We start from the raw sequence: 144,179 nt of genomic DNA on the forward strand, positions 1-144,179 counted from the left end.
CTCTACTTGAATGGTTGGTGAGAAGGGTAAGGGAGATGTGCATGAGTGTTGTAATTCAAGGGGTATTAGTTTGTTGAGTCTACTGTAGTTGGAAAAGTGTATGGTAGAGTACTGATTAATAGGATTAAAGATAAAACAGAGAATGCAATCTTAGAAGTACAGGGTGGTTTTAGAAGAGGTAGGGATTGTATGAATCACATTTTTACAGTTAGGCAGATATGCGAGAAATATTTAGCAAAAGGTGAGGATGTATATGTTGCGTTTATGGATCTGGAAAAAGCGTATGATAGAGTTGATAGGGAAGCAATGTGAAATGTGATGAGGTTATATGGAGTTGGTGGGAAGTTGTTGCAAGCAGTGAAAAGTTTTCTACAAAGGTAGTAAAGCATGTGTTAGGATAGGAAATGAAGTGAGCGATTGGTTTCCGGTAAGAGTGAAACAGAGACAGGGATATGTGATGTCACTGTGGTTGTTTAATTTGCATGTTGATGGAGTGGTGAGAGAGGTGAATGCTCGAGTGCTTGGACGTGGATTGAAACTGGTAGACGAGAATGACCATGAATGGGAGGTAAATCAGTTGTTTTTTGCGGATGATACCGTACTGGTTGCAGACGCGGAAGAGAAGCTTGGCCGATTAGTGACAGAATTTGGAAGGGTGTGAGAGAAGGAAGTTGAGAGTTAATGTGGATAAGAGTAAGGTTAAGAGATGTACGAGAAGGGAAGGTGGTGAGAGGTTGAATATCATGTTGAATGGAGAGTTACTCGAGGAGGTGGATCAGTTTAAGTACTTGGGGTCTGTTGTTGCAGCAAATGGTGGAGTGGAAGCAGATGTACGTCAGAGAGTGAAGGATGCAAAGTGTTGGGGTCAGTTAAGGGAGTAGTAAAAAATAGAGGGTTGGGCATGAATGTAAAGAGAGTTCTGTATGAGAAAGCGATTGTACCAACTGTGATGTATGGATCTTAGTTGTGGGGAATGAAAAGTGATGGAGACAGAAATTGAATGTATTTGAGATGAAGTGTCTAAGGAGTATGGCTGGTGTATCTCTAGTAGATTGGGTCAGGAACGAAGTAGTGAGGGTGAGAACTGGTGTAAGAAATTAGTTAGCAGCTTGAGTGGATATGAATGTGTTGAGGTGGTTTGGCCATGTTGACAGAATGGAAAATGGCTGTCTGTTAAAGGTGATGAATGCAAGACTTGATGGGAGAAGTACAAGAGGAAGGCCAAGGTTTGGGTGGATTGATAGAGTGAAGGAAGCTCTGGGTGATAGGATAGATGTGAGGCAAGAAAGCGTGCTAGAAATAGGAATGAATGGCGAGCGATTGTGACGTAGTTCCGCCAAGCCCTGCTGCTTCCTCCGGTGGCTTGGATGACCGCGGAGGCAGCGGCAGTAGGGGATTCAGCATTATGAAGCTTCATGTGGTGGATATGGGAGGGTGGGCAGTACCAGCCAAACTCAGTTGAGTCCCTTGTCAAGCTAGGAGGAACATAGAGAGGAGACGTCCCCTTTTGGGCTTCATTTGTTTAATGTTAGCTAACCCCCAAATTGGGAGGAAGTGCCTTGGCATAATATGTATGTATTCCTGATTTAGATATTCTGGCACCATCATTCAGTCAGTTCGTTATGCATGTTGCAAAAGATTTGTAATACTAGGTATGTATTTAATTCTAATAGTCATCCACGGTCCATCATGAGGCTCAATACTACCGTTTTCTAAAAGTTTTATTCCAGCTGTAGTATGATCTTCCTAATAAGGTAGATGAATCAATACTTAAAAAAGTTAAAAATTACAGATGTTATTTTGAATAGGCTGACAAGTCTATAGTTTAAAATTATAGTATAGCGGTTTTATTTTCTGACTGTTCTTTTATTTTAATTTTCCACTACTTTTCATTGGTTTATTTCCTTTTCTTATGGGGTTATTTATCCCTGTTGGAGCCCTTGGCCTTATAGAATCTTGCTATTACAACTAACATTGTAGCTTAGCTGGCAATAATTTGATACAACCAAATTAGACCTGTTTCAAGATGCCTTCAAAATAATGTCAAATTTCACAATCTTAGACAGCTCAAAATTACTCAAGCCAAAATACTGTACTGAAATGGTCTTTTTATTTCTGATCTAACTGTGGCTATTATGATAACTTTAAGAGGGAAATCTAAACCGAAAGTTATAGGTTGGTTTAATGGGTGCCGCAAAATATGCAGAAGCATTCTTTCAAAAAGGAATCGATACAGAAGTCCAGATATGGAGGTGAAAGAAAATACAACCAAGGACATCTATCAGTTGGTAATATTGGCCCTTTATCAAGTGTGATGCCGACAGAAAATAATAGAAATCATGGATTAGGGGTAGATGGATGGTAGATATTTTCGTCACGACATTAAAAGCGAATATAAAGTTGGATCAGTTACTCAACCACTTGAAAGACGGGCCAAATACACTTAACATATTCATCCAATTGCTAATTACCAAAGACATTTATGCAGATTTGTAACTGGGGTGCATACCCAGGTAATACAATGTTATCAGCCCCATGGCAAAACTTTTTTTAAAGGTCATTCCAGCCAATATGCTATAAGTTGAAAAAAACAGGATTGGTTTATAGTCGCCTATTTAGACGATTTTGCTGTATATACGCATTTTTTATTCATCATTTTTTGGTTTCAAGTTCTGCAACTTTTGTACAGCGAGTCTCCGATAAAATTCTATTTATATTCCTCAAAATAGCATCACTATGAATCACATGACACACTTTAGCATTAAACCAAATAATTGGACAATAAGTCATTGGTAGACTGCCGACTTAAATATACCCCTCATACTTGACTAACATTCACCATTACCCTCTGTCATGTGTGTGTACTAGAGGACACATTCAATGCTTTAATTTAGTGGGAGAAATCCTCTTGCTCTAAAATACATGGAAATGAAAAGCATTGGTATCCGGTTAGTACTTGTCGAGTATAAATGTCAAACTAGGCTCCTTAGGACTACGATAAAAGGGATCCGAGAGGGAAATGTTGCATTTCGCACGAGAAGGCTTTAGTTTGTTCCTCCAAGAGGTTGAGAGCAAAGAAACAGAAGGATGACGATCTCTCTTGGACTTCTTGCCACGACCACCATACTTTCCAAAGAAAAGGCAGTCAATCCCAATGAAGGACCCGAGAGGAAAATGTGGCATGTTGTACGAGAAAGCTTCGGTTTGTTGCTCCAAGAGGTTGAGTGAAAAATCTCTCTGACTTGTCACAGCCACCATACTTCTCCCACAGAATAGGCAGTCAATCCCCCACTAAAATCTCAAATTACTCGTAATTACACAAGGCAAGAAAGGTAAAAATAAGGCACACCACCGAAGTACAGAGCAATCGTAGCAGATGACCAGTCTCTAGCTCTTGCACACCCAGGAGAAAAGACAACCTCAATGATGCACAAGCACTAGCCAACAGTGTAGGTAAACAGCTGATATCCAGTGTTAACAGCATCCCGAGAATTCTTCCTTTCTGGTTGTAGCCAAACAACTTGTATATACTTTAATTGACAAAGGCTTGATTTTGTGTAGGAACATTGAATGAAAGTGCTTAAACTTTTGAAACACACCTAATAGAATATCACTGCAATCAAGTTCTAAAAATGTACAAAAATCATATCTTTTCTATAAATATTCTAAATTAAGAGGAATTATATTCTAGGTTAACAAACTTAAAAATCTGGACATTAAAAACCCTTACTGCCATGACTAAAAGGACACTCCAAAAATAATAATCCAACTATAGTACCTCCTTGCTCATTCAACATTTAATGAAAAAATTAATACCCATTCATAAAGGACTTTCATCATTAACTTCCAATAAAATATATCAAAGACAAGTTTAAACTCATAAAAATAAATGTCAATGACCTTGGTGGTTTTAATGAAAACATCGTTTAATTTTTTTCTTTATTCACTTAAATCCTGGATGGGTACAGCATCTGGGGAAAAAGAAAAGCAAAAAAACAATAAAACTTTGGTCTCATAGTAAAATAAAAAATCAAACAAACTGACTACATTATGTATTGTATATTTAAATTAGAAAACCATGAATTCTTACCCCTTTTACCCCCAAAGGACGTACTGGTACGTTTCACAAAACCCATCCCTTTACCACCCCCATGGACGTACCGGTACGTCCTTGCAAAAAAATGCTATAAAAGTTTTTCATATTTTTGATAATTTTTTGAAAAAATTCAGGCATTTTCCAAGAGAATGAGACCAACCTGACCTCTCTATGACAAAAATTAAGGCTGTTAGAGTAATTTAAAAAAAATATACTGCAAAATGTGCTGGGAAAAAAAATAACCCCTTGGGGGTTAAGGGTTGGAAATTTCCAAAGAGCCTGGGGGTAAAAGGGTTAAGCAAACCATGTATACTGCAATTCTTATGACTTACATCTAAACATGGTGTTAATCTGCTCCATATAATAACAAATACTAAAAAATATAACCCCATCGCATTATTTCTTTTCTCAGACTTAACAACACTACCTAGTAAGGTTTTGACTTACCACACGGACACGTTTTCCCATTGCAACGGAAGGCATGTTCTTCTTGAATTTTGCTCGGACCATTCCTGAATTACCATGAGGACGAATAACTTTGCCCCAGATAATACGAATCTTGGACTTTCCAGCGTAGGGGGTTGGGGTCTTCTTCTTACACTGCAAAAGAAAAATTGAGAGTTTTAAAATGAAAAATATAACGACAACATTCCATCAACTTTTTTTATCAAAGCAAAGTAGGAAGGGTAATGAAAGTTCAGTACTTTTAAGGTCTAGCAACAATGTAACGAGAATTACCAGCAGCCTAACATACACTGTATACAATTCAAAGTATAAAGTAAAAAAAATTTGGAGAAGCTATTTCCTCAAATTAGTACAATACGACATGATTTAAGTAGGGGAGAGGAACAAATTTACAGCGCAATCATAATTTGTCCTAAAAGAGTAGAGAAGTGAAAGACACATGAGTATATTGTGTGCTATTGAACTAAAGTTAAATAAAGTAGTTTACAGTGTTAACTTTGTAGATTAACTTGAGCTACAAGAATTAGCAGCAACACGGTTCTCAAATTTGAAATGATGCAACTAATTTAAACTACCGACCAACTGGAAAAACAATGGTTTGAGATTTTATATTTGCATTTAACTGATGAATCTGTACTAGCCCGAGCTAGGCCTTATAAGGTTACTGGGCATTCTACTGGGCATTCTTTGACAATAAGCCCCAAACTGGGGATAAAACTAATTATTGGAACATGGTTCACCCAGAAGGCTGACCACACAGCCACTAAATGGGGAAAAAAACCTTGCGATCAATATAGGTGATTTGGGATTTTGAACCCTAAGGCAGAGCAATGAAGCTGGGGAGCTTATTTAGCACTATAAATTGAAAGTTAAAAGAGGTTATCAAATATATTACAAAAGTTCCACAACGAATAACTTGATAATTATCTCTGAATGGAAGAGGCAAACCAAAAATAAAAAAGGATGACAGGGCAGACACTTGAAATCCTGAAGGTGTAAAAATAAAAAGGGCTGGACTATGGCAAAGCCTTCTTATACCTATCTAACCTAACCTTATACCTCACTAACAGAAGCCAATCACGACAAAACAGCATTCAAACAATTTGAATCTTTATAACCTTAAACCCAAGTACACTGAGTTCTTAGTCTTTGATTCACAAATTTACAAAATGTTATTTTCATTAGTAAAATAAATTTTTGAATATACTTACCCGATAATCATGTAGCTGGCAACGGAGTTGACAGCTACATGATTATCGGGTAAGTTTAATATTGAAAAGTACATTTTTTAAATTGTAATCTAATCTTAAAAGTAACAAACACCTCACTAAATACATTACATGAATTCTCTTTTTTAATAAGTGAGAATCTTGATATGGACATGTTTCCAAGTTACAGCATTTGGATGAAGTATTAATTCCACCTCAGTCAAGATCCAAGAAAAATTAGTGATAATCAAATATTTATCCTTGCAATTGTAAAATGGTAGTGAATACCTTGCATCAAAAAATAAGTATGAGGGTAAAGGGACCATTGCAGAAATAAGTATGAGGGTAAATGGACCTTTGCAGAATCAATTATTTTTTGCAAGTAAATCTACCAAAGTCCCCATTATCTACACACACAAATAACTAAATAAATTGTGCTAGTAAAGTTACATTTCAGGAGTCAAAAGAAGGAAGTAGGCCATTAAACCTTTTTCTCTCTAAAATGAGCTATAGCAGAAGATGAACATTCATGGAGAAAGAGGTGATAATAGTAGTAGCATATCCAGAACATAAGATTAAGTAGAAGATAATTAAAACTTTACATAAGAAAATTATAGAGGTTTGGGAAATACAGGGAAAGCACCCAAGAAATTAGCGTATATGTGCACGTGTTTTCCACTCATGAACAAACATGTAATACATTACAAACAAATAATTAGACCTTACCCTGTAAACGTATGCAACACGCTTTCCTACGTAGAAGTTTGCATCGTTAATGTTTTTGCAGGCTTCGATCTTTAATAGGGAGGTACGTTCATGTTGGTTACGCAGACCACGCTTGTAGCCGTGGAAGACACCCCTGGCATATAATCTGGAAAAGATAAAAAAGTTACACTTCTGGATAGTTACCATTTCAATACAATAAATAAATCATAACTCCCCAACCATAGCATTAAATGACTCACCAATACCTCAAGATGCCATTACATATGAAAATATCTGGGACTTGAGCATAACCATTTCCTTGTAAACTACCTGGAAGTATTTCTATTACAGTAAATATGCTTTATACATTTTTAATTTCCTTTGTATTCAGCTCTTCCAAATGAGTGGCATCTAACACTAATGTATATAATGAAATTTATGGCAAATATCCACACCTATACATGAAGTTTATAATTTAGCTCCATTTTATATTTGGACAACCTACCAACAGTTAGCGTACAGGATGCTCATCAAAATACACAAATAACTCCCATTTCGTGTTTTCTTTACTAGATCACTTTCATGCGACAAGCCAAACTTTTTGCAATGCTTCCTACTTGCTATACAACACCACTACCTTAGTAATTGGTGCACATTTGCTATGGATAATGACTATTGTGAATTTCTAACCCATAATATAGATCCCATAATATATGGATCTTTTGTGAATTTCTCATCCATAATAAATGGATATATTTCCTAGTTAGGAAAGTTGCCCTAACACAACCCTTACTAGAAATTCGGATAAATATAGCAAGAGCCATCATCAAAATGGTGTTCATTGTAAAGCGATGTCAGGGGATCCCTATATAATTATAAGAGTTGCTTCCAAACTTCATATACCAGACTCATTTGTGTAGAACATTGCGACTGGTTACTGCTTCGCCATGGCTTGCTCCCTCAACTTGTTACTTTTCACTGCTCCTGTTCTGGGAAGTGGTACACATTCCACTGGGCTATACGCATGCCACTTGGGCAAGTACATTAATGTTATTTTAATTATCTAAATCACTTGGCCCTGCTGGTTCTCTTTAATTTTGGCAATCTTCGCTCGGAATTCAACATTATCTCACTGACCCTGTTCTGGATTGTGATACATGGATGCATTCTGTGCAGCGCACACTAACCGCATGGGCGGATGTAAGACATTTTCATTATCTAAATGACTCGTCAATATATATCCACCTATAACTGTAATTACAAGTCCCTGAAAATGGACCTGTCTGATTGTATCTACTACTTTTCAAGGGACAACCTCAGGTTTAGGCAGAACGCATGGTTCAATCGATGTGGAATCATGGGGTTGAAAGGAATACTGTTGAAGGGGGTTGGACAGGTTTCGAGTGGGTAGCCACTTTTGATTAATTCTATGAACGCCTTCAATTTACAATCTGAACTCTCAATATCACTGCGGAACACAGTAAATTACTAGTATCAAATTTCAACTAAATCGTATGTAATAAGGATGGACTCAGTCGCTCTAGGTGGGGTATGTCGCCATCCTAGTCTACACTGCTAAGAGCAAGCAATGCTCCACCATGCTTGATGCTTCCACCACCCAGCTTTAATTTCATGTTATCAACTTCTTGATTGGATTAAAAACCATCCCCTAGCAATTGCCAAGGACAAGTAAGGTACCATTGGGTAATTTCAAATTACCTGGTTCTGCATATTAGTTCAAGAGTCTACCGTTGGTATTAAAACACCTACAGGGAACCATATGAACCTTGGGAGCGAGAAAATTTTCAAGGGGACAAGCTGTCACCTCACGAATTTACAGGATACTTTTCAAGATTTGAAAAAAAAAAAAATTAATTCCTCAATATTGTTCTACAAGCCCTTTATGGAGACTTAGTATATCAGCGGCCAGTTCCTCATTTTTGCTTACAAAATGGACATCAACTAACCTAAACTTCCCCCACCTAACCTACCCTTCAAGACATGACCTTACCTACCTACAGGGGGGCTACACCCCCTGCGATGCCGCTTAGACTACCATATTATGTCAGCCATCATCATACATGCAGGTGGCCGCTATCATACATACCCCACCCCATTTTTCCTAACTATCTTTATGCACGCTGGTATCCCAAAATCTATTTGGTTGATGTCAGTTCCAGGTCGTTTAGTGAGGAAACCGAGCTTAATTCTTTAGAAATCCTACCCCCTTGCTCAACATATCATTGGCCATACTTTGCTTTCCCAGCATTTAAAGAACCTCCCTGTACAAGTAGAGAGCTGGAGGACATCTGCGAGTAAAAGGAGAGCGTGGTCTTGTAACCAAATACCTTAGCTTGCTTTGCATATCTACTGCTGAAAATCCAGGTGTCCATCTCATTAAACGCAATAAATATTCGTCTTCCCTTCTAAAGATAATGCAACCCACTCTTCCAAGATCATGACATCCATGAAATAATATGGGTTGCACAACAAACATAGTAAGCTAAGAGTACAGCATTCTAAGTGGGGTTAACAGGAGAGACAGTCTTGGGAGGACGTTATGCAGAACGACGGACATGATTAAACGCCAAAATATGGGAAGATAATTACCATTCCCTATACACATGTGCATCAATCGTTTGTTATAAAAAGGCTCCAATTTGCGAGTGGAGCAAACCTCATTGAGGAATGAAATACATTATGGGCAAATAACCAAGAAAAGGGGAGACCAACCATCCTGGGGGAGTTAGAAATTATAAATAAAAATACTTTACTGATGTATCAATGATAGCAGCCACCTGTATATATGACGAGTGACAATACAGTAGTGTAAGGGGGGTGGCCCTTTAGGTAAGATGAGGACACGGATCGTAGGTTAGCTTAGGGGGAGGGAAGTTTGGATTAGTTGGTGTACATTGTTAACGCACATTGGAAGAACTGGCCGCTAATATACAAACGCTCCTAATTAAATTATCGCCATTCCCATGACCCATATACCTATATTTTTCAAACTAGATAACTTTACGATTACTGCAAAGCTTTTCCAGTTTCTCTACACAAAATCCGTTTTCACCTAGATCACAATAAATAATTATCTAGAAACAAAATGTGATTCGTATAAATGTAATACTCATGTATTTCTAGGTAGCAAGTTTGGGCTTACACTGCCCAACATTGTCAGTTAAGCAAGTTCAAACTAAGTTGTACAATTTAAACTTTACAAATACAATTATGGCATACATTAATGCAACATGACTTTACTAGCACAGCCGAAAACTTTAGTTGAAGCCATTTACTGTTGAAGGCATCAAGTTGGAAACCTTTGGTAGTCTTAAAAAAAACCTACAAAATTAAAATAAAAGAATTATTTTGATGCTAAAATTGGAAATAAAACTCTTACCTGCCGTGCTTTCTTCTGCCGTGATCTACTTCTTCTTTCTTGGCCATGATCTGAAATAAATTGAAAGAAAACTATCAAACACGTACCAAGTCGTGCGGTGTGCTTATTTAATCCGACTCCATCTTAGATATGTGCACACTAATATAACCTATATTGAATTATATGTGTAAATCAATATACTAATATTCACATTATAACGTAAATTTCACTTAAAATACTTTGATAGTTTAGTAAAATAAATTCAAAATGAACGGAGGATATCTCCCGCACGTACCAGAGTGTACCTTGTTTACGAAAAGAAAGGAGAATCCTCGACTTCTGTTAGGTACACCTTTACGATACAAAATATTTAGATAAACTTTGTATCATTAATTATCTTTAATTTTAAATGCGTAAATTATATCATTCAAATTTATATAAAGTTTAAATAAATATTTACACATAATTTGGCAGTAAAGTAAATGTAATTAAATAATTTAAAGATGTAGTGCCCAATTGTAGCCGACTGTTTTATACCTCTATTATATAGTAATTGATATGAAAGCTATTATTAAACACATGTAGATTTAATTTTATATAATATATTTTAAAATTGTAATATTTACCTCGACTAATTGTTTTTGAAGCATTTAAATAAAAGTGCTAAATACGCTAAAACAGCGTTTGCTACTTTGCTTCACTTAGCGTAAACAAAAGAGAGGAAGATGTCTGACGAGTGTCAATCTACTGCACCAACTTTTCCAACAGAATCTATCAAAGTCATTGCAGAGAGCATTGGAATTTCCCCAGTGGGCGATGATGTTGCCAAGGAATTAGCGGAAGAGGCCACATTTAGATTAAAACTTCTAATTCAGGTAATATTGGACTCCCTTTGTAGGTGTAACCTTTACCCTGGGATTAAGGATCCTAAGTGTATGGCTTGTTTTCAAGTTATTTAAGACCGAAAGGTGTTTGATTGGTATTATTGTTATACCGAGAATGGTTATGGAGAATATTAGACCTCTTATTCATATGAGACTTTTTAGCTGAATTAGTCCAGTCCATATTGTTAGTTTTGTCTATCTTGGGACAATCAAGTGTAGGCACACCTACACTAGAGTACGGTTTTGGCCTGCCTTTTACGGTTTAAGGCTACTAATGTGTTTCTCTAGAAATGTAGCCTATAATGGACCAATGAAAGTTACGTTTATTTAACCTCTACCCTAATTAGGTTAATGATTGTACAGTATATAGGTTCACTTACTGTTAGTCTATTTCTTCCTACTTCCACTTTATCGAAAATTTGGTTATTATTGTTATTATTATTTCTAGCCAGCCTACAACCCTGGTTGGAAAAGCAAGATGCTATAAGCCCAAGGGCTCCAGTAGGAAAAAATAACCCAGTGAGGAAAGGAAATATGGAAGTGAATAAGTGATGAGAACAAATTAACAATAAATAATTCTAGAAATAGTAACATCAAAACATATGTCATATATAAACTATTAGCAAAGTCAAAACAGATATGTCATATATAAACTATAAAAAAATCAAAGACCCCTTGCACTATAGAATAGTGCAAGGGGTGAATTTAGTTTGTTGGGACAGGCACAATATTTCTGATTACTTGTCAAATTGATTTTAATTTTTGGGAATTGACCTTAGCTTATCTTTGGTGATTCCGCATAGCATTATTGGAGTTGGAAGACCCAGCCCTAAATGGCTGAGAACCATGAAGTAGGATATGATGAATGGAGAAGTATTAATTTAAAAGCTCAAGATAATAGACAATTGGATAATTTTAACCACAGCCCTATGCATCAATAGGCGTAGGAGGCGATGGTGGTGTTTGTTATCTTATTCTGAAACACAACAATATGAAGCTAGTTTTACGATTTAATATGATTTAGTGTTACCTACCTTGCCATGAGTGAAGTTGCTTGGGAAGCAAATGTAAAATTTAGATTTAGGTATATGGCAGTCTAAGGGGGGTCACGGGGGCATAGCCCCCCCCCCCCCCCCCTGGCGAGCCAAGTAGGGAAGGCTACAGCTCCTAGGTTAGGTTGGGCAGTGTTTTTGTGTTTTATTTTTCACTATTAAAGTGTAATTTTTCAATATTAAACTTACCCGATAATCATGTAGCTGTCAACTCCGTTGCCCGACAGAATTCTATGGAGGGATACGCCAGCTATCACAATACTAGAAGGGGGTGTATTTACCAGCGCCACCTGTGGCCAGGTACTCAAGTACTTCTTGTTGACACCTCCTCAATTATTCCTCTGTCGTGCTTCCGGCAAGATGTTCTGGGATACGCTTATGTTCTTGGAGTATTTTCACGACTTTGGTGAAGTATTTCTCTTTGATTTCGGCTGTCGCTTTACTGGAAACTTCTATATTAGCTTAGTTAGCTTTTGGAATTAATTTGATTATTTATGGTGACGAGAGAGTATTAACTCTCGTTCACCTTTCAATGGCCGACCCTTCCCTTAGACGGAAGTGTTGGTGTCTAAGAGAGTATAGACTCTCTTTCTTAATTTTGCTTAACAAAAGTTATAGATTTATTTTATATCTCTCCGCCTCTTATAGGCCTCTTCGATTAACTTCCTTTTATTATAAACTCATTAAAATTAATTTTTATATTTGTTTATATTCGACCTTCCTAATAGTAGGCGGTCTTTTACCGAAGTTAATAAACTTTGAGCCCGTCATTTCGGTTTTACCTGTTAACATATTATGCTATTTCCGCCAAAGAGTTTGAAAGATTTTCTTTGACAGTCTCGTACTGTTTTCAAAGTTGAACTAACGTTTTGTTTTGTCTCTGCAGTTGTTGACGTTCAGAACGTTCAACTTGCACTCTATCGTTACGATAGAGAAAGAATGTTCACGGTTTCACGTTGCAGTAAGAGTAACCGTGTCTAGCGTTTTGTTCATTCTTTCTTAACTTAATGGTTTTGATCCTAATAAAGGAACTTTTCAGTTTTTTCCTTTAACAATAATATGTTTTAACGATATATATGATTGGGCTCTTCTCTCAGGTTCTAAGTCAAGAGAGAGAGAGAGAGATAGAGACGGAGGGAGAAAGAGGATAAACGTTTCATTCAAGCCTGCCAGGCGTACGAGTAACGTCGTTATCGTTTTTGCTCTTCTCCCTAGTCTCTTTAGGGGAAGAAACTAAACGTTTCTAGAGTGATCTAGTGTTTAGTCTCTTTCCAACCACTGAATTATCTTTCATTAGATTTTTCTGTTACATTGTAATTCTGTTTTCGCAATTACTAACTTTGAGAAAGGATAGAATTGCGTATTTCAGGTACAAACCACTTAAAGTTTCGAGTTCAGTGAAATAAGTGCAAACAGAAATCAAAGTGATAAGTGATTAGTGCGTGAGGGTACTTTTGTGCGCGCCAGTCGTCCTCCCAGTCCGGGACCTCTTGCAAGCTCCCAAGCCCAGGGGAGAAGCAATGTCGAAGGGCATAAGGGTTCAGCAGGCCTTGATCGGCGCACAGAAGTATTCTCGGTGGTTGTGGGCGTGTCTTACCGAGACCGTCACTCCCACCCGCAGACGATTGAGCCTTTATTTTGCTCGTCTGCAGAAGAGATTAGGGGAGAAAATAAAGGCAGAGTAACGCTGGTCTCAGGTCTCAAGACCTCTTAAACGTTAAGTCCAGACCTATGCCAGACGTACGAAGTTAAAGTTCACAACCCGAATGCAGTCATTGGGTTAGCTCTGACTCTCCTCAGTCATCAGTTGATTACACTCCGCCTAAGAGGAGTAAGGTTCTGCCACAACAGATCTCTGCTGTTAAGGCTTTACCTCAGCAGAACTTAGTGTCTGCCGACCCCAAGTTAACTCTACTGCAGTCCATACAGTCACAACTTTCGGTCTTGATGCGTGAGTGTCGGGCTGAGAGTGTTGCGCCTCCGCCTCCGCCTACACTCCCCCCCGCCTATGATCGCTCCGCCTGATCACAGTACCACCTGCCAGGCGTACGATGTTGTGAACTCTACTACAGTCCATGCAAGCACAGCTTTCGGACTTGATGCGTGAGTGTCGGGCTGAGAGTGTTGCTCCTCCGCCTCCGCCTACACTCCCTCCACCTACACTCGCTCCGCCTGATCACAGTACCATCTGCCAGGCGTACGATGTTGTGGACTCTACTACAGTCCATGCAAGCACAGCTTTCGGACTTGATGCGTGAGTGTCGGGCTGAGAGTGTTGCTCCTCCGCCTCCGCCTACACTCCCTCCACCTACACTCGCTCCGCCTGATCGCAGTACCACCTGCCAGCAGTTCCACCTGCCAGGCGTACGATGTTGAGCCACGTGCTGAGTTTGCTGTTCCCTGTGGTGTTCAGCCTCCGCCTTCCTTAAGGCAACCTTTACATTGGGATCAGGAGGATTATACCTCTCTTCCTCCGCCTCCACTTGCTGCTCCACCAGTGATGCAACACTCGGTTGAAATACAACAACCTCTCCCGTCCATGAGTCAGTCTCCTCAGCTCTTGCTGCAGCGAGCTTAACCCTCCACAAGGCAAGCACCACAACACCTTAGCCTTGCGCCTCAGGAGCCTCAGCTTGCGAGACATTTACCTTGTTCTGCGCAGCCTCTTCCTCATCGCGCTCCGCTCACACCACAGGAACTGGAACTTGCTACTCCGCTTCCGCCAACCGCTCAGCAAGCGCAACCCTTGGGTTCACCACTCATGCTAGGAGTCAGCCTCCTCCACCCATGCGCCTTCCTTCTGCTTGTCTTTTATTCAGCCTTTGCAGACTGAGCCTCAGGTGTTCCCTCATCGGAGTCTTGAAGAGGAAACCACAACTATTGTTGTTCCAGCTCGTTCTGACTCTGCTGTTCAGCATACCTTACCTCCATTTTCATACCATGGTTTAAACCCCATGCAAGCATGCATAAAGCACTCTAGCACTGGTCATGGAATTTCTGAGAAATGTTAAACGCCATGCACACGCTCTGCTTTCCTTACAGCAGGCTCTGCTTACTACATGCTCAGCATTCAGCATGCTCTGCATTCAGCATGCTCTGCATACAACATGCTCTGCATACAGCATGCTCTGCATTCAGCATGCTCTGCATACAACATGCTCTACATACAGCATGCTCTGCATACAGCATACTCTGCATACATCATGCTCTGCATACCTTACCGCATGCTTCTCAACACATCTTGGGTTGTTGCCAACTCACTAGACTGTCAAGCAGTTTCATAACGTTGCCTTCTAGTCTGCTGCTTTTGCACCAGTGAACCCTCACTCACAGAACTTAGCTTTTCTAGGATAAGGTCCCTGTAGATGAGAAAGTTCTTTTCTCCCTCCTTCTGATATTCCCTTGAGGACTCTGTCATTTGGAGGGAGCCTTTAGCTGCATAACCTCTTATGGACTTTTATTTAAGCATAACATGCTTACAGGGAAGGTAATGGTTCCACTTCAGCCGCTAATCCCGTCTGTTACCACACCTGCTCCCATAGACCTTGAGCTGTGTTGCATGACATGCAGTCCAAGCTTAGTCCTTGTTAGAGGATTTTTTGTTTACGGAGTCAATGTGTCACGGGGAAGACGTTCAACAACCAACAGAAGGGACTTGTTGTGACGCAGTGCGGCAACCTCAGCAACCCGTTAAGGAGTTGTCTGTACGACCCAGACAGTCTAGACAGATTCGGGTTGTCACTGTACTTCCTCGCTTGCCCATGATTGACAGTTTACAGACTGTGCAGCAGTATCATGATCTTGTGTCCGGCTCCGTCAGACGACTGGCTTTTAAGAGCTCCCACAAGTCGTCGCTGTCTGGAGATTTTCAAATGGACTATGGATCTGACCAAGGAACTGGGCCTCCTGGTCAATTTTGAGGAGTCTCAGCTCGTTCCATCCCAGACCATTGTCTCCTTGGGTATGGATCTTCAGAGTCGAGCTTTTCGGACTTGTCCGTCGGCCCCAAGGATCTTCCAAGCCCTAGAATGCATCCAGAGCATGCTGAGAAGGAACCGATGCTTAGTCAGGCAGTGGATGAGTCTAACAGGGACACTTTCATCGCTGGCCCTGTTCATCGAGTTAGGGAGACTCCACCTCCGCCCCCTTCAGTATCATCTAGCTACTCACTGGATAAAGGACATGATGCTAGAGACGGGCTCAGTTCCTGTTTCCGAAGAGATGAGGTCTACTCTAACGTGGTGGAAGAACAGCATTCTTCTCAAGGAAGGTCTACCATTGGCTGTTCAGACCCCCGACCACCGTCTCTTCTCGGACGCATCGGACACGGGCTGGGGTGCGACACTGGACGGACAGGAATGCTCGGGAACATGGAATCAGGAGCAAAGGACACTTCACATCTATTGCAAGGAGTTGTTGGCAGTTCATCTGGCCTTGATAAACTTCAAGTCCCTCCAGCTTAACAAGGTGGTGGAGGTGAACTCCGACTACACCACAGCCTTGGCTTACATCTCCAAGCAGGGAGGGACTCATTCGAGGAAGTTGTTCGAGATCGCAAGGGACCTCCTCATTTGGTCAAAAGATCGAAAGCTCACGCTGGTAACGAGGCTCATTCAGGGCGATATGAATGTCATGGCAGATCGCCTCAGCCGGAAGGGTCAGGTCTTCCCCACAGAGTGGACCCTTCACAAGAATGTTTGCAGCAGACTTTGGGCCCTGTGGGGTCAGCCAACCATAGATCTATTCGCTACCTCGATGACCAAGAGGCTCCTCTTGTATTGTTCTCCGATTCCAGACCCAGCAGCAGTTCGCGTGGATGCCTTTCTGCTGGATTGGTCCCATCTCAACCTGTATGCATTCCCGCCGTTCAAGATTGTCAACAGGGTACTTCAGAAGTTCGCCTCTCACAAAGGGACACGGCTGACGTTGGTTGCTCCCCTCTGGCCCGCGAGAGAATGGTTCACCGAGGTACTGCAATGGCTGGTCGACGTCCCCAGGACTCTTCCTCCTAGAGTGGACCTTCTGCGTCAACCTCACGTAAAGAAGGTACACCCAAACCTCCACGCTCTTCGTCTGACTGCCTTCAGACTATCGAAAGACTCTCAAGAGCTAGAGGCTTTTCGAAGGAGGCAGCCAGAGCGATTGCCAGAGCAAGGACGACATCCACTCTCAGAGTCTATCAGTCTTAATGGGAAGTCTTCCGAAGCTGGTGCAAGGCCAATGCAGTTTTCCTCAACCAGTACCACTGTAACCCAGATTGCTGACTTCCTGTTACATCTAAGGAACGTAAGATCCCTATCAGCTCCTACGATCAAGGGTTACAGAAGTATGTTGGCAGCGGTTTTCCGCCACAGAGGCTTGGATCTTTCCTCCAACAAAGATCTACAGAACCTCCTTAGGTCTTTTGAGACCTCAAAGGAACGTCGGTTGTCCACTCCAGGCTGGAATATAGACGTGGTCCTAAGGTTCCTAATGTCATCAGGATTTGAACTGCTCCAATCAGCCTCTTTTAAGGACCTCACATTAAAAACTCTTTTCCTCGTGTGCTTAGCAACAGGTAAAAGATTAAGTGAGATCCACGCCTTCAGCAGGAACATAGGTTTCACATCTGAAACGGCTACATGTTCCTTGCAGCTCGGTTTTTTGGCTAAAAACGAGCTTCCTTCCCGTCCTTGGCCTAAGTCGTTCGAGATCCCAAGCCTGTCCAACATGGTGGGGAACGAACTGGAGAGAGTACTTTGCCCAGTTAGAGCTCTTAAGTACTATCTAAGAAGGTCAAAACCATTACGAGGACAATCAGAAGCCTTATGGTGTGCTATCAAGAAGCCTTCTCTACCAATGTCTAAGAACTCAGTTTCTTACTACATCAGGCTTCTGATTAGAGAAGCAAATTCTCATCTGAAGGAAGAAGACCTTGCTTTGCTGAAGGTAAGGACACATGAAGTGAGAACTGTGGCTACTTCAGTGGCCTTCAAACAGAACCGTTCTCTGCAGAGTGTTATGGATGCAACCTATTGGAGAAGCAAGTCAGTGTTCGCATCATTCTATCTCAAAGATGTCCAGTCTCTTTACGAGTACTGCTACACCCTGGGTCCATTCGTAGCAACGAATGCAGTAGTAGGCGAGGGCTCAGCCACTACATTCCCATAATCCCATAACTTTTTAACCTTTCTCTTGAATACTTTTTATGGGTTGTACGGTCGGCCAAGAAGCCTTCCACATCCTTGTTGATTTGGCGGGTGGTCAATTCTTTCTTGAGAAGCGCCAAGGTTAAAGGTTGTGATGAGGTCCTTTAGTATGGGTTGCAGCCCTGTATACTTTAGCACCTTTGAGTTGATTCAGCCTCCCAAGAGGAACGCTGCGCTCAGTAAGGAAGACGCTCTTATTAAAGGCAGAGTAACGGTTCAAGTCGACTTCCTTACCAGGTACTTATTATTTCATTGTTATTGTGGATAACTGATTATATGAAATACGGGATACTTAGCTATCCTTTAGTCTTGTACACTGGTTTTTCACCCACCCCCCTGGGTGTGAATCAGCTACATGATTATCGGGTAAGTTTAATATTGAAAAATGTTATTTTTATTAATAAAATAAATTTTTGAATATACTTACCCGATAATCATGATTTAATCGACCCTCCCTTCCTCCCCATAGAGAACCAGTGGACCGAGGAATAATTGAGGAGGTGTCAACAAGAAGTACTTGAGTACCTGGCCACAGGTGGCGCTGGTAAATACACCCCCTTCTAGTATTGTGATAGCTGGCGTATCCCTCCATAGAATTCTGTCGGGCAACGGAGTTGACAGCTACATGATTATCGGGTAAGTATATTCAAAAATTTATTTTATTAATAAAAATAACATTTTTCAATTGTAACTTTTGAAATTTTACACCAGAGCTGTCCCAACATCATCTTATCACAGGCCATCAGAGATTCCTCCTACCCGGTAGTTCAGAAAAAACATTGATAGGTGGTGCTTCTGTCATAAGTTACTTGTTCAAACAGAATAAAGGGCTCAACGTTTTATATTCTACGCCTCTGTTATTTGTTTTCAATATTGTAATATACTGTACAATATAATGGAAGCCAAGTCCATCTTCAAATAGAGTCTGTGCAGGAGCGTGAAGCTACAACTCACTACCCCTTTGTTACTTTTGTGTAATGGATAACGTCAAAATACTAGCCCACGGGTGTAACGTGCATAGCGAAACATGTTCCACTTGCCACAACATAGGAACGGAGCAAAAACCAATAAATCATGACCTCAATTGAGTAATGATACATTTGTAATACGAGGAACACTACTAGTAACGACTCCATAGAAAATGGGATGGAAAATCACGTTTTCCATGCGTCGAAGTCCTGGCAAACAGAAGCTCTAGTGTTTTGACCATGTTTCATTGCTACTGTATTACTGTTTTTATTACAATCACTTTTTATGATGACTGGCAGAAGCGAAGCATTAAAAAGTTAATTTGATTATCATACATTTAGACTGGTACACTATGTTAAGGTATTTCGAATGTAATTAATGACGATGCCTAGCGCAAAGCCATAGCTTTTCATTTATGGTAGTTGACTCGTCATTACAGTGGATTTCTGCCAGAAGTCATTATCAAAAATGTTCAACCCGACGTTTATTGGACTGTTCTATAATTTTACCATATTGTTTCGAATAAAATGGGAATGGAAGTCAGGTAACACTCGACTTTGTCCCTGAATTCGTTGCCAAGACTCAGAATCCGGCTGTAGCAGACCCTAGGTTTGGGTCCTTCTAGATTGAGGGTCTCAGTACTTTATCCTTGACCCAGGTCAGTTGTTACTATGTGAGGTACTTTAAGAGCTCTGAGACATTATCTGTAACGATCTGCAGGAGCTCGTCCACATGTAAAGAAGCTTTTAGTACGCATGGGCAGGGTCAAAAGGAGGTTAACCAAGAATACGATCTATTCATGGATTCAAAAGGCCGTAGATCGGACCTTGAATCCAGATTCTCCTCCACAAGGTCGTCGACCCAGGGCTCATGATGTTAGGGGCATAAGTACATCCCTAGAATTTAAATAGAACTACTTTGTGGTGCATGTACTTCAAGTGAGTGTTTGAAAACATCAAATAACTTTCACAGCCCACTACCTGCATCATGTAACCCGCAGGTACCTGGATACCTTCTCCATAGGTTCTGTAGTGGCTGCACGACATGTGGTTTAAGATACCTCACATCCCTTTTATTATTATTATTATTAATTGCTAAGCTAGAACCCTAGTTAGAAAAGCAGAATGCTATAAGCCCAGGGGCTCCAACAGGGAAAATAGCCCAGTGTGGATAGGAAAGAAGGAAAAAATAAATATTTTAAGAATAACATTAAAATAAATATCTCCTATATAAACTATAAAAACTTTTAACAAAACAAGAGGAAGAGAAATTAGATAGAATAGTGTGCCCGAGTGTACCCTCAAGCAAGAGAACTTAACCCAAGATAATGGAAGACTATGATACAAAGGCTATGGCACTACCCAAGACTAGAGAACAATAGTTTGATTTTGGAGTGTCCTTCTCCTAGAAGAGTTGCTTACCAAAGTTAATGAGTCTCTTCTACCCTTAACAAGAGGAGAGTAGCCACTGAACAATTACAGTGCAGTAGTTAACCCCTATGGTGAAGAAGAATTGTTTGGTAATCTCAAGTGTTGTCAGGTGTATGAAGACAGAGGAGAATCTGTAAAGAATATGCCAGAGTATTCGGTGTATATGGTGGCAAAGGGAAAGAGAACCGTAACGAGAGAGAAGGATCCAATGTAGTACTGTCTGGCCAGTCAAAAAACCCCATAACTCTCAAGCAGTAGTATCTCAACGGGTGACTGGTGCCCTGGCAATTGTCCGAGGGCAGATGTTACCCGCAATTAATTTGGGAAGAATGGTAGAGTGACTGGCTTCCTCTTCCTTCATCTTCCCATCTCTTAGGGCACAGCACCTGTGGAACTCTGCAAGCTAACCACCTCCATCTGCAGGTAGAAACCATATCCCTTGTGTAGTCTGAAATATGAAATATATTTAGGTTCCTGTCCTCCCAGCAAGAGGGTGTCGGGTAGTGTCAGTGTTAATTAAGCAGAATGTTCCACTCCAAGAATCCTTACCTGGATAGGTTGCAGTGTTTAGTTCTCACACACTTTCACCGATTGGCCAGGCCGTCAGCTTTCGCACATATTAGAGTGTGTGAGGTGTCAGGGTGCACAGAGTCACACCCCGGGTCAAATTCCCAGCCAGTTGGGTTAGGACTTACCACCCCCCTACGGATGAGTCTTTATAGTAAAGGGCGAAAGAGTTTGTACTGTATTAGATGTTGGAACAAATGACAAATTTTAAAGTAATTCGTATTTTTCCTAACTAGACAAACCTTGAGTTCTTTACTCGTACTGTACTTGGCCCGCCAACACCTGTAAGTCCTGCCTGCAATTAAAAGTGACGTCATAACCAGTGTGTGTGAGCGAGATGCCTGGTCTACCCCCCTACTACCCAGTTAACTGGGAGGCAGTTATACCTCGCTAAAAAGTTTATGGCTAGTTTCAGCTTTTGCCAATGTGATATAGCCATAGTAAAGAGGTCAATGTTTATATAGTTATAAAAATTACAGTACTTTAGAATTTGGCATTTTCAAAGGAAGAAAGATTTGTACAGTATTCACGAAGGAACAAATAACAAATTTTGCAAGTTACTGTACTCATTTTTTTCCAGCCTTACAAACCTGAGTCTTTTAAAGTTGAACTTCTCACCAAAACCACCCCTCTCAATCCTGACTTCAAAGTCAAAAGTGAAGAGAATCTGAAAGGTGGGGATGCTGAGCTACTCACTCGTGCTCATCGTCTGTCATTAACTACTTCATAACGATTTTAATAACAATTCCAGCTCCTCTGAAGATATTTCCTTATTTTAAAAGACTCACATTTGTATGCAATACCATATTTGTTGTTTTCATTAAATAATGATGTCAGCCTCTAATTATGTAGATGAACCTCATAATCGTATTAAGTAGCATATTATAAATTTTCAAGATTTTTTGCACCTAACTAGTTTCTTTTTCTCAACAGGATGGGATGAAATTCATGCATCATGGCAAAAGAAAACGATTTGCAACATGTGACTTTGACCACGTTTTAAAACTAAAAAATGTTGAGGTATTGTATTGGAGGTTTTTTGTATTTTCTTATAATTTTATTGAGTGTGCAGTAGTCTTGAATGAATGTTTAAGAACCGCAGCTCAAGAATCCTCTCTCTTTTTTTTTTTTTTCTTTTTTTTTCATTCATTCAGTTTTTTTACTGAGGGTCTTCCATTGGCTTTTAAAGAGAGTTGTTATGCATTTGGATGGATGCTCAAAAATGTAAATACAGTAATTATGATTTAAATCATTGAAGTGCTGAGTGTACTATCTTGATAGGGCTTTACGTCATATTTAATTTGCTGTTTTAGGCTATTTTCAATGCTATAGTTCTTATTTATAAATATTCATATAGATAAACAAGAAATTAAACAGGAACAGCTTCTATTTTCATGAGGTGAGGTACACCTCTTAAAGGCATACTATTCATTAACACTATTTTTAAATCTTAATTGAGGGAAAAACATCATTCTTGTGTGTGCGGGACATTTGCAGAGAGCAAGTAAAACCAGTAAAGTAAAAGCACAATTTTAAACTTTTTGATACTGTTTTAAGAAATTCGGTAGGTGTAACTAGTACTCCATGTACAGGGAGTTGAGGTTTGCTGGTCATTTATTGAACGCTGTTTATGTCAATGTAGACCTTCAGTAATATAATGAAAGGAAAATTTGTAGTTAGTAGAAGTCAAAAATATTTTTAATGGTTGTAAGTCCTAGTAGCAAGTAGGTTAGTTCACTATGGTAAAATCTTATAGATGTTTTTGACAAAAATGAAAGACAAAAACTCATACAGTTAGTCAAACCTTCTAGAAATTTTATATTATTATTGTTATTAATATTATTACTTGAAAAGCTACAACCTTAATTGGAAAAGCAGGATGCCATAAGCCCAAGAGCTTCAACAGGGAAAAATACCCCAGTGAGTTAAAGAAATAAATAAACTTCAAGAGAAGTAATGAACCACTAAAATAAAACATCCTAAGAACAGCAACAGCATTAAAATAAAATGTCACATGTTAAAGAAAGTAGCTCTCAAAATTGCATATCAACAAAGCTACTGGTAATCAGCTTCCATAATTGGGTCATTAAGAATTCAGTTGAAAGGTTTTAAGCCTATAACTCCTCGACAGATAAACTTCCTATAATATAATTTTATTGTTCATGTTATTTCATGTTATGGCTTGCATTTTTTTTCTTACCTTCTTTGAGTTAATTCTGTACTTCGAAACATCTTACAGGACTACTTTGCATATTTGAGAATTTGGGATTGTGGCTTTCTCTACTTTGCCAGCTAACTTTACAGCTTGGTTGATAATGACTTTTGAAGATATATAAGAAAATTACTGCTCATTGTAATACTTTACACTTATACATGAAATTTAGGCAGAAAACGTGTGATAAAGATGAATTGAAAGAACTCATTGGCTTGCATAAACCATAATAAGGAAGGGCTAACATGAATTCTAAAAGCCAGTGGTTTTCAGGTTCAGTTGTCTACCCAAATTTCTTTGAAGAAAATTTATGCGCCTTTTGCAAGTATTATCATTCAGTATCAAATTCAAAAGTACAGTAAAGTATTGATACTTCCTTTTCAGCCATTGTATGGGCTACAGTCAATTGAGCATATTCCATTTCGGTTTGCTTCTGGTGGCGGACGAGAGCTACATTTTGTTGAGGACAAGGAAATTGAAATTAATGAGATGGTATCAGCTCCAACTCCAAGACTCCCATTGCAGATAACAATAAAACGTAAGTATTGTAGATTGATATTTAGTATACTGTACTCAATTAAAATGATTATTATTAGATTTCCAGTGTTATACTGCATCAATAAACCTTATACATAATATCAAGTATGAGAAATTACTCCCCAACCTTTGGAAATGTATGTCTTTACATCATCTTCCTGTTGTTATGCAACCTCAAAATTTGCATTCCTCGTGTATTAAAATGAAGGGGATTTAAACTTCAACAGTCCATTCATCCAAGAGGAGACTTTTTCAGGCTTTAATTTAATAAAGAAAGGATATTCCACAATACAGTAATCCCATATATTTTTTTAGACTGTTCTATCATTTTTCAATCTGTTGCTTTGTTTTTTTTTTTTTTTTTTTTTTTTTTTTTTTTTGCTTTAGTAAGAAAACTGTCATTTTGATTCTATTTTTCTCTCATTTTGATTAACTCAGCAAACAATGTAAGTTCAAAATATTCGGATGTAAGTTTATTCAATGAGATCACATTTCTCGACTATTGTATAAGGATTTCCCAAGAGGAAGGCGTCAGTAAACCAGAGAAAGATTTTTCTTATATGAGCAGTGATAATTGGAGCTATGTACAGCTGAGAAAAAAAAAAAAGAAACTGGGGAACTAGTTGCAAATGGAGGAAAGTAAAAGAACATGAAGCAATGCAGCTTAACTGATTGGGCTCTGCAAAGAATTTTCAGTACCATGTACAAGTCAAGTATGCCTTCCTATAAAGTTTTTTCTTTTTTATATTTCGCAGCACATTGGTTGGCGATTGATGGCATTCAACCCACAATTCCGGAAAATCCACCTCCCATCACAAAAGACATTCAGAAGAAAGATGCAGTGGATCCAGCGTCAAAACTATCAACACAAGATACAAAGGACCAGAAACATATTCATGGGTACATTGCACTTTTTTGTTTTGTTTTATTTTTAAGTGAAAATCGTTCTGGATGGATGACCTGAAGGCATTACCCTTTTTCAGCTTTCTTTAAGCTCCTATCTACGCTCTCCTTTATTTCCTTCCACTCTATCGCCTTTCATGCTTCCTTCCTTTTATCGTGATATCCAGCCTCTTTTTTTTCCTCTTTTATTTTGTACTGTAACTGTAGTGTTTTCCCCCTTTAGTTTCTTGGCACTAAATACCCTTTTCAGCTCCAGTTAATATGGTCAAAATTCCATACCCAGTCTGTTCCAATAAATAGTTTATTCAACACTTTGCAGAAATTTTATCATAATTTTTCTAACCCAAATTCTGTAAGAGATGAGACTATGTCTTACAAACATATTCCCCTTTTTCATTGCCTTTTTGTTCTCTGCAGTCATTTCCTTATTTCTAGTTGAAAATATCTGCTTATCGATCCATTTTTTGTTCTGCTCAGTTGTAAACATAATATACTGTATTGATACAGTACTTGTTTTATTTTATTTAGTAGAAAACTGAGTTAAACGTGAATTTTTACACTACCTTTTTATAAGATTGATAGTTAAACTATCTCTAAGTCAATCACTATCAAACATATCTGACAGATTTTTATTTCCTTTCAGACGAGGAATGAAGAGTATCGAAACAGTTAAAGTTAAACAACTGGCAACTCACGAACTTTCGGCTGAACAGCAGCTGTATTATAAGGAGATTACAGAGGCCTGTGTTGGCTCAGATGAACCGAAGCGAGGGGTAAGCATTCTTGGGTTCTTTTTATTAGTGATTAGAAAAATCTGACATTTTATTATAACATTTTAATTTTTTCTTTAGTCATCAAATTGTAATGTGAATTTTAAAGTACTCTCCTAATATTTGGATATTATCATCCATTGTGCGAATTTTGCACATTTAAATTTGTATCCTTACTGTACTCGTCCCTAATTATTTCCACGCGTATACAAAATCTATTCAACTTTAAATAATTCAAGGGTATGTCTTCGGTGGCATTAGAGCAGCTATTAAATCATTAAAAAGGTAGTTGGTTAATGGCATGAAAGGTAAGCCTCGCCCACCTACTTGTCACAGAATAGCCACTTTTATCTTCGATTGCAGCGGATACGTCTCGCTCTCTCAGCTGTTGGATCTTTTCTTACTTCGTTTGTAATGAGTGGTGAATTTTTTTTTTTTTTTTTTTTTTTTTTTTTTTTTTTGTGTGTGTGAGTGCTCTCATGTAAGAAGCGCACCAAAACCTAAGAATGTAGTGAATTTAATTTTCTTCCAATTAGGATACAAAGCTTCGATACTCCATGTGTTGAGTTGCTTTCTGATGACGGCCTCACCTAGCGCCGACAGTGTAACCCAGATAGTGATTCCTGTGTTGCAGTGTCAATGGGTGTTCCCAGTGCTCTCTTTTTGACAAAACTAGTGTATTGGTTTGTGTTACAGCAGAGGGAACTTTAGTAGTTTCCTCCTCAGAAGGAGTACATTTATTATCAGTCACCCAGACGACTCTTCTGAAGGAAAAATGCTTGGCAAAGCAGAAAATAAAGTTCACTATCTCTCTTCTTCCTTTGCCAATCTCTTCTCTCTCCTCTATGCCCTTCATTTGACATTTCTTCTTTGAGAAAAAGAAAATTAAGATAATTGCATTGGAAAGTCCTTCACTAAAAGTACCTTGGGACTTAGCCTATAGTGATCCCTCTCATCCTTATGGAGAAAGTGACTGAATTCACTAACTGGTACCTGTTGGTGTCAGTCAAGCGAGCATGAGCCAATGTTAGAGTTACTGTACCGCTGTTGCACCAGGAGCAGGTGAGCAGTCTTACTCAGACCAAACATCAGGACTGTAGGGTAGGTGAGGGTAGGAGTGTATGCCCCACCTTTCTCATGCCTATCGCTTTATGGAGAATTGTTCCTCACCCTAATGTACGTTCTGTGTCATACTGAACTTCCCCAGCGACCAGTACTGTCCGGGTTGGTTAGTAATCGTGAGCCTGGTGTTACAGCCACTGCTGTTTCATCAGTTGTACTTTTCCTAGCTATACATCCCTTAGTCTTTTAAATTAAATTTCCCACTTCAGCCACCCCTCTCAGTCTTAGCCCAAATGACAAAAGTGGCTATTCTGTGACAGGCAAGTGGACGGGGCTTCTCCCTTACGCCTCCCTTGCTAAAGACAGATACCTATGTTAAAGAGTTCAGATGTGTGTATATAACCTACAGAACTCCATTGTTCTATTTCAACTGTATTAGTAAAAAGGTGTAGTCAATTATTAAAAGGAAGAAAACTATTATACGGTCACTATTTTAAATTCTATAGTTCCTTATGTCTTAGATCTAATTTTATAGCATGCTCAGCTATGCTTTAAGCATATAATCATTTAACATTACCAATGACTTTTTATAATTAAATACAAAAGAGTTCATGCCTTAGCAAGGTAAAAATAAGGTTCTTGGAAATTATATTTTATAGTTATTAATGCAGAGTGTATTGCATGTAAGAATATGAGTTTTATTGTAGATATTGGTTATTCTAACTTTATTTCTTGTTTTTTTTTATACAGGAAGCTTTACACAGCTTGGCGTTTGACCCTGGCCTTCACCAGATGGTTCCAAGGCTGTGTACATTCATTGCAGAGGGAATACGTGTCAATGTTGTTCAGAAGAACCTTGCTCTCCTCATCTATTTAATGCGAATGGCCAAGGCTCTCTTGGACAATCAAACACTGTACTTGGAAAAATATGTAAGTTGAATATAAACTCTTATAATGCTGTTTATCTTTTCATAATTAGTTATGTTAGATCTTTGTTGCAGTGACTGATATATACCTTGATTGTTATACAGTACTTCTGTCAAATTTCTTTCCTCTCTGCTAGCTTTCCTGAAAATCTGAATCTGTATATACAGTAAACCTAATTTCTGAATGATTTGTTGAATAATTGCGAGGGAAATAAGTAGTAGTATTCAAGAAGTGTATATTTCATATATAAACTCTTATAATGCTGTTTATCTTTTCATAATTAGTTATGTTAGATCTTTGTTGCAGTGACTGATATATACCTTAATTGTTATCCAGTACTTCTGTCAGATTTCTTTCCTCTCTGCCAGCTTTCCTGAAAATCTGAATCTGTATATACAGTAAACCTAATTTCTGAATGATTTTGTTGAATAATTGCAAGGGAAATAAGTAGTATTATTCAAGAAGTGTATATTTCATATATTGCTGTGCCCTTACTTAAATTCAAACCATTTTGCTTTACAATTATAAAATCCAGTTGTGTGCAGAGGACAGGTACCTACTGGGTATTATTCCAGTGATATAAGATAGCATTAGCGATAGCAGCCCTTGATAGTTGCTATATATATCGTGTCATTCATCTGTCAGTCCTTTGTGAACATGTTACTGTTATCAACACAGCATTTCCTTTTGTATGAATGGTGTACAGTAGCTTGCAAGGTCCCTGAACCATATTTCTATAATTTTGCCAGATGGTACTACATTGGATCATTCTCTCTGGTTACGGTTCATTTTCCCCTTGCCTGCACACACACACTGAATAGTCTGGCCTATTCTTTACATATTCTCCTTTGTCGTCATACACCTGACAACACAGATTACCAAACAATTCTTCTTCACTCAAGGGGTTACTGTACTAATTATTCAGTGGCCAATTTCCTCTTGGTAAGGGTAGAAGTTACTCTTTAGCTATGGTAAGCAGCTCTTCTAGGAGGACACTCCAAAATCAAACCATTGTTCTCTAGTCTTGGGTAGTGCCATAGCCTCTATACCATGGTCTTCCACTGTCTTGGGTTTTAGTTCTCTTGCTTGAGGGTACACTCAGCACACTATTTTATCTTATTTCTCTTCCTCTTTTGTTAAAAGTTTTTATAGTTTAGGCTATATAGGATATATTTATTTTAATGTTACTCTTCTTAAAATATTCTATTTTCTTTCCAGGCTATTTTCCCTGTTGGAGCCTCTGGGTTTATAGCATCCTGCTTTTCCAACTAGGGTTGTAGCTTAGCTTGTAATAATAATAATAATATCCTGAAGGATTTGTTTGTCCATGGAAGACTACTGAATATTGAAGCAAGTCGAAGTTGAAATCTTATTTGTCATCTTAGTGTTCCCACAGTCAAGATTCTGATGATGTCATCTATAACAGATTTTCATTCCAGTTTCTCTCATTTAGGCTTTTCCATTTATCGTATCTGAACATCTTGCAATGAAGTACACACATTCATCCCAAAGGTACACATATCCCTTGGGGATTAGTGCTGTCAGTTCACCTCATGCAATGTACTGTAGGCATCTGCAGCATTCTTTCAGCCCTAGTTTTGTCCATATTTTGGGAGTTTACCTTTTCTTGGCTCTTACTTTCTTCAATCTTATTGTCTAACCTATTTGACTTTTTACTTCTTAATGCAAGTTTTGGGGATTTTCCCATGTTGCACCTCTGTGCTGAATGGCCTTCCCTGACTCAGTGCCAAATTCGTAAATCAATCAATGAAAAATATTTTCAGTTAACCCTTTTACCCCCAGGCTCTTTGGAAATTTCCAATCCTTAACCCCCAAGGGGTTATTGTTTCCCCAGCACATTTTGCAGTATATTTTTTTAAATTGCTCTAACAGCCTTAATTTTTGTCATAGAGAGGTCAGGTTGGTCTCAATCTCTTGGAAAATGCCCGAATTTTCTCAAAAAATTATCAAAAATATGAAAAAAAAAAATTTATAGCATTTTTTTGCAAGGACGTACCGGTACGTCCATGGGGGTAAAGGGATGAGTTTTGTGAAACGTACCAGTACATCCTTTTGGGGGTAAAAGGGTTAACTTTGTTTCATTTGGACTATTTCTTTTCTTTATTTTCTCCTATCTGAACATTTTGTGGTAAAGTACTAATTGTTTACCTTCAAAGTGACACCATAATCCGTATTGTATCATGCAAGATGGAAATTAACAGGCATTAACAAAAATGTATAATTTTATGCCAATATATGGGAACTAATGAACCTGATTCTTAGGAAATGCTTCATTTATCTTAATACTTTTTGTTGAGAAATGTTTGTCAGTCCAGTTCTGTACTAGCTCTGTAGTGTGAGTGATGTGCTTTTATTCTTAAGATTTAATAAACTTAATAATACCAAATTTCTGGACACTTCGGAAGTATAATTGATAAAGTTAAAAGATATACAGTATTCTGAAACTAAATAATGATGAACGTTATTCTAATGTGTTTTATATTAAATGTAAATTTCATTGAAAATCATTTTTTCAGATGCATGAATTGGTTCCTTCTGTAATGACCTGCATTGTAAGTCGACAATTATGTATGAAGCCTGATATGGATAACCATTGGGCCCTGAGAGACTTTGCTGCTCGTCTTATATCACAGATTTGCAAGAACTACAATACGACCACAAATGGCTTGCAAACTCGTATCACCAGGGTATTTTCACGCTGTTTGAAAACTGACAGAACGGCACTTTCCTCGGTTTACGGTGCCATTGCTGGTTAGTAGAAGTTAACTACATCCTTATTGACTATTTACTTAACCCTTTTACCCCCAAAGGACGTACTGGTACGTTTCACAAAAGCCATCCCTTTACCCCCATGGACGTACCGGTACGTCCTTGCAAAAAAATGCTATACATTTTTTTTTTTCATATTTTTGATAATTTTTTGAACAAATTCAGGCCTTTTCCAAGAGAATGAGACCAACCTGACCTCTCTATGATAAGGCTGTTAGAGCAATTTAAAAAATATATACTGCAAAATGTGCTGGGGAAAAAATAACCCCTTGGGGGTTAAGGATTGGAAATTTCCAAAAAGCCTGGGGGTAAAAGGGTTAAAGTTTTTTATGTGTAGATAAGAATTAGAGGCTAGTAACTGAACAATTGAAAAATAAACATTCACCATTTTTGGAATACAGTAAAAGTAACTTTGAAAATATACACATCATTATTACATATTTAATCTCTTTCATGCTTCACTATCCACAGGTCTCTCTGAGCTTGGTCCTGAAGTGACCAAAGTGTTTGTCTTACCAAAGTTGCGGGCCTTGAGTGACAAAATCGAACAGTGTATGGAAGGCACAAATGCTTATGATAAGAATGCTGCCGCTCACATCAAAGGCCTTTTATTGGTATGGAAATTGACTGAAATCAGCATTATTTACTAGTCATACCCAAGTCTAATTATGTTTAAGATGTTTTACCATAATCAGATACTTTTATCCGATCATTATATCTGCTTTAGCGTTTAACAATAATGTATATTATTAATGTTGTTTACTTTGCATTCCACTTTCATATGACTCTAGTCTCAAGATTATGTAACATACTTTATGTGAAGTATTTTTTTACCATGTGTAATGTATTTTTCATGTAGAATTCGTTAGATGTTTTAATAACTAAGTTTGAACCTGATTTTGTTATTACCACCATACAGTAGTTATACAGTAGTATCCAATCAGATTTTATGCTAATTCTTTGTGATGCAAAGTTATAGGATTTTTGTTGTGAAAGTTTGTTATATTTTCAATATTAAACTTACCCGATAATCATGTAGCTGTCAACTCCGTTGCCCGACAGAATTCTATGGAGGGATACGCCAGCTATCACAATACTAGAAGGGGGTGTACTTACCAGCGCCACCTGTGGCCAGGTACTCAATCATTTGTTGTTGACACCTCCTCAATTATTCCTCTGTCGTGCTTCCGGCTAGACGTTCTGGGATACGCTCATGGTCTTCGAGTTTATTCATGGATATTTGGTGAAGTATTCTCTTAGATTAACGGCTGTCGCATACTGGAATCCTTTTTATATTAGCTAGTTAGCTTTTATATAAACTCTGATTAACGGTTAATGAATTTTTGCTTGTTTTTGGATCACCCTTTGACTTACTCTTTGAAACAAGATGTCTGACGTTTCGCAAGCTCCCTCCCATAGACGATGTAGGTCTTGCAATAGGCGTATTCCGAAGGTCTCGGTAGATCCTCACACCGCTTGTTCTGACTGTAGGGACAGGCCCTGTCTATTAGAAAATCGGTGTGAGGAGTGCGCCGGACTTTCGGAATTGGATTTTGTACGTCTTTTAAAATATTCATCCAAGTTAGAGAGAACTAGAGTTAGGAGAAGTTCTTCTCACTCTTCTATGTTTTCCTCACCTCATGATCCCCTACCTTTTCCTACCCCTGTAGTGGCTACCCCCGAACCTACTGTGTGCCCTCCGCCTGATATGTCAACTGTTTTGCGTGCTATTCAGGCTTTAGGAGATAAAGTAGAATCAGTGGTAAGTGACCATAAGTCTCTGATGGCCGAGGTTAAAGAACTGAAGGTCAAGAGTGCAGTGGGTGGAAATAGTGCCAGTGCTGTGACGAGTGCTAGTGTCTGTGCAGTGCCAAGTGCTAGTGGTGCCAGTGTGGTGCGTGAGGATTTTTCTGTGCGAGCCAGTCGTCCTCCCAGTCCGGGACCTCTTGCAAGCTCCCATGCCCAGGGGAGAAGCAATGTCGAAGGGCTTAAGGGTTCGACAGGCCTTGTTAGGCGCACAGAATTATCCTCGGTGGTTGCGGGCGTGTCTTCCTTAGACCGTCACTCCCACCTGCAGACGATTGAGCCCGTCTTCTCGTCCGCTGATCTTCATGCAGGGAAGAAACGTTGGTCTCAGGTCTCGAGACCGCTTAAACGTAGAGTTCAGTCAGCGAGTGCTCAGCCAGGTTGTAGTCATTGGCTCAGCTCCGACTCGCCTCTGTCATCGGTCGACTGTACTCCGCCCAAGAGGAGTAAGGTTCTGCCTATACAGACCCCGACTGTGACTTTACCTCAGTCTGTTATCGTTTCTGCCGACCCCAAGTGGACCCTGCTTCAGTCCATGCAAGTTCAGCTTTCGGACTTGATGCGTGAGTGTCGGGCTGAGAGTGTTGCACCGCCTGCACTCCCTCCACCTGTTCTCGCTGCACCTGTGCTCGCCCAGCCTGCACCTGCTCCGCCTGTGCTCGCCCAGCCTGCACCTGCTCCGCCTGTGCTCGCCCAGCCTGCACCTGCTCCGCCTGGTCGCAGCACCATCTGCCAGGCGTACGATGTTGAACCACTTTCGGAGTTTGCTGTTCACAGTGTTGTTCAGCCTCAGCCTTCTTTAAGGCAACCCTTGCTTTGGGATCAGGAGAGTTACACTCTTCCTCCTCCTCCCCTTGCTGCTCCACCAGTGGTGCAACTCTCGGTTGGGGTACAACAACCTCTCCCCTCCGTGAGTCTGTCTGCTCAACCAGCGCTGCACCGAGTTCAACCCTCATCTAGGCAAGCTCATCTACACCATGGACTTGCGCCTCAGGAGCCTCAGCTTGCTAGAACTTTACCTTGTTCTGCGCAGCCTCAACCTTCTCATGCTCCACTCATCTCTCAGGAACAGGAACGGACTACTCCGCCTCCGTCCTCCGCTCAGCTGGTGCAATCCTTGGGTGCAACTCTTGCTAGGAGTCAACCTCCTTCACCCTTGCACCTGCCTTCTGCTCCGACTGTTGTTCAGCCTATGCAGTCTGAACCTCAGGTTTTCCCTCAAGTTGAGGAAACCTCTGTTGTTGTTCCTACCCGTTCTGACTCTGCGGTTCAGCATTCTGGTCCTTTTGCTTCGCTACCTTCTGCTGATGAAGTGTCGGATGATGAGGAGGCACATCTTGATCCCTCATCAGACGTGGAGGAGTCTAAACTTTCTCCATTGTCTGTTGATTTTAGAAAGGTCTTGGCTCTACTCAGGGAGCTTTACCCTGACCACTTCGTCTCTGCTGTTCCCCGCTCTCCTCCATCTGAGTTTTCGCTAGGCGTACAACAAGCTAAGTCGAGCTATACTAAGCTTGTCCTAGCTAGATCCTCCAAGAGGGCCTTAAGGACCTTAGGGGAGTGGCTTCAGTCTAAACAACACCTGGGCAAGACTTCCTTCATGTTCCCTCCAACGAAGCTCGCATCGAAAGGTTGCGTTTGGTATGCCACAGGGGAAGCACCAGGCTTGGGAGTTCCTGCCTCTGCCCAGGCTGACTTCTCAAGTCTGGTGGACTCGCCTAGGAGGACTGCGATGAGACGCTCGAAGGTTTGTTGGACCTTCTCAGACCTGGATCATCTTCTGAAAGGGTTGTTCAGAGCTTTCGAAATGTTCAACTTTCTCGACTGGTGCCTGGGAGCCCTCAGCAAGAAAACATCTCCTGCGGACAAAGACTCTGCCATGCTAATTATGTCCTGCATGGATAAGGCTATCAGGGATGGATCGGGTGAGCTAGCGTCGTTATTTGTATCAGGGGTGTTGAAGAAAAGGGAACAACTGTGTACCTTCCTCTCAGCCAGCATTACACCGTGCCAGCGGTCACAGCTCCTTTTTGCTCCACTCTCAAAGTTCCTCTTTCCCGAGGAGCTAGTTAAGGACTTGTCGGCTGCCCTGATACAGAAGGACACGCACGATCTTGTAGCCTCATCGGCTCGTAAGTCTAAGGTTACCACCTCTGTCCCCAAGACTTATCGCTCTCCAGTGGCTGATACCCCGGCCACTAGGTTCATACCGCCCTTTCGTGGTAGAGCCCCCAGCCGAGGAAGCTCCCGTCCAGACTCTCACAGGGGCAAGTCTAGGAAAGGACCCAGGACATCTAAGGGAAAGCACTGACTCTCAGATTCTCCAGACAACAGTAGGAGCCAGACTCAAGATCTTCTGGCAAGCCTGGGAGAAGAGAGGTGCAGACGCACAGTCTGTCAGTTGGCTGAGGTACGGTTACAGGATTCCATTCTGCCTCAAACCGCCTCTGACCACATCGCCCATCAACCTCTCTCCCAACTACAAAGAAGAGGACAAGAGGCTAGCATTGCAACAGGAGGTGTCGCTACTTGTGCAGAAGAAGGCAGTGGTTATAGTCCGGGACCATCAATCCCCGGGCTTCTACAACCGTCTCTTTCTTGTGGCCAAAAAGACAGGAGGTTGGAGACCGGTGCTGGACGTCAGCTCTCTCAACGAGTATGTCACCAAGCAGACGTTCACAATGGAGACGACCAAGTCGGTCTTAGCAGCGGTCAGACAGGAGGACTGGATGGTCTCGTTGGACTTGAAAGATGCATACTTTCACGTTCCCATTCATCCAGACTCCCAACCTTTCCTGAGATTCGTTTTCGGAAAGGTTGTCTATCAGTTCCAAGCCCTGTGTTTTGGCCTAAGCACAGCTCCTATGGTCTTTACTCATCTGATGAGGAATGTAGCGAAATTCCTGCACTTATCGAACATCAGAGCCTCCCTCTACCTAGACGACTGGCTGTTGAGAGCCTCCACGAGTCGTCGTTGTCTGGAGAACCTCTCTTGGACTTTAGATCTAATCAGAGACCTAGGTCTATTAGTCAATATAGAGAAATCTCAACTCATTCCCTCCCAATCCATTGTGTACCTGGGAATGGAGATTCAGAGTCGGGATTTTCGGGCTTTTCCATCGGCCCCCAGGATAAACCAAGCCCTAGAGTGCATCATGAGCATGCTGAAGAGGAGCAATTGCTCAGTGAGACAGTGGATGAGTCTCACAGGGACCCTCTCATCTCTGGCCCTGTTTGTCGAGCTAGGGAGACTCCACCTCCGCCCTCTTCAATTCCATCTTGCAGCTCATTGGGACAAGGGCTCGACTCTAGAAGCAGTCTCTATCCCTATCAACCAAGAGATGAAGACCACTCTCCGGTGGTGGAAGCACAATCTTCTTCTCAAGGAGGGTCTATCATTGGCCATCCAGACCCCCCATCTTCATCTCTTCTCGGATGCATCGGACTCGGGCTGGGGTGCGACCTTGGACGGACGGGAATGCTCAGGAGTATGGAACAAGGAACAAGGATTACTCCACATCAACTGCAAGGAACTGTTAGCAGTCCATCTTGCCCTGTTGAACTTCAAGTCCCTCCTGCTAGGCAAAGTGGTGGAGGTGAATTCAGACAACACCACAGCCTTGGCTTACATCTCCAAGCAAGGAGGGACCCATTCGAGGAGCCTTTACGAGATCGCAAGGGACCTCCTCATTTGGTCAAGAGGTCTAAACCTCACACTGGTCACGAGGTTCATCCAGGGCGATATGAATGTTTCAGCGGATCGCCTCAGCAGAAGGAATCAGGTCATTCCCACGGAATGGACCCTCCACAAGAGTGTGTGCAACAGACTTTGGACGTTGTGGGGTCAACCTACCATAGACCTGTTTGCCACCTCCATCACCAAGAGACTTCCGCTTTATTGTTCCCCTGTTCCAGACCCTGCAGCGGTTCATGTAGATGCTTTTCTTCTGAACTGGTCCCATCTCGACCTGTACGCATTCCCTCCGTTCAAGATTATAAACAAAGTTCTGCAGAAATTCGTCTCGCACGAAGGGACACGGCTGACGCTGGTTGCTCCCCTTTGGCCTGCAAGAGAATGGTACACAGAGGTACTTCAATGGCTAGTCGACTTCCCCAGGACTCTACCTCTAAGAGTGGACCTTCTACGTCAACCACACGTAGACAGGTTGCACCCAAACCTCCACGCTCTTCGACTGACTGCCTTCAGACTGTCGAAAGATTCGCTAGAGCTAGAGGCTTTTCGAAGGAGGCAGCCAGTGCGATTGCCAGAGCTAGAAGAATTTCCACTCGTAGAGTCTACCAGTCTAAGTGGGAGGTCTTCCGATGCTGGTGTAGAGCCAATTCAATATCCTCTACCAATACCTCTGTGATCCAAATAGCTGACTTCCTTCTTCATCTTAGGAATGAGAGATCCCTTTCAACATCTACGATTAAAGGGTATAGGAGCATGTTGGCCTCAGTCCTCCGCCACAGGGGTTTGGACCTGTCTTCCAACAAGGACCTTCAAGACATTCTCAAGTCTTTTGAGACGTCTAAAGAACGTCGTCTTTCCACTCCAGGCTGGAATCTGGACGTAGTCTTAAGGTTCCTTATGACATCTAGGTTCGAACCTCTCCAGTCAGCTTCCTTCAAGGATCTTACCCTCAAGACTGCTTTTCTCGTTTGCCTTGCAACAGCTAAGAGAGTCAGTGAGGTTCATGCCTTCAGCAAGAACATTGGTTTCACAACCGAATCAGCTACATGTTCTTTTCAGCTTGGATTCCTAGCAAAGAACGAGCTTCCTTCACGTCCTTGGCCTAGATCGTTCGAAATACCTAGCCTCTCCAACATGGTAGGTAACGAACTAGAGAGAGTTCTTTGCCCTGTCAGAGCTCTCAAATATTATCTGAAGAGGTCTAAACCTATTCGAGGACAGTCAGAAGCCTTATGGTGTGCCATCAAGAAACCCTCGAGACCCATGTCCAAGAATGGGCTTTCGTACTATATAAGGCTTCTGATCAGAGAAGCACATTCTCACTTAAAGGAGGAAGACCTTGCATTGCTGAAGGTAAGGACCCACAAAGTAAGAGCTGTAGCTACTTCGTTGGCCTTTAATAAAAACCGTTCTCTGCAGAGCATTATGGATGCAACCTATTGGAGGAGCAAGTCAGTGTTTGCATCATTTTATCTGAAAGATGTCCAGTCTCTTTACGAGAACTGCTACACCCTGGGACCATTCGTAGCAGCGAGTGCAGTAGTAGGTGAGGGCTCAGCCACTACATTCCCTTAATCCCATAACCTTTTTAACCTTTCTCTTGAATACTTTTATTGTTGTTTTTATGGTTGTTACGGTAGGCTAAGAAGCCTTCCGCATCCTTGGATTTGGCGGGTGGTCTATTCATTCTTGAGAAGCGCCTGGGTTAAAGGTTTGGTAGAGGTCCTTTAGTAGGGTTGCAACCCCTTGTACTTTGGCACCTTTGGGTTGATTCAGCCTCCAAGAGGAACGCTGCGCTCAGTAAGGAAGACGAACTTTAAATAAAAGGCAGAGTAACGGTTCTATTCGACTTCCTTACCAGGTACTTATTATTTCATTGTTATTTGAGATAACTGTTATATGAAATTTGGGATACTTAGCTATCCTTTAATCATGTACACTGGTTTTCACCCACCTCCCTGGGTGTGAATCAGCTACATGATTATCGGGTAAGTTTAATATTGAAAAATGTTATTTTTATTAATAAAATAAATTTTTGAATATACTTACCCGATAATCATGATTTAATCGACCCTCCCTTTCCTCCCCAGAGAGAACCAGTGGACCGAGGAATAATTGAGGAGGTGTCAACAACAAATGATTGAGTACCTGGCCACAGGTGGCGCTGGTAAGTACACCCCCTTCTAGTATTGTGATAGCTGGCGTATCCCTCCATAGAATTCTGTCGGGCAACGGAGTTGACAGCTACATGATTATCGGGTAAGTATATTCAAAAATTTATTTTATTAATAAAAATAACATTTTTCTCTTATAGGCTATATTGTACAGTAACATAATCTGTAGTAGTTTGTAATAGTTAAAAGTTATGTATGGTTGGTAAGTCAGTGTGCACATCCATCATCATAACTTAATTCCTGTTGATGAAAGATTCAGTCTCTTCAGTGATTTCAGATCATGCACAAGACTGCATTTTATCTCGCACACAGCATGCTGCTAATTTCCTTCGATAATTTGTTATTAATTATTCCACTTTTTTTTTTGCTTCAATTAGAAAACCGTAGCTCCTGTCTTGAAGACTTTACGAAGCCCGCCTGATGTAGTGGCGGACTATAAAATGGAATTTGGGTACCTAGGTCCCCAATTACAAATGGCCGTAGTAAAAGCCCGGCAAGCGCCGCCCCCGCCAACAACAGCTCTTACAACACCAATCAGATCAATTACTCCTACCACAACTCGGATTATTCAGCAAGGTATGTACAGTGTGATTATTTTGTACACAGAAGTATTGTATTTAGTGTTAAAGTTTTGGGGTCATTGATTGATGGAAAGTAATTGGATTCAGCAGTACTTCAAGAGGGGTTACCCTTGGTGAGCTCATTTGCAAATGCAAACCTTGTTTTCATGAAAATTTTAGCAAATCGCTGATTTTAGACTATCCAGTTTTTACTTCTGGTAGTTTTAAAACTTGTGTTAACTGATGCAAGGAGGTTTCTCCGTTAGTCAAGTACATAGGCAAGGGATTATATTGCCTTCTGCTCCTGTCAGTACAGTACAGTGTACTGTATTGACTTATAAAGTTTTGATTGATGGCTTCATTCGGTATATGTTTTTCTCTACTGGGGCCCTTTGACCTATATTTCTCATCAGGTTCATTAATTAACCTTATGTTTTTTATGGTAATTATGACATTAGTACTGACTGTGCAAGTAGCCTATGCAGTATATATATGGGAAATCTAGCACTGTCGTAGCATAAGATAGATAATCCTTAGTTTTAACTTTTGTTTAACATTATATCAAGGCAGTAACGGTTAGTAGAGCATGTTTTATTCGTTAGTAATTGAAAGTATTTTCTTCAATGCTGATATTTGTCCGGGTAGCCATTACAATAATTTTGTATTTTTCCATGGGGATCGTAGGACTTGTGATTGATGTGCTTGGTAAGGTCTCCTTTGCTTAGGAGGAAGTCATCAACCTGAGCTCTTGTGAGAAGAATTTCTCAAGATGACGTCAAAGTGAGATCAATCGTTCTTTTTACTGACTTTATTGTCTAATAAACATCTTAGCCTTGCTTGTCAAATAGCATTCTCTTAGATTTTAAATCCATCATTGAACTCCCACAGTCGATGAGGCAATTCCTGGTGGTGTCTTTTGCATTGCATGGTGTATTTTTTCCCCTATTTCAACATCTCTACTGTACTTTCCGATTTCTTCATCTTTACATTTCTTTTGTGGGATATTTGATTATTCTTGCTGTTGTTATAGTAAAATGCAATGTTGAAATATGAAATAGATGATTCATAGAAAGCCCAAGTAAAAGTATAATATTCTTCAGTCTCCAAATTAATTTATGTACGGAATTAATGTGGAAATATGAAGAGAACAATAGAGGACAAGAAAATGAAAAATTGTAATTCTGCCCTTGGATCAAACTCGAGTTGTAGTTCTGTCACTCAGAATGAGGTCGGTTGAAGGTTTGAGGAATTTCCTATCTCAAAAGAGCACTTGCCAGAATTCCAGTCTTAACTTGTGTGATCGGACAGTCTCTTACTCACAGTTCTATTCCTGTCTTAATGCAGTTTTTCTACCATGGAATCATATATTACAGAAATTTATGATTGCTCACTTCAAGAATTTGTCTACTGTGTTGGATCATGATAATTTTTGTTCCAGAATTCTGGCCAGTGTCGGTGATCTGACAGTAGGAACCTCATTACCAGCAAAGAACGGGTGCTAACAGAGACATTGAATAACAGCCCAACCTGCCATTCAGTGCATCGGTTAGCACCTTTCGCTCTTTTGGTAATGTAATTCTTATTGCCAGGTCATTGTTACTGTCCTGAATCCTAGAATCAGAAATATCCTGGACTAATAACAAAGTCAAACCCTCAAAGTGGCCATTCACTGGTATTCGAGTACTGTCAGACTTTACCATTAAAGGGGGTTAGGCAACAGAGACACTACTGAATGCTGAAAAATTTTTAGCGATGGGTGCACCTCTATTGACGCTTACAGACTCCCTATTTCCTTATATAACAAAATAATATTCAGATGCCTTGCCCTTGAGAGAAGTAACATGAATAACAATATTCATAGTTTTATAACAATAAATACTGAAAAGCATTCACAGCTATATAACACTAACTATAAAAGACGAAATAACATTATTAATCAAAGGCTTGGAAATGTACTCTTAAAACTGCATCTGTCTCAACTTGCTCTTCCCTGATATGTAACTGAGTGTTTTGTCCATATCAGATTAATGCTTTTTTGGTCTTTTCAATTAAGGTTCATTGATATTTATATTAGTGCGAATGCACCATAACTGAAAACACATAAAAGCATTAGTCTTATAAGACCAAATTCTGCACGACATATTCAGTTGTATAAAGGGGAGAGTTAAGTTGCGATTGAGATTGTTAAACAAGTGAATTTCCAAGTCCCTTGTTATCCCGTAAAGTCTGTAATTTCTGTCAAGGTATCTTCTGTATTTGGTGTTCACGGTATATAATTTGGGATAAGTACCCATTAATATTCCTCTATGAAGTTCCAGGGTCTTCCCACGATTAATGGGATTTCCGAAGTGCAAACCCACAAATGGTAAGGTCTGACTGTAGCTCTGTACAACCAGTTAATAATATATAATGCCTTGTACGCTCATACCAGGGTACTCCGTCGCTATGTATTTAGACACAATGTAGCCAAGTATTCTCGGTCTCTTAATTTCAAAGCTCTGTCGTTGGAGTGCAAGTTTTAAATTCATGAAATTTGTCTGTGTCTTTAGGTTTTGAGCTTGAATTCGGTTTCATGAAGTTTCTCAAAGTCTTTAGGTTTTGAGCTTGAATTCAGTTTCATGAAAATGTGAATTCTTGAGGTTTTGAACTTAAACTCTGTTTTATGGAATTTGTGAAGTCTTTAGGTTTTGATGTTAAGCTCAGTTTCATAGAATTTGTGAAGTCTTCAGCTTTTAAGCTTAAACTCAATTTCATAGAATTTGTGAAGATCTTTAGGTTTTAAGCTTAAACTCAATTTCATAGAATTTTTGAAGTCTTTAGGTTTTGAGGTTAAGCTCAGTTTCATAGAATTTGTGAAGTCTTCAGCTTTTAAGCTTAAACTCAATTTCATAGAATATGTGAAGTCTTTAGGTTTTGAGGTTAAGCTCAGTTTCATAGAATTTGTGAAGTCTTCAGCTTTTAAGCTTAAACTCAATTTCATAGAATTTGTGAAGTCTTTAGGTTTTGAGGTTAAGCTCAGTTTCATAGAATTTGTGAAGTCTTCAGCTTTTAAGCTTAAACTCAATTTCATAGAATATGTGAAGTCTTTAGGTTTTGAGGTTAAGCTCAGTTTCATAGAATTTGTGAAGTCTTCAGCTTTTAAGCTTAAACTCAATTTCATAGAATTTTTGAAGTCTTTAGATTTTGAGGTTAAGCTCAGTTTCATAGAATTTGTGAAGTCTTCAGCTTTTAAGCTTAAACTCAATTTCATAGAATATGTGAAGTCTTTAGGTTTTGAGGTTAAGCTCAGTTTCATAGAATTTGTGAAGTCTTCAGCTTTTAAGCTTAAACTCAATTTCATAGAATTTGTGAAGTCTTTAGGTTTTGAGGTTAAGCTCAGTTTCATAGAATTTGTGAAGTCTTCAGCTTTTAAGCTTAAACTCAATTTCATAGAATATGTGAAGTCTTTAGGTTTTGAGGTTAAGCTCAGTTTCATAGAATTTGTGAAGTCTTCAGCTTTTAAGCTTAAACTCAATTTCATAGAATTTGTGAAGTCTTTAGATTTTGAGGTTAAGCTCAGTTTCATAGAATTTGTGAAGTCTTCAGCTTTTAAGCTTAAACTCAATTTCATAGAATTTGTGAAGTCTTTAGGGTTTGAGCTTAAATTCAATTTCAAATAGTATAGTTGATGTGTCTTTTTTTTAGCAGTCACTACAAAAAATTTAAAGATAACAAAGACCACAAACACTTTGAATCACTTGCTGCTTTCCCTGCTATACTAGGCAGCTTATTAATTAAAAATCTTTAAACTTGTGTATGAATATTCAACATGAACGTTACACTTTCTAACCCACATAGAAATGGTCTTTCACCTACCACTTTGCTTGTCAGTGTGTAGACACCTATTTTTCTCATTACCACCATTGAGAAGTTAAATAGTCATTCGGCTGGCCATCTTTGGTAAAAAAAAAAAAAAAAAAAAAAAAAAAAAAAAAAAAAAAAAAAAAAAATCAGTACTGTAGTTTAATTTTATGTAAAATGCTAGATTGTATTCTCTGAATTACTTGCACATGGAGGTGGTATTGACAGTTCTTTTCCATGTTAAGTTCCTGAAAGCTTATCATAAAACTAAAGTTGCCCTCACCCTTTTTAATATAGGTCTGAGTGAATGGGTAGGTCTACAGTACATGAGCATTCTCTCATGTTTGAGAGAGCATTTTAGAATATGGTGAGGTTTTTTATTTTCTTCTGACATGACAAATCTTTAATAGTGTACTTATATTTTTCCACTTCTAAGTACACATTTCAGATAAGTTATAAATTGCAATTTCTCTGTCTAGGTGCCATGCCTGGGATGGGAGGTATAGGACCACGAACTGTAGTTGTTAACAAACCGCCTTCGTCTAGTTTGGCTTCACAACAGCCAGGTCAGAAAGTCATTATCATGACCTCACGTCCTCCAACACCAAGCCAGGTCTGTATTTTTTTAATAGTGTTATTTGTTGTAAGTCGCAGCCTAAGCAATATCATTGTCATCATCATCAATATTATTGCAACAATACTATTAGGTTTGGTCTCTTAGAATCTTTTTAATATTGGACATAAGAATTAATGATGTAAGTTTTATTTTGTGCCATTGAGATGTAGTTTTTTATTTGAGAGAGTATTATCAAAGATATTTCTCAGCTTGGACATGCAAATCAGATGTAAAGTTAGTTATAATTCATCAATCATTATATATATTTGAAATACAGAAACTTGTTCACATACATTAGGAATCTTTCGATGAAAGATTTATCTTTATTTGGCAAAGAAATTTACTATGTGCAGTATTGTTTTACAACTACCATTCTTGTCTGAATTCAGGTAGCTAAGCATTTAGAAAAGCTTTCCTAACTGTAAGTATTGATGTCAAGAGGTAGAGCTGTATGTATGTGAAAACCAGTAACCTACATTCTGAATTTATCTGTCCTTATTTTCTTTCCTTTTGAATGGATAAATGTAGCTGTAGAGTTTTTTCTTGATTTCTTTTATTTTCATTTTTAGATCTTTTTTTCCTTTGGATTTGTGAGAATGTGCTCTGCAGTATCATCAGTTAACCCTTTTACCCCCCATAAGGTTAAATTTCGAGCACATTTTGCTATATATTTTTTTTTTAAATTGCTCTAACAGGCTTAATTTTTGTCCTAGAGAGGTCAGGTTGGTCTCATTCTTTTGGAAAATGCCTGAAGTTTCTCATAAAATTATCAAAAACATGTAATTAACAGTGTTTTGCCAGAACGTACCAGTACGTCCTTAGGGGGTGAAAGGGTTAATGCAACCTCTTCCTCTACTCTTATTCTAATAAAAACAATTGAGGTAATAAAGGGCTATAAATATAAAGTATTTACAAAAAGCAGCAAAAGAGGGGGGTTCAAGAGAAAGAGTCATGTAGATTAAATTAAGATGTACAAGGATTGGAGAAAAATAAGTCTTCTTCAAGCTATGGAAGATGATAGAGATGTGTACATGGAAAAGGGGAGCGAAAATAATACACAAATAGTATGGGCAAAAAACGAGGTGTTGGGAAAAATTTTTATTACACACACACATATATATATATATATATATATATATATATATATATATATATATATATATATATATATATATATATATATATATATATATATATATATATATATATATATATATACACATAGCATAGTTTTATTTAGTGAATCATGGGAAGAATTGGAAAGATAATGGAAGATTTGAACTGAGAAAGCATAAGTGTAGGACTGAAAATTTATATGAGTAAAGCGGGGTTTACACGGGCGAACAGCTCGTCGAGCCTGGTTTGACAACCCTGTGTATAAATTGATGTTCGAGTGTGTAAACGGGCTATTTGGTTGTCGAGCGCGCTCATCGAACGGCTCGATGAAAGTCAGGCTCATCTTGACTTTTGTGGGCGGAGCTACATTGTTTGATGAACTATGTGAACGTGTGAACGGATATCGAGCATCAAACCTCAGTTGTTATTTAAACCTGCTAGAGGAAACATCATCAAAGAAGTGAATAATGGCTGCCATTAATGAAAGCAAGAATGAGAAGGAAGTCGTACTTGATTTCATACATACATATCGGGCTCATCCAGCTTTATGGAAAGTTAAATCAAAAGACTATTCCATTAAAGTAGCCAGAAACAAAGGAATAGCAGCTCTGCATGAAATATTGAAAGAACTGATTTTAAAGCAACATGCAAGTTGGTGTGTGAAAATTAATTTCTCTCTTTTTAGTAGCCAATCCTTCGTCCACTTTGATCTTTTTTTTTTCTTTCTTAGTGCCACTGCTAAAGCAATGGCTATCAAATCGTCCTGGTCGAGAGACACCTTGATGCTGTTTTAGCACGTGGCACACTTAGGCTCGATGTACTGTCTGAAAGCTCTTCGAGCCGTTCTACAAGTAGGTTCGACAACCGGGCTCAGCGAGCTGTTCGGCCGTGTAAACCCGTCTTAAAACTAAGATAATGTTCACTGAAAATGCAGATATAACAAATAAGGTTATGGATGAAAATCCAGAGAATGTTAATATATATACAGTATGTACAAAGGACAGACTGTAAGTGTTTCCCAGAACACTTGAGTGAAATTAAAAGAACAATAAGCATGGGATGAAGATCTCTTGATAAACAAAATGAGATTATGAAAAGTAAAATGCCACTTTCTCTAAAAAGAAAGGTGTACAGTATGTTGTCCAGCAGACGTTAAATACTACAAAAATTTATTTTTATTTTAGGTCTAAAACTTTTTTCTGTTCCCTTCGGATCTTCCAATCTTTTTGTAAAATTTCCTCAGTTTTATCTTACCCTAATTTTTACCTCCCCTGTTAGAAATAGATCCTTTTGAGCAAAATGAGACTAATCTAGTTGGAATTCCTTATGATTACAATTATTAAATTAAGGAATATTAAAAGCCGGGTAAGTGAGATCATATCATAAATCAAAATATGATTTACTCAGAATGGACCTAAGGTGTAAAAGAATTTGAGAGCTGCAAATTACTGCAGCTCAGAAGTAAAAAATTTAATGGATGTAATTAAGTTGAAGGTATCCAGTCATAAAAAAGCGATAAAGGAAGACATAGGTGAAGTCAGCTGTGAAATGTGTAGTTAATTCTGGCAACGAAGTTGAAAGGAGGTTATGTTTTACCACCTGTTTGTGTGTTTCTTTGTGAACAGCTTCCTGGCTACAATTTTAATCGTAGAGTAATGAAACTTGCAGGGATTAACTGTGATGTAAAATGTTAAAAAATGATTAAATTTTTTAAGATCGAGGTAACGGTCGAGCAAAATGTCCTATTCATGTAATCATCCATAAGTTTGGACATTGTTGTCACAGACTTCAAACTTGGTTCATATTTGAGTGTGAAAATCCACGACATTAATACATGTTAAGGTCAAGAAATAAGTTGCTGCTGTGGAGGCCTGCGCTCTACTGAGTGCCCCTCTAGTTTTGACTGTTATGCAATAATACAGTACATATACTTGATATTTAAAAAAACAATTACAGTACATTAGTACCCCGGTTTACGAGTAACTTTAAATACAAGCATACAAATTCTATGTATGGGCATACTTTGTTGACCATGTGCAGAAATCAGTCATGAAGTACCAATACACCACCCATGCAGTGTTCACGCCATGTTCAGTCATTTCTAGATACTATAGGTTCATTTGGGAAATGTAAATAAAAAAAACCCATGTGTATTTTTAATTATTTATTTGTATTAACTTCTGAGGTTAGGGGTTATAATTGTTCAATAATATGCATAAAAACCGTTAAAAATGAGTGTACAGCATACAGTATGTGTAATTATGAATGTGTGAAATGTATCAAGTGAATGTCCTTTATTTTTTATCAGAAATATTGTTTTAGTATACAAAAACAAAATTGTAGTTTGAGAGCTCGTTCCTAGAACAAATTAAACTTGTAAACCGAGTACTATTGTATTCTGAAACATATATAGTTGTATAGATTTTAGCCCAGAGTCGAGTAATATGCTCATTATAGCTTCTCCAGTTTAGTTGAGTGAGATTCTGTGCTAGCATGAAAGGAATTTATTTGCCCATATTTGCCTAATACTCAGTGCTTTAAGATAAGACTCAGAACATGCTTTAAGAAACTTTCAAGAACTACAAACTGCACAGAACACATTCTCATGGCCAAAGTACAGAGATCAAGTAGAAGGCTAGCTTTCAAAATCATTTGATATTTAAGACTAATCCAGGACTTTAGGAATATAGAACTGAAGTCACATGAATGTGAGTTTACTTCATGGTAGGTAACTTGAGTAGCACACTTAGATAATAGTATTGTATCAATAAAATACAGTAATCCCTTTTTTATTAGAAGACTAATAATATGGACAAGTCAATACTGTATATCTGCTCTACTCTCAATGAAAAATGAAGTTACTTTAGTAGTAATTGTATGGGGCATAATATCTAAAGACAATGATAGATAAACAAGGAGAGATTACTATCAAGATACTGTCATTTTAAGCACAGCACTTTAAACCAGGAACCAAAGGCATTTCTGACTTCAATCTGAATACACATAGCATCTATAAAGGCTTATGAAAGTGTTAGGTGAATACTGTGTACTGTAAAAGGTTACTTGCTTCAAAGAAATTACAATTATTTCACACTGGTCTCCCCTTTACAAATTACAAACCTCATGAGAATTATTGGCCTTTAACAATCATAACATAGGGAGTGTGTTCATGGAAGCCATATCTTATTGAGTATTGACAAATATTTACTGATGATTTTGATCTTGTGTAATGCTCCTATTTCATATACAGTATGTGAAAGAACTTGTGCAGAAATTGTAAGTTGTTTATTCCCGAGATGTTTTCTGGTTTGATTTACAAATTTTGTTTTCATTCCTCCAGAGTGTTACCACAGAAACGATGGGAGGTGTTATGAAGACTGCTGTTGTCAATGCCGGGGCTTCAGGTGCTTCGAATCTTACAACTGTTACTATGAATCCCGGCCCTTTTGCCACGGGGTCTATAGCAACATCCTTGTCACAAGCAGCTTTAGCTTCCTCGGCCATTTCTCAGGCGGCCGCTCAAAAGCCAACAAAATATGTTGTAGTTACAGGATCCAATGGTGCCATTAAAACAGAAATAAAAGAAGAGGCAGAACCCAGCCCACAGCAACCCACAGATCTCACTTAGTTACTGCATATTATTGTTATTTATACTGTACATTTGTATATATTCGTGGAAAGGTTTAATATTGTGTTATAAGATGTAGATATTTATTTATGTGCAGATAAAATGTTTACTTTTCACTGATTGAATAATTTCCAGATATTTTACAAAGTCTTGTGTTATTCTAACCTTGCAGTGACTAGTTCAAATTATATGGCATTATTGAAGATAGGCTAGTGTATTCTCTTTTCAGACAAGTGAAAAGTTCATTTATTTTTTCTATTGAAATGTCTACTCTACAAATATAGTGAAGTTGATGCACTAAAGTGAGAATTCAGTTGTTGTTGTTTTTCTTTACAGTACCCAAACAGATTATCGTATGTTTTCACACTATACATAATTTGGTGATCACAATCTAGCAATTTCTTGCTTTGAAAATGCGCTATTAAAACTTGTTTTTCCATATGTTTGTATTATAGGTTTCATTACATTAAATCATGCATTTTAATGAAAAATATTAAATTACAGTATTTAATCTGTAGTTCCCATTGTTGCACTTTGATACTGTACAATGCCACTCCGTCTTCCTTGTGTATTTTCCGTGCTGAGAGGCAAAACTTCCAAATTTACCCTTTAATTGTTATCAAACCTCACCTCCAAATTGACAGTTTACTGTAGTAAATTTGTAAATGTACTGTAACATATACTGAAACAATCTTTCACATGCTTCAAATTCTTGGAGCCATTAAGTTTCATTGCCGTTCTTTATTTCTCTTCTTATTCATCGAAATATTTTAGATTGATTTGTACCGTTGGTAGTAATCATCGAATATGGAAATATCTGAAGCCCTGTAAAACTTCACCTTTCATTTTATTCTTGATTAGGGCCCGAGTTTAATTTCTATTGATTAGTTACCTTGCAAGTTCTTTTGCAAATGAGCTAGTGGAAGTGTCTTTCACACATATGCTTTGATAATCCTGAGATAAAATTCCAAAGATTGTGCATCTCATAATTTTAGTATTCAGATGGGTCATTTCTTATGTACCGTATTTTAACATCATAAAATAAGTATGTACTATACTATAATACACTGGTGAAACTAAGAAAGCTTGTATTATGCCTTTTGAGAGTATAGTTGGTGTATTGTTTTGTAATGAATAGTGTTATCACACTACTGAAATATTTTTGCTGAAATCAAAATTAAGTTTTAACAACATAATAGCAAGAAATGGTCTTCTAGTATTAGTGTGTGTTGTTCCTTCAGACTTCCAAGGCACTTAAGGAACTTCAATTTCAATGCCATGAAAGCAATTTCTGTGCTGAATTAAGCTTACCAAACCATTTGTTTATTTGGTGAAGTTTTTAAGCAGTTTTTACATCCTCTATTATATTAAGACCTTATTGTGGTTTATTGTTTCACATTTCTTTGAAAAAACTACTACTTTCAGTATCTTTTATTATGATTGCATTCTTTAATGTATGTATTTTTAGTGGTAGATCTTATGTAAATAGTTCAACATCTATAAATACACTTCCTAGCTTTTCTTTAATCATCTCGGCATCATTTTCATGTAGTCATAGAACGTAAAATGTACTGTAGTATGAAAGCCATTCATATTGCCCTGTAAGCTAGATTTTTAACGATATCTGATAAGTACAAGTATTTGCCCAGGCACCTCTACCTAAGATGCTACATTGTTACAATTTAGCTGTTCAATTGTAAGAGCCATTATACATTATAAAGAGGAAATCTGAAGTGGGACAATGTCTATCTGCAGTCTTCATTCATAGATTTTCACCTCATTTTCCTTTATCATCACACTATTTTAAGAGGTCTCTGTAAATATGTTTTTGTAAGAATACATTTTTTTACAAATAATTTTATTATTAACCTATTGGTCCCTATCGAGTCAATATTAGTTTGAAATGTCTGACCAAATTGGTTGTATAGTTTGATGTCCCATCATTTCCTTTTATAAGAATTATTATCATTACTTGCTCTACAGCCCTAATTGGAAAAGCAGGATGCTATAAGATCAGGGGCTCCAACTGCAAAAATAGCCCAGTGAAGAAAGGAAAATAAAATATTTTAAGAAGAGTAACATTGAAATAAATATCTCCTATACAAACTATAAAAACTTTAACAAAACAAGAGGAAGAGAAGTAATATAGAATAGTTTGCCCGAGTGTACCCTCAAGCAAGAGAACTCTAACCCAAGACAATGGAAGACCATGGTACAGAGTCTATGGTACTACCCAAAAATAGAGAACAATGGTTTGATTTTGGAGTGTCCTAGAAGAGCTGCTTACCACATCTAAAGAGTCTCTCCTACCCTTACCTAGAGGAAAGTGGCCACTGAACAATGACAGTTCAGTAACCCCTTGAGTAAAAAATTGTTTGGTAATCTCAGTGTTGTCAGGTGTATGAGGACAGAGGAGAATGTGTAAAGAATAGGTCAAACTTTTCAGTGCGTATGTAGGCAAAGGGAAAATGAACCGTAGCCAGAGAGAAGGATCCAATTTAGTACTGTCTGGCTAGTTGAAGGACACTATAACACTCTAGTGGTGGTATCTCAATGGGTGGCTGGTGCCCTGGCCAACCAAGTTTTACTGTAGTTGGGTGCATCAGGATGGTTGTCCTGAGACCTAAACTCATTAATAAAGCAAAGCAACAAATGGAATAACTAGAAAAAAAATAAATGGCCCTCTCATGTGCTTGATTGCTGAGAATGTATATGATCATGTTAATGCATTCTTCCAGGAAATAAATCATTCCGGATATGTGAAAATCATAGAAATATATTTTCCGGATATGTGAAAATCATAGAAATATATTTTCACTTAAAAAAACAGTGAGTGCCTTACATATGAAAGAGATGCATTCCAAGAGTGTCTTAAGTTGAGAAGCTGAATGTTATTAACTTGGACATCCAGATCATAACAATTAACGGTCTAATCTCCATTGTTGTCATTTTCAGTCAGCTGGTTTTTGTAACGTAAGTAAGCTATCCATACAGCTATTTCATCGTAAAAATATATTTAAGATAATTTTTGGATTTTGATTTTGGAGTGTCTTTCTCCTAGAAGAGCTACTTACCATAGCTAAAAAGTCACTTCTACCCCCTACCAAGAGGCAAGTAGCCACTGAACAATTACAATGCAGTAGTTAACCCCTTGGGTGAAAAGGAATTGTTTGGTAATCTCAGAGTTGTCAAATGTATGAGGACAGAGGAGAATCTTTAAAAAATAGGTTAGACTTTTGGGTGTATGTGTAGGCAAAGGGAGAGTGAACCGTAACAAGAGAGTACTGTCTGGCCAGTCAAAGGACCCCATAAATCTCTAGCGGTAATATCTCAACAGGTGGCCGGTGCCATGGCCAACTTACTACCTCTAATAGCAGTGATTGGCCTTTCTGCCATGGCTCTTTATTGATACTGTATCGTCGTCGTCGTCGGCGCCCACTCGTGTCCGAGTATTGGGTTCTGTCGTTAGCCATCAGCCTCCTATCTGTGGGGTGGGTGCTTATGCCTGATGTGGCTGTTAAGTCCTAGTCTGTGGTGGAAGAGTTGCGGACAGTGTTCACAAGGGAGGGTAGGTGGTGGGCGGGGCTGTTCTAATCGCTCTCTCCTTCTTCTCCTCCTAGCCTCCTCATTTTGTCTCCTCCTCTCCTCAAAGTCCACGGTGCCATGGTGTACTGTACTCCTCCAGGTTTTCCTGACCCTGGCTGTTTCTTCCCATGAGGAAGGATCGATGTCAGTTAGAGCCAGGGTGCGCTTTAGTTGATCTTTATAGCGCATTTTCGGGGCTCCTCGTGGTCTGGTGCCCTGGGTCAGTTCTCCGTAGAATATTTTCTTTGGGAGCCTAGATGGATCCATCCTATGCACGTGTCCTATCCAGCGGAGGCGGTGGTGGATGATGGTGGCCTCCACGCTGGACAGTGAGGCACGTTCTAAGACTTCAATGTTGGTGGTGTGGCTCTCCCAGGGGATTTTCAAGATCTGCCTCAGTTTCATTTGTTGGAAGCGTTCTAGGTTTTTAAGATCGTTACTATATAGCGTCCATGTTTCACATGCATACAGGAGCGTGGAGAGGACTACTGCCCTGAACACCATTATTTTGGTGGTCATTGTCAGTGCGTGGTTGTTAAATACGCGGCGGTTGAGTCGGCCAAAGGCGGAGTGGGCTGCCCTGATCCTGTTCTCCACGTCCTTTTTGCTTGTGGGAGCTGATGTTAGGATGCTCCCTAGGTAGGAGAACTGGTCCACCTGTTCTAACGGTTGGTCATTCACTGTGGTATTGAAGTTGGGGAGCATCAGTCCTGGTGGATGTTGGATGAGGGTCTTGGTTTTGTCTGAGTTGACTTGCATCCCAAAACGTTCGTAAGCAGAGTTGTATGCATCAGCTAACGACTGCAGGTCCTCTGCCGTCTGACCTGGGGTGGCATTGTTGTCAGCATACTGCAGTTCTCGCACTGCACACAAGGTGGTCTTGGTTCTGGCGCGGAGTCTAGCGAGGTTGAAAGCACCTCCATCCATGCGGAAACGTAGGTCGACTGAGGGTGTGTCTGGGGGAATCTCGTTGAGCATTGCTGCGGTGTATAGCGAGAAACACGTCGGGGCCAGAACACAGCCCTGCTTCAGGCTGCCGTTGATGGGGAATGGGTCTGAAAGAGAGTTCTGGTGGCAGACTCTCCCAACCATTCCGTCATGGATGGCACGCACCAGCTTGACAAAATCGGGTGGGCAGCCATATCTTTTGAGGACAGCCCACATGGCAGGTCGAGGTACTTTGTCGAAGGCCTTTTTCAAATCCCAGAAGATAAACATTATGGGCTGTTGTTGTTCGAGGCTCTTCTCTTGTAGTTGTCGTGCACAGAAGATCATGTCTATGGTCCCGCGGGAAGGTCGAAAGCCGCACTGGGACTCTGGCAGGACGTCTTCTGCGAGAATAAGGAGGCGATCAAGGAGAATCCGAGCGAAAATCTTACTCGCAATGCTTAGTAGTGATATTCCCCGGTAGTTGTTACAGTTCTCCCTGTCTCCCTTCTTGAAGATGGTAGTGATGTTTGCATCGCGGAAGTCACTGGGGGGGGGGGGTCTTGGTCTCCCATATTTTCAGTATAAGGAGCATCAAACGGTTCCTCAAGCCGGGGCCACCGTGAGTGAGGAGCTCCAACGGGATGTTGTCTGGCCCTGGGGCTTTGCCGGGCTTCATGCGCTGCAGGGCCTTGTTGAAGTCATGGATGGAGGGTGGTAGTGCCATCCAGTGACGGACGGGATGCTGCGGGGTCATTCGCAAGAGATCGTCTGGGGTGTCTGCTTGGTCATTGAGGAGGTTCTCAAAGTGAGACCTCCACCTGGCCAGGATGCCCTCGCTGTCGGTGAGGGTCGTGGCCCCATCCGCGTCCTTCAGGCTGCCCACTGATGACCGTGTGGGACCGAATATTTCTTTTGTTGCTGCATAGAAGCTGCGCAGGTCACGTTGGTCAGCGAAACTCTGTATTTCTGCAGCTTTTCTTTGCCACCAGGTGTTCTGGGCTTCACGGATACCTCTTTGGCAACCAGCTTCAGCCACCTTGTGAGCACATTTGTTAGCTGCTGTTGGTTGGTTTCCCAAAGTCAGGCGTGCTTGTCGTTTGGTTTCAATGAGAAGAGAGATGATAGCATCATTCTCATCAAACCAATCCTGCCGTTTCTTGGTGGTGAAGCCTAGTGTTTCCTCCGCGGCACGGGCCATGGCGTTTCTGAGGGTGGTCCAGTGGTGCTCGACAGTGGCCTGACCCACAGGGTCTGCGAGGTATTGTTCGCAGGCCTCCTTGTAGTTCTGTGCCACCTGTGGGTTACAGAGCTTACTACAATCAAAGCGTTGGTGTGGTACGCTGTCAGGTGCCCTTCTGGGTGGTCGTAGGGTCGTCACGGAGAGTCGGGAGATGAGGAGTCTGTGGTCCGTCCAGCAGTCGTCCGCTCCGGGCATGGATCGGGTAATGCGGACGTCTCCTCGGTCTCTGGCTCTGGTCAGGACGTAGTCCAGGGTGTGCCAGTGTTTAGACCGTGGGTGTCTCCATGTGGTCTTTTGTTGCTTTGGTAACTGGAAGATGCTGATACTGTATAATAGTGATCATTCTAACGTGGATAATATCCATTTGCTTAAATTTACATTACTTCAGTGATCACCCTTCATTTAAAAGAAAATCTTTTAGGTAAGCCTAATGAGAATCTAGAATAGCCACTTTGTGATCTTGTTAAACTATTGTGCTTTGACCAGAGGATATATCCAGTTCTCTTTGATTGTGGCGAGATAGGTATCTTTGTTGGTTGGTTGTAGATTTGGATTGTAAAGAAGTAAGGCATTGGCTCTTGCTACTTAGCAGCTTGTAACTGACCAATGCACACACCTGCTGACAGTGAAACATCAAATAAATCCTTTTGCCCTGCATAATTGTCTGTAAAATGTAAAATGTTTCAACACAGTCATAAATGGTATTGAGAGCTTCGTATCCTTCTCTGGCTTAGCTTTTTAAGTTTATAAGTGCTACATTTATAGAGCTTGTGGTTACAGCATAATGCTCAGTTTCATATGTTTTTGCTACCCGTACTAAAGGTTTTTTTTCCAGTGACAATCCTGTGGTCGCTGTTCATTCTAGTATCTCGGACTGCTTCGTATATGCACCTCAACATTGTCCTGTGCAGTAGTGTAAGTTGGTGTTGAAGACAGGCTTGGAGCAAGAGAAAGGCATACAAGTGTGCTCCCCTTACCAACTCCCATGTCATCTTCCCAGCAATTTTCCCATCTCTGGACAAGCTGGAGCTTTGGAATATGTCATTCTTCCTTGAAGAAGGGCAATGTACCCCATCAAGCTCACATGACGTGATCCATCAGCATGCTCATGGCTCTCACTGCCCCAAAATTCTCAACAGATTGAAACCTTCCCTGCTCATAAGGTTCACTGGGTCGTCTTCTCAGCAGAATGCTCATGACTGCTCACCAATGACTGGTTCATTCAGCTCTTTTACGTGACCATGCTCATACGGTACCATTTGTGACTGCTCACTCAAGCAAAGTACCAGTTCTGCTTCTGCATGCAGTATTAAGATAACAGGGATAACTATACTCACTTTATATTATCTCCTGATCCTTATCTATTAACATGATCTATCAATTATGCCTGACACAGGGTCACAACCCTGTTGGGCACTCTTTGGGTCAGGTTGATGTGTCAAGGCTCTTTTCATTTAGAAGTGGGCATTTTCAGTCTCCCTGGGACCTATTGGGACTAAAGAGGTCTATCCTTGCAGAGCCCTTGCAAGTTTATCAATAGAGACACTAGAGGTAGATCTTTGGGCAGATTCATGAATTTAATAATCAGGATGAAGCTTCCACAAGAGCTCCTTCAAACTAAATCTCAGTGATTGAACAGACCTTTGGGTGCACTTATGATGTGAGATTTATCATTCAGGCTACTTTGATGGTTTGAGGAGTGATCGAGCAAATGAACAATTTAATCTAGAGGTCAGAATTATCTTGCCTTCAGTTGACCCCAGCCCCAAGCTCCCTCCCCTCTACTGACTCATCAATGGAGGTTCTATGGGCTGGAGTATTGAAAGATCATCACTTGCTGACATATGATTTTGTCCGTGCAGGCTGACAAACAGAGTGGCTTAGAACAAAATTATATCCATCTCTTGTGGCTAGACTTATGGCTAAGCATATTAGCAGACTTTTTTATTATCACCAGTATGCCCTCTTCAGAGGACAGGTTAAAGTTCAAGAGACTTATGGTGCTAGGAAGAATGGCACTGACTTTCCTCTCAAACACGTCTAGAGTCCTGTTGGCAAACTTGTTATTGCTTTTCATGGCCTGATCTAAAAATAAATTCATGACAAAAACTGCATTTGATTTGCAGAGCAGTTTGGTTCTGAATGCTTAACTTTTTCTGTAAGTAGAGTGATATTGCAGTGCCATAGGGCAACCAAGATTTAGTGTCATGACCGATACCAATTGTCCTTTCTCTGATCTTTCCCATTACTTGATCCATTGTGTGTGCAGTAATGTGTGACCCTGTGGACTCTGTACTGTTAACAAAGTCATTTCGTTGGTTGTTTAAAAGTTTGATGTTTTGAAATATAATTAGAGCACAATTGAGTGGTTTAAGACTTACGGTTTATGCCAATGATTCTAAAACTTATGAAAAGTTGACGTTTAAATTTTCCTACCATTTCCTAGTTTTCTATACTGTACAACAGGTGACTGACATTTCCTTTATGCTACAGTAAAATTGCAGAAATACTTGATGAAATTCACGTACTTTATCATTAATGTTGAAAAAAGGCAAATCAGTCCTTTTCATGTAATCTAGGCATTGATTACTAGTCTCATGTGGATGTGTACACTCTAACTCTGGCTGAGAAAGGTTTAAGTACCAGGCACAGGAATTCAGCTGTGTATGTGATGATCGAGAGTATGGTCTCGTCAACAACTCTGGATAAATCCTTGCAGATTCTAAATATTGGGAAAAGTAAGAAGACCTAAAAAGAACAGACTCTTCTCCTCATATCACCAAAGCAGTACTAGCACAGAAGTGATCAGGACTGGTCCCATCTCCAGAGAAGTCTTAGCTGTTGTCCTTATGCATTCAGATTAATTTCAGAAGCGTGTATCAGAGATTATGAATAGCCAGAGTAGTAAAGGAAACCCCCGAAATAATGTGCCAGTAGGACCATCAATTAACTGTACCCCAGTGGGAATACAACAACTGTTCTCCTCTTCCAAAGAAGAACCACGAAGTACAAATGTGAGAAAGTAAAGATTTAGAAAAGGACAAGGATGAGGGAAAGGAGGGAATTGTATGCCCATGCTCTCCCCGTGAATACTTGATGTGTGGGTACAAAACGCTGCAATCTGCAGAAAATTCAGTGTCATTAGTAATCTCCTGCACAGACAGCATATATTGCTCCCTTTTATTTTTAAGTTCCATAGCTCTTTTAATACAGTATATCGAACAACTTCTTTGGTTGGCTATTCTAATCTAATTTCTTTCATTCTATGCCATCGCTTCTAAATGTTCTTAATTCTTTAGAGCTAAGCAAATGTTCACTTGTATTACTTGCCTCTCTACAAAACTCATAAAGCCTATTATTTCAATTTTCATTCTTGGATATATCATTTTCTTTTGAGTCTACTATATTCAACCTTGTCTTCTATTACTGCTTCCTGGGTGTCAAATTCACCTTTGTAATCGCCTCTGCCATTATTATTATTATTATTATTATTATTATTATTATTATCATTATTATTATTATTACTTACTTACTTACTTACTAAGCTTCACCTGTAGTTGGAAAAGCAGGATGATGTAAGCCCAGGGGCTCCAACAGGAAAAATAGCCCAGTGAGGAAAGGAAACAAGGAGAAATAAAATATTTCAAGAACAGTAGCAACATTAATATGAATATTTCCGTATAAACTATAAAAAAAAAAAACTTTAACAAAACCTTATATTTGCCATTTCTCCTTTCTTTTCTTCTGTTTTCTTTTAATTTCATTTATCACTTTACCCCTTATTTATTTCTTGAGTTCTTGCTTTCTATATTTTTCTTATCCATTCAATTTCAATATATACTTTTTGCATATTTCTGAAAGACCTTTTCTGTAACATACTCCATAAGTTTCCCTTATTTGCAGGGTCTTCTACTTTTTCTGTAACTAAATGTTTATAATCTGATGTTATGAAAAAGCATCCCCTTTTTATACTTCATTGTATTCTTTACTGGCCAAATGCATTTTCTACTATTAATCATCAATGAGATGTAGTTTCAGCTTGTTCAAACGTTTCTTTAATAATCTTGCACTGAGTTCCCTCTGTCTCTCTCATTTCGTTTTTCCTTTATAGCATCCCGTCTCAAGATTTGTAAGCACTGTAGGCACCAATCTTGTCTCGTATGTCCTTATTTCCCCTTTTAGTAACAATTTTCCAACCATTTCAACGCCTCCATACTTCCTAACGTTTTGCTTAGCGTCCCTTTTACTTATACTAAGATCGTGTTATCTTTTCTTCTGAGTAGCCTACCATTCTTCCAGGTATTCCTACTCCTCTACTGCTTTAATATTTCATTTCTAACATCCTTTCAATCTTTCTAAATTATCCATTTTGTGTCTTCTTATTATACAGTAACCATTGACTTCTGAGGATTGGTGCTATGAGAATATCTTCTAAGTTCGTCCATATTGTGGCAGTTCCCTCTGAATTTATCTATTTTATATCTGTTATATCTTAGTAACATCCTGTCATAAACATATATAAGAGCTTTTATTTGGATGTTTTTGATAGAGGTTATTGCCTTCCCACTGATAGTATTATTTTTTTAAATTACCATAGTTCTTATTTAGCATATCTAGCATCGCGTTCAGTATTTGTAGTTTAGCGTTCAACAATATTCATTCCCCCCTTCATTCCAGTCATCCTCGTCTACACTTTCCCATTTCTTTGACTAATAAATACATTTTATGAATACAATTACGATGGATTGATTTAATTTTCTTGATGTATTATCGATAAAGCCATATTAAGAAGTGTATTTCTTACGATAGACTACCGCTCATAACGTGCATGCAGTGTTGCCACATATACAGATTAATCTTAAATATACAGGTTTTTCAGCATGATTAAGATTTTTAGGTTTTTTTCATAAAAAAAAAAAAAATGTACAGATTTTTAGGAGACAATACATTTCCCTTAAAAAATCAAAATTTCAATTCTTTTGACATTAATAAACAGGAAATCTCCTTTTTTTTCTTTTTCTTCTATCTTTCAACCAATTGATTTACTCTAAATTACGTGTTATTTCTAGTAACATACCCTAAAATATAACCTACCAATTCCTCAGATTTTCTATACAGATTAATTTTACAATATACAGATTTATTCAGATTGTTTTCAGTAAATATGCAGATTTTTTAATAAAAAAAAATGTGGCAACACTGCGTGCATGTCTTATCCAACTTACCTTTTTACTTTATAGATCAACATATGGTATATAATTATAAATAATCGCTACTCACGCCATAATGCATCGAAATGAGTAATTGCATTTTCTACTGGTGATTTTTCATATACACCAAAATAATTTTACTAAGGAAAATCGTTTTCATCAGCTGTGAGTGTGTGGGCACTCAGCAAGCGCTTACTACTACAACTAGAAAATAGAAGTATCTTTTCCAACACAAAACAAATGTCATATATCTCTCAATCAACCCAATGTTATTTAAGGATTTGTTATCATCTTTATAACTTGAAACTTATCACGTACGCCTACGGTAAGTCTACAACGAAATATGTTTGCTGCTGCCTTTATTGGTAACATAACTATCAAGTTTGTTGATAAATATTTCCACATAAATTGTAGCCTACATTCATCGATCTGCCCTATTATTATTATTCTTATTATTATTATTAAGCTACAAACTTAGTTGGAAAAGCAGGATGCTATAAGCCCAAGGGCTCCAACAGGGAAAATAGCTCAGTGAGGAAAAATTAGGAAATAAACTTCTAGAGAAGTAATGAACAATCTAAAATATTTCAAGAACCGTAGCAACATTAAGATATATCTTTCATAAAAATACTATTTAAGATTTAAAAAAAAAAAGGCAAGACGGAGAGAAACAAGATAGAAAAGTTTGTCTGAGTGTACCTTCAAGCAAGAGTGTAATAAAGCGAGTCTTTTTTTTCTGCCCTTAATTTACGAATTCTAGTAATCTGTGTACGAAAAGTTTTGAATAAATAAAAACAAGACTGAGAGAAAAGTCTGACATTGTACCCTCAAGCAAGAGAGTGTAATAAAGCTAGTCTTTTTATCTGTGTACGGGAAGTTTTGAAAGTGTCGATCGATATTGTTAACTTTGCCATGACATACAAAAACTTGCTCGAAATATGAAAGTTGTTTTTACTCAAATGTTGTCAAGTACTTATAATAAACACAATCAAGTAAGAATATTACATTACAAATGTACAGTAGGAACTTCAGAGGAGTGGCTGTATTAATGAAGCAATTTTCTTCTGTATGCAACACCACATTGTCTATACCTGACTACAATGTTAACGATACTAACTAGAGTTTTCACATATGCGGCCCCAACACTATACAAGAATCTCCCACTAGACATCGGAAAGACTAAAAATATTGAGGCTTTTAAGAGGAAACTAAAGACTTTCTTGTTATCTAAGTGCTTCAATAACGTGGATTTGAGAATAAACGGTCAATGTGCGGTGTGAAATGCTTAATACCAGGGAATATATGCGATAAGATTACTGTGAAGGTCCTGTAGAGAGTAGGGTTCCCTTGCATCATAGGACCAGAAAAGCAGCCGTTAAAGTAAGGTTAAGTAGTAGTCCACAGTGAAGCATAAACGCATTGTTCCCAATAAATTAATAATATCAATTAACTGCATACCAACTTAATTTTAATGATAATGATAAAAATATGAACACAATTACAAGTAGAGGTCATGAAGCCAGAAACTTGTAAAGATACCAGAATGTCGAGAAATTATCTTGATTTTAATTCACCTTTCAAGAGCGTAAATTTATCATTACCATCGCCATCCTCACCGTTTAAGATACCCAGTGAACGCCAAATCACATCCATAATTCAACTAATTTAAAAAAATTATTCTGAGGTATTAGTAAAAATGTGCTAGGCAATATAAAAAATGTAACAGGAATCCCAAACAGAAAAATATTTCAGTAGCAAAAATTTGAGCATCAAAGGCACTTTCAAAATAATCTTTCCTTGACTTTTTTTTTTTTTATTTTTAGAATATGGAAGATTAAATTCATTCTTTATATTACCTTGAATATAGGAAAATTGGAAGGGAAGTCACTAGACTCTAACAATCATATAAATTAATAAAGATTTTGGACTTTATTATTTAGTGGAGATAATATTGGAGATTATAGTATATGTTTTCACCACAAGTGAAGAGAATTATAAGGAAAAATAAAGGAAAGTTATAAAAAAAAAAAAAAATTAAGAATAAACCACATGACTACTTGGGGGGCCGTTAAAGAGTATATCCACAACCGTAAAATTGAACCTGTTTATGATATCAGGTGACTGATGAATCAACGTTGAATACTAATTTGTTTGAAGCATTTTGCATTTTAGTTAGCTGTAAGAAAAAGTTTTGTAATGGTTTTTAGTCGGAAAACTTTCCTTTGACTGTTACACAAAAATCATATTACCCAAATTCTTTAAATTAAGAACGCGTAGGAACAATTATTATCATTATCCTTATTGAAATTCCTTTAATATGAACATAAAGATTAGCAAAAAAAAAAAACTAAAAATATATAGGCATTGTTACGATGAATAAACTTATAAATTTTAGTCTACCTTAGAAGAATTTAATTGAGAAAAATATTATAGAGTAAATGATAAAATTGGTAATGTTTCCAAGTTTTCTAACGTTTGAGTAGTATTTAATGACTAGTGGAAACTTAGACTTTAAAAAAGTATAAAATTTTAGATTATATATTTATAAAGATAAAAATACATATAAAAAAATACAAATCCGATGAGCGATATTTATTTTGAATTGGTGGTGTTTCTAACTAAGTTCTAAGTGGGAGGTTCAGTCGAAATATTTCTTTTGTTGTCAACTGCGTATCACTTCCTGGATAAATGTCTCCTAATTAATAAAAAAAGGACGAATGTTGTATTAATTATGGTATGTATGATGTTTGAATCGTTTTTTTTAAACTCATTAATTAAATTAGGAGATAAATAGTCAAATTAAAGTGTGTTATTGTAGACTCAAGGCTGTGTTGACATTTTCTACTTGGCTTAGATCTTATGCTAATCTGGTTAGACTATGCATAACATGGCCCTATTTAAGCGCAGATAATTTTGGCTTTCAGATTGTAAATGGGTTATGTGGCATATGGCTGACTACGAACAGTAATATAAACCAGGAAGCATTATATTAAGCTAGTTGTTAACACCATTATCAGCTTCGTCGTAGTCATTATAATGGAGCCCCTAAAGGAATTTTGATAAAATTTCTTAAATGATTATATTTAAAATCATGACATAACTTAACCGAACTTATGTGTTAATAGAGTAACCAAATATAACGTAATTTAACTTAACCAACCTATACCAGTTAATAAAGAAACTATGGGAAATTTGTAGTATAGTACAATATCATTCATGAAGAATATAGCAGATCTTTATGGTGTAATGGCATGAGCTTTGAAGGAGTCTGGGAGTCTTTGTATATTAGTAGCCATTTCCTCACGTGTTCATTAGGAATGGACATCAACTAACTTAAACATTCCCCCTTAACCTAACCTACAACACGTTTCCTTACCTACTTAACTAACAGGGGGCTAACCGACTAACCCCCTTGCGTCCCCACTTACACAGCCGTATTCTAAGTTAGGCATGATAATACATGTGGCCGCTATCATGCATACACCCCGGATTCTGGTGAAAATGTATGACGGAAATCCACAATTTTCAAATAAATTGCAATTTAAAAGGTTAATTTTTGTTGCATTACGTCAACCCCCATGTTCTATTTTATATTTTTCTTTAGTAAAACGTGAAAACATTCGGTAGCCTTTCTTCTTTCTATAAGAAAAGTAGTTTTTTTTCCTAGGTTACATTGCCCTGTATTTCACTACAATAATACCCAAAATATATTCAAATTATGGTAAGTTTGACATTTTTCTAAGTTTTTTTATGTTTACCTTGGCACGACGAGTAACTCGCTTCCATATAACTTAATCCTCGCTATTGCGCACTGTAACAGTTTTCACCTCCATACCCAGTAGCTCCACCCACTGAGCATGGTACTGTACGACCCAGGTCTCATAATTTTCTCATCGTTTTGATAAACAGATAGTGGGTGATAGTGCCCTCGCTTCGCTTCTTCATAGGCCAATCCTGCAACATTTCCAGGGAAGTTACAGAACTTACCAGTTTTGGTTCCAAAGGAACTTCCAACCCTCTTATGCAGAAAGTCGCCCTAATTAAAGGAAGAGGTTTTAAAAGTTATTTGTATTTTTCCTATCCATACAAACCTGAGTCTTTAATTTAAGCTTAATCCTCAAACCACCCTCCTAAGCTCTGGGCCAAAGATAAGTGAGGTATGAGCCGATGGATTGGAGCGGCACTCCTCGCCCTGCACCCTCGTCAGTCGGTTAACTGTTCGTTATCCATATCAAAGACCTGTTCCAGCTCACGGCGAAGTAATTTCCCGAATTCGAGGATTCAGGTTTATGTGCTAGGAAAAATGCAAATTACTTTTAAAATTTTTTATTTTTGTTGAAATAATGATAGGTAATAAAATGAATATAGTAATCTGGTAACAAAGTCTATGCTTGGTTTGGTTGTGCAGTTTTAAAATTTTCATGTAAGATATTTGAAATCAAGTTGATCTAATTGTATTATCTTTTATTTCAGGACTGGTTGTATTTGTAACAATGCCAATAAGTTTTTGGTGAGTAAGCCATCCGTAAAATATTTTACTAATCCATATTCTATATATAGATTAACTCTTAAGCCTCATGTTAAAAATTATTGAATGACTTGTAGATATTTGTATTTGTTTTTATTTCTTAGTAAATTGTAGTTACAATACCTTAATTTATATACAGTGTAATGAATTGTATTGCATTACAGTATTAGGTATGTTGTAGTGGAAATTCACCTATACCCTGTACATGTAGAATTCAGTACAGTATTCAGTGTTCCAAATATTGTTCATTTGATATTGAAGATTTTCTTTTATTTCCCTTTTTTCAATATTTAACTTAGCTGGTGATTATATAGCTGCAACTCTGTTGCCCGACAGACAACTCTACGGTAAAAACTCGCCAGCGATCGCTACACAGGTTGCGGGTGTGCCCAACAACGCCATCTGTCGTCCAGATACCCAGTACTCAATGTAAACAAAGACTCAATTTTCTCTCTGTCGAGCTATCGACAAGACGTACTTACTCGCTGTTGCTAAACTGGAGTTTTTTCACAACTAATTGGTGAAGTACTTTATGCTAGTTTTGAGCTTTCGCTATGCAGGTGTTTTATCTTCATCTTAAATCTTGAACTCGTTTTGGATAGATTTAATTATGGTGACAAAGAGAGTATGGACTTTCTTTCACTTTTAAATGGCCGACCCTTCCCTTAGACGGAAGTGTGTTTAGGCTTTTAGTAATTATATCACGTTATAGATTTTCCTCTATATATTTTATATCTCTCCGCCTTTATTAGGCCTCTTCGATTAACTTTCCATTTATTATAAACATATAAAAATAATTTTAATGTTTTGTTTATATAGACCTTTCCTGAGAGTAGGCGGTCCTAACTTGGAAACCGAAGTTAATCAACGTTGAGCCCTTTATATCGTAATTAGCTTTTAAAGAGCTAAGGATTTAAAACTTTTTAAATGTAATATTTTATGAAAGAATTTCTTTGATAGTCTTCGTACTGTTTTCAAAGATGAACTAACGTTTAGTTTATTTATGCTACGCAGTTGTTGACGTTCAGGACGTTCAACATGCGCTCTATCGTTACGATAGAGAGAGAGTGTATCACGGTTTCACTTTGCAGTAAGAGTAAATCGATTCTGACGTTTTGTTCATTCTTTCTTAGCTTAAATGTTTTAAATTCTATTTTAAAGGAACTTTTTATTTGAAAAATCTTTCAGTTTTTTCCTTTAGTCAAATAACATGTTTTTTTGACGAAATATAATTGGGCTCTTCTCTCAGGTGCGAAATCAAGAGAGAAAGAGAGAGAGAGATAGAGACGGAGGGAGAGAGAGGAGAGAAAACGTTCCGTTCAAGCGGGTAACGTTGTTCTCGAGTTACTCTCGTCCCTAGTCGCTGTACGGGGAGGAAGGATAAAACGTTTTAGTTTTTTATTCTCGTCCCCAGGCTATGTGCGGTGAGAGATTGAAAACGTAGTTATATGAACTAGTGTTTAGTCTCTTTCACAGCCACTGATTTTTTTTTATCTTAAAATATGTTTTCTGTTTTTTGCTGGTATTAATGAGCTTGCATTATACGACTGATTTCGCAATTACCACCTTTTAATGAAGGGTAGAATTGCGTGTTTCAGGTAGAAATCAGTAAAAGTTTCGATTTCAGTGAAATAAGTGCAAAACAGAAAATCGAAGTGATAAAGTGATATGCGCAAAGTGTTACAGTGTTGCGTCCGAGGGTTCGTCTGTTCGTGCCTGTCGTTCACCTAGTCCGGGACCTCTTACATGCTCCCAAGCCCAGGGGGGAAGTAATGTCAAACGACTTATGGGTTCGAGAGGCCTTGACCAACGAACAGACGTTTTCCCTCTATGGTATCGGGTGTATCTTACCAAGATCTCCCCTACCATAAGACGAGAGAGACGTTGTTTCTCCTCGTCATCCGAAGGCTTTTCGCATAAGAAACCTGTCACAAGGTTTCGAAGCCCTTAAGCGAAAGTCAGTCCTTTCAGGACAGGTCCAGCGTCCTGGTTACAACCATTAGGACAGCTCTGACCCTATGCAGTCATCGGATAACTGCTCGCCGCCTAACAAAAGCGTAACACAGACTCCGAGAGTCTTTTTTTGTAGGCAAAGTGTTGCGGTCACAGACGTTACCCTCGTCTCTTACCACAACCATTTCCGTTGATCCTTAATGGGTTGTATGGCAAGACATGCAGTATATGCTTGCCTCCCTTATGGAAGACTATTCTGCCGATTAGTCCGTTGAGTCTAGCCGTTTATCTCATCGATATCCTGGCTTTCAGCCAACCTAACGTTCCTTTGTGCTTACTGTTGACGTTGGCGTAGCTTAGTCACGTCAGTCAGGTTGTTTAGAACCACACTCGATGCGGTCTCGTGTGGTTTTTCAGCCGCATTTGGACATTAGGCCACTTGCTGATGCTCCTGTTGACGTTCAAGACGTTCACTAACAATCGGAGTTGACTTGTTTTGACGCTGTGCGTCAACCTCCGCATTCTAGAGTTGTTTTGACTGCTCAGTCTAGGCAGTCAAAGCAGTCTCGAGTGGACGCTGTGCGTCCTCACGCACCTGTGGTGGTTGACAGTTCACAGACTGTCAAGCAGTTACATGACGTTGCGTTCTGGTCCGCTACTAATGCACCAGTGAGTGTGGACTCTGCTTGTAAAGCATTGCCACCACGGTAGGTCTCTCCCTTGCTTGAGACTCAGCTTTTATCGGACAAGGCTCCTGTAGATGAGGAAGTTGCTGTTCCCCCTCCTACTGATATTCCCTTGAGGACTCTGTCAGATGGAGAGGAGCCTAAAGCTGCTTAGCCTCCTATGGACTATAATTAAATCATGATGAATTTTTTTAAGGATCTTTGTCCGGATCTTTTTGTAACTGCTGCTCCTCGTTCGCCTAAACGTCAGAGCTTACACTAGGCCTAGCTACTTCGAAGCCGTTGTTTTTAAGCTAGTGCTCTCTCGCTCTCCTAGAGAGCTTTACGTTGACTAGGCGACTGGTTTTTCACCAGGAGGAGTTTGGGGGATACAGCCTTTGCTTTCCCTTCTTTTAAACTGGTTTATAGAGCGAGAGTCTGATATGACACGAGAGAAGTTCTCGGCTTGGGAGTTCATGCCTCTGCCCAGATAGACTTCTCAATTCTCGTAGACTCTCCCTGGCGCCTGGCCATGAGACGCTCCAAGTTGTTTACAGGTCAACTTCACAGCTGTTTTCGAGCCTTTGAAGTTTTGCTGTACAATTATGTCACGCATAACAAGGCTTTCAGGGATGGTAAACGGTACCGCCTCAGTCGCTAACCCCGTCTGTTGCCACACCTGCTCCCGTAGACCCTAAATGGGCTTTGCTGCAAGACATGCAGTCCAAGCTTGCGTCCTTGATAGAGGACTTTAATGCGGAGAAGGTTGCTACCGAACCTTCTGGCCAACAACCTTCCAACCGGTCGGTTGTGCGCCCTGTTGACGCTGAGGTAACCTACTCGCGTCTGCCAGTTGAGGTGGTTCCTCCACCCATGCGACCCAGTGTGGGTTGCCAGCCGCACGTTGACGTTAAGCGACGCTCGGAGGTGGTTGTTGACGTTCAGGACGTTCAACAACCAGCAGAGGTGACTTGTTTTGACGCAGTGCGTCAACCTCAGCAACCCGGTAGGGTGTTGACTGCACAACCCAGACGGTCTAGACAGTCTCGGGTTGACGCTGTGCTTCCTCACGCACCCATGGTTGTTGACAGTTCACAGACTGTGCAGCAGTTCCATGATATTGCGTCCGGCTCCGTCACGCATCCACCAGTGCGACCGGACTCAGCGAGCCAGACGTTGCCCACTCCGTTGCCGTTTCCTCATCAGTTTTCGGATGAGGAACCCTCTGATGAGGACGTTGCTGAACAACAAGACGATCAGCCCCCAGAATAGATCAAGCCCTGCTATCCATCCAGAAGATGCTGAAGAAGGAACGCTGCTCAGTCAGGCTGTGGATGAGTCTGGTAGGGACGCTGTCATCCGTGGAACAATTTGTGTCACTAGGAAGACTACACCTCCGTCCTCTTCAATACCATCTAACTTTTCACTGGAAAAAGGACAAGACGCTAGAAGCTGTCTCGATCCCGGTTTCCGAAAAGATAAAGTCTTGTCTGACTTGGTGGAAGGACTATATCAACCTAAGAGAGGGTCTTCCCCTGGCTGTTTAGACTCCCAACCACGTTCTCTTCTCGGACGCATCGGACGTGGGCTGGGGCGCGACACTAGACGGTCGGGAATGCTCAGGACTGTGGAACTCGAGTCAGAGGAGCATGCATATCAACTGCAAGAAGCTGTTGGCAGTACATCTGGCCTTGAAAAGCTTCAAGTCTCTCCTTCGAGGCAAAGTGGTGGAAGTTAACTCGGACATCACCACGGCCTTGGCGACCATCTCCAAACAAGGAGGTACCCACTCACTGACGTTGTACGAGATCACAAGGGACCTGCTCATCTGGTCAAAAGGTCAAGACATCTCCCTAGTAACGAGGTTCATCCAAGGCGACTTGAACGTCATAGCAGATTGTCTCAGTCGGAAAGGGCAAGTAATTCCAACCGAATGGACCCTCCACAAGGATGTGTGCAAGAGACTTTGGGCCACTTGGGGTAAAACCTTCCATAGATCTCTTTGCAACCTCGCTGACCAAGAGGCTTCCAATCTATTGCTCTCCAGTCCCGGACCCAGCAGCAATACATATAGATGCTTTCCTCCTAGATTGGTCACATCTGGATCTCTACGCATTCCCACCGTTCAAGATTGTCAACAAGGTACTGCAGAAGTTCGCCTCTCACGAAGGGACAAGGTTGACGTTAGTTGCTTCCCTCTGGCCCGCGAGAGAATGGTTCACCGAGATACTTCGATGGTTAGTAGACGTTCCCAGTAGTCTTCCTCTAAGGGTAGACCTTCTAAGTCAGCCACACGTAAATAAGGTACTCCAAAGCCTCCACGCTCTTCGTCTGACTGCCTTCAGTCTATCGAAAGACTCTCGAGAGCTAGAGGCTTTTCGAAGGAAGCAGCCAGTGCGATTGCTAGAGCAAGGAGAGCTTCTTCCATTAGAGTCTACCAATCGAAGTGGAAAGTCTTCCGAGACTGGTGCAAGTCAGTTTCTGTATCCTCGACCAGTACCTCTGTAGCTCAAATAGCTGTTTTTCTCTTATACCTGAGAAAAGGACGATCCCTTTCAGCTCCCACTATCAAGGGCTACAGAAGCATGTTGGCATCGGTCTTCCGGCATAGAGGCTTAGATCTTTCCAAACATAAAGATCTGCAAGACCTCCTTAAGTCTTTTGAGACCACCAAGGAGCGTCGTTTGGCTACCCCTGGATGGAATTTAGACGTGGTACTAAGATTCTTCATATCAGACAGGTTGGAGCCGTTACAATCAGCCTCCCTGAAAGATCTCACTCTTAAGACTCTTTTCCTGGTATGCTTAGCCTCGGCTAAAAGTGTCAGTGAGATTCATGCCTTCAGCAAGAACATAGGATTTTCGTCAGAAAAAGCCACTTGTTCGCTACAACTTGGTTTTCTAGCCAAAAATGAGCTGCCTTCTCGGCCTTGGCCTAAATCTTTCGATATCCCCAGCTTATCGGAGATCGTAGGCAATGAACTAGAAAGAGTCTTATGCCCTGTTAGAGCTCTTAAGTTCTATTTAAAGCGTACTAAACCTTTACGAGGCCAATCTGAAGCTTTATGGTGTTCAGTTAAGAAACCATCCTTGCCTATGTCAAAGAATGCTTGGTCAGACTTTATCAGATTGTTAATACGAGAAGCTCATTCACATCTGAGTGAGGAAGACCGAACTTTGCTTAAGGTGAAGACGCACGAAGTTAGAGCTGTAACAACTTCCGTGGCCTTTAAGCAAAATATATCTCTGCAAAGTATAATGGACGCAACCTATTGGAGAAGCAAGTCAGTGTTCGCGTCATTTTACTTGAAAGATGTCCAGTCTCTTTACAAGAACTGCTACACACTGGGACCATTCGTAGCAGCGAGTGCAGTAGTGGGTGAGGGCTCAACCACTACAATTCCCTAATTCCATACCCTTTTAATCTTTCTCTTGAAATGTTTTTATTGTTGTTTTTTGGGTTGTCCGGAAGGCTAAGAAGCCTTTCGCATCCTGGTTGATTTGGCGGGTGGTCAAAGTCATTTCTTGAGAGCGCCTAGATTAGGGGTTTTGATGAGGTCCTGTTGTATGGGTTGCAACCCTTGATACTTCAGATCCTAGGGGTCGATCAGCATCCTAAGAGGATCGCGAGGCTCCGTAAGGAAGACGTACTTAAAAGGCAGAGAAATTGTTCAAGTCGACTTCCTTACCAGGTACCTATTTATTTTGTTTTTGTTATTTTGATAACTTCTAAAATGAAATAAAAACTCTTAGCTCATAAAAGTGTAAACATATATTGCTGGTCTCTACCCACCCCCCTGGGTGTGAATCAGCTATTTTACTTGAAAGATGTCCAGTCTCTTCACAAGAACTGCTACACACTGGGACCATTCGTAGCAGCGAGTGCAGTAGTGGGTGAGGGCTCAACCACTACAATTCCCTAATTCCATACCCTTTTAATCTTTCTCTTGAAATGTTTTTATTGTTGTTTTTTGGGTTGTCCGGAAGGCTAAGAAGCCTTTCGCATCCTGGTTGATTTGGCGGGTGGTCAAAGTCATTTCTTGAGAGCGCCTAGATTAGGGGTTTTGATGAGGTCCTGTTGTATGGGTTGCAACCCTTGATACTTCACATCTTAGGGGTCGATCAGCATCCTAAGAGGATCGCGAGGCTCCGTAAGGAAGACGTACTTAAAAGGCAGAGAAATTGTTCAAGTCGACTTCCTTACCAGGTACCTATTTATTTTGTTTTTGTTATTTTGATAACTTCTAAAATGAAATAAAAACTCTTAGCTCATAAAAGTGTAAACATATATTGCTGGTCTCTACCCACCCCCCTGGGTGTGAATCAGCTATATAATCACTGGCTAAGTTAAATATTGAAAAATGTTATTTTGATAAAATAAATTTTTGAATATACTTACCCGGTGATTATAAATTAAAGGACCCTCCCTTCCTCCCCAATAGAGACGCAGTGGGACGAGGAGAAAATTGAGTCTTTGTTTACATAGAGTACTGGGTATCTGGACGACAGATGGCGCTGTTGGGCACACCCGCAACCTGTGTAGCGATCGCTGGCGAGTTTTTACCGTAGAGTTGTCTGTCGGGCAACAGAGTTGCAGCTATATAATCACCGGGTAAGTATATTCAAAAATTTATTTTATTATCAAAATAACATTTTTCCTAGAGATTTCAATAAATATTTGCCTTGTCATGAATATCGACCATACCTCTTTTTAGTGTTTTTGTGGAGGAATAATTTAAATGGGATGTATTGTTCATTGGAGGGCAGTGTCCTAATTACACATGGACAGTTATTATACTTTTAAATTTTAACCCAAAAATTATGAAGTTTTTAAATGTTTTATGACTTATGCTTCTCAAAATATGTAATCTTTGAATATTTTTGAGATACTGAACTGCATTGTATCCACTTAGAGAATATGACCTTTCCCATAACTTTCTAAAGTTGGAAGTGATTCAGAGATCTAGCGAATTGAAAGTAATAATGATGCCTTAGGTTAAGGTTAAGATTTAGGAACCAATGATTCCACTTTTCATAAGTGAAGCTTATCGGTTTCTAAGTAGATTGTTCGTGAATTATTTAAGAATATGGGATTCTTATTTGTTCTTACATAAATACAAATTCTCATCCTTTGATAGGAGAACAATGTGATTTCGGTGAATGTGAACTTGGATGTTAACCCTTTTACCCCCAAAGGACGTACTGGTACGTTTCACAAAAGCCATCCCTTTACCCCCATGGACGTACCAGTACGTCCTTGCAAAAAAATGCTATAAGAATTTTTTTTTTTCATATTTTTGATATTTTTTTTTAAAAATTCAGGCATTTTCCAAGAGAATGAGACCAACCTGACCTCTCTATGACAAAAATTAAGGCTGTTAGAGCAATTTAAAAAAAATATACTGCAAAATGTGCTGGGAAAAAAATAACCCCTTGGGGGTTAAGGGTTGGAAATTTCCAAATAGCCGGGGGGGTTAAAGGGTTAAAAAGTTGTGGGAAATATGCAGGAAATTATGACACCAAAGAATGTACTGTAACTCCTAAGTAGTGAAATGTATAAATTGCTGTATGTTGAAAAAACAAAATGATCATATAGGGAATTCAAGCTTTAGATTTGGAATTGACGAGACTAGCAGAAAATACGGATCATTGATACTAAGGACGTCATAAATTGCAGCTATATAGATATTCAATCTACTGGTATTACCGTACAGTAAAACTGTTAGGATTTGAGATTTGATAAATGAGAAATATTTTTGACATATTAGCGATATCTGAAACATGGCTAAATGACTTTGACAAGGCTAAATTAGGGGAAATGACCCTGAATACACATGCTTTTTTCATATTCCGAGAGAGAGAGAAAGTAAGAGGGTAGAGAGAGAAAGTAAGAGGGTAGGGGGAGTTGGACTTTTTGTTCTCAAAGCCTAATCTCAAGATGGTAAAATAACCATTGTAACAAGTTTAAATACTGTACAAGAGGGTAAACTTTACGCACATAAATAGAATATCTATTGCAATAGTTAACAAATCTCTGAGAACTAATTTAAATATATTTTTTGATGAGTTAGGTATGTTCATTGAGATGATTTACATGGCAACTAAGGAATTAGTTTTCTGTAGATATTTAAAGCTTTGGATGGATGACACATCAAATTGTAATGCTTCAGATTTTAGTAAAATATTGAAATCATATTTGTTGGTTAATAACGTTGATTGTGCAACAACGTTACTTGGCATGTGTTGGACTTAGTTTTCAGTGATGGAATAAATAATGAATCGGTTATTACTGTAGAAAAGGAGTGGATTACTGTATTTCTTCAGTGCACAAGCTTATAACTTTTAGATTACCTTTACAGAAATGCTCACTGCTAAAGAAAAAAGCTTTAGAAATAAATAAAATTTCTTATGTATTTAATTGATGAAGTTACAAAGAAAATAAATTGTTATAAATTTTTCCTGCAATCATGGCAACCAACATTTATTAGAGTCTATGTGTTGATTCCCTTATAACCGTACTGAATATAATAGGGTAAATAAAAATAATATGATAACATGTGCCCATTGATGGAAAAGACTTAACTGCTAAGGGCAGATCTCTCTGGTTCAATGGGGAGACTTTAAGAACAAAACGGGGCAAAAAAGGTGTAATGAAAGAAAGTGGAATCTACTAAAAACTAAGTGCTTGTGGCATCTTGCTATTACTCAATCTTAGTGCTGCTTTTGGTAGTTGTACATGAATGGCTATTTAAGGATTTATGGTCCATTGGCATTGAAGATGAAGCCTTTGAGTATCTAAAAAGTTACATAGTTGACAGATACTACTGTACTGTGTACAAATTGGAAACTCTCTCATCTTATAAACCATTAAGCAGAGAGGTATTTCAGGGAAGTTCACTGGGCTCAATCTTATTTTTTATCTCTACTTTAGGTCTAGCAAAAGTACTAATGAGACATGAAGTAAAGTTTAAATTATTTCAGATGACACACAGTTTTACTTCTCCAAAAATGACACTGATGATACCGCTGAAACTTTAAACCACGTTCTTATTAGTGATAGGGAGTCGATGGTAATGAAACAACTAAAACTAAATGAAAGTAAAACTGCATTTATGGTGATAGGAAAGAGTTGGGTGACATCCAGATAGATATTAACAACATCCCTGGTCCCGATATTTTGTAGAGTCTGTGACCTTGACTTGACTTGAATTTTGTGTCCAAGTGTTCAAAACAAATATAGTAGTAAGAATTGCTGGATGTCACCTCAGAAACATTGCTTTTGTAAAGCAGAATCTATGAATATTCTGTAAAGAAACTTTGGATTAACTGTGCTCTTTATTAGGACTTACTATTATTATTAGCTAAGGTACAACCTTAGTTGGGAAAGCAGGATGCTATAAGCCAAAAGGCTCCAACAAGGAAAAATAGCCTAATGAGATAAGAAAATAAGGAAATAAATAAACTATATAAAAAGTAATGAATGAAGAATATGAAATATTTTACAATCATTAAAAATGTTAAAATCGATATGTTATATATAAACTATGAAGGACAGACTCCTGTCAACCTGTTCAACATAAATGTATTCGCTGGAAGTTAGAACTTTTGAAATTCCACTTTGCTCCAAGAACTTCCTTCCTCCTAAGGATATGTCTTCTATTAAATGATGAGGGTCTGCATTCTGTAGGAGCAAATCTCACCTTTTTAAAGCATTCATACTCAATGCCTAGGTGGAGGTCAGAGTTGTTACTCAGTGTGTTGGAGTGAGGGGTTTGGCAGTGCTTACCAGCTACCTGCCAGTAACTACTTACACCTCGTAATGAATTTTAAAAGCCAATTTCCTGCTTTGCTGGAATCATAATCTTATTAAAGTTCTCATGTTTATATAGTTAGGAAAAATACAAATCTAAGAAATATTTTGATATATCAGAAAAATTCTGTTACCTAGAACCTAATGCATTATTATTTTCAGTAGTTTTTAATCTGTAATGTCATTTATCAAGGTTGAAGATGATTAGATAACCTCAAAATGGCGTCGACTCGAGTAGCAGTGAACCGGGGAATGGCAGCCTCACGAGAAGCCACACCTTCAAACTCGAGATCAGGTTCTTGTCGTGCCTCTGCTAACGCTTCACCTGCGAATTCTAAATCTCCGTCTCGTTCTGCGTCGAGAGAAATGCTAAACAATGATAACTTGGCACAGGACTCGTCCCTTATCCGCCATCCTTTAGATAACCCAGGAAGGATTACAAGGAATATAACTTTAAATGGCAACCAAAATCCAAATCTTCTTTCTCCGATAAGAGCTGAGAGGTAAGTTCCGATTGTTTAGGATTATCTCGGTGATCTTCAGTGTATTGTTATGACTAATGGGATGAAGGGCCTCTATTTTAACCGTTAATGACACTTAGTGGCGTAAGTTATTCATGTAGGGTCTTCATCTGATGTAAAAGCTGAACTCAGGCCTGCAAAGAATTGCTGCGTAGTTACCTCCCCCATCGAAGTTGGAAGGAAGTTGTGTTTTACCCCCTGTTTGTATGGGTGTGTGTTTGTTTGCGAACAGCTCCCTGGCCACAATTTTAACTGTAGAGTAATGAAACTTGTAGGGATTAACTGTTATGTTAAAAGCTGGAAATTATTAAATTTTGGAAGGTCAAGGTCACGGTCAAGCAAAAGGTTGAGAAATCAGCTGCCGCGGTGGAGATCTGCGCTCTACTGAGTGCCCCTCTAGCTAAGACCCCGTGGAGAAAAAATGTAATGCTTTAATCATACTCTATTTCAAAATAAATAATAGGATAATTTAAAAATAATTTACTTTACTCTTTTCCTTTAAGGCTTGTTTGTAGATATCTTTAATTGCTTTGATATGAAGCCGTCAAATATATTTCTTTTGTATTTTCAGATGTACCATATTGTTGCTTATTTTCAAAATAATTCTTAGGTGACAGTATTTCAGCATTCCTCATTTCTCACAGCCATTGCTTGTTCTATCATTTTGGTGGCTTGGTAGTGATTGCCAGACTGGGGTTCGAGTCCCTCTTAGACATGTTTGTTCCTTTGGTGACTGCAACCTCACCATCCTTGTGAGCTAAGGATGGGGGTTTGGGAAAGCCTATAGGTTTGTCTATCTGCTGAGTCATCAGCAGCCATTGCATGGCCCTCCTTGGTCCTAGCTTGGGTGGAGAGGGGGCTTGGGTGCTGATCATATGTAATATGGTCAGTCTCTAGGGCATTGTCCTGCTTGATAAGGCAATATTACTGTCCCTTGCCTCTGCCATTTATGGGCTGCCTTTAAGCCTTTAAACTCCCAGTGTGTTCTGTCTTATTTTCCCCACTCTTGATATTGATATATCTCTCTCTTGTGGTGAGGGTATAATTCTATTTAGCTTTGTCTTTGGAGGAGTGAACGAGTGAACTTTTTAGCCCTTGCTATGATCCTGGTTTCATTAAAGAAGGCTTATGTGATGTAGAGAGTGAATTGTAATAAGTTATATTGATTTATTTCTTATAGCCCTTTCAAATTTACTTCTTTTTAATATTTTCAAAGTTACATACCATGCATTACAAACAGGGCCTACAGGGTCAGTGTACATTTGAAATTTATAACTATTACATTTTTTGTGTTTTTCCTTCATTAACATCATTATATATTAAACGGTAACTTGTTCATGCTGTATATTTCACTTCTTAATTAAAGTACAGTATGTACTTTCTTCATACTGTATAGTGAAATATTTTCATTAACAGATTTCATGAGGATGTTTAGTAGAGGTTTCTGTTAAGATACCTTACTACTGTAGTGAATTAATCTCTTGAGATAATTTTGTTGATGAAAGTAAAGCTTAGAAACAGACTAAGATCATCCTAGGAGGTCAAAATGACAAAGCAGAGTGGCAGTATTGTACTGATAATTTTAGAAAGGAGTTTTATGTTTAGTTTTATATTGTGATTTGATTAACTCTGTTTTTGTTTCAGACCTACTCTGGGGAGTACTTGGTATGGGTCTAACAGTAACTTGACATCGACTGATTCGACACCAAGCTCGGAAAACACTAACGATTCAGGTAGGTGAAGCATATGGCTCTTCATGTCATGGAACGATGAAATGCACTTTTATTATTATTGTAGTTTTTTTATTCTTATCATCAATTTCTAGATATTAAAAATAAACTTGTTGAATTACACTAAGTCCTACAATTAGGATACAGTGTATGGTGTATTGCTATTTCATATGCTCATATGCTGTATGTTCGTTAGTACTGCATCTGCTTGCAATAATGAAAAATTTGTCTCTATCCTGAGTATTAGTTGATTATTTGACTACATACAGATAATCTGACAGCAGTAGATATTGTTGCTGTTTTGATTTTAATTTTTAACAGTTTGACAGAAATAAAGTAAAGGTTAAGATACTAAAGGTTTTTTACAGTCCTCAGAATGATTTTTAATCACATTCAAATCTTGCTAATTTTAGATAGAGCTTGTTATGTACTTGGTAGGCATTTGTCACTGATCATCTTTGCTATACTTTGAGAAAAAAAGTTTTCTTTTATGAATTCTTTATCTTGTCTATTTATCACCCAGTTTGTTCTTACATGTATATAAACCTTTCATCCTTTAAATCGGCATCAATGACCTTAGCTAAAACGGCCATTGAATTCATTAATGAGGTATTCAACGACACTCGGTTGAACTCTTTAACTTTTGTCTTTGGCCTCACTGAGTATGGATTTATTGTTACGACCTATCCAAGGGCTTTGATCTTTTTATTTTACTTCAAAGGAAGTGAATGGTGGCTGTTATTGATATAGATAAATAACAAGAAATTTGCACTTGGTCGGGAAAGGGTGGCCACTGCTACCAGTTTATGGTCAAACTGGTCTTCTTGTAGGGAACATGATAATTTGTAATCATTCCCTTCTATTGTGTACAGATTGTGGCCTTCTGTTATGCTTTTTAAAGGGAAGAAGAGACCAAAGCCTTCTCTGTGGTTGATCTTGGCAACACCCAAGACGGCACCAAAGAAGGCAAGCCTTTCACGTCTTTTCTTTCCATCACCGAGTGGGCATGCTACTGTGGCTCCTGGTTATACAGATATCTGGATATTCTCAGTTGCGGCAGTCAAAAGCTTACTGCTCAGCATATGGTATGGTTTTATGACTGAAGGGTGTAGACCTCTCCGCTTCATTTGTGTATCTATGCTCATGAGGATCTTTTAGCAGTCTTGTCCTCCCTGGGACATGAGGTCCCCTGAGTTGGATGTGACCCCTATTTTCAAGGTTCTTATGCAAACTTTGTTTGAGCCTTTTAGAAGGTAAGACATATTAGGTCCTGAAGACTGTATTTTTTCTAGCCTTGGAATCAGTGAAGAGTAGGCAAGTTGCATATCTCTCTTATTTAGCCACTCACGCTGAGGAGTGGAAGGAGGTCTCTTTTTGAGTTTGTGCCAAGTTCATGGCCAAAACCCATAACCTTTATGTGTGCAACCCCAGGATCGAGACCTCCTCCATCTCCTCGACATGAATTGTCAGGTTGCAATTAAAAAGAGATGCTTTTGTGTCCCTTGAGTAACTTGAGGTGGTATTTGAAAAGGACCCAACACCTCAGGCCTAAGTATCAGTGCCTCTTCCTTGGCACAGACAGAACCATGAACGAGGTGTCCATGAATATGCTCTATTTCTGGTTTTGTGAGACGATCTGTATGGCATACACCTCTACAATTAAGAAGGTCAATGTACCAATCAGGAACAGGGCTCATGAAGTGAAGGATATAAGCCCCACCTCAGCTTTCAAGAGAAATATTATAGCCAGCCATGTGTCGAAGGTTTGGCTCTGGAAATTCCATAGAACCTTCATAGGTGTATATCTTTGGTAGTATATCCACAAGTTCCTTGACACTAGTGCTCTTGGTGCTGTGGTGGTGGATCTTGTAGTTGTGTAGACATGCCAGCACCTACAAAGGACTGTAAGCATCTTGTCTTTTGTAATGTGTAAATGTAATTGTAGAATGAAAGATAAGAATGACTGGCTTTCCTCTTTCCCCTTTCTTTTTCCTCTCTTGGTGATGGAGCAGTCTTGCTATTATTTACTGGAACTGACTTTGTGTGCTGGTAAGCTTTACTTCTGAGCTTCATTCTTTAGATTCTAGAGAAGTTTCTCTCTAATCCTTCCTTGATGGGGCGGAGGATGGTATATCATTCTGACTGCTCTCCCCCCTTCTGGGGAGGGGATTCCTTTTTAGACCATTTACCAATCTTCGTGTACAGCCAGGCTTTATCAGCCTATTCATCCATGTGATAGATAGATAGAGGGTTGGTGTAGTCATCTCAATTGCTCCCACACGGGATCAGGTAGACTGACAGAGTGAAGAAAAATAACCAACCAGTTCAGTTCTAAAGGAACTTTCAACTAACCACTTAGAGTCTCTTAATTTGACGTGACAAAAGGTTTGTATACATGTATGAACAAATAGATTTTAAAAGTAATTTGTATTTTTCCTAGCTATACAAACCGGAGTCCTTTAAAGTTAAGCTTCCCATGTCAACCACCCCTCTCAGTCCTAAGTCTAAGGTCAAGTGTGAAGAGTATTCAACAGGCGGGTGGGCTGGGCTGCTTCCCTGCACTCACCACTTGTCATTAACCATCTCTTTAATAACTTCAGCATCTGTTCCAGCTCTGCTGAAAACATTCCCCTATTTTAAAGGATCTAGGTTTGTATTGCTTGGCAAAATACAAATTACTTTTAAAATATTTCATGTTGTTTTGATGGCATTAGTACAGTATACTGTGATGTGATTGTATATTGAACCCTTTTACCCCCAGGGTATTTGGAACTTTCCAACTCTTAACCCCCTGGCATTTTTTTTTCTGTCAAGCACATTTTGCAATATATATTTTTTAAATTACTCTAACAGCCTTAATTTTCGTCATAGAGAGGTCAGGTTGGTCTCATTCTTTTGGAAAATGCCTGAAGTTTCTCATAAATTTATCAAAATTATGCAAAACAAATGTAAAAAGCAGTTTTTTGCAAGGACGTACCAGTACGTCCATAGGGGTAAAGGGATGAGTTTTGTGAAACGTACCAGTACGTCCATTGGGGTAAAAGGGTTAATAGAAATTTTTCAAGAATATCAATCTGACTCTTCAACAGGCCCCGGAACAGATTCCTCTCCTCTTCAAAGTCCCATGACTGCTCTTGAATTTGCAGAGAACAGTGGAAACAATAATACTTGTTTGTATAGAATGCCCATTGTTGGTTATGAGGTTCTGGAGGAACGATCACGATTCACAGTAAGTATGTTTTCATTTATTTTTGTTATGGATTATGTACATTTGTGGTGATGTGTGGTTTCAGGTGGTTAGCTTAGCTTCTGGGAAACTGCTTTTTGAGGTAATTAACTTGTGTATGTTGGCTATAGGGTAATTTATAACTAGACATTCATAATATTTCCTGGAGCTCATAGATATTCTCAAAAATTTTGAGAAGTGTGAGATGCTAAGCATTTCTCTTAGGATAAGCTTTGAAGCAACAATCTTATTTAAGGCTTTATGTTGATTTTTAAATTAAATATTCAGAAAATGTTTAGGACTTTTTGAAATTTTTCCCAAGCTGATCTGCCTAGGGCACAGTGGAGTATTGTGTGCTTATTTTATTTCTTAGTACACTATGAGAAGGTAGCAATTAGTTTGTTGAGTAAAGATTTGATTCACAATTTCTTTTTACAGGTTTTTAAAATACAAGTTATGCATCGACCCTCTGGTGATCAGTGGTTTGTCTTTCGCCGTTATACAGACTTCATGAGATTGAACAAGAGAGTAAGTATGAGTTTTTTCATGTTGAAAAAAATCAATTTATTAGTTAAGGGTTTTGGTGGCCTATTTGGTAACGTCCCTAACTGGTGATCGCTATATTGGGGTTTGATTCCTGATCTAACTCAATAGTTCCTTAAGTGGAAGCAACCTCACCATCCTTGTGAGCTAAGGTTGGGGTGTTTGAGGAAGCTTATAGGCCTACCTGCTGAGTCATCAGCAGCTATTGCCTGGCCTTCCCTGGTCCTATATTTGAGGGAGAGGGGTCTTGGGCACTGATCATATGTATATATGGTCAGTCTCTAAGACATTGCCCTGCTTGCTTATGGTAATGTCACTGTCCCTTGCCTCTGCCATTCATGAGTAGTCTTTAAACCTTAAACTGGAATATAGAAATTGAGAATTCCCAAAGTTCAATTGGAATTGTTCTTATATTAGATTTTCTCTGAACTGTGTGTACAGTATTTTCTGTTTTATCAAAAGATATAGTTGCAATAAGTTACAGTATTTAGTTGCCCTAGATTGGAATTGGATATTTTTTTCTTGGACATGGCTTTTGTCTAGTTATATACTGTATTTCCTGTGTCGTAAGACGACAGTGGTAAGACACACTTTATATTTAGCCAAGCAATTTTTGGAAAAAAAGAAATTTAGGGTTTTGCAATTCATTGTAGGCCGCAATTCCTAGTCTAGGACAGTAAAGTTTCATAATTGGATGTATTATGAAATGTGTTAGGCAAATATTAATTAGCTGTACACCTGTTATCCCAATTTTATTATGTATCCATATAAAAGATAATGCATAACAATGTTTCCAAGTTTTTTGTTGACATGAAAGCAGTGTTCCTGATCAAATTTTGGTAAAGAAGTAAAATTCCTGTAATATTTTCAAAATTCCTCATGTGCACATTTTCATACCAAGTTAATTATTGATCAAATAAAAAATTCTCTAGAAATTTCAGTTTGTGGAATAATTTTTCTGGTGTTTGTGTAACTCTAGCTCTAATTAGTTTACAGCTATCTTGATAACATTGTGCTTAACTTGCAGTGAGATTTTTTTTTCAATATTAAACTTAGCCGGTGATCATATAGCTGCAACTCTGTTGCTCGACAGAAAAACCTACGGTCAAAATACGCCAGCGATCGCTATGCAGGTGGGGGTGTACATCAACAGCGCCATCTGTCGAGCAGGTACTTAGTACTCCAAGCAAACAAAGAACCAATTTTCTCTCTGTCGGGCTACCGGCAAGACCTACTAATACGCTGTTACTAACTGGATTTGTTTTCACAACTATTTGGTGAAGTACACTATTCTAGTTTTGAGCTTTCGCTATGCAGGGGTTTTATCTTCATCTCAAAACTTGAACTCGTTTTGGATAGATTTAATTATGGTGACAAAGAGAGTATGGACTCTCTTTCACTTTTAAATGGCCGACCCTTCCCTTAGAAGGAAGTGTGTTTAGGTTTTTAGTAATTTTGCTTAACACGTTATAGATCTATATATTTTATATCTCTCCGCCATTATTAGGCCTCTTCGATTAACTTTCCATTTATTATAAACATATAAAAATAAATTTTTATGTTTTGTTTGTATGCGACCTTTCCTGATAGTAGGCGGTCCTAACTTGGAACCGAAGTTAATCAACGTTGAGCCCGTTATATCGTATTTAGCCTTTAAAGAATTTAAAATTTTTACTAACGTTTAGTTTTTTAGACTACGCAGTCGTTGACGTTCAGGACGTTCAACATGCGCTCTATCGTTACGATAGAGAGAGAGTGTATCACGGTTTCACGTTGCAGTAAGAGTAAATCGATTCTGACGTTTTGTTCATTCTTTCTTAGCTTAAATGTTTTAAATTCTATTTTAAAGGAACTTTTTAATTGAAAAACCTTTCAGTTTTTTCCTTTAGTCAAATAACATGTTTTTTTTGACGAAATATAATTGGGCTCTTCTCTTAGGTGCGAAATCAAGAGAGAAAGAGAGAGAGAGATAGAGACGGAGGGAGAGAGAGGAGAGAAAACGTTCCGTTCAAGCGGGTAACGTTGTTCTCGTGTTTCTCTCCTCCCTAGTCGCTGTACGGGGAAGAAGGTAAAATGTTTCTAGGGTTTTATTCTTGTCCCCAGGCTATGTGCGGTGAGAGATTGTAAACGTAGTTTATTTGAACGAGTGTTTAGTCTCTTTCCCAGCCACTGAATTTTTTATCTTTATATATGTTTTCTGTTTTTTGCTAGTATTAATAGCTGCATTATACGACTGATTTCGCAATTACTACCTTTTAATGAAGGGTAGAATTGCGTGTTTCAGGTTGAAATCAGTAAAAGTTTCGATTTCAGTGTAATAAGTGCAAAACAGAAAATCGAAGTGATAAAGTGATATGCGCAAAGTGTTACAGTGTTGCGTCCGAGGGTTCGTCTGTTCGTGCCTGTCGTTCACCTAGTCCGGGACCTCTTGCAAGCTCCCAAGCCCAGGGGAGAAGTAATGTCGAACGACTTATGGGTTCGTCAGGCCTTGATCAACGAACAGACGTTTCCCTCCGTGGTTTCGGGCGTATCTACCCAAGATCGCCCCACCCACACAAAGACGAGAGAGCCCATTTATTTCTCGTCTGCGGAAGAGGTTTCTCATAAGAAACCTTGGACCAAGGTCTCGCAGCTTATTAAGCGCAAGTCGGTCCCTTCCGCGCAAGTCCAACGGCCCAGTTGTAGCCACTGGGTCAGTTCGAACTCGCTGCAGTCTTCCGACGACTGCTCACCTCCTAAGAGAGGCAAAGCGGTACCGCATCAGGCAGTCACACCGTCTGTTGCCGCACCTGCTCATGTAGACCCTAAGTGGTCTGTGCTGCAGACCATGCAGTCTCAGTTAACGTCATTGATGCGGGACTTTCGTGCGGAGAAGGTTGACACTGCACCAACCTCTAGCCTACAACCAACCACGGTTGTGCGTCCTGTGGACGCTGAGGCAACCTTCTGCCGCACTCCAGCTGAGAGAGTCCCGCCACCCATGCGTTCCAGTGTACCCTGCCAGCCGCATGTTGACGTTCAGTAACGCACGGAACCTTCCGTTGACGTTCGCGAGGTACAACAACGGTCTAAGTTGTTTTGTTTTGACGCGGTGCGTCAACCTCCGCACTCTAGAGTTGTTTTGACTGCTCAGTATAGACAGTCAAAGCAGTCTCGAGTGAACACTGTATGTCCTCACGCACCTGTTGTGGTTGACAGTTCAGTTGTTGACAGTTCACAGACTGTCAAGCAGTTACATGACGTTGCCTTCTGGTCTGCTACTAATGCACCAGTGCTGTATGTCCTCACGCACCTGTTGTGGTTGACAGTTCAATTGTTGACAGTTCACAGACTGTCAAGCAGTTACATGACGTTGCCTTCTGGGCTGCTACTAATGCACCAGTGAGAGACTCACTGAGATAACCTAGCTTTTATCGGACAAGGTTCCTGTAGATGGGAAAGTGCTGTTCTCCCTCCTACTGATATTCCTTTGAGGACTCTGTCATTTGGAGAGGAGCCTTAAGCTGCTTAGCCTCCTATGGACTTTAATTAAATCATGATGATTTTTTAAGGATCTTCGTCCAGATCTTGTAACTGCTGCTCCTCGTTCGCCTAAACGTCAGAACTTACACTAGGCCTAGCTACTTCGAAGCCGTTGTTGTTAAGCTAGTGCTCTCTCGCTCTCCTAGAGAGCGTTACGTTGGCTAGGCGACTGGTTTTTGCACCAGGAGGAGTTTTAGGGATACAGCCTTTGATTTCCCTTCTTTTAAACTGGCTTATAGAGCGAGAGTCTGATAGGACACGAGAGAAGTTCTCGGCTTGGGAGTTCATGCCTCTGCCCAGATACACTTCTCAAGTCTGGTAGACTCGCCCTGGCGCCTAGCCAGGAGACGCTCCAAGTTGTTTACAGGTCAACTTCTCAACTTTTGTCGAGCCTTTGAAGTTTGCTGTACTATTATGTCACACATAACAAGGCTTCCAGGGATGGTAAATGGTTCCGCCTCAGTCGCTAACCCCGTCTGTTGCCACACCTGCTCCCGTAGACCCTTAATGGGCTTTGCTGCAAGACATGCAGTCCAAGCTTGTGTTCTTGATAGAGGACTTAAATGCGGAGAAGAACCTTCTGGCCAACAACCTTCCAACCGGTCGGTTGTGCGCCCTGTTGACGCTGAGGTAACCTACTCGCGTCTGCCAGTTGAGGTGGTTCCTCCACCGATGCGACCCAGTGTGGGTTGCCAGTCGCACGTTGACGTTAAGCGACGCTCGGAGGTGGTTGTTGACGTTCAGTGTGTCACTAGGAAGACGTTCAACAACCAGCAGAGGTGACTTGTTGTGACGCAGTGCGTCAACCTCAGCAACCCGGTAGGGTGTTGACTGCACAACCCAGACAGTCTAGACAGTTTCGGGTTGACGCTGTACTTCCTCGCGCACCCATGGTTGTTGACAGTTCACAGACTGTGCAGCAGTGCCATGATATTGCGTCCGGCTCCGTCACGCATCCACCAGTGCGACCGGATTCAGCGAGTCAGACGTTGCCCACTCCGTTGCCGTTTCCTCATCAGTTTCGGATGAGGAACCCTCTGATGAGGACGTTGCTGAACAAGACGATCAACCCCCAGCCCTGCTATCCATCCAGAAGATGCTGAAGAAGGAACGCTGCCCAGTCAGGCTGTGGATGAGTCTGGTAGGGACACTGTCATCCGTGGATCAATTTGTGTCACTAGGAAGACTACACCTCCGTCCTCTTCTATACCATCTAGCTTTTCACTGGAAAAAGGACAAGACGCTAGAAGCGGTCTCGATCCCGGTTTCCGGAAAGATAAAGTCTTGTCTGACTTGGTGAAAGGACTATATCAACCTTAGAGAGGGTCTTCCCCTGACTGTTCAGACTCCCAACCACGTTCTCTTCTCGGATGCATCGGACGTAGGCTGGGGTGCGACATTAGACGGTAGGGAATGCTCGGGATTATGGAACTCGAGTCAAAGGACAATGCATTTCAACTGCAAGGAGCTACTGGCAGTACGTCTGACCTGGAAAAGCTTCAGGTCTCTCCTTCAAGGCAAAGTGGTGGAGGTGAACTCGGACAACACCACGGCTTTGGCGTACATCTCCAAGCAAGGAGGGACCTACTCTCTGACATTGTACGAGATCGCAAGGGACCTCCTCACCTGGTCAAAAGGTCTAGACATTTCACTAGTAACGAGGTTCATCCAAGGCAACTTGAATGTCATGGCAGATTGTCTCAGTCGGAAGGAACAAATAATTCCAACAGAATGGACCCTCCACAAGGATGTATGCAAGAGACTTTGGGCCACCTGGGGCCAGCCAACCATAGATCTCTTCGCAACCTCGATGACCAAGAGGCTCCCAATTTATTGCTCACCAATCCCGGACCCAGCAGCAGTTCATATAGATGCCTTTCTACTAGATTGGTCACATCTAGATCTATATGCATTCCCTCCGTTCAAGATTGTCAACAAGGTACTGCAGAAGTTCGCCTCTCACGAAGGGACAAGGTTGACGCTAGTTGCTTCCCTCTGGCCCGCGAGAGAATAACTCACCGAGGTACTTCGATGGCTAGTAGACGTTCCCAGAACACTTCCCCTAAGGGTGGACCTTCTACGTCAGCCACGCGTAAAGAAGGTACACCAAGGCCTCCACGCTCTTCGTCTGACTGCCTTCAGACTATCGAAAGACTCTCGAGAGCTAGAGGCTTTTCGAAGGAGGCAACCAGAGCGATTGCTAGAGCAAGGAGAACATCCACCCTTAGAGTCTACCAATCGAAGTGGGAAATCTTCCGAAACTGGTGCAAGTCAGTATCCGTATCCTCGACCAGTACCTCTGTAACTCAAATAGCTGACTTTCTCTTATATCTGAGGAAAGAACGATCTCTTTCAGCTCCCACTATCAAGGTTTACAGAAGCATGTTGGCATCAGTCTTCCGTCACAGAGGCTTAGATCTTTCCAACAATAAAGATCTACAGGACCTCCTTAAGTCTTTTGAGACCACGAAGGAGCGTCATTTGGTTACACCTGGTTGGAATTTAGACGTGGTACTAACATTCCTTATGTCAGACAGGTTCGAACCGCTACAATCAGCCTCCCTGAAAGATCTCACCTTTAGCACAGCTAAAAGAGTCAGTGAGATTCATGCCTTCAGCAAGAACATCGGATTCTCATCCGAAACGGCTACATGTTCTACAACTTGGTTTTCTAGCCAAACACGAGCTGCCTTCTCGGCCTTGACCAATATCGTTCGATATTCCAAGCTTATCGTATGGTTGGAAATGAACTAGAAAGAGTCTTATGTCCTGTAAGAGCTCTTAAGTTCTATTTAAAAACCTTTACGAGGCCCGTCTGAAGCTTTATGGTGTTCAGTTAAGAATCCATCTTTGCCTATGTCAAAGAATGCTTTATCCTATTTTATCAGACTGTTAATACGAGAAGCTCATTCCCATCTGAATGAGGAAGACCAAGCTTTGCTGAAGGTAAGGACACACGAAGTTAGAGCTGTCGCAACTTCCGTGGCCTTTAAACAAAATAGATCTCTGCAAAGTATAATCGACGCAACCTATTGGAAAAGCAAATCAGTGTTCGCGTCTTTTTATCTTAAGAATGTCCAGTCTCTTTACGAGAACTGCTACACTCTGGGACCATTCGTAGCAACGAGTGCAGTAGTGGGTGAGGGCTCAACCACTACAATTCCCTAATTCTATAACCTTTTTAATCTTTCTCTTGAAATGTTTTATTATTGTTTTTGGGTTGTCCGGAAGGCTAAGAAGCCTTTCGCATCCTACTTGATTTGGCGGGTGGTCAAAGTCATTTCTTGAGAAGCGCCTAGATTAGAGGTTTTGATGAGGTCCTGTTGTATGGGTTGCAACCCTTGATACTTCAGATCCTAGGGGTCGCTCAGCATCCTAAGAGGATCGCGAGGCTCCGTAAGGAAGACGTACTTAAAAAGGCAGAGTAATTGTTCAAGTCGACTTCCTTACCAGGTACTTATTTATTTTATGTTTGTTATTTTGAATAACTGCTAAAATGAAATACAAAATACTTAGCTCATAATAATGTAAACATGTAATGCTGGTCTCTACCCACCCCCCTGGGTGTGAATCAGCTATATGATCACCGGCTAAGTTTAATATTGAAAAATGTTATTTTTATTAATAAAATAAATTTTTGAATATACTTACCCGGTGATCATATATTAAAGGACCCTCCCTTCCTCCCCAATAGAGACCCAGTGGACCGAGGAGAAAATTGGTTCTTTGTTTGCTTGGAGTACTAAGTACCTGCTCGACAGATGGCGCTGTTGATGTACACCCCCACCTGCATAGCGATCGCTGGCGTATTTTGACCGTAGGTTTTTCTGTCGAGCAACAGAGTTGCAGCTATATGATCACCGGGTAAGTATATTCAAAAATTTATTTTATTAATAAAAATAACATTTCAAGGTTCTGTTCAGCAACAACTATCTCTATTATTTTGGAACCTGGGCAAGAAAGTCATTACCAAAATACTGTATTGCTTAATATCAAAATAAGAGAAATGGATAAATACTGCATAAACAACTAATATATTGTAGCGTTGTCTGGTAGAATACCATTAGTTGCATGTTTGTGTGTAGATGGAGTTGGCGAGTCATCAGCTGATTGATCACCAAAACCAAAACAAATCTTACCCTCATTAATCAAAGAAAGTTCAGTACCAAAATAAATTTGTTTATAACAGATGAATGATAATTTCCGGCTTATATTTTATGCCTGGTGAGTGTGAGTGCTTGTATGTCATTACTTGGGTGTTTGAAGCAATTGAGGGTTGTCAAACTCCATATACTCTACCACTTTATCTTTTTGTTGAGACGCAGGGTGATTTTTTGGGGTATTGCTCAGGAAAAAGTGCGTCTTATGACACGGGAAATACAGTATGGTTATTATTTTTTTTGTCTAGAATGGTTTTTTTTATCTTGATGCAAATCAAGAAAAGTAAAATCTAAGTATTATATCACGTTCAATGCAGTAGTAGAAACATCGCAGTAATGTAGTTTAATACGATAATGTACAGTAATACTTCTCGATACGAATGTTTCTGTATTCGAAGAATTCATGATAAGAAAAGAAATACAAAGATTTTTTGCCTCATATTATGAAAAAAGAAAAACCCCTCATGATACAAAATGAGATTCGCGCGGCTGCTTAAAAATGATTTTAAAATTTGTTCTCCGCAAAACTATAAACTCGCCATCATAGCCCTGCTCTCCTATTGGTTACAGTATCTCCGTTCATTGATGCTAGTTACTGATGTAAGAATCTGCTCTCTTATTTTTATCAATAAGTACATTTTTTAAGTGAAAAAACACAATAAACTGTACTGTATTGTATGTACAGTATGTACATATGCACATTGCTACAACTCATTTAAAAACTTTTTCAATATATTTTTCTTTCATTTTAGTAAATAAATAACAGATCGTAATATATTTCGGGGTTGTTTATTTACAGTGAATTTTATATTAAGTACATTTTATAATTAAATAACACATTGAAAAGAACTGTATTTTATGTACGAACGCACGATGCTACTACACATATCAAACACATTAGCGATATAAATTATTTTTCTTTCATTTCAGTATATAAATAACAGATTGTAACATATTTTTACCTTTTCATGTCATGATCCTTTATTTACGATCAATTTTATAATAAGTACATTTTTAGAATAAAAAACAATGAACAGTACTGTATTTGTGTGTACATTATGTACATACGCACAATGCTACTATGCATATCGAAACATTAGCGATACACTTTTCTTTCATTTCGGTAAATAAATAAGTTAAAAAACTTTATCGAAAAATTAAAGTTAATCATTATTCAAAGTAAGTACAAGTACTTATCAACATCAATGAATCTTTTTTGTATTACAATAAAATACAGTAGCTTTAAAATACGCGCATATAAAAAAGTTATTTATTGACGTATCACCGATGAATATTAATTGTATTACCGAACCGTAAAATAGCTACGGTTGAAAATATCTGAGAGTTGAAGAAAACGGTTTGGTTATGCATGGTAGAAAACGTACCTCTCTACGTTAAGGGTAACATTGGTAAAGTACAGTACGTAGGCTAGTGAATATTTTTTGTTTAGTTTGTTAAATAGTTTTTCTGGTGGTTGTGTAACTCTAGTTCTAATTAGTTTACAGCTATCTTGGTAACATTGTGCTTAACTTGCAGTGAGATGTTTTTTCAAGGTTCTGTTCAGCAACAACTATCTCTATTATTTTGGAACCTGGGCAAGAAAGTCATTACCAAAATACTGTATTGCTTAATATCAAAATAAGAGAAATGGATAAATACTGCATAAACAACTACAGTAATATATTGTAGCGTTGTCTGGTAGAATACCATTAGTTGCATGTTTGTGTGTAGATGGAGTTGGCGAGTCATCAGCTGATTGATCACCAAAACCAAAACAAATCTTACTCTCATTAATCAAAGAAAGTTCAGTACCAAAATAAATTTGTTTATAACAGATGAATGATAATTTCCGGCTTATATTTTATGCCTGGTGAGTGTGAGTGCTTGTATGTCATTACTTGGGTGTTTGAAGCAATTGAGGGTTGTCAAACTCCATATACTCTACCACTTTATCTTTTTGTTGAGACGCAGGGTGATTTTTTGGGGTATTGCTCAGGAAAAAGTGCGTCTTATGACACGGGAAATACAGTATGGTTATTATTTTTTTTGTCTAGAATGGTTTTTTTTATCTTGATGCAAATCAAGAAAAGTAAAATCTAAGTACTATATCACGTTCAATGCAGTAGTAGAAACATCGCAGTAATGTAGTTTAATACGATAATGTACAGTAATACTTCTCGATACGAATGTTTCTGTATTCGAAGAATTCATGATACGAAAAGAAATACAAAGATTTTTTGCCTCATATTATGAAAAAAGAAAAACCCCTCATGATATAAAATGAGATTCGCGCGGCTGCTTAAAAATGATTTTAAAATTTGTTCTCCGCAAAACTATAAACTCGCCATCATAGCCCTGCTCTCCTATTGGTTACAGTATCTCCGTTCATTGATGCTAGTTACTGATGTAAGAATCTGCTCTCTTATTTTTATCAATAAGTACATTTTTTAAGTGAAAAAACACAATAAACTGTACTGTATTGTATGTACAGTATGTACATATGCACATTGCTACAACTCATTTAAAAACATTTTCAATATATTTTTCTTTCATTTTAGTAAATAAATAACAGATCGTAATATATTTCGTGGTTGTTTATTTACAGTGAATTTTATATTAAGTACATTTTATAATTAAATAACACATTGAAAAGAACTGTATTTTATGTACGAACGCACGATGCTACTACACATATCAAACACATTAGCGATATAAATTATTTTTCTTTCATTTCAGTATATAAATAACAGATTGTAACATATTTTTACCTTTTCATGTCATGATCCTTTATTTACGATCAATTTTATAATAAGTACATTTTTAGAATAAAAAACAATGAACAGTACTGTATTTGTGTGTACATTATGTACATACGCACAATGCTACTATGCATATCGAAACATTAGCGATACACTTTTCTTTCATTTCGGTAAATAAATAAGTTAAAAAACTTTATCGAAAAATTAAAGTTAATCATTATTCAAAGTAAGTACAAGTACATATCAACATCAATGAATCTTTCTTGTATTACAATAAAATACAGTAGCTTTAAAATACGCGCATATAAAAAAGTTATTTATTGACGTATCACCAATGAATATTAATTGTATTACCGAACCGTAAAATAGCTACGGTTGAAAATATCTGCGAGTTGAAGAAAACGGTTTGGTTATGCCTGGTAGAAAACGTACCTCTCTACGTTAAGGGTAACATTGGTAAAGTACAGTACGTAGGCTACTGTATATTTTTTGTATATACATGTACACTATTGTACAGTAAAATACAGTATGCATTGTATTTTCCATTTATTATTGCATTTTGTTCAGAGAACTACTGTACTTCATTTGCAAGTATTAATATTTAGGTTAGGTATATTGAAGGATTCAAATGTATTTGGCTGTATATCATTGTAAATTTAATGTGGTGTTTTTGTAGGGCTTGGAATTGAATTAAAACTGCCCTAATTTACAAAAAATATCATGATACAAAATCCACTCCAGAACTAATTGTTTTCGTATCGAGGTATTACTCTAAAGTATTAAAGTGATTTTGTGTTTTTGTCACGAATGTGGTGATATGTTCCTGCTTTACAGTATTATACTTTATAGTATTGAGAAAATTGAAATATGGTTTAATGCTTTTTATTAACCAACAGTTACGATCTGAGTTTCCTGGCCTAAGATTTGCTCTACCTCCTAAAAGGTGGTTTGGAGATAACTTTGACCCCATTTTCCTTGAAGATCGACAGCTAGGACTGCAGGCATTTATAGATAATATCATTGGTAAGAAAATTGTAAATACTCACTCTATATTTTTTATTTGACTATGATAACTGTATTTGGAGGTCCTCTATAAATGCAAAACTTTCATCTAATGTAATGCCTTAACCATTGGTTTATGGGACAGACACTTCCCATCTCATATTATTTCTTGGCAACTGAATGGTACTTGCTATATTAGCTGCATTTATGAGATTGTAGAATAACATTGTGTTGATAATAATGTTGATCTTCAATTCCAGTTTTCTAGTGCAATGCTTTCTAATGGGTTATAAGGTTTAATAATTTAGCTTTTGTTTGATTCTACGTGTATACAAATCTTTCATCCTTTAGAATAGAGAGAATGTCGTCAGGAGAGTTTGAATAGTTGTTGAATTCATTAACAAGGTAGTTAACAACAGGTGGTCAGCATGGGCAGGTCCCCCCAACCTGTCGGAAGCTCTTAATTTTTGTCTTAGGCTACAACTAGTACGAACATACTCTCTCTTTCAAACCAAAAGTTTTGATCTTTTCATTTTTCTTGCAGAATTGAATATTATTTATTGCTATTTGTGTATGTAGATGTGAAGGAGATTCATACATGCTGGGGAATAGGGGGACGTTTGAACCTGTTTATGGCTAAACTGGCTGTAGTGCGTTGAATAGCGGGCAAAATTGTATATGCCCTGAAAGGGAGGAGGAAAGCTAAGCTTTTTCCAGTGTGGTTTTTGGCAGTGGCCAATAAGATGATGAAGTCTTTCACATCTTTTGTTCCCTTATTGAGTGAAATTCATACCACTGCTTCTAGGCATATGCCCCTGGCTCGGTCCCCATGGAGTATGCTTCAGGAGCAAGGAGACCTCGAATCTATGTCAAGAGGCTTTTGAGGTTTTGGTGGTGTGTGTGCCCCCCATTAGAAGTTGGGGGCTTATATCCTGTTGCCGTGCAATCAACCGACAAGGGCTTTGATCTAAGGAAGTCTTGTACCTCCTTGGGTTTTTCAGTTGGGCTCTTTATTACATTGTTGAGGGAGCTAGTAGCGGATACTTCACCCCCGCCGTCCCCTGTGCCAGTGTCTCCCATGGTGACAGCAAGGACTAAGGCCATGGTAGCTGTAACCTTGGTGCCAGTGACCCCGGTGTTGATGCCTCCTGTGATCTTATTGCCCAAACGGAGTGTGAATGCATGTTCTTCCCCACCATTGCTGGGAGGAAAAGCTCTGGCACAAGTTGTTTACACCTAAAGTTGGTCGTAAGTCAGCTCTAGGAGGGCCAAAAGTGCACTTTGGCCCAGTGCTGGCTCACTCCCTGCTGCATCACTTCTGATCCAATCACTCATGTGTCTCCCTTCCCTATCCCTGTGCCCCTCACCCTGACTCATGTCCATGTAGTTCCAGGGCTTGTAGCCCCTCTCCCTAACCTTTGTTTTTGTGGTTCCATGGTCTATAGTCCCTTCTTCTGTGCCTGTGACCCCATCCCCTGTGTCTGTGTTGCATGTCCCGGTGAATATGCCCATCCCACTCTCTCGTGTTTAGTCACTCATACTGAGGGATGGAAGGAAGTCACCTTTAGTTTTGTGCCAAATTTCATGGCCAAAACACAGAACCTGTTGGTGCATGATCTTGGGTTCGAGGCCTATTCCATCCCCTCTCTACGTGAAGCATCTGGTGGTGATCAAAAGATGCTCATGTGTATAGGCCCCACCGTAGCCTTTAAGAGGAATCTCTCAATCAGCCAAGTGTTGAAGGCTGGGGTGTGGCCACATTGGACCACCACCTTCATGGCCTTCTACTTATGGGAGTATACCTACATAAAGTCCCTCGACAGCTTTGTGGTTGATCTTATAGTGGCTGCTCAAGGAGTTGTGCAGCCATCACTGGTCCCACACAGGATAGGCAGCATTTTGTGTATGGTAATGGATAAATGTAAGTCTGGAATAAAAGGTAGAATGACAGGCTCCTCTTCATTTTTCTGTTCCCCTCTCTTGGGGACAAAGTGGTCGAAGCGTTACTCGCTGGATCCGACTTGCTGCTGGTATGCTACACTTCTGAGCTCCATTCTATAAATTCTAGAGAAGCATCTCTCCCTTTTTAGAAAAGCGGGACGATGGTGGAATATATACCAACCCATTAATCATCATCATGGGTTCTCCAAAACGTCAGACATCTTAAAAAATGCAGTCACATAAAGGCTACTGAAAACAAACACGTGTGGATATCATGGTGCTAGAAAAGGAATGATGGGAGAAGCGTGGGTAGTGGTAGTAAGGGGGGGGGGAGCAGTAGCCGCAGTTGCAGGCAGTAGTCGGATGTAGAACGGCACCTCGTAGTATCGGGGGATATTGAGAAAGGAGAGGACTACAGTGGTCCCTCGCTAGTTCGCGGTTCAACTTTTGCGGGCTCAGAGCTTCGCGGGTCTAAAAAATATTCAAAAATTAAAAATATCAAAAAATATTAAAAAATTAATAATAATGAAAAATATTAAATTAAAATTAGAAATTACATTATTTTACAAATTTTGAAAACAAAATATTCAATTAGAATTAGTAATTGCATCATTTTACAAAATTTTAAAACAAAAAGAAATGCACGTATACGCTAAGCATCACGGGCATAAACGCAAGCTGATTGGCCAGCACTCGCTGAGAACTCGACTCCCCATTGGCCCGTTCACTAGCCCAAGCTTCTTTCGATGCCCATCGCTCCACGCTTTTCTCGTATACGCTTCTCGCCATAGATCGCGGTTAGTTAGTCTTTGTCTCGCGGTGATTTTTTAAGTGTAAAAGTTTTGTGAAGCCCTTCGTGATGCCTCCCAAACGCTCTTTATCCCTTGGTGCATCTAGTGAGCCGAAGAAAAAGCGAAAGATGTTAACAATTAACGAAAAAGTGAGTTTATTGGACAAGTTGAAAGCGGGAAATAGCTACGCGAGCGTAGCCCGACAATATGGCCTTAATGAATCCATGGTACGGTACATAAAGAAGGAAGAGAAGAACATCCGCAAAACTGCTGCAATATCTTTCACGAAAGATGCCAAAAGGGTTGTAAACACCCAGAATAAGACCATGGTGCGAATGGAAAATGCACTGGCTATTTGGATCCATGATTGTAGGGAGAAGAAAATCAGCCTGGATACAAACATGATCCGAAGTAAGGCTAAAACTTTGTTTGATGCTATGGTGCCTGAGGGTGGTGACGACGACAACGTTCAAGATGAGGAAGAAGACGACGGCGACGAAGATGATCCTCTGCCTGGTACCTCAAGCCAGACTAGCCCACGACGACCACGTACGACTTTCGTTGCCAGCAAGGGCTGGTTTGATAAGTTTAAGAGGCGATTCGGACTTCAGAGTGTGTCGTTGTATGGAGAGGCAGCCTCTGCAGACGAAGCAGCAGCGAGGCATTATGTTGAGGATGTTTTTCCGGAAATAATAGAAGAAAATGGCTATGTCCCGGAGCAAGTCTTTAATATGGATGAAACAGGCCTCTTCTGGAAGAGGATGCCGTCCTGAACATTTCTTTTCAAGGACGAACTTAAAAAGCCAGGTTTCAAAGCTCACAAGGATCGGGTGACTCTGCTCATGTGTGGCAATGCTGCAGGATTCATGCTGAAGCCCGGCCTTATCTACAAGTCACAGAATCCTCGAGCATTGAAAAACAAGAACAAAAAGCCTTACTGCCAGTGTACTGGATGGCCAATAAAAAGGCATGGATCACCAAGGCCCTCACACTTGATTGGATCCTTAACTCTTTCATACCACAGGTAAAGCTTTACCTGGCTGAAAAGGGCAGGCCCTTTAAAGTGGTTCTCTTCATGGACTGTGCAGGAGGTCATGCAACTAATTTGCATTATGAAGGGGTACAGGTGGAGTTCCTTCCCCCCAACACCACTTCCCTTATACAGCCCATGGATCAGGGGGTTATTAGGGCCTTCAAAGTCCTCTACACTAAGTCAACAATGGAGGGTCTCATCTCCTCCATTGAAGAGACCGACGAGACCTTCAGCATCAAAGCTTATTGGAAGGACTACAACATAGCTACGTGTCTGGCTAATATTCAGAATGCCCTAAAGGACATGAAAGAACAGACACTCATCTCCAGCTGGAAGAAATTGTGGCCAAACAAAATCACTCATGACTATGAGGGTTTCACGCCTAACGAAATCCATCACTCTGCCGTTGATAAGGCTGTCAGGCTGGCTCGGTTGGTGCAGACTGAAGGCTTCTCGGATATGACGGCTGATGAAATTAACAATCTCATCGACTGCCACTCAAACCCACTGACAGAGGAGGACCTACAGGAAATGACCAAATCGGCGAGTGAGGAGGAAGACAAGTCTGCTAGTGACGAAGCTGAAGAAGGTGGCCTTACATTGCATAATTTACAGTACCTCTTCAATGTTGCCAAAGACCTCCAAAAAAGGGCCAAAGAAATGGATGACAACATGGTAAGAGCCGTCGAATTCAGCAATCGTATTGATGACGTCATGGCTGTTTATAGGCGCATCTTCATCGACAAAAAAAGACAACGTTCACAACTCCCAATAACGATGTTTCTTACGCGCAAAAAACCAGAAGAAGATCCTCCTGCAGCCGCTACACCGCCTCCTGCATCCCTTACGCCACCTCCTATAGCCACTACGCCACCTCCTATAGCCACTACGCCACCTCCTGCATCCATTACGACACCTCCTGTAGCCACTACGCCGCCTCCTGCAGCTTCTCCTGCATCGTCTGCGGCGTCATCCGAGGAGCAGTAAAGCTCTCCATGCCCCTGTGCAATCATTCATCGTTATCACCTCATCGTACTGCACAGGTCTTTTCATCAACTACGCTTAGAAGAACTTATTGTAAGAGGTAAGTTAAATGTTGTTTTATTGTTTGATTGTTTAACATGAATCTCTCTCTCTCTCTCTCTCTCTCTCTCTCTCTCTCTCTCTCTCTCTCTCTCTCTCTCTCTCTCTCTCTCTCTCTCTCTCCACCCATTTTCTATAGGGTATGGTACAATTTTATTTATGTATTACTGTAATCTTAAACCCCCAGAAATAGAAATTATAAATGTTAATTTTTTGCGCAAAACGACGGACTAATTATGTTAGCTAGTTGTAGTGTTTGCTTGTTTTTGAAAGCTGATAACGATAATTGGTTGTTCGCAAGTAAATTGTTCGGTAGAACAGTGTTCTAGACCCTCAATTGTTATTGTAAACAGACAACATATTTTACAGTTTTTTCTTTTTTTTTTTTTCTTATAACATGAATTTCACTCTCTCTCTCTCTACCCGTATTCTATATTGTGTACTGTATACAGGGGGGTATATATACGTTTTTTTAAGCATTTTTGAAGAGGCGCCGCTACTTCGCGGATTTTCAGTTTTCGCGGGTGGTCTCGGTCCCCATTAACCGCGATAACCGAGGGACCACTGTAATTGGTAAAGGACCTCTGGTAGTTATTTTAACACGCCCCAGCTTATATACCGACACCCTATAAGGGTGATCGAGCTGGGTATATTCCTGGCATTCCATGCAACTTTTTCTCTGCTATATCTAGCAGTATTTATACCTTAGAAATGGTGCTATAAGGAGCATTTCACGGAGCGACACAGGTTGAGCCCAGAAATAGACAAATAAGGGGATGCTGGAGTAGTCTCCCTTGTTCCCACAGGAACTGGCAGACTGTCATTTCTAAGGGAAAAAAAAGAACCAAACAGTTGGGTTTCATCATTCAGTGAGTCTTCCTATTTTAAAGGATGAATGGTTTGTATAGTATATGAATAGGAACAAATAAATTATTAAAATAATTTTCATTTTTCTTAGCTATATAAAATTGAGTCCTTTAAAGTTAAGTTTCCACCTCAACCACCCTTCTCTCAGCCAAAGGTCAAAAGTGAAGAGCTTCCAATATGTGGGTCCACGTAGCTAATCACATGTGCTCACCACCTGCTGGTAACTACTTCACTGATGAATTCAAGGGCAGTTCCAGCTCATCTGAAGATGTTCCTGATTTTATGGACTTATGCTTTTGTTTGTATAGCTAGGAAAAATTCAAAAGACTTTTAGAATTTATTTTTGTATTTAATGTAACTCATTATAAACATTGTGCGGCTCTGAAGTGCTGTATATTATATTCCATTGTAAAGTGGTTGTTGCTTAATATTCTTTTCACTCAGTAATTTTGTAGTGCTTTTGTTGTAAACTTTAAAAACATGCATGTGCAAAGTTGGTTTAAAGTTTTATTCATTAGGCCATAATTTGATAAAAAAAAAAAATTCAACATGACTCTATATCCATATAAATCAGCTGTCTAAGAATTCTATTTTTCAATGCAAATTATCTCCCAGTATCAAACATGTCTACTTCTTAATTTTTTATTATAAAAGTAACACTTGAGTCTCATTTTCAGGTCATGCAAGAATCCGTGAAAAGAAGTGTGTCCGAGACTTCTTTTGTCTAGATGATCCTCCAGGGGCCCACGACACGCTCGAGGAAAGTCGGGTGGGTATTCGTGCTTGTGGGAATGTTAGTGTTATTTCATTTGATGCCAGAGGTCATGCAGTGCCTTTCATTTTAGGTTATTTTGTAAGGATTACTGTACTCTTAAACTTAACAAACATTTGACCAGTGATTCTTAGGTTCTTTCCCCCCAAGTAATCCTTGAGTTGTGAGGTGTTTTGTCTATAATGTCAGTGACCTAATTTGGTAAAGTTATGAACTCAGTATGTAACACCTGTTAAGTTAGCAGACTTCATCTCATTAGACTTCTCAAGTTATCCAACTTATTATGGTAATTTCTTTCTAGCTCACTTTTTTAGTAATTTTGTAGAAATCTTTAGGTTTTAAGTATTTTTTTTTATATAAAGGTATGATGTAGTTAACAGATCATTGCACAATCACTCTATCACTGATGGGACAACATAAGAATTCAGATTATTTTACTTAGGTTTAGTTCTGTATTCTTTTTAGTGTAATACAGTATTGTATCAACAATGCACTTTTGACTGTAGAGAAACAGAGATGTAATTCACACCATCACTACTTCAGGCTATGTGCCAAAGTCTAGAAGAAAATATCGTGGATCTTCAAGAACAGCTGAGAGACAGGGATGGTGAGATTGCTGTTCTTAAGTCTCAAGTAAATTTTTTGATGGCTCAACAACATACTCTAGTGAAAGCGCTCAGGTAAGTGTTTTGTCTTTGTAGGGTTTTTCTTCCCCTTCTAACTCTTTTTATTTGATTATGGTAAACATCAATTATAATTTAACATCACTGTATTTAATGTACAGTTGTCTGTGTTATGATATAGTTTGTGGTTAATCTCATGCAAGTTTTGTTTTGCCAGCACTGGTATTTGCTTTATGGAAGATTTTTAATTTGCTTATAAAGCTTCATTATTATCGGTAAAATTGATTTAATTTTGTATACCTATCTGCATTAATTATCTACTCAATTGCACTTTTATGGTTACCAAATTTTCAGACTTCATATAGAAACGTGGATTTTTTATGCCAATATATTTTGTGTGCTTTCAGGCTTGAGTGTGAGTTGCAAGAAAATGAAATTCACAGACCGGGCTCGACACATGATCTGAACATGGCATTACTAAGCATGTAAGTTTGTTTTACTATACATATCCTTAAGATATTTTTGTCTGGATTTTCTTAGTGAAAGTCAGTCACAGTTTGTGTTTAGATAAATTTTATTTTGTACCAGTTGTGCCGACACTAGAATTTTTATTTTCATTTTGTTAATGTAAAAAATACTGGAGATATATTAGTGAGATGTTAGGTATATGCTTTTTGTATTCTCATGTTAGTCTCCTTGTTTGTATTTTAGACATATGCAAACATGTCTGTTTGTTTTAACAAATTACATAAATCTTTGAGAAAACAGCTATTCATTTAGTTCTCATTAATTATTTGTACATATATACATTTTTACATTTTTTCTCACACACGTGCTGCCAACACACACATCATCTTTTCATGTACTTTATAGCCATTTTATTTATGTATGGAAGTATATTTCTGAAATAGGTGAGAATTTTAATGTGTAAGGTTAGTAACATTTTTTCAATATAACAGGGCTTAAGTAAAGTATTATACCTTTCAACAAGTTTGACATTGGCTGAATATATGTTGATCATTGTGGCATGTATGTTTCTTGGGCATGTCAACAGTGGTGGTAATTTTTGGAGACAGTGTTACACTGTTGTACTTCATTAACACAAATTTTCAAGCTTCCTGCTTTCATGTTTATCCCAGGGGTAGAAATCTAAGCCTGTGCAAAAGTATATAAAGCTTAAATGGTTATCTGAATACTTAATTTATGTATTTAGGCTGATATTTTACCTTATCAAATTGTAGAAGAAAATGTTCAAATGTTTATTTTTCAATATTAATCTTACCCGATGATCATGTAGCTGTCAACTCTGTTGCCCGACAGAAATCTACGGTCGGGATACGCCAGCGATCGCTATACAGGTGGGGGTGTACACAACAGCGCCATCTGTGAGCAGGTACTCAAGTACTTCTTGTCAACAAGAACTCAATTTTTCCTCTGTCGTGCCACCGGCTAGACCTACTTGGATACGCTGTTGATTCTGGAGTTATTGTTCACGATTTGGTGATGTATTTGCTCTAGAGTTTAGCCTTCGCTATTCAGGAAGCTTTATCATTAGCTTAGCAAGCTTTTGGAATTAATTTGATTTAATTATGGTGACGAAGAGAGTATGGACTCTCTTTCACTTTTAAATGGCCGACCCTTCCCTTAGACGGAAGTGTTGGTGTCGAAGAGAGTATAGACTCTCTTTCACTTTTTATTTCTTTTATAGTCTCGTACTGTTTTCAAAGATGAACTAACGTTTAGTTTAGTCTCCGCAGTTGTGGACGTTTAGAACGTTCAACTTGCGCTCTATCGTTACGATAGAGAGAGAGTATTTCACGGTTTCACGTTGCAGTAAGAGTAAACCGATTCAAGCGTTTCGTTCATTCTTTCTTAGCTTAAATGGTTTTAATTCTAATAAAGGAACTTTTTATTTGGGAAACCTTTCAGTTTTTTTCCTTTAACAAATAATATGTTTTAACGATATATAATTGGGCTCATCTCTCAGGTTCTAAGTCAAGAGAGAGAGAGAGAGAGATAGAGACGGAGGGAGAGAGAGGAGGATAAACGTTTCGTTCAAGCGGGTAACGTTGTTCTCGTTTTTTACTCTTCTCCCTAGTCGCTATAGGGGAAGAAGGTAAAACGTTTCTAGAGTTTTATTCTTGTTCCCAGGCTTTATGCGGTGAGAGATTTTAAACGTAGTTTATTTGATCTAGTGTTTAGTCTCTTTTCCAGCCACTGAATTCTTTATCTTTCATTATGTTTTTCTGTTACATTGTAATACTGTTTTCGCAATTACTACCTTTTAATGAAGGATAGGATTGCGTGTTTCAGGTACAAACCACTTAAAGTTTCGAGTTCAGTGAAATAAGTGCAAACAGAAAATCAAAAGTGATAAAGTGATATGCGCAAAGTGTTACAGTGTTGCGTTCGAGGGTTCGTCTGTTCGTGCCAGTTGTTCACCTAGTCCGATACCTCTTACAAGCTCCCAAGCCCAGGGGAGAAGTAATGTCGAAGGACTTATGGGTTCCTCAGGCCTTGATCGACGAACAGACGTTTCCCTCCGTGGTTTCGGGTGTATCTACTCACGTTGCCGACGTGATCACCCCACCCACACAAAGACGAGAGAGCCCATTTATTCCTCGTCTGCGGAAGAGGTTTCTCGCAGAAACCATGGACCAAATCTTGCAGCTTTTAAGTGCAAGTCGGTCCCTTCCGCGCAAGTCCAACGGCCTAGGTGTAGCCACTGGGTCAGTTCGGACTCGCTGCAGTACGACAACTGCACACCTCCCAAGAGAGGCTAGGTGGTACCGCAACAGGCAGTAACTCCGTCTGTTGCCGCACCAGCTGTTTTAGACCCTCAGTCACAACGGACATTAGCTCCGTTTGTTGTTGTCTTTCATAGACCCTAGTGGTCCATGCTGCAGACTATTCAGTCTCAACTTGCTCCTTCATGCAGGAGTATCATGCTGGAAGGTTGACAATGCAGCCTGTTAACCTACAACCCGCCGAGGTTGTGCGCTCAGCAGATACTGCGGCTGCCTGCTCCCACCCTCCACCTGTGAGAGCTCCACCACCGATGCGCAGTCCACCCTGCCAGACGCATGTTCTTGCTGCACCATCTGCTAACATGCGTGAGCTACCGCATCAGCAGTGGGAAGGTTCTGTAGAGCTGCCGGGTTCCAGCACTATGCGGCATTCTCCGCTGCCCATGCAGCATGCTCTGCATACCTTACAGCATGCTCTGCATACCTTACAGCATGCTCTGCATATAGCATGCTCTGCATATAGCATGCTGTGCATACCTTACAGCATGCTCTGCATACCTTACAGCATGCTCTGCATATAGCATGCTCTGCATACCTTACAGCATGCTCTGCATACCTTACAGCATGCTCTGCATACCTTACTGCATGCTCTGCTCCATACCGCATGCTCCTCAACCCACCGCAGCCCCTCCCACGCACCAGCACTCTGCTTTTGTTGTTGCCAGCTCCCACACTCCGACTGCGGAGAAGGTTGACGATGCATCCGTGGGCCTACACCTCCCACGGTTGTGCGCCCGGCATGGCTTCCTGCTCTCACACTCTTGTTGTGAGAGCTCCTCCACCCATGCACAGTCAACCCTGCCAGATGTATGATGACTCCCACACACAGAGCACTCCGTTGCCGTGCGGGAGCTACCACAAGCTGCCGTGTTTTGACACGGTGTGTCAGCCTCCGCAACACACTGTGGTTACCGCCACTCGCCAGCAGCAAACTAGTCAGGCAGGAGTTGAGGCTTCCCCACACAACTTTGGTTGTTGCCAACTCACAAACTGTCATACAGTTACATGACGTTGCCTTCTGGTCTGCTACTTATACACCAGTGCTGTATGTCCTCACGCTCCTGTTGTGGTTGACAGTTCAGTTTTTGACAGTTCACAGACTGTCAAGCAGTTTCATAACGTTGCCTTCTGGTCTGCTGCTTTTGCACCAGTGAAACCCTCACTGAGAGAACTTAGCTTTTCTCGGATATGGTTCCTGTAGATGAGAAAGTGCTGTTCTCCCTCCTTCTGATATTCCCTTGAGGACTCTGTCATTTGGAGAGGAGCCTTTAGCTGCTTAGCCTCCTATGGACTTTTATTTAAGCATAACATGCTTTTAGGGAGGGTAAATGGTTCCGCTTCAGTCGCTAACCCCGTCTGTTGCCACACCTGCTCCCATAGACCTTGGCCTATGTTGCAAGACATGCAGTCCAAACTTAGTCCTTGATAGAGGATTTTTTACGGACGCTGAGGTATCCTACTCACGTCCGCCAGTTGAGATGGTTCCTCCACCGGTGCGACCCAGTGGTTGTGGACGTTCAGTGTGTCACTGGGAAGACGTTCAACAACCAGCAGAGGTGTCTTGTTGTGACGCAGTGCGGCAACCTCAGCAACCCGATAAGGGGTTGTCTGTACTACCCAGACAGTCTAGACAGTTTCGGGTTGTCGCTGTTCTTCCTCGCTTCCCCATGGTTGACAGTTCACAGACTGTGCAGCAGTACCATGATCTTGTGTCCGGCTCCGTCACGCATCCACCAGTGCGACCGGATTCAGCGAGTCAGACGTTGCCCACTCCGTTGCCGTTTCCTCATCAGTTTCGGATGAGGAACCCTCTGATGAGGACATGGCTGAACAAGAAGATCAATCCCCAGCCCTGCTATCCATCCAGAAGATGCTGAAGAAGGAATACAGCCCTGTCAGGCTGTGGATGAGTCTGGTTAGGACACTGTCATCCGTGGTGCATTTGGTGTCACTTGGAAGACTACACCTCCGTCCTCTTCGGTTTTATCTAGCTCTTCACTGGAAAAGGACAAGACGCTAGAAGCGGTCTCGATCCCGGTTTCCGGAAGGTAAGTCTGGTCTAACCTGAGGAAAGGACTTTATCAACCTTTTATAGGGTCTTCCCCTGACTGTTCAGACTCCCAACCACGTTCTCTTCTCAGACGCATCGGACGTAGGCTGGGGTGCGACCTTAGGCGGTAGGGAATGCTCGGGATTATGGAACTCGCGTCAAAGGACAATGCATTTTAACTGCAAGAAGCTTCTGGCAGTAAGTCTGACCTGGTAAAGCTTCAGGTCTCTCCTTCAAGACGAAGTCATGGAGGTCAACACGGACAACTCCCTGCTTTGATGTTCATCTCCTAGCAAGGAGGGACCTACTCTCTGACATGGTGCGAGTTCGCTAGTGACCTCCTCTCCTGTTCAACAGGTCTAGACTTTTCACTAGTAACAAATTTCTTCCAAGGCAACTTGAATGTCTTAGCAGTTTGTCTCAGTAGGAAGGGACAATAATTCCAACATATTGGACCCTCCACAGAGATGTATGCAAGAGACTTTGGGTCACCTGGGGCCATCCTCCATAGATCTCTTCGCAACCTCGATGTCCAAGAGGCTCTCAACAGACCCAGCAGTGGTTCTTTTAGATGCCTTTCTACTAGATTAGTCTCATCTAGATCTTTATGCATTCCCTCCGTTCTAGTTTGTCAACAAGGTACTGCAGAAGTTCGCCTCTCTCGTTGGGACAAAGTTGACACTAGTTGCTTCCCTCTGGCCCGCGAGAGAATAACTTACCGAGGTACTTCGATGGCTAGTAGACGTTCCCAGAACTCTTCCCCTAAGGGTGGACCTGCTACGTCTGCCACGCGTAAGAAGGTACTCCAAGGCCTCCACGCTCTTCGTCTCACTACCTTCAGAGTATCGAAAGACTCTCGAGAACTAGAGGTTTTTCGAAGGAGGCAACCAGAGCGATTGTTAGAGCAAGGAGAACATCCACCCTTAGAGTCTACCAATCGAAGTGGGGAATCTTCCTAAACTGGTGCAAGTCAGTATCCGTATCCTCGACCAGTACCTCTGTAACTCAAATAGCTGACTTCCTCTTATATCTGAGAAAAGAGCGATCTCTTTCAGCTCCCACTTTCAAGGGTTACAGAAGCATGTTGGCATCAGTCTTCCGTCACAGAGGCTTAGATCTTTTTAACAATAAAGATCTACAGGACCTCCTTAAGTCTTTTGAGACCACGAAGGAGCGTCGTTTGGTTACACCTGGTTGGAATTTAGACGTGGTTCTAAGATTCCTTAAGTTAGACAGGTTCGAACCACTTCAATCAGCCTCCCTGAAAGATCTCACCTTTAAGACTCTTTTCCTGATATGCTTTACCAGCTAAAAGAGTCAGTGAGATTCATGCCTTCAGCAAGAACATCGGATTCTCATCCGAAACGGCTACATGTTCTACATCTTGGTTTTCTAGCCAAACACGAGCTGCCTTCTCGGCCTTGACCAATATCGTTCGTTATTCCAAACTTATCGATATGGTTGGAAAGGAACTAGAAAGAGTATTATGTCCTGTAGAGCTCTTAAGTTCTTTTTTTAAAAAACCTTTATGAGGCCCGTCTGAAGCTTTATGGTGTTCAGTTAAGAATTCATCTTTGCCTATGTCGGAGAATTCTTTATCCTATTATTTTCAGACTGTTAATACGAGAAGCTCATTCCCTCCTGAATGAGGAAGACCAAGCTTGGCTGAAGGTAAGGACACACGAAGTTAGAGCTATCACAACTTCCGTGACCTTTTAATAAAATAGATCTCTGCAAAATATTTTCAACGCAACCTTTTGGAAAAGCTAATCAGTGTTCGCGTCTTTTATCTTAAGAATGTCCAGTCTCTTTACGAGAACTGCTACACTCTGGGACCATTCGTAGCAACGAGTGCAGTAGTGGTGGGGGCTCCACCACTACAATTCCCTAATTCCAGAACCTTTTTAATCTTTCTCTTGAAATATTTCTGGGTTGTCCGGAAGGCTAAGAAGCCTTCCGCATCCTGGTTGATTTGGCGGGTGGTCAAATTCTTTCTTGAGAAGCGCCTAGATTAGAGGTTGTGATGAGGTCCTTTAGTATGGGTTGCAGCCCTTAATACTTCAGCACCTAGGAGTCGCTCAGCATCCTAAGAGGATCGCTAGGCTCAGTAAGGAAGACGTACTTAAAAAGGCAGAGTAATGGTTCAAGTCGACTTCCTTACCAGGTACTTATTTATTTTATGTTTGTTATTTTGAATAACGGCTAAAATAAGATACGGGATACTTAGCTTCTTTGTTAACATGTATGCTGGTCTCCACCCACCACCCTGGGTGTGAATCAGCTACATGATCATCGGGTAAGATTAATATTGAAAAATTTTATTTTCATTAGTAAAATAAATTTTTGAATATACTTACCCGATGATCATGAATTTAAGGACCCGCCATTCCTCCCCATAGAGAACCAGTGGACCGAGGAGAAAATTGAGTTCTTGTTGACAAGAAGTACTTGAGTACCTGCTCACAGATGGCGCTGTTGTGTACACCCCCACCTGTATAGCGATCGCTGGCGTATCCCGACCGTAGATTTCTGTCGGGCAACAGAGTTGACAGCTACATGATCATCGGGTAAGTATATTCAAAAATTTATTTTACTAATGAAAATAACATTTTGAAGTAATCATTGTCAAAAATTTTATGCCAAGCTGCATGGATAATAGATTTTTTGATGCTTTGGGGATGTTAGTTTTCAGTAAAAGGCTGTTTATTTTGCATGGGTGTACAGGCATTTATATATATTTTGGGGAATACTCAGTTGAGTAGGATATGCAATTTTTATGCTTTATATGGCTTATGCATAGAAGAACATGTGTTTGTGTATCATAATTGTGCATACAGCTGAGGAAAGGGGTTATATTAGAAGGCTTCTGATTTTATTTTAAAAGAAATAGTCACATCTTTTCATGTTTTTAAGATGATATAAGTTTTATGATATTTTTATACACAGCTTGAAAATTTTTTGCTAATTCTATAATAAATCTTATTTAAACTTTTTGAGGTAGGATATATCTCAATTCAGTATTTAGATTAAACTTCAAGGAATTCTTTTTAAGTGTTATAGGAATCGGGAAATAGCAAAGTAGTGGTGCATTGAGTCATTTATAAATAACTGAACATCTAAATTCTCAAGAATAGTTTAAGTTTCTTAAGATATTTTAGTAAAGAACGCATAAACTTGAAAATAAAATGATATCCGTCCTTAATCTTTAATCTTCTGTTCATTTATTTATACAGAGATATTCAAGTAAAGTATTAGGAATGAATGTTTTAGTATGAAGCTAAGAATATTTTGCTTGTTTAATGCCATCTTGACATGTGTTAGTTTCAATTAGTAATGTAATGTCATTGGTGATATACAGTTTGAAGTTTTAACCCATTCACATATGCCCTTCATTTTCATTCATATTAACTCCTTCATTATTTATTTTCAATTTGATTCAACTTGATTTGTGCAGCCTCATTAATGTTTTTTGTATGATCAGTGAACTGAAAAATTAGCAGTCAATTTTTCCTCATTGAAAAAAGACAATTGAACATAGTACAAAATTTGAAAATTTGCTTTAACAATTTAGATGTCTATTACTAGAGAATTTTAATTTAATTTGTAGAGAAGCATTAGTAAAGATCTAGAAATGTGCAACATCTTTAGTTGTATCATGGTTGTCTTATTGAATTAATTTAGTTGATATTTCATATTTGGTAATCTAGTTTGTCACAAGTTCTTTTTTTTACCTAAAGGCTCACTCAATTTTTTTGGTAATTTCTTTACTTCCACCTTTTAACGTTTTACTATTATTTCTAGGTATTGTATATGTGAGAACATTATTTTGCTTTATGTATTCCAAAGATTTTATGGGTAATTTGAAATTGGATTCACTTGGGTAGATTATTCTTATGAGTCATACTTCACTAACAGTATCTGATTTATAATATATGAGAATTATTTATAGAAAAAAGAAAAAAAAATTCTAAATCAGTAGCTAAAATTTTGTATTCATTTGTATTTGACCACATCATGTTTATTTGTTCGTTCTTATGAAATCTCTTCATCATTTTACCACTTGTTATTTTTGCTGAAAAGCATTTTAGTAGCAGTAGTTAGAATTGTGCTGATGCTGGAGATTTGATATACTGTACTTCTTTTTTGCATGAATATTCCCAAATACTTGTAATTATGTGTGAATAGATCATCAGGATTCAGTGTAATTTTCAGATGCGAGAAGACCTTGAATGGAAGTTTCACTAGTTCTAGCCAATTGTCTTCGATCAGGTAAGATGGATTTCAAGCTTATTTTTTTTTAGTTTACTGTATATATAATTCAAGTTAAATTTTATGTGCCAGATTGAATAAAAAGAAAGAAGAAATATTAGCTATAGAAAGAAAATATTAATATTACATAAGATGGAAAGCAGTCAAGGAAACATGCATAAGTGATTGCTTTGCAAAATTCCAAACACATGCATCCATTAACCTTACTTGCGTTTTACCAAAATAGTAAATGAATAAGAGACAGAATTGTAAGCTGGGATTATGATGGACAGAACTTGAGAAAGTAATGAGTGCATATATTCATACAGGTGGTTCTCAAGTTATGCTATGGTGCGAGTTGAATTTCAACATTCAACATACAGTAATTTGGAGCATGCATAAATACAGTACTGAAGTCACCCCTCCATGCCAATGCAGTATAGTAAAGTCAAAATGTAGTACATGAAACACACTTTATACATAGAAACAACTAGAAACATAGTTATATAATGTACAGAATTTTACAAAATCGTGAAATACAGCAGTAATTCAACTCTTGAATTATGGGAGATGCGTCATATCCATGTAATATTGTAAGACATGACCATTGTAACCTAAGGTCCTACTGTACTGTATGTTTTAGTTCACTTTTTTCCTCAATTACTGTGCATACTTTTAATACCCTAAAGTCTCTCTCTCTCTCTCTCTCTCTCTCTCTCTCTCTCTCTCTCTCTCTCTCTCTCTCTCTCTCTCTCTCTCTCTCTCTCTCTCTCTCTCTCAGTTTAGATACCACCACTTGAGAGTTATTGATTCCTTTGATCAGCCAGACATTACTACATTGGATTCCTCTCTCTAGTTATGACTCATTTTTCTTTTTCCTACTCATAGCTGGATAGTATGGCCTATTATTTCCACATTATCCTCTGTCCTCATACACCTGACAACACTGAGATTACCAAACAATTATTCTTTGCTCAAGAGGTTAAATACTGCACTGCAATTGTTCATTGGGTACTTTAATCTTGCTAAGGGTAGAAGAGACTTTAACTATGGCAAGCAGCTCTTCTAGGAGGACACTCCAAATCAATCCATTGTTCTCTAGTCTTGAGTAGCTTTTTTTACTTTTACTTTTTATCTGTTCCCTTTGATCTCTTCTTAGTCAATTGTCTAGCCTCATGAAGTGTACATTGCTTTAAATTTTATTCATTGTTGAACAAATTATTTGGACAAGGTCTAGCCTCGGATCGCATTTGATGCATTCGTTGGGAAGTGGGGAAGTCTTACTTTCTAGCTAAGGAAATGCTCATTTGCCCCTTGCTGAAAGTTCCTTGAAATAAGAAGGAAACCCAAATATTAATTATCCATTATTGTTATTCCATAGTTTTAAGAAAAAACGTAGTACTGTAAACCTCTACTCGGACTCTCCAACTATGGAAATTCCTATCAATATTTGTCAAAATAGAACCCAGATATGTCATTGCTCCTTGTTATTGACTTCATGTGTCAACGTACTTATGTTGACATTTGTAGGAATAAAGGTAGAAAAGAAATTGAAAATTGCAATAAAAAGCTAAATACATTTTCAACATAGCATACATTAGTACACATGAATGGAGGACACTAGACTAATAAAGGAATTCAGAAAGTTCTTGGTACAGAGGTACAGTAATAGTTTTATTCATTGTATTATGGAAAATAACTTGCTAGAATGAGCTTTGGAGCTATTACAATGATTTAGGAGCACTTTTCAAAAGGAAATTGCATGGCTATTTAGGTTCATAGTATAGATGAAGTTCATAGTGCACTACTGTACTTAGTAATAGACCACCTGTCTATTTAACTCGAGTTATTAGTTGGCAAAAAAAAATAGTGAAGTAGTTTGTTCCTATGTGTATACAAACCTTTCATCCTTCAAAATATGGGAATGTCTTTAGCAAAACTGGAATAGCTGTTGAAATTGTTATCGAAGTATTTAACAACAAATGGTGTGCATTGGAAAATAGCCCCACCCTCTTTCCTGCCGAAGACTCTTCCCTTTAGTCTTTGCCCTCAACGAGTACAGACGTACTATTGTGTATTAGAGTTATTTTAGCCTTTTGGAAATGTCTCTGCTTGACAATCTGTTGAATAGGGGTTCAAGACCTGCTCAAGTTCGGTAGTTTCTTATATAGTAGTGTCTGCAACCTCCTATGCTTCTGAGCAAGGGATGGTGATTTTGGGGAGCCTATAGGCCTACCTGCTGAGTCATCAGCACCCATTGCCTGGCCCCATCTGGTCCTAGCTTGATGGAGATAGGGCTTAGGCGCTGGTCATGTATGTATATGATCTGTCTCTAGGACATGTCCTGTCCCTTGCCTCGGCCATTCATGACCAACCTTTAATCCTTTAAAGGTTGTTTTAGTCTTTTTGTTTTGCAGTTAGTATGGTTGATTATTGGCCTCAACATCATTATGGAAGTGATGAATAATATTTGTAAATGCAGGGGGAAAGAATGGATGCTGAGAGAAAGGTTGGTGTAAGAAATACCAAGACAATTTGCCATCTTATACCAGGTACTGTCAATTCTTGGTATTCAAAAATTTCTTATACTGTAAAGTGAAAACATTAAATTTAACACCAAATTTCTTAACCACAAACAATTGCTGAAGAGGATGAGTTAAAATGAGACATTTTAAGTTAGAAATTGCCAAATTCATTGTAATGGTAAAAATTGCAAGTCAAAACTTGAAATTTACCATTAGAAATTAACAAAAATTGTCAAAGAACATGAGTTGAAACTGAAAATTTAGAATTTCAAGTTGCCAAATACAGTGTAATGTTAAAAAGCGCAAGTCAGAATGTGAAATTTAGCATTAAAAATCAATAAATAATACTGTACTGTACAGCACTGCATTAAAAATTGTCCAAAAACACAAGACAACACATGAAACGGTTAGAAATTGGCAAATATTTTTGCAAAAGTTAGGATATCAACTATGTACAGTATTGTATGAGAGAGAGAGAGAGAGAGAGAGAGAGAGAGAGAGAGAGAGAGAGAGAGAGAGAGAGAGAGAGAGAGAGAGAGAGAGAGAGAGAGAGAGAGATTGTGTGTGTGTGTGTGTGTGTGTGTGTATCATTAGACAGACTTACCATTTATAGTTATGGGAATTTTTTTTTTATTTTTGGCTAATTTGGCATATGCAGCCATTTTCATAAACTAATAAATCGCAGATAACTAGAGTTAACTATGCATAGCTAGTTTAGCCCAGGGCCTGTTAGGGTACTCATCCCTCTGATTGGCTGATATAAGGTTGCTGGAGTCTTCTCCCTTCTGTACAGGGAAGAAAAAGAACCAATCAATTTGGCTCCATTGGGACATCCTCCAACCAATAAGCCAATCTACCTATTTTAAAGGATGAAAGATTTGTTTACACATAGGAACAAATGAAAAATTTTATTAGGTCGAAAGTCAATGACAGGAAAGTGGGCGGGGCTACTTTCCCGGTCTCACCGTACAGTAGTTAACGATTTCAATGGCTGTTCCAACTTTGCAGAGTGCATTCCCTATTTTAAATGAGTCTGGTTTGTATAGCTAGGGAAAATGCAAATCACCTTAAAAAATTTTTTTTTTTACAGAAATAGAGGGATTACTTCATCAGTTCCAAACCTCCCTCCTGGAAAAAGAAGCAAATCTGGTCCGACATCTATAATCGACTCGCCAGTTCGCAAAGCCTTAGAGAAGGTCTTCATTCCTCGTAGTGATTCTCATCCTGCCTTAACTATACCTACTCAAGCAGCTTCGGCTTCAGTTGCTAATGGTGGTGAACCATCAAACACTAGCCGAGGGGATTCAGAAGACCGATGAAGTCACTCAAGAGTAAAGTACTGTAAATCAGTATGGTAAATTTGAATGGGTAGAATTTATCTTGTAAGATATTGATGCATGAAGCACATTTCTGAAGCCAGGTTTATGGGTGATTGATCATATAATCAGACTAACATCTCATTATGTTTGTGGTGTATTTCAGACCACCATTAATTTGTTAAAAATTTATAGTATATCCCATTTGATTGTTAACCAGATGTCTTATCCATCTTATATTGTCAGTATAAGGTTTATCACAGTTTTCATAACCTTCCTTAAAATATGTAAAGGTCTGTTCTTTCTAATTCATTGTTGATAACCATAATGCAATTCGTAGAAAGTAGCAAGAAGAAAAAGCTAGAAAATATTTTTCTAACTTTTGAGATTCATCATTATCCCTTTCCTTCCTATACAGAGTCACTAGTTTGTGAATAGTATAGATAAGGTTAAGTTGTCTGAAGTTAGAGCTAATTTAGTTTCTCATAACAATAAACTTCTCATTGTTGTATGTAAGGGTTTCATCTTGAAGAAGCCGTAGAAAAATCCCCGATAACAATATTAAAGTTTCATTGGTCTATAGTTGATCACTTTGACAGTTCCTTCGTACAGTGGTTGCCGTGATAAGCGTTGCCTTAAACTACTGTTCCGTATGTTGCTGGAGGGAGCAGTGATAGGTATACATGTTATTTTGATCTTGTTCCGTAAAGATTAATAATTCTCATTTTTACATTCGCCCACCATTTTACTGATTTTGATGCACAGTACATTTATTCTTCAGATGTTGGTACAATAGCGTAATAACATGAATTCAATTTTTATACCTCAAAAGGGATAGTTAAGAATGCATGTCAGTTTTTGCGGGAATCACATGCTATTATCCCTATCACTTACATCTGTACTTTGGATTTGGCTACCTGTGCTGGAGGTATTTTAAGACTCAGAATTTTAGAAGTTGGGCAATGTTTTAAAGATCTGTGAGTTACGCAGGAACTTTTGATGCACTGTACTTATTGGAAACATTTCTGATTTTCTTGAAATCTTAGTGATTGAAAAACTCAAATATTACTGAAGCTTATAGTACGCAGGAATGAAAATTGCACACTGCTAGGATGATAAGCTTGGATTCAACCAATGCTTACAAGCTAAAGCTGCTTATAACAGCAAAAGCTTGTTTACTTGTATATGCTTCTGTTGCATCTACTGTTTATTGCAGAACCTTGTGAAAACTGATTCATGTGAATTTATAGGTGCTATAACCGTGATCACTTTTTTTTTGTAGCTGTTGCTAGCCATCTAAATTTCACCAGTTATATTAGCCAGTATATGATTAATTGATTTTTGGTTGTTTTATATTCTGTAATTCTATCTCCTATTATAATGACAGTACAGTAGTCTTACTGTACATTTATTCACTGTAGAGGTACCAGTTTAGTACCACTATGCAAATTTGTCCACACTTTTCCATTGGGATTATAGTATTTAGTATTATCAGTGGTTTTCTGTACTTGAACTGTATCTGAGAGAAGATTTTCTGTGTATCATTCAATGTCTTTTTTCAAGATATTCTTATTTGGTTGTAAAGTATGTTTTACATTAGAAAGGAGGTTAAATTTAGGTCGTAGAATAGTCTGTTCCAAAGTTTTTGTTTTGTTAGGTTTTCAAGGTTAGATGGAAGTATAGTTAATACTTTTTAAAGTTGTTACGGTGAATATACCTGGGAGAGCTTCTAGTCATCTTTGAAATCTGAGCATAATTAGCAATCCAGTGTATAATAAGCTAGTCTAATGATACGTTTTAGTTGTAATAGTAAAACGCAGTATCGCCCTGAAAGGGTACTTGACTTCAGATACATTACAGACTTTTACAATAATTAATTATAGGTGACTCGAAGCTTTAATAGGAGAATATACAAGTTTATGTACATGTGCTGTAAAAGGGTTAATCTCGAAATGCATTTTATGCAGCATTTGGATGCAAATAAGTTAGTAAGCTTTAAATGATAGTTACAGAGAAGTTTATAGATTTCATTTAGTTGTATTGCTTGGCTTCTTAGTCTGCACAAAGTGGAACCTTTATTGATGCAATGACTACTCAAGACTTGTCTAAATCCTTAGACAATGAAGTAGCAAAGACATCTTAACTGTTTTGCACTTGCAAACGTTTTATTTTTGTTCTTTTCAAATTTCTGCTGATAAAACTCATCCCCAAAAAATTTACCACGTAGTTTTGGTGTAAGCAATTGTATTTTTCTTGTACATTAAAGAAATATTTTATTGGTGCTTACCCTTGCTGGTCCATTATAATGACTGGTTAGGTATGTTATGTAGCTTGGTTTTGATTGTTTAATTAAGCTGTTGGTGCTCTGTTTACTTTTATTTTCAATTTAACCTATTGCAATAAAAGTTTTTGGACCTGAGTTTTTATATTTTGTTTAGCTGTATATGTCTGAATAGTATAAGGGAAAAATTTAGGCTACGAAGCTTGCTTTACTCAAATAACCTGCATTTATGGTTTGATTCTTGATTTTCTACCCATTATTTGCTTGTTACTATTCATCACTTTTGTATTTTACTAGCCATTAAGTGCTTATAATGCATAGTCATCACAGAAATTACCGGTCAATATACAATTTTGAACGTTATTTACATTGATATCAAATTTATCCAACATTGTGGCCACTTATTAATGAATTTTGTTAAAAAAAATATTTGTTATAAGTTTGCCGAATGTTTTTATTTTTCTTTATAAAGTTAATGAACTAGTCACGAATTTGAAAAATATTTTTGATACTAATATCTTAAGAAATGCTTCAACTGATATTTTGCTTTATCTATGAAGGTCTGTCCTTTTTCTCTCCAAGTTGATGACTACTGCATTATAGGATGCAGTGAAGCTTATATATCTTATTTCACAATTTAGTTGTTTATATTTGATATTTACGTCTTATTTTTATATTAACATTGATTGACCACCTTTTAACATTTTCAACAATACATCCATTCTTACCACATTCCATTGCTATGATCTGAAGACTTAATTTCTTAGAGATTTGTGTGGGATTTATATGGTTGTACACTATGCATTGTTATGATTAATTGTGTTGTAGCTGCTTTCAAATACTCTGCATCTTTTTCTTTTTTTTCAAAGTAGTTTTTCTTGATTTTTTGTACTTACACACATAATGATACCTTGTCTAAATGAAGGGTATGCCTGTAGATATCTTTGCAATTTGCATTTCATGTAAGAGCTTTACACAGAAGTTAATTGAATGCTACAGTGCGCATGAATATAAGTTGTAGCTATATTAGTCTTAAGAGATTTGCTACCCTTATAATACTTGTTACCAATCTGTTTGTGATGGTCAGTAGATTTTGATACAGAAATGGACGCTAATCCTGTTATACATGGTTAATTGTTTGAAGTTATTGAATGCTTACTGACGTGTTTCTTGAACAGTTTAGATCTTTACTCTTGCAATACTTTTAGATAAAGGTCTGAAGATCTGTAAATCCTTCCATTTGCTGAATCTCGATAATGTTTTGCAGAAATAAATCTTGAGTGTTTAAGCCAGTTAACAAATAGAACAGTAAGGTATTCCATTAATCGAGTTTTAGATGTCAGATTCAAAGACAATAATGGATGGTTGATGACTTGCATTACATGTTTTCTCATGTTTAAGTGAAGATATTTATTAATTGCAGGAAATTTATACCTCAGCCAGAGCAGCTTTATAATTGCATGCGTGTACTAGTTATGTGCCTTGAGGAATGGGCCGTTGATACTTACATTTGTGCTGGGATCTGCTTTGCATGGCTTTAGGAAAAGCCAGCAAGGTACCAAACCCATAGCAGTGTTATGAATGTGACCGACATTCTTGTATGACCTGTCATTGTTGTAGCTACTCTTCTGTAGGCAGGCTCAGGTGTTAGGAGGCACATGCAATAGTTCTCCTATGCACTTTTATACTTTTGAATTTAATAGATCAAACTGTTGCCGTATAATGTTGTATTGTTAACCATTTTTAAATATGTACTTTTGTAAGTTTTAAATTAAATTTGTTTTGCGTACATTGCATAACTTTGGGATAGGTGTCATGGGAAGAAATATGTACATTACAATATAATGTTTGATTATTTGAGTTAATTATACTCGGTAGCCATCATACTTTAATCATCAAGGAACCGTCTTTGTGGGAATAAAGTGTGATGACTACCAGGTAAATATCTAAATCATAAATTTTATTATTAAAATTCCAATTTTGATTTTGGGAAAGGTCATATATAATATCACTTTGGTATTTATTTTTATTGAGGGTCATTTATGCACTGTAAACTATTGCTTTTGAGAACATTATTGTCAAAAATCATCTGAATTGATCTTGAATTCATAGTACCTCTGTAATTAAGATTTGGTGGCAAAGGCAAATTTTTCTGTGTCAGCGAGTCTCTTGTTGATCTTTTATGTATGAAAACATATTTTAACTAAACTAACTGTGGTAATTATAATCAATTTTCTTGTAAGAAAAAAGAAGTTTCAGAAATTAAAATTTGGGTTTTGATGTAAGAAAAAAGTTTCAGAAATTCAAAGTTGGATTTTGATAGCTATTTTCAAAACTCAATCCTACTGGAATCTGTGTCAATATTACTGTTACAACTGCATACTCTGGTCTTTTAGAGTAAATTTGTCAGATACACAAAAAACTGGCAATCTTTAGATAAAGATTTCATTGGCCATCATATTAATTACCAATGAGCAAAAGGTGTTACTCTTCATGCAAGGATTTCATATTAACAACATAAATAAGCCTTTGAGGGAGGTTCCAAGTAATTTTTAGCTTATTTAAAAAAATATTAATGTGAAAAGAAGAAAGTTGGTAAAATTTTGAATCATGATGCCATAGGTGAACTAGTCCCCCCCCCAAAATTAAATAATGAAATATTCATGGACTTGACTTTAGTCTCTTTATGTTCACTTGGTAGAAGGGGAACTGTTCTAGATATTGAACTGATATATATTTTTGGAATGAATTGCTTGGGTATGATAAGTATTCCTCATTCATCTTGTTTAATGTCATTGGTTGTAAATTCTTGCTAACAGTTAGTGAAATATTAAATTTTAAATTTTTTACAAATATATTGCAACAGATAATGTAATTAAAGAAGGCATCCTAATAATTTTGACAAATGTTATGCAAATGTTGTGGCCTCTTTTCTTGTGCATTTGATTATGTGCTGTAGTGTTGAATTGAATACTTTGGCTGCTACTACTCTTGGTCATTTTACTCCAACGGGAATATTCCAAAAAATGTGAAAGGTGTTATAATTTCAATGTACAGGTTATGAATATTTTGTCTTCATTAAAAGTGAGCATCAAGGTATTCGGCATCCTGTAACCTTTGTTAGTTATATAATTTGGCTTGTATCTCAAGAGTATATATAATCTTGAAGGCACTTTGTAAAGGTGCTTAGATCTCGCAGCAATTAGATAGGTTACAGTAATTTAAAGTTTTATGAATTAAACTTAACAGATGTTGTACTCTATTGGAAATTTACTTATGACTGAGCCTGCACCAGGCTTCGAACTCAAGGCGGATCAGCGAGTCCGGAAGCCTGGGGAGACGTTCGCTGAACTGTGTTGAGGTACAATCAGCGCTCAGTTTGCCTGTCGGCATAGGTCTCTCGCCCAGAAATAGATTTTTCCTCCGTCAAAATCCCTTAACTTTTCTTGCACTTATTTCAGCTTGAAAGATTAACTGCAATGCAAGTCAAAGAATTTGCATATTTGTTTACAGTATAAGTTTTCTCATTTGATGCCTTAAATATTTTTGGTCGAACATTGCTAAAGACAATATCATTAGCATTTTTTAAGTGCATTTGCTTTCTACTAAGTATATGTAACCAATAATGTTTGATGTGCCTTAATACACACCTTTGTTATAAGGGAAAGTAAATTTATACAGAATTTTAATTAGCTGGAGAAGAGGACAATAAAACATATTTCCCTTTTGTTTTATAGAGAATATATTGTATGAACATAATCATGCTTGATGATGGGTTGTATATGAAGATGTGTATTTCTAACATAAATATATATATAGCTTTGTAGAGGGTAAACAAAGTTCTCTTCTAACCTTTTAATATACTTTTTATATTACTCTCTTGAGATTGATTAAATGCCATCTCTCGGCTCTCTGTACTCTTGTGGTTGTAGCAGCCTATGATAAATTTCCCCAATACCCTGCTTACTTGAATTGTGCATTTTATATTAGTGTTCTGCAAATCACTATGTTTAACTGGCCAGTTATTCTAAGTCTGTTCTTGATAATTATCAAGGCTGTGTTTGAGATTTTAGCCGGTAAAATCATTACCCTTGAGATTTTAGATGTGAACATATTTTATGTATGGTAAAGAGGTTTAATATGGTTGTATTTTTTTATGATTATGACCTGAGGTATGCTCAAGTAGTTCAAAAACACAAATTGTTGAAAATGATTTATGTATTTTCAGTTTATTGGCATTTTATTATAATTTCACTATTCCATCAAAACATAGGCATTGGGAACTTGGAAAATTACAAGGAACTTACTATTGGCATTTATATATTGTTTTTTAATTTAAGGCATTGTCTAAGAATACTTGAATAACAGTTTTAAGTAGTTGCTGAGCATGCACAGTAATGCTAGTTATTGAATATATTGTTGAGCTAATTTGAAATAACTTTGACTTAAGAATTGGTGATAGTGTTGATACTTACAAGATTTATAAACAATCGAAAGAAGTCCTTTGCTTGTCAAAAATAATATGAAAGCCAAATAAAAAATATAGAGTTTTGGATAGTTTTATTACCATGATAATTTGGAATTTCCCAGGGCTACTTTCAATCTGTTAAAAAATATCTATTTCATTTCTTGTAAAATTATTTTTGAAAGTTTTTGTTCTCTTACAAAATTTTACTGACATATCTTATGTGATTTAAAAAAAAAAATTACCTGTTATAAGTACTGTATGTACAATGTTAGGGAACTTTATGGCTTATCAATAATTCCTTGGATAATTTGTTAGACACTTTTAAGTAAAGTTTGTTCCTACGAGGATACAAACTGAGTCACTTATATTGGTACTCCTAAGTCGCTTTGCTATGACCAGAAAAAGAAAAAGTGTGTAACTGGTAACCATGTATGGTTACTAGCTGTACCTCCACGCTGGGTGAGCCCAAGGTTGAGCCATGCTCTTGGTTGCCGTCCTGGACGGCTCTCCCACGCTACGATCGTGATTCCATGCTGTGCTGCAGAGTTTTTTCTTTCAGTGTGCATATTAGTGATATGAGGGGTTTTTCAGGTAGTATGCAAACCTGTCCTGGCCTTAGAGGGCACCGTTGCGGAACTTTCATGGGCCGGGTCGAGGCAGATCAGCATTCGTCATGTCCTAACTATGGTGTGAGTGGTGTTCATTTTCTTCATCCTGTGAATTTTGTAGTGAGTTCATGTTGCAAGAAGGTGGCTAAGAGGAATAGATTTCACTGCTGCTTCCTTTCATGAGGGCAAGAAATGCAAGTCTCTTTATGCAACCTATGATCTCTCCTACTGTGATCCTTCTTTACAGGAGCTTCCAGAAACTCCGGTAACTGAGAATGACAGCCATAATTTTCAGATTATTGAAAAATTTATTGAGGTCTTATTGCCCATGGGACATAATGAACCAGAATTTTTTCTTACTGATACTGATCTTTTTGCTTCATCCCTAGTACAGCCTGAACTTGAGACTGTACAGGTACCTTTCCTCCCAGACAATTCTAGTCTTAACAAAGAACAATTTCCTTGCAAGAACGTGCTCAGTGGCGAGCATCCCACCTTACCAGGGAGACTTCTCTCATTTGGAAGATTCTCCCATCAGGGTACTGTAATTTGTGGTTTCATTTGCAGTTGTGGCACATAAGGTTGGAGACACTTTGCAATGTCTGTGCTGAGTTATTCTTGCAAATCAACTAACCACCTATCCATGTCTACGCATCGGGGACATATAGTTGACATCTAGTTACTCGTCTTTGGGAGATTTTTACCCAAACATTTTATGATGTAGGCTGCTTTATGCTAAAGAGCAGTGTTGCTTGTCTTAGGGAGAGGCTAGCAATTTTGATCAACAAATTATCAGTTCAATTGACACCTATAAGCTTAGTGGGAAACCCGGTTTTACTTGGATCCGTCAAGTTTCACTAACTCCTTTGTGAGCTTGTTTTCATATCGAGTACAGTAGTCCGTCTTCCAATTCCTGCAAGGTCATCGACGTGCTTTTATAACGACGATAAACTCGATCCAGAAAAGAAGGATTTAGTTTACTAATCATGGCATGTTCTAATAGATTTTCTGACTAGGGGCTATTAGTCACTTTGGTGTACTCTTCCTCCACATTGTTCCACTCCACTAGGAACAATTTTAGGTCATACCATCGTTAGAGGGGGTACATATGGGGAAGTTTATTGTGCGATAAATAGCGATCCAACTTCCAATGAGACCTGTGGGGGAGTGCAAAAAAAATCTTACATTTATATGCCAAGGAGTATTTAGGAGACTCGTGGATTCTTTGGGAGACGAGGTTCTGCCAATTCATCCAACGGTCTCTTCAACTTTCAAAGGTGGGATAATCAGGCTACGATGCGACTGAAACATACAGTCTGGGGGTCACATCAGATGTTGAATGCTGAACGTTCATCTTGTCGGACACGATGCTACCAAAAGTGATTTCAATATGCTTAGCATAGGCAGTAAGTACAGGGTAATTCACCACAACAATAGGGTGATTGTAATGAGACCTCCAACTGTGCTTGTAATCACTGTTTGTCCCTGATACCTCTTGTGAGAATGTTGAAATTATTCAAACCGGTGGATGCCGGAACTTTCTCCCATACAGTGTTGAGCTTACTGGTCCCCAATCTGAAGTTAGATCCCCTCCTTGAAGCGTAGTTCTTGTACCACGCTTTGGAATTGAGCCCTTTATACTGCTAGTCAGTCCTGAGATCAGGACTTGACTCTTAAGACAGTTGTTTTTCCATCTTGCTTTGGCCTCTGCTATGAGAGCCAATAAAGGACAAGATCTCTTCAACAACATATCCAAGCTAGGGAATGGAGGTCAGGTAACACTCGACTTTGTCCCCGAGTCCGTTGCCAAGACTCAAAGTCCACCTGTAGTGGACCCGAATGTTCGGGTCCTTCTGGATTGTGTCTCTCCATAATTTATCCTCAGACCCAGATTAGTTGTTGCTATGTACTTGAAAAGCTCTCCTGCACGTAAACAAGCTTTTCGTGAGCATGGTCATGGTCAAGAGGAGAGTCCCCAAGAATACAAATATCTTCTTGGATCCAACAGGTTATAAATCAGGCCTTGAATCCAGTCTCTCCTCTACAAGATTGTAGACCCAAAGCTCATGATGTTAAGGGCATAACTACTAGTCAGGCCTTCTCCATCATGAAGCTCAATACTACACAGTATTCTAGAAGTTTTATTCCAGCTGTGACCAAGTTGTGGAAATATATTCCTAATCAGGTAGTTAAATCAGTAGAACCTCAAGAGTTCAAAATTGCAGCAAATCTTTTTATGTTGAACAAGCTGACATAAGTCTTTTTATAGTTTATATATGACATATATTTTGATGTTACTGTTTTTTGAATAATTTATTGTTAATTGTTTTCATCGTTTATGTATTTCATTATTTCCTTTCCTCACTGGGCTAATTTTCCCTGTTGGAGCTCTTGGGCTTATGACATCTTACTTTTCCAACTAGGGTTGTAGCTTGGCTAGTAATAATAATAATAATAATAATAATAATAATAATAATAATAATAATACTTTGTGGCACAGGTATTTCAAGTGATGGTCAGAAGCGTCAGATGTCATTCACTGCCCACTACCTGCCAGGTGTAACCCACAGGAACCTGAATGCCTTCTCCATAGGTCCTGTGGTGGCTGGACAAAATGTGGTTTGAGATACCTCGGCTCCTTTGCAGGACAAGTACCAGTCGGTCGAGGGCAGACATTACCCTCGCTTGGGGATCAGCTCCCATTGAACTCTGCAAGCTGGCTTCTTCCATCTGCAGATAACAACTATATCACTTATGTAGCCTAAAATATGAAAAATAGCTAGGTTAAGTAAGCAGTGTTCCATTCCAAGAATCCATACCTGGTCAACTCCCAGTGCATAGTTCTCGCACACACCGATTGCCCAGGCGGTCATCTCTCGCACATACGCGAGAGTTGGCGAGGTGTTATGGTGCCTCTAATAAGTTTGTGTCACACCCTGGGTCAAGTTATCAGCCAATTAGTTATGACTTCCACCCACCTAAAGAGTAATATAGTTTGTATTAGGTGTTGGATTAAATGACAAATTTGAAAGTAGCTGAAAGAAAGATCTATTCTAATGTCATTTTCTGTTCTTAGGATATTTTCTATTCAATTTCCATTGCTTATCTTATTTATTTATTTCCTTCAATCACTGGGCTATTTTTCCGTTGGAGCCTTTGGGCTTATAGTATCCTTCCTTTCCAACCATGGAATATACCTTTTGTGTAGGCCTATATATTTATATTTTAATTTTTCTCACTAAAAATTTACAATATTATTAAGAAACAATACTAATACTATTCTAATGGTTTAGGTTCAATTAAAATTTTCTATTGGGTTGAGAACTTCCAGTGTTGCCAGATGGGCTAGACTAAATTTCCCTTTTCAAACAAAATTTGCCTTTTTTGTAAGATATTATATATATATATATATATATATATATATATATATATATATATATATATATATATATATATATATATATATATATATATATATATATATATAATATATATATATATATATATATATATATATATATATATATATATATATATATATATATATATATATATATATATATATATATATATATATATATATATATACACACCTATATATATATATATATATATATATATATATATATATATATATATATATATATATATATATATATATATATATATATATATATATATATATATATATATATATATATATACACAATATATGTATGTATATTTACTAAGGCAATACTGTAAATATGTCTTTGAAGACAAAATATGTTTTTCAAAATTCTATAGGCTATATGGTGTTCGCTAAAATATCCATCCTTGCTCTTTATCAAATTTTATTTTTTCCCTTCACACTAAAGAAAACTAAAGAAAAAAATTAATTTATTTTACTTTTAGTATTCTGAACCATTTTCATAAAGTACATCGCCATCCTGAAATGAGTCAGTATTATTCCAAGTAAATAGTAAGATTATCTCTAACATGAAGACTGACTCTGTTGTTTACCTATTGTCTGATAGAAATTCTTTGGGTTGGATTGAAAGCTTCCTTAACACTATACTGAAGGTATTCCTTGCTGTTTTATATTAGATTTCACGGCTTCATCCATTTTTTTTTTTTTTTGCCATCCATCCTGCTTTTCATATACCTGTAAATGAAATCTTCCAGCAGAATTTCCGTTTTCCTATTTATTTTGTCTTTTTCCCTTTTTCCATTCTAGACCCCAAATTTTCCTTAAACAGGGAAATTTCCTTCCATCTGGCAACTGCTTCGTTGTTGCAAGATAATCAAAGAAAGACCAGAGAGCTACTCAGAAAAAGTGTGCATTAGTTTTCTGATCAGCGCCATCTATTGACAATGCGCCCTACTAGTCACTGAAAAGACACGTACATTCGGGTTTTTTTAAGCCCTTGACAGTAATACACTATTGTTGATATGGCTTTACTAGAAAATGTCCATTTTCTGTAATCACGTATGTATTTCATAATTTACCAGCAATGCAGTATTGATAAACGTAATTCATATTAAACTTTTTTTTTTTTTTTCATTTTCAAATCGACATGTAAAGACTGGACTGATCAGCGCCATCTGTTACTAACTAGGAAATGTGTTTACAGAAATTCTCGCTACTCTCTGGTCTTTTCCTTACCTTCTTTGCCGTTTACTGTCGTTGCCAGTTTGTACCTTTTAAGCCATAAAAAGCTAAAATTTGGCTATTTTTTTATTTTTTATTTCCGTTTGGCTACCAAAAATGTTGTTTAGCCCCTTTACACAGTTTGGTATCTTTTCTCTAAATACTAACATGAAAAGAATATACAGTACTTGAAAATATTGCAGTAATAAAGATGCTTGAGTGTTCTAGATTATTTGAGTACCAAAAATAGCAATGTATTGAACAGTTTTGTTTATATTTCTAACGTTGGCGGTTAGCTTTGGGAAGGATTTTTACCTTTAGCCTAGCTCCAGGCTCTAGCAAGACTCATTCCTTGTATAAGTTAATAGTTTAACTAGCTTAACAGGATATTTAGGCTACACAGCATTTGTTGCCACCTGAACTACATGAGATATTCTGAACTAGACGCAATTGATGTAAATGTGAACATTAATGGCCATGTGCTTTCTCTATCCTGTAAAATTGACGATTAACAATTTCATGAACTGTCTTCCCTACGGCTTTAGTTTTATATTTCTCCCATTGATGCATACTTTTAGCTAATTTATGGTCAGGTTTATGGCGGCAAATCGGTAATTAGGCTAAATTGGGTTTTGAGAAAATAGTCTGTAGCTTAGTTTAGGATTGTTTCTAAAACAACAATAACCTGATTGACTAATATCAATTCGAGTCCCAAACAATGTTAATATCAAGAAAAGTACAATTCGGTGCCTATCAACGATTTTTGATCAAGGGCCCGTGCTGGCATAGAAACGACTTAATGCAAATACATTTGAGTAGTCTGTGTTAAAGGCCTCTATCCAGAATGAATATTTATTCTGCTTAGATGTTAATTATAGCTATCATTTAAATGTAGGCTTCTGTATATAGTGTCTGTATTATAGCCTCGAAAGGAAAAAAACAGATTTGATTGGAATTAGTACCTTCGCCTTATTAGTGGTGTCGAGAGGGTCGCAATGAGAAGAAATATACAAAGGTATTTTACTTATACAAGAGATTGGAATCCCTCAACTGTCACTTTCTTGAGAAATTTGCATGTCACTAGGTGCCTTGAGGTAATGTACACCAAGGAAAATACAGAATAATTTGTTTTTAGAATGGCTTGAATAGAAATGTATACATTAAAAGTTATTAGTAGGGATTTTTATATATGGAAAATTTTAATTTATTTGCTTGTTTACTGCTTCCTCCGGTGCCTTAGATGACCGCGGAGGTAGCAGCAGTAGGGGATTCAGCGTTATGAAGCTTCATCTGTGGTGGATAACGGGGGTGTGGTGTGGCAGTGGCACCCTAGCAGTACCAGCCAAACTCGGTTGAGTCCCTTGTCAGGCTGGGAGGAACGTAGAGAGGAGAGGTCCCCTTTTTTGTTTCATTTGTTTGATGTCGGCTACCCCCAAAAATTGGGGGAAGTGCCTTGGTATATGTATGTATGTTGTTTAACCATCAAAACGTCTAAAAGTGGGATACAGTACTTTTTGTTCTATAGTAAATTTTATGAATGGTAGGCTACACTACCAATAAAACCCTCGAGTTTAAAATTTTCTGGAAAACCCTGAACATCGTTAAGATAACGATACCTAACAATTTGGGAGGACCAACCTGGAGGTATTAATCTAGTTTATAAAAGCTCCATGTATATGTTGAGTAAAATAGGGAACAATGGATTATCCATATCCATACCAAAATGCTAGTGAATTAGAGCCTAAGGCTATGGGTAATCTTTTGTCCCTCTTTTATCCAACATATATGTGATTTTTTTTTAAAAAACTAGATTAATGTCTACAATTTAGTCCTCCCAAATTGTTTGGTATTGTCATGCTGACGAATGGCGATATTATGGGTATTCTAGAATATTTCTAACCTGAAGGTTTTGTGGTATGCCCAAACATCATTTCGATACCATTCATGAAGTGTATAATTATTCGCATTGTGTGTTCATCAATGTCACTAAGATGAAAGTACTAACTCCAACCAAGTATTATTATTTTCTATTTTCTATTTGTCGGCTATCGTGATTTCTACAGCCTCTCACAGAAAGTTTGCCGGTGTGGACTTAAAGAAAGACCATTAACAGCAGCAAATGGGATATGTCTGAGGGATTTGCTCTGCTTCTGCAGAGAACGATATATATATATATATATATATATATATATATATATATATATATATATATATATATATATATATATATATATATATATATATATATATATATATATATATATATATATATATATATATATATATATATATATATATATATATATATATATATATATATATATATATATATATATATATATATATATATATATATATATATATATATATACAGATGTGATTTTTGGGGTGAAAGCAAATTTGACTATCACGAGTCGGTCAATTCGAATCTTTTTTTTTTAAATTGATGTTTGACCTGCTAAACACTTCGAGATTGTAAAAAAGAGCAACAACTAAAAAAATTCTTAAAATTTGGCCTTTTTGGCACATTTCTCATTGTTTGGCCCTCTATGCGAAATTCTGGTAACCCTGCTACCAATAGGCAGTGTTGCCAGATACGGGAATTTATCCTTAGATTAGGGGATTTTGGGTGTCTCATGGGGATATTCTGTACAAATTTCTATGAAGAAGAAACGAGGAGAAAATCTATATTGTTGCAATTAGTTTTCTTGCACTTACATGAAATATAGTGATTAATTTTAATATTAGCAAAGCCTATATGATCAGAAGAAAATATATTTGTGGAAATTGGGATATTTGGGTTGTTTTGGTAATTTTGTATCATGAATTTTGGGGATTTTTAGAGTACCTATCTGGCAACACTGTTTGTCAGGACAGTCAATTCACTCAATTCATCAGGGACGTCACTATGATGCTGCTACTAAGAAATCCATTTGTCCATAATGGCCACCGAACCGTCCCAAGTTTATAATCATATCCTGTTCTCAATTAACATTATCCTTCCATAGCCAATGCCATACATCATTACTAGGTAATTTTACTAGAGTGTTGTTATAATATACAGGTAAGCTTGGAAATATTGTTCCAATAGTATTTAAATTGTTTGAACCTCTGAGCTGGTTCCTAACCTGTTAGCCTATGGCATGTACTATATCAGTATTTATGTACCCATAATGATTCTTAGCAGCAGTGTAGTTCACCTAACCTATGCAGGACCTCATTACAGTTTGCTTTTAAGGTTGCGGATGGGTGTGCATCAGAAGTTCCAAGCAGGTGGTATACCACGATATTTGCTTTTCATTATAGAACAGTGCAGTATTAGTTAGTTGATTGAAACTTACATAATTGAATAGATCTTTGCAAAGACACTAATTTGAATCCCATATACTACTGGCGGAAATCTCTATAAAGTAAGTTACAGATTTTATTGTAAAAAATCTATTTAGCTCTAATTGTCATCTTACACAGGGGACATGAGCCTCCTTCCATCTGTTAGTTAAGGAAAACATGGATAGGTGGTGCTTCTGACGTAGATTATAAAGTCTGACCTCTGAAAAAGTAAGCCAAATCAATGTTAGAACAAAGACTGGGGTGCAAAGGTATGACTCGCCCTCTTTAATTTTGTATAATTCATATTAACAGGGAAACAATATCTCATTGGGCTGATGCATGAGATAATGATTAATCGTGAGTTAAGCGAGCATACAGCAGAGCAAAAACTAATACATCATTAGGGCCATTAAGGAAGTATTTGAGGTATGATGAACACTGTTTAGAACAACTCCATAGAAATTGTGATGAAAAAAGTCATATTTTCTATGCGTCTGGAAGTCCTTGGATATAAAGGCTCCATTGTTTTAACTGTTTGTTTCAATTCTGTTACTCTTGTTTTGATTATGGTACCTTTTTTGTATTATGAGAACTTTTTTTTTTTTTATATGATTGACGGAACCCACAAAGTTACTTGGTATACTTACTTGGTATACTTGGTCGAATTTAGAGGGTCTTCCTCACAGCTGTGGTGGTCCACCGCTGACGCCAGTCCGTGAGTCCTTCTTCATGAGGGTGATCTGGTCTGGCACAGAGTTTGAGGCTGCCCTGCAGCACGCTGTGTAGCCTGGCACAGGAGGCTCATCTGGCAGCGTCTACAGGAAGGTGTCAAGTGCTTTCTTGAATTTGGCGACCGAGCAGCCTGTGGTGTCTCTGACATTTCTCGGCAGTGTATTGAACAGTCTGGGGCCATTGTGGGTGAGGCTGGAGGCAAGGAGGGTTTTTATCCTCCCTGGTGTCCTGGAGGAGAGGCTTTGTCTTACACATGAGCGCCCAGAACGCTCACTTTCACGTGCCCTCAGTAAGTCAGGGGTAGGGTTAGGCACCTGCCTCTCCAAGATTTTCCAGGTGTATATTATTCTATATCTCTCTCTTCTTCTCTGTTGAGAGTAGAGTCCCAGCTTTTGCAGGCGCTGCCAATAGTTGAGGTCCCTCATTCCTTTAATTGATCTTGTGAAACTCCTCTGGACTGACTCTAGCTCCTGTATGTCCCCCTGTTTATGGGGAGACCACAGTTGGCTGCAGTAGTCAGGGATTGGCTGTATGAGGGTCTTCCACAGTGTCAGCATGACCTCTAGCTCCCTTGAATGGAAGGTACGCAGAACCCAGCCAACCATGCGCCTGGCCCTAGTGGCGGTGTCCTTGATGTGCTGCTGGAAGGTGGCATCATTGTCCATGAGGACGCCAAGGCACTTGACTGCATTGCTTGGTGGGATTGGCTGCTGTGTTTTTGTAAGTAACTCGGTGGAGTGGATGAGTTCAGTATTGGGCCCCAGTCTCATTATTTCAAATTTATCCTCATTGAATTGCATGTTGTTTGTGTCAGCCCAGTGGAAGACCCTCTGGATGTTTGCCTGCAGCTGGACAACATCCTCAGACGTACTGATCCTGTGGCTTAGGGTAGTGTCGTCAGCAAAGGAGGACAGGAAGGAGCCCGTGACTGTCTTTTCAATGTCGGCCATCAGGACCAGGAAGAGTAGGGGGCCAAGAACAGAGCCTTGGGGGACTCCGCTGCTGACTTTCTCAGGCTGTGACTTGTGGCCGTCAACAGCTACTGCCTGAGTCCTGTTGGTAAGGAAGCTGTGCAGCCACACACCCAGCTTCCCTGCTATCCCCATGGCCCTCAGCTTGTGGAGAAGGATGCCGTGGTCCACTCGGTCGAAGGCCTTAGCAAAGTCTAAGTAGACCACGTCTTCATTTTTGCCTTCAGCAAGGCCCTGGAGCAGCCACTCATAGTGGGCCAAGAGGTTGGAGAGACAAGACCTTCCTTTACGAAAGCCATGCTGAGAGTTACTCATCAAGCTGTTTTCTTCAAGGTGGATAATGATCTTGTTTCTTAATATTTTCTCAAATACTTTGATAAGGTGGGAGGTGAGGGCCACTGGCCTGTAGTTTTTGGCCTGGCTTCTATCTCCCCCTTTGTGGATTGGGGAGATGATGGCCTCTTTTAATATTGATGGTATAATGCCAGTGTCCAGGGAGCAGCGCCAGAATTTGTAGAGAGGAAGCGCCAGAGCTTCCTTGCATCTTAGTAAAAGGATGGATGGCACACCATCTGGTCCAGCAGCAGAGTTGATTTTTAGTTCACTGATCGCTTCCTGTACATCAGTTATGGTGAAAGGGATGTTCACAAGAGTCAAGTGATGTTGGGTGTGCACCTTAAAGAACTCGGCAGGTTCGAGAACAATCTTGGCAGGTGTAGGATGCGAGAAGACTCTGGTATACTGCTGGGAGAGAATCTGGCATGTTTCCTCAGGGGTGTTTGACATCATCCCATTTCCTGCCTGAAGTGGTCCAACCTTGACTTGCGTTTTCGAGAATTTCTTGCAGTACTAAAAGAAAAATTTAGGGTTGGCCTTGATGTTGCACACTGCCTGCGTTTCTTCCCAGTCACGTTGCTTCTCGTGTGAATCTTTGAGTTCATTTTCTATATGCGAGATCTTAGTTTGCAGAGAGTATTTCCGGGTGTCACTCTTTGTTGTTTGCATTTGTCTATTTAAGTTCGCCCGTCGCCTCATAAGCACTTTTCTGTCCCTTGGTATGTGACTACTTCTGGTGGCTGGCAGTTTTCTTGTTGGCACATTACCTTCACAGGCACTGAGTATGGTTTTTAGAAAGTCATTCAGCATTACCTCAGGGTTGCCAACATGGAGTTCTGACTCCCAGTCAGTGCACTGTAGTTGGGCATTTAGGAGATCCCAATTCACTTGGCTGCTGAAAAGGTTTAGTTTGGAGAAAGGGTTCTTCTCTGTTGGTGTAGCCATTTCAGGGGAATGTGATTTGTTGTACGTAGTGTGTATCTTGAGGAGATTATGGTCAGAGAAGATGGTCCTTTCAGCCGAGACGTAGTTAATTGCATCACTGTTATTGGTGAAAAATAGGTCAAGTACATTATTTCCCCTGGTTGGTATGGACACCATCTGAATGAGAAAGGAGGAGTTCGTAATGGACAGGAGCAGTTCGGCTTGAGACTTATCAGCGAGGGTGCTCCCAGTTTGGGTTCCTTCGGGCCACTTCAGAAAGGGAAAGTTGAAGTCTCCAGTGAGGATGACGTCAGGTGTAGGAACTGGCAGGGAGTCTAGTAGGCGACTGAGAGCTTCCATGGCATTACTGAAGTTTCTAGAACAGCTGCCAGGTGGATGGTAGCAGTTGATAATCATCATATTATGTTGCTGGATTTGTATGGCTTGCAGTTCAATTTGGCCGTCTGAGTATGACAAGAGGGGTATTGAGTTTGGAGCAATGTCATCCCTCAAGTAAATGATTGTGCCGCCATGTGTTCTTCCTTTCCTATCTGTCCGGAAGGAGGTGTAGTTTCTGATGTGTATTTCAGGCTCCTTTATTCCTTCAGATAGGTGGGTTTCAGTGAGGGCAATGAACATAAAGTCCTCCTCCCAGGCCAGCTCTCTTATGAATGATATCTTGCTTTGAGCTGCCTTGGGGTATAGACCCCGAATATTGCCCACTAGGAATTTTTCTAATGTAGTGCCCCGACTCTGGGCCAAGCCAAGTTTGAAATTTTTTTGGGGTAAATATGTGATACTTTAATTTTTAGTAAAATACCTGAACCATATATTTTTCCTACTCGTTATCTTGTGTTCTATGCATTTCTGACCATGAAAAATGGGGCATACCACCCGTTCATGAGATTATGGACCCCAATATATAAAGACAATTATGGGGGGAACCCAGTGGGAAAATGGGGGTGGGGTTTGTGTGGGAAAATGTCATAAACAAGTGACTTAGAGAAATAAAAATGGTCAGTAATGCAAAATAAGCCCAAGATATCCAGTTGAAGAAATATATGGTTCATGTAAATGGCTGAAAACAGGCCAAAATGTGATTACTCAACTTTCAATATTTGTAAAAGGGTACTAAACCTATCAAACCCACCTAATCTAATTTACTAGTTCCCAAGTCACAACCCCTAGCCGGGGGCCAGACTGCCGGATCCCCCTTCCCAGGTCACATCTAGTTGTCGGACCCCGTTCCCAGGTCACAAACTAAATCACAAATAAATCCCTACATTATGATAAAGTAAATCACAAATAAATCCTTACATTATGATTAAGTAAATCACAAACAAACCCTTACATTATGCTAAAGTAAATCACAAGTAGATCCTCTATGATAAAGTAAATCGCAAGTAGATCCTCTATGATAAAGTAAATCACAAGTAGATCCTCTATGATAAAGTAAATCACAAATAAATCCTTACATTATGATAAAGTAAATTACAAGTAGATCCTCTATGATAAAGTAAATAACAAATAAATCCTTACATTATGATCAAGTAAATCTCAAATAAATCCTTATCTTATGATTAACACTGTCAACTTTTTTTTTTCAATATTAAACTTACCCGATGATCATATAGCTGTCAGCTCTGCTGCCCGACAGAAAAAACCTACGGGCGGAATACGCCAGCGATCGCTATACAGGTGGGAGTGTACATCAACAGCGCCATCTGTCAAGTAGGTACTCAAGTACTCGATGTCAACATCGAACCAATTTTCTCTCTGTCGTGCCAATGGCAAGACCTACTAAATACGCCGTCCCTAACTGGAGTTGTTTTCACGACGATTTGGTGAAGTACACTATTCCAGTTTTGAGCTTTCGCTATGCAGGGGTTTTATCTTCATTTCAAAACTTGAACTCGTTTTGGATAGATTTAATTATGGTGACAAAGAGAGTATGGACTCTCTTTCACTTTTAAATGGCCGACCCTTCCCTTAGACGGAAGTGTGTTTAGGTTTTTGGTTATTTTGCTTAACAAGTTTTAGATCTTTTTATTTTATATCTCTCCGCCTTTATAGGCCTCTTCGATTAACTTTCCATTTATTATAAACTTTTAAAAAAAAAATTTTTTTTTTTTTTTTATGTTTGTTTATATGCGACCTTTCCTAATAGTAGGCGGTCCTTACTTGGAACCGAAGTTAATTAACATTGAGCCCTCTATATCGTATTTAACCTTTTAAGAATTTAATACTTTTTTAATTTTAATGTTTATGAAAGAATTTCTTTGATAGTCTCGTACTGTTTTCAAAGATGAACTAACGTTTAGTTTTTTAGTCTCCGCAGTTGTTGACGTTCAGAACGTTCAACATGCGCTCTATCGTTACGATAGAGAGAGAGTGTATCACGGTTTCACTTTGCAGTAAGAGTAAACCGATTCTAGCGTTTCGTTCATTCTTTCTTAGCTTAAATGGTTTTAATTCTAAATAAAGGAACTTTTTATTTGGGAAACCTTTCAGTTTTTTTCCTTTAGCAAATAACATGTTTTAACGATTTATAATTGGGCTCTTCTCTCAGGTGCTAAATCAAGAGAGAAGAGAGAGAGAGATAGAGACGGAGGGAGAGAGAGGAGAATAAACGTTTCGTTCAAGCGGGTAACGTTGTTCTCGTTTTTTACTCTTCTCCCAAGTCGCTGTAGGGGAAGAAGGTAAAACGTTTCTAGGGTTTTATTCTTGTTCCCAGGCTTTATGCGGTGAGAGATTGTAAACGTAGTTTATTTGATCTAGTGTTTAGTCTCTTTTCCAGCCACTGAATTCTTTATCTTTATTTATGTTTTTCTGTTGCATTGTAAAACTGTTTTCGCAATTACTACCTTTTAATGAAGGATAGGATTGCGTGTTTCAGGTAGAAATCAGTTAAAGTTTCGATTTCAGTGAAATAAGTGCAAACAGAAAATCAAAAGTGATAAAGTGATATGCGCAAAGTGTTACAGTGTTGCGTCCGAGGGTTCGTCTGTTCGTGCCAGTTGTTCACCTAGTCCGGGACCTCTTACAAGCTCCCAAGCCCAGGGGAGAAGTAATGTCGAACGACTTATGGGTTCCACAGGCCTTGATCGACGAACAGACGTTTTTCCCTCCGTGGTTTCGGGCGTATCTACACACGTTAGCCGACGTGAGATCGCCCCACCCACACAAAGACGAGAGAGCCCATTTATTCCTCGTTTGCGGAAGAGGTTTCTCGTAAGAAACCATGGACCACATCTTGCAGCTTTTAAGTGCAAGTCGGTCCCTTCCGCGCAAGTCCAACGGCCTAGGTGTAGCCACTGGGTCAGTTCGGACTCGCTGCAGTCATCCGACGACTGCACACCCCCTAAGAGAGGCAAGGTGGTACCGCAACAGGCAGTAACTCCGTCTGTTGCCGCACCAGCTGTTTTAGACCCTCAGTCACAACGGACATTAGCTCCGTCTGTTGCCGTTTTTTGTAGACCCTAAGTGGTCTTTACTGCAGTCTATGCAGACTCAGTTAGCTGCGGTTATGCAGGAGTTTCGTGCGGAGAAGGTTGACATAGCTCTCGTTAGCCTACAACCTGCCACGGTTGTGCGCCCAGCTCATGCTGAGGCTGCCTGCTCCCACACTCCGGCTGCGGAGAGCTCCAGCTCCGATGCGCAATCGACCCTGCCAGACGCATGTTAACGTTAGCCGACGTGTGGCTCCCTCCGTTAACATGCGTGAGCTACCGCATCAGCAGTGGGAAGGTGGAGTCAAGCTGCCGTGTTTTGACGCGATGCGTTAGTTTCCGCAACCCACGGCAGTCCCCACCATGCACCACCACTCCGCTTTGGTTGTTGCCTGCTCCCACTCTCCGACTTCGGAGAGGGTTGACGATGCACCCGTTTGCCTACAACCTGCCACGGTTGTGCTCCCAGCATGTCTGCCTGCGCCCACACTCTTGTTGTGAGAGCTCCTCCACCCATGCGCAGTCGACCCTGCCAGACGCATGCTGACTCCCACAGACACACGGAGCACTCCGTTGCCGTGCGTGAGCTTCCACAAGCTGCCGTGTTTTGACACGGTGTGTCAGCCTCCGCAACCCACTGTGGTTACCGCCACTCGCCCGCAGCAGACTAGTCAGTCAGGAGTTGAGGCTTCCCCACACAGCTTTGGTTGTTGCCAGCTCACAGACTGTCAAGCAGTTACATGATTTGCCTTCTGGTCTGCTACTTATGCACCAGGGCTGTATGTCCTCACGCACCTGTTGTGGTTAACAGTTCATTTTTTTGACAGTTCACAGACTGTCAGGCAGTTACATAACTTTGCCTTCTGGTCTGCTGCTAATGCACCAGTGCTGTATGTCCTCACGCACCTGTTGTGGTTGACAGTTCAGTTTTTGACAGTGCACAGACTGTCAAGCAGTTACATAACGTTGCCTTCTGGTCTGCTGCTTATGCACCAGTGAGACCCTCACTGAGATAACCTAGCTTTTCTCGGACATGGTTCCTGTAGATGAGAAAGTGCTGTTCTCCCTCCTTCTGATATTCCTTTGAGGACTCTGTCATTTGGAGAGGAGCCTTAAGCTGCTCAGCCTCCTATGGACTTTCATTAAAGCATAACAAGGCTTCCAGGGATGGTAAATGGTTCCGCTTCAGTCGCTAACCCCGTCTGTTGCCACACCTGCTCCCATAGACCCTAATGGGCTTTGTTGCAAGACATGCAGTCCAAGCTTGTGTCCTTGATAGAGGATTTTTTATGGAGAAGAACGTCCTAGCCAACAACCTTCCTACCGGTTGGTTGTACGCCCTGTTGACGCTGAGGTATCCTACTCACGTCCGCCAGTTGAGATGGTTCCTCCACCGGTGCGACCCAGTGTGGGTTGCCAGTCGCACGTTGACGTTAAGCTACTCTCGGAGGTGGTTGTGGACGTTCAGTGTGTCACTAGGAAGACGTTCAACAACCAGCAGAGGTGACTTGTTGTGACGCAGTGCGGCAACCTCAGCAACCCGGTAGGGGGTTGACTGCACAACCCAGACAGTCTAGACAGTTTCGGGTTGACGCTGTACTTCCTCGCGTCCCCATGGTTGACAGTTCACAGACTGTGCAGCAGTACCATGATCTTGTGTCCGGCTCCGTCACGCATCCACGAGTGCGATCGGATTCAGCGAGTCAGACGTTGCCCACTCCGTTGCCGTTTCCTCATCAGTTTCGGATGAGGAACCCTCTGATGAGGACATTGCTGAACAAGACGATCAACCCCCAGCCCTGCTATCCATCCAGAAGATACTGAAGAAGGAACACTGCCCTGTCAGGCTGTGGATAAGTCTGGTTAGGACACTCATCCGTGGTTCATTTTGTGTCACTTGGAAGACTACACCTCCGTCCTCTTCTGTATCATCTAGCTTTTCACTGGAAAAGGACAAGACGTTAGAAGCGGTCTCGATCCTGGTTTCCGGAAAGATAAAGTCTGGTCTGACTTGGTGAAAGGACTTTATCAACCTTTGAAAGGGTCTTCCCCTGACTGTTCAGACTCCCAACCACGTTCTCTTCTCGGACGCATCGGACGTAGGCTGGGGTGCGACATTAGGCGGTAGGGAATGCTCGGGATTATGGAACTCGAGTCAAAGGACAATGCATTTCAACTGCAAGAAGCTTCTGACAGTACGTCTGGCCTGGAAAAGCTTCAGGTCTCTCCTTCAAGGCAAAGTGGTGGAGGTGAACACGGACAACACCCTGCTTTGACGTACATCTCCAAGCAAGGAGGGACCTACTCTCTGACATGGTACGAGTTCGCAAGAGACCTCCTCTCCTTTTCAACAGGTCTAGACTTTTCTCTAGTTACGAGGTTCATCCTAGGCAACTTGAATGTCATAGCAGATTGTCTCAGTAGGAAGGGACAAATAATTCCAACATATTGGACCCTCCACAAGGATGTATGCAAGAGACTTTGGGCCACCTGGGGCCAGCCAACCATAGATCTCTTCGCAACCTCGATGACCAAGAGGCTCCCAATACTTTGCTCACCTATCCCGGACCCAGCAGTAGTTCATATAGATGCCTTTCTACTAGATTGGTCACATCTAGATCTATATGCATTCCCTCTGTTCTAGATTGTCAACAAGGTACTGCAGAAGTTCGCCTCTCACGAAGGGACAAGTTGACGCTAGTTGCTTCCCTCTGGCCCGCGAGAGAATAACTCACCGAGGTACTTCGATGGCTAGTAGACGTTCCCAGAACACTTCCCCTAAGGGTGGACCTGCTACGTCTGCCACGCGTAAGAAGGTACTCCAAGACCTCCACGCTCTTCGTCTGACTGCCTTCAGACTATCGAAAGACTCTCGAGAACTAGAGGTTTTTCGAAGGAGGCAACCAGAGCGATTGCTAGAGCAAGGAGAACATCCACCCTTAGAGTCTACCAATCGAAGTGGGAAATCTTCCGAAACTGGTGCAAGTCAGTATCCGTATCCTCGACCAGTACCTCTGTAACTCAAATAGCTAACTTCCTCTTATATCTGAGGAAAGAACGATCTCTTTCAGCTCCCACTATCAAGGGTTACAGAAGCATGTTGGCATCAGTCTTCCGTCACAGAGGCTTAGATCTTTCCAACAATAAAGATCTACAGGACCTCCTTAAGTCTTTTGAGACCACGAAGGAGCGTCGTTTGGTTACACCTGGTTGGAATTTAGACGTGGTTCTAAGATTCCTTATGTCAGACAGGTTCGAACCACTTCTATCAGCCTCCCTGAAAGATCTCGCCTTTAAGACTTTTCCTGATATGCTTAACCACAGCTAAAAGAGTCAGTGAGATTCATGCCTTCAGCAAGAACATCGGATTCTCATCCGAAACGGCTACATGTTCTACAACTTGGTTTTCTAGCCAAACACGAGCTGCCTTCTCGGCCTTGACCAATATCGTTCGATATTCCAAACTTATCGTATGGTTGGAAATGAACTAGAAAGAGTATTATGTCCTGTAAGAGCTCTTAAGTTCTATTTTAAAAACCTTTACGAGGCCCGTCTGAAGCTTTATGGTGTTCAGTTAAGAATCCATCTTTGCATATGTCAGAGAATTCTTTATCCTATTTTATCAGACTGTTAATACGAGAAGCTCATTCCCTTCTGAATGAGGAAGACCAAGCTTGGCTGAAGGTAAGGACACACGAAGTTGGAGCTGTCACAACTTCCGTGGCCTTTAAACAAAATAGATCTCTGCAAAGTATATTCGACGCAACCTATTGGAAAAGCAAATCAGTGTTCGTGTCTTTTATCCTAAGAATGTCCAGTCTCTTTACGAGAACTGCTACACTCTGGGACCATTCGTAGCAACGAGTGCAGTATTGGTGGGGGCTCCACCACTACAATTCCCTAATTCCAGAACCTTTTTAATCTTTCTCTTGAAATATTTTTGGGTTGTCCGGAAGGCTAAAAAGCCTTTCGCATCCTACTTGATTTGGCGGGTGGTCAAAATCATTTCTTGAGAAGCGCCTAGATTAGAGGTTTTGATGAGGACCTTTAGTATGGGTTGCAACCCTTCATACTTCAGCTCCTAGGAGTCGCTCAGCATCCTATGAGGATCGCGAGGCTCAGTAAGGAAGACGTACTTAAAAAGGCAGAGTAATTGTTCAAGTCGTCTTCCTTACCAGGTACTTATTTATTTTATGCTTGTTATTTTGAATAACTGCTAAAATGAAATACGGAATACTTAGCTCATAATAATGTCAACATGTCATGCTGGTCTCTAGCCACCCCCCTGGGTGTGAATCAGCTATATGATCATCGGGTAATTTTAATATTGAAAAATGTTATTTTCCTTAGTAAAATAAATTTTTGAATATACTTACCCGATGATCATAAATTAAAGGACCCACCCTTCCTCCCCAATAGAGACCCAGTGGACAGAGGAGAAAATTGGTTCGATGTTGACATCGAGTACTTGAGTACCTACTTGACAGATGGCGCTGTTGATGTACACCCCCACCTGTATAGCGATCGCTGGCGTATTCCGCCCGTAGGTTTTTTCTGTCGGGCAGCAGAGCTGACAGCTATATAATCATCGGGTAAGTATATTCAAAAATTTATTTTACTAAGGAAAATTACATTTTTCTTTTTTGTCTAGGCCATCTTTACTGAAGCTTTGTAGTAGAAAATGTGCTGGCCTTTCCTGAAAACTAAGTCAGAATCTGACCTTAGAGGCATTACTTTGCTATTATTTTTTAATTTCACATGAGTAACAATAGCTTTACACTGAACGGTGAGCATTTCCATCATAATCAATTGCCGAAATAAACAAAATTACACGAAATTTCGAAATAGATTGATGTGCTTCCCTTAAGTTCCCTCCTGGAGATGTTACCACGCTCTTCACTGGCCCTAACTCTTAAATCATTCATTCACATGGATTTACATTGCTTCCACTCCACCATTTGCTGCAACAACAGACTCCAAGTACTTAAACTGATGTTAGTCAACCCACCATAAGAAAACATTATGGATTTCTGTAAGGAATCATCATAAAAAAAATTGTCCTACATATTAGCCTAAGTCTAGCTGATAGTTCAGTCCATGCTATGACCGATAAGGCAATGGTGTGCAAGTTTCCTAATAGGTTTAAAGAGGAACTAGGTACTTTTAAAGGTATAGAAGTTTCTTTTAATTTAAAGGAGTCTATATTGCCTGAATATTTTAAGGCTCGTAATGTTCCCTAGGCTATGTGTGCTAAGGTTAATGCTGCTTATGATAAGTTGTTGGAGCAAGATAATATTCAGCTTGTGGCACACACTAATTGGGCTGCCCCAATTGTACCTGTACTCAAGGGTGATGATAACGTATGCATTTGTGGTGATTATCGGTTAACTGTTAACCAAGCTACAGTACTCAGGTTACAGTATACCTGTTACCTAAAATTGATGACTTTTTTTGCTACATGGGTGTTGATAGAGTTTGGTATTTGTGTTAAACTATTGACTCAACTGGATTAAGGCCTACTAAGGAGAAGCTCTATGCTCTTATAAATGCTCCTGAGCCTAAGTCATATTACACAGTTGAAAAGTTTAGTAATGCTCAACTTCTACACAAAGTTTCTGATTAATGCAGCAGCTGTTCTGGAACCGATGACTTATCTATTGAGGAAAGATGTTCACTAAAGTTGGAATTTTGAGCATCGTTGAGCTTTCCAGATATATGGGTGTCTGTTAATTGATGCTTTTCTCATTAATTTTGACCCTTCACTACCTATTTAGGTACTCCTCATTTAGCGACGATGCTTCGTTTAACAACAATAAGAGTTACGACTTTTTTTTTTGAGAGGTCTGGTGTTTGTTTAACGACAATCTAAGTTACGACGCTCGGAGTGTAGTGGTAGCACAGTTGTGAGCATAACTGTATGCAATTGTGTGTGACGTCAACCAATGCGAGTCAAAACAAGAAATTGCCAAATACTGCTTCTATGTGAAAAAGTGCAAGGTTAGAGATGAAATTTTGAATTAGACTTGGGGCAATAATACTGTACAGTACTGTATTAAAAATTTCCAAAGAATAAGAGTAAAAACATGAACTTTGATTGTTCCAGCACTAATACAAACCATTTTGCTCTTTATTAGATAATATACTTTCAGCAAATTTGGAAGACTATAAGACTTTTAACGAGGTATAACCACCCCACCGCTAGTTAGTGGGGTGTTAGGGGATAGTACCAGCTACCCTGGTTACACACACACACATCCACCTGTGTTATCTCGTCGCTTTTGCGTTTGGGTTTTTGGATAGTGGATGTTAGTCTCTCCCCCGCGCAACCCTTTTTGACGGGCTTTTGACTGGCCAGTCAAAAAAGTCTCTAGCTGGAGGTTCAGTGAATACTCCTACTATTCTTTTCTTTTCCATTGGAAGAATCAGGGTTAACCAGCCTTTCATTGAGGATAAAGAAACTACAGTACTGTAGTTGAGTACTGTACTGATGAGTTTTCTTCTTAAACAATCCTTGATTGTGATCTTTTTTAGCTCTTGTCTCTTTTGCTGTAGGTGAGCAAACGTTGGATTTACACCCTGAGATGAGCAGCTCTGGAATGTTTACACGCAACACGTTACAAACATCTTTGGAACGTTTTCCACCTGTACTTGTTTTTGTTAATCTACTTAGCTATTTCATGCTATTTTAGTAGCTCCTTCTCTAGATTGTTCTCTATGTAGAACTACACTAGATGGACTACTAAGGGTTCGCACATTTTTAAGAGAGTGGCACGACATAGCAAACGTTCACAAGTCATATTTCCTCACCTTTCTGCCCACAGGAGTGATATATCTAACACCGCTTAATGGGTTGGGGGGGGGGAAGTATGTAAATGAATTGTAAAAATACAGACCTGAGCAGGTGCTCAGGTCAGTACTGCATTATTATAGGCAATGCATTTAGTGTATTTTCCAAGGGCTACAATAGGCCGGTTGCTAATATGGTATCAAAGGGTGCTGGCCTAATCTTTTGTCACCAGCAGATCATCTTCTATTTGACTAAATTCCCAGGGGCTATAACAGGCAGGGTGCTAATATGGTAGCAAAGGGAACTGGCTTACACCTTTGGCACCAACAGATCATCTATTTTGAGTTGACAGGCAGGGCACTAATATAGTAGCAAAAGGAGCTGGCTTACACCTTTGGCACCAGCAGATTTTTATTTGAGGATCTGCAAGATATTGCTCACAAGAACACTTCACCACCATGCCCTCTTCTCAGATGTGCATTCGTGGAACTCGCTGAATGCTAGTATAGGCACCTTCATTCTCACCCCTCTGAGCTCGCCGACCCTTCGGCAATTGTTGGCAGATATCGCTCATTTTCAGCTATTGGGGGTAAGTCTCATCAGCTTCATTCCTGAATTTGTAGCTAACTCAAATTCAGAACCAACAATCCTGGTTGTCTGCTTTTGTGTACTGCACCGTACTATAAAAGCTCTCAGACGCTACTTAGATGAACTCTAGGATTTTGCCCACGAATCAAGCACTCGCTTTTCAGCATTGGTTGATTCAAAAATAACTTTTCTGTGATCCAAGTACAGTACATCCAATGTGGCTATTGAAGGGTCAGTCTACGTTTATTACCCACCACCTGCAAGCCGTACACACAGGACGCTATCTGGACAGGCCCTGTGTTAGCTGCACAGCGAGTTGATTAGCTACCTTAGCTCCTCTGGGGTAAGTCTAGCAAGGAACTCTGCAATGAAGCTGATGAGACAAGCCCCCCTACCCGAGAGTGGGTGATATGTGCCAATGATCCCTGAAGAGTCGGTGAGTTCAGAAGGGTGAGGATAAAGCGGCCCATCCTAGCGTTGAGCGTGTTCAGCAAACACACTCGTCCGAGAGGACTATTAGCAGTCGTTCGAGTACAGAGGTCACAGTGTTAGTCTGGGAGGACTTAAAAGGACCTGACTGGCCTTTTTCTTTAATCTTTCCACTTTTGGGATACAGCATCCAATGGCCCTGTTAGCTGCATCTCTTCGACTGCAGGTATGCCCTATATTGAATATTTTTTTATATTCCCTGTTATGCACCCAATCTTCTTATGAAGGGGAATTGGAACATCTGGTCCCATTTTTATATATTCACAAACCAGTAAATTGTACATAGACCATGACAACCTTAGTTACATTCTTATGTTCATAATCACTTCAGCACAGGTTGTTAACCCACTGGTATTCTTAGGCTATTGGTTTACGAGTTGTCAGGGCGCTCACCCCTCGCATCATGCTTGTATGTAGTGATCTTGGGTCGAAAGTTTCACCCAGTTGAAAAGATTTCCACCCACCCAAGAGGCGAGTCTTCACTGTAAAGAGGGAATGGTTTGTATTTGTGTAGGAACAAGTAACAAATTTGGAAGTAATTTGCATTTTTCCTAACTATACAAAGCTTAACTTTTTACAGATACTGTACTTTACCCGCCATCCTGTTCTCCACGTTTAAAAAGGTATGAATGAGGGGGGCCCACTCGGGGATACGGTACTTGCCCTCGCTACCATTGGTAATTACCGGGAAGGGTGTAGACACTTCATTAAGAGTATCTACTGTATCTCCTTAGTAAAGAACTCTGATTTGTATACAGTACAGTACTGTAGTTAGGAAAAATGCAATTGTTCCGTAACCGAAATACAAACCACGCTATTTAAGTAGGGTATTACTTACAGCGTAGCTGAAATGGCTAGCCATTAGAATTTTAACGAGGGTTTGCTACCCCCTAACTAGCGAAATTCGAGGGTTTGCTACCCCCTAACTAGCGAGGGGGTAGGGGAGGGGTAGCTAGCTACCCCTCCCCCCTCACACACTGGTGAACTAGTTCACTTTACTTTTGGCTCGGGTGATGGGCAGACGTGTCTGCTCCCACCCTCGCTTTGGCAGCCATTAATGGTTTTTGTCTTTTACTTTTTCTTATACTTAATATATATGTACAGTAAAAATTTTGTGTTTATATATATATATATATTTGTGTATAGAAATATAGTAAGTTTCCTTTTCAGTGTTTGTGCTGTGTGTGTAGTGTACGACAATGTCAGGCGTAGTACCAGGCCACCACGGTTTAACGTCATGGGGCGTGGCCCCTCCCTTGGTCCTTCGGTCGTTCCTTCGGCTTCCGATAATTCGGCCGCTGTGGGGAATCGTCATCGCTGGACTTTCTTCATTCATCTGTTTTCTCCGCTGTTCCTCCTTCCCTACGGGGAACTTGGATTCTCAGCGAAGGGAACGTGGGAGTTTAGATTGACTACGGTCTCTCTCTCTACTTGAGGTCGTTCACCCTTTTACTACTACTACGTACTATTACGGAAGCTTCTTTCCCGTGCGGGTCGGGTTGCTATTCCGTTTACTTATCTCAATTATTTTTAATAAATCTAAATTCTTTTTTAACTTGCCAGCATTCTTGGAGAACACTTCCCTTTGGGGGTCAGTGGTTCTTACTGTTTGTGAACATTCTTAGATGAATTACATAATTATAATTGTTATAATTCTCTTTTTGTTACAGTTCTCCGCCCTCCCCCTTCTCCCGTGAATGTCAGTGGGGGAGAAGGGCGCATACTAAATTTGTAACTTTCGTTTCTATTCCCTCGGGGTTTTCTCTTCAGAGCTCCTCCCGGGGGAATTTCTGTTAACTAATTATTTATTTTATTTTCCCAGTTAACTATGCAGTTTTTCTTCGTTTGCCTAAAGTGTGCCAACGAAGCAGAGCTGTCTTGTTGGTGCCTGGGGAGTCTGCTGTTGCTGCCGTCTCTCTAGGACATCGTCATGGTCGTGTTCCCTTCTCTTAGAAGTTCTCCCGTGACAACTGTCAGCTCTTAGTTCATCTTAGAACGCTAAGGAGGTTCGCCTCCAGGGGTAGGTAACTTCCCTTCCGAGGGAGGTTCCCTTCCCAGGTGTGAGTTTTTTCCCCTGCAGAGGGGGAACTTCTCATACCTTAATAATTCCTGGATGGTTTTCTTGGTCCTCGGGCGGTTATGCGCTTGGTGCTCAGCTACCGCACTAGTAACCATGTTCAAGGAGCTGAGCGGTTGCAAGGCAGGGCGTTGAAAACTTCAGGTGGCTATGCTCTTGGGGCTGAGCGGTCGCACCTGCTGCTATGCTCAAGGGGCTGAGCAGCTGCAGGATCAGTCTTGTGACCTCTCTCGTTCACGAGGGAGGCCACTCATAAGGACTCTTATTTAGAGGATGGCTCCTTATAGGTCAGCTTGCTGATCCAACGGCCCTAAGGGGCGCCATCACCAGTGTCTTCAAGTCTCTTCTACGAAGTGTTCACCTCTCTCGTTCGTGAGAGAGGCCACTCAAAGAGACTCCTCTTCGGAGGATTGTTCCTGTTTAGACCAGCCTGCTGTTCGGGACCTCTCCACAGTTTGTTCGCCATCTCCTAGACCTGCTGACCTGCCGAGGATCTTTAAGCGCTGTCGATCTTTAAGCGCTGTCAATCTTCTCTCGCGCACAAGCGCCGACGATCTTCAAGCTCCAACAATCTCGTACGCGCGCGCGCTGACATTCTCACGGGTCCTCATTCTGTTCCTGCAAATCAATCTGATTCCTGCTCACCCTATGAAGTCTCGCCCGCGCGTTTGCACGCCAGCGCCCCTGCGCTCTTGCGTGGCCGCCCACGCACCCGCAAGTGTTTTCAACGGTCTCATGTGCGACCCCTGGGTTTACCCCATCGCACGAGCGCCAGCGCGCTTCCTCTACTGAGGTGAGGCCTTCTCCCACTGCACCAATGGGAGAAACCCCACCTCGAGCAGGAGAATCGTCCCGTGTTGGGGCGAGAAGAGCCCTGTCTTCGTTGTTGGAGTCCCGTATCCCTCCTAGGAGCAAACCGAAGGACTCTAAGAGTCCCCCCAAGTAGAGCCTTTGGGGACGGGAGACTTTGCTGCCAGCTCTCCAGGGGGAGAGCAGCAAGAGTCAGAGCATGCCTTCTGGGAGGTCTTGACTCTGATGAGGCATCTCAACGGGTTCAAGGACCCGGAGGTTCCTCCTCGTGAGGGCAAGGACACGGTTCTGGACCCAGTCTTTGGCACTCAGAAACCTGCTAAGGCCAGTGTGGTTTTGCCCTGGTCCCAAGGGGCGAAGAGGGCCTAGGGATAAGGTTGACTGCCAGCTCTCCGAGCTCGCCTCTTCCAGCCATTCCACTATTGGCAACAAGCTCCTCCCACCTCCACCAGAGGAGGTATTTTGAGATCATGGAGGAGTCTGACTTAGCTCTTCCGTTGCACTCTGTGGAAGAGCTTACCAAGGGAGTCCCTCTCGAGAGACTCGCTAGCCGGCAAGTGACTTTCTTGGCGACAGAGATCCTAAGCCAGGAGATAATCAGTCAGGGATATCGCATCCCGTTCACAACATCTCTACCTCCCCTGACAGCGAATCCAGTGTCGTTGAGCTCCTATGCCAAGGG

At 39.4% G+C, this 144,179-nt stretch overlaps 3 protein-coding genes and 1 long non-coding RNA gene across 7 annotated transcripts in view; 3 read left to right on the forward strand and 1 right to left on the reverse strand.

The window, feature by feature from the left end:
* Nucleotides 1-3,925: 3,925 nt before the first annotated feature.
* Nucleotides 3,926-10,244, reverse strand: RpL35A (ribosomal protein L35A). Of its 2 annotated transcripts, none has more exons than XM_068373747.1 (5): nt 10,149-10,244; nt 9,875-9,924; nt 6,496-6,640; nt 4,544-4,696; nt 3,926-3,971 (listed from the first exon to the last, which is right to left on the reverse strand). In XM_068373747.1, exons 2-5 carry the CDS (start codon nt 9,919-9,921, stop codon nt 3,948-3,950), a joined length of 369 nt encoding a protein of 122 aa, XP_068229848.1. In that variant the 5' UTR covers nt 9,922-9,924; nt 10,149-10,244; the 3' UTR covers nt 3,926-3,947. The 2 variants fall into 2 exon arrangements, with proteins under 2 accessions (XP_068229848.1, XP_068229855.1); XM_068373754.1 differs by lacking the exon at nt 10,149-10,244 and adding an exon at nt 10,093-10,117.
* Nucleotides 10,245-10,550: 306 nt separating this feature from the next.
* LOC137646337 (transcription initiation factor TFIID subunit 6-like) lies at nt 10,551-49,434 on the forward strand. Of its 2 annotated transcripts, XR_011045439.1 has the most exons (12): nt 10,551-10,728; nt 21,877-21,963; nt 23,540-23,693; nt 24,448-24,592; nt 25,239-25,368; nt 27,178-27,357; nt 29,892-30,126; nt 30,616-30,758; nt 38,196-38,394; nt 42,516-42,585; nt 42,698-42,831; nt 47,291-47,426. XR_011045439.1 is itself a non-coding variant. In XM_068379446.1 (11 exons), the coding sequence occupies exons 1-11, from the start codon at nt 10,579-10,581 to the stop codon at nt 47,576-47,578; spliced, it is 1,845 nt and encodes a 614-aa protein (XP_068235547.1). In that variant the 5' UTR covers nt 10,552-10,578; the 3' UTR covers nt 47,579-49,434. The 2 variants fall into 2 exon arrangements, 1 of the variants encoding a protein (XP_068235547.1); XM_068379446.1 differs by lacking the exon at nt 42,516-42,585 and having other exon boundaries at nt 10,552-10,728; nt 47,291-49,434.
* Nucleotides 49,435-61,162: 11,728 nt separating this feature from the next.
* LOC137646349 (uncharacterized) lies at nt 61,163-117,849 on the forward strand. 2 transcript variants are annotated; one of them, XM_068379456.1, is made up of 12 exons: nt 61,163-61,277; nt 63,017-63,053; nt 73,692-74,001; nt 75,664-75,752; nt 78,839-78,978; nt 79,414-79,503; nt 90,856-90,982; nt 97,354-97,445; nt 97,992-98,128; nt 98,479-98,556; nt 107,141-107,197; nt 110,792-117,849. In XM_068379456.1, exons 3-12 carry the CDS (start codon nt 73,718-73,720, stop codon nt 111,018-111,020), a joined length of 1,323 nt encoding a protein of 440 aa, XP_068235557.1. In that variant the 5' UTR covers nt 61,163-61,277; nt 63,017-63,053; nt 73,692-73,717; the 3' UTR covers nt 111,021-117,849. The 2 variants fall into 2 exon arrangements, with proteins under 2 accessions (XP_068235557.1, XP_068235563.1); XM_068379462.1 differs by lacking the exon at nt 63,017-63,053 and having other exon boundaries at nt 61,167-61,277.
* An 8,024-nt stretch (nt 117,850-125,873) lies between these two features.
* LOC137641336 (uncharacterized) overlaps nt 125,874-144,179 on the forward strand; it is a 386,962-nt gene continuing 368,656 nt past the window's right edge. Inside the window, exon 1 of the long non-coding RNA XR_011044483.1 lies at nt 125,874-126,035. This is a non-coding gene — a long non-coding RNA (uncharacterized lncRNA). The remainder of the gene's footprint in view (nt 126,036-144,179) is intronic.

This window comes from Palaemon carinicauda, chromosome 1 (assembly GCF_036898095.1).
Source record: "Palaemon carinicauda isolate YSFRI2023 chromosome 1, ASM3689809v2, whole genome shotgun sequence".
Taxonomy (NCBI): domain Eukaryota; kingdom Metazoa; phylum Arthropoda; class Malacostraca; order Decapoda; family Palaemonidae; genus Palaemon; species Palaemon carinicauda.

Excerpts from the sequence above, each read along its gene's own strand:
- RpL35A (XM_068373747.1), bottom strand. The coding sequence starts at position 9,921 with ATGGCCAAGAAAGAAGAAGTAGATCACGGCAGAAGAAAGCACGGCAG. Across the intron at positions 4,697-6,495 it reads GTGTTGCATACGTTTACAGG|TGTAAGAAGAAGACCCCAAC; the intron begins GTAAGGTCTAAT and ends TTTCTTTTGCAG. Across the intron at positions 3,972-4,543 it reads TGGGAAAACGTGTCCGTGTG|ATGCTGTACCCATCCAGGAT; the intron begins GTAAGTCAAAAC and ends CTTTTTCCCCAG.
- LOC137646349 (XM_068379456.1), top strand. The coding sequence starts at position 73,718 with ATGGCGTCGACTCGAGTAGCAGTGAACCGGGGAATGGCAGCCTCACGA. Across the intron at positions 78,979-79,413 it reads AGGAACGATCACGATTCACA|GTTTTTAAAATACAAGTTAT; the intron begins GTAAGTATGTTT and ends TTCTTTTTACAG. Across the intron at positions 90,983-97,353 it reads ATTTATAGATAATATCATTG|GTCATGCAAGAATCCGTGAA; the intron begins GTAAGAAAATTG and ends TCTCATTTTCAG.
- LOC137646337 (XM_068379446.1), top strand. The coding sequence starts at position 10,579 with ATGTCTGACGAGTGTCAATCTACTGCACCAACTTTTCCAACAGAATCT. Across the intron at positions 25,369-27,177 it reads CAGATGAACCGAAGCGAGGG|GAAGCTTTACACAGCTTGGC; the intron begins GTAAGCATTCTT and ends TTTTTTATACAG. Across the intron at positions 30,759-38,195 it reads ACATCAAAGGCCTTTTATTG|AAAACCGTAGCTCCTGTCTT; the intron begins GTATGGAAATTG and ends TGCTTCAATTAG.